Source organism: Trachemys scripta, chromosome 16, assembly GCF_013100865.1.
Source record: "Trachemys scripta elegans isolate TJP31775 chromosome 16, CAS_Tse_1.0, whole genome shotgun sequence".
Classification (NCBI taxonomy): Eukaryota; Metazoa; Chordata; order Testudines; family Emydidae; genus Trachemys; species Trachemys scripta.
In genome coordinates, this window is record NC_048313.1 from 7,935,011 (window position 1) to 8,064,948 (window position 129,938).

The 129,938-nt window shown below is 56.3% G+C and overlaps 8 protein-coding genes and 1 long non-coding RNA gene across 12 annotated transcripts; 4 read left to right on the plus strand and 5 right to left on the minus strand.

The window, feature by feature from the left end:
- Nucleotides 1-3,880: 3,880 nt before the first annotated feature.
- On the minus strand, nt 3,881-40,103 carry LOC117888569 (cytochrome P450 2A13-like). Of its 4 annotated transcripts, XM_034792101.1 has the most exons (10): nt 39,749-40,024; nt 39,105-39,267; nt 35,914-36,063; nt 34,585-34,745; nt 32,002-32,178; nt 31,701-31,842; nt 31,123-31,310; nt 28,682-28,823; nt 23,613-23,840; nt 3,881-4,537 (listed from the first exon to the last, which is right to left on the minus strand). In XM_034792101.1, the coding sequence occupies exons 1-9, from the start codon at nt 39,926-39,928 to the stop codon at nt 23,659-23,661; spliced, it is 1,485 nt and encodes a 494-aa protein (XP_034647992.1). In that variant the 5' UTR covers nt 39,929-40,024; the 3' UTR covers nt 3,881-4,537; nt 23,613-23,658. The 4 variants fall into 4 exon arrangements, with proteins under 4 accessions (XP_034647992.1, XP_034647994.1, XP_034647991.1 ...); XM_034792103.1 differs by lacking the exons at nt 3,881-4,537; nt 23,613-23,840 and adding an exon at nt 4,546-4,756 and having other exon boundaries at nt 39,749-40,083; XM_034792100.1 differs by lacking the exons at nt 3,881-4,537; nt 23,613-23,840 and having other exon boundaries at nt 28,473-28,823; nt 39,749-40,103.
- LOC117888576 (cytochrome P450 2A13-like) lies at nt 6,450-14,368 on the minus strand. The gene is given in 8 exon segments (XM_034792111.1): nt 6,450-6,886; nt 9,142-9,283; nt 9,809-9,985; nt 10,597-10,757; nt 11,374-11,523; nt 13,525-13,687; nt 14,106-14,177; nt 14,180-14,368. Coding segments are annotated over 8 exon segments (1,395 nt in total). The 5' UTR covers nt 14,288-14,368; the 3' UTR covers nt 6,450-6,464.
- A 4,537-nt stretch (nt 40,104-44,640) lies between the features above and the next one.
- LOC117888579 (cytochrome P450 2G1-like) lies at nt 44,641-53,059 on the minus strand. Its single transcript, XM_034792114.1, has 9 exons — nt 52,160-53,059; nt 51,547-51,709; nt 51,132-51,281; nt 49,728-49,888; nt 49,134-49,310; nt 47,945-48,086; nt 46,985-47,172; nt 46,272-46,413; nt 44,641-45,558 (listed from the first exon to the last, which is right to left on the minus strand). The coding sequence occupies exons 1-9, from the start codon at nt 52,337-52,339 to the stop codon at nt 45,377-45,379; spliced, it is 1,485 nt and encodes a 494-aa protein (XP_034648005.1). The 5' UTR covers nt 52,340-53,059; the 3' UTR covers nt 44,641-45,376.
- Nucleotides 53,060-55,776: 2,717 nt separating this feature from the next.
- LOC117888570 (cytochrome P450 2G1-like) lies at nt 55,777-63,255 on the minus strand. Its single transcript, XM_034792104.1, has 9 exons — nt 62,983-63,255; nt 61,485-61,647; nt 60,848-60,997; nt 59,835-59,995; nt 59,433-59,609; nt 59,037-59,178; nt 58,246-58,433; nt 57,864-58,005; nt 55,777-57,210 (listed from the first exon to the last, which is right to left on the minus strand). Exons 1-9 carry the CDS (start codon nt 63,253-63,255, stop codon nt 57,029-57,031), a joined length of 1,578 nt encoding a protein of 525 aa, XP_034647995.1. The 3' UTR covers nt 55,777-57,028.
- A 1,345-nt stretch (nt 63,256-64,600) lies between these two features.
- Nucleotides 64,601-66,985, plus strand: LOC117888582. Its single transcript, XR_004648348.1, has 3 exons — nt 64,601-64,726; nt 65,562-65,793; nt 66,687-66,985. It is a non-coding gene; the product is annotated as an uncharacterized LOC117888582 (long non-coding RNA).
- A 1,620-nt stretch (nt 66,986-68,605) lies between these two features.
- Nucleotides 68,606-78,762, plus strand: LOC117888571 (cytochrome P450 2G1-like). Its single transcript, XM_034792106.1, has 9 exons — nt 68,606-70,210; nt 71,048-71,210; nt 71,651-71,800; nt 71,965-72,125; nt 73,117-73,293; nt 75,134-75,275; nt 75,987-76,174; nt 76,450-76,591; nt 77,511-78,762. The coding sequence occupies exons 1-9, from the start codon at nt 70,031-70,033 to the stop codon at nt 77,777-77,779; spliced, it is 1,572 nt and encodes a 523-aa protein (XP_034647997.1). The 5' UTR covers nt 68,606-70,030; the 3' UTR covers nt 77,780-78,762.
- A 1,134-nt stretch (nt 78,763-79,896) lies between these two features.
- LOC117888573 (cytochrome P450 2B4-like) lies at nt 79,897-89,157 on the plus strand. The gene is made up of 9 exons (XM_034792108.1): nt 79,897-80,079; nt 81,147-81,309; nt 82,087-82,236; nt 83,091-83,251; nt 83,784-83,960; nt 84,774-84,915; nt 86,358-86,545; nt 87,574-87,715; nt 88,854-89,157. Exons 1-9 carry the CDS (start codon nt 79,900-79,902, stop codon nt 89,033-89,035), a joined length of 1,485 nt encoding a protein of 494 aa, XP_034647999.1. The 5' UTR covers nt 79,897-79,899; the 3' UTR covers nt 89,036-89,157.
- Nucleotides 89,158-93,016: 3,859 nt separating this feature from the next.
- On the plus strand, nt 93,017-105,016 carry LOC117888572 (cytochrome P450 2G1-like). Its single transcript, XM_034792107.1, has 9 exons — nt 93,017-93,982; nt 95,588-95,750; nt 96,888-97,037; nt 97,396-97,556; nt 98,686-98,862; nt 99,666-99,807; nt 102,224-102,411; nt 103,720-103,861; nt 104,067-105,016. The coding sequence occupies exons 1-9, from the start codon at nt 93,758-93,760 to the stop codon at nt 104,246-104,248; spliced, it is 1,530 nt and encodes a 509-aa protein (XP_034647998.1). The 5' UTR covers nt 93,017-93,757; the 3' UTR covers nt 104,249-105,016.
- Nucleotides 105,017-116,504: 11,488 nt separating this feature from the next.
- Nucleotides 116,505-123,317, minus strand: LOC117888811. The gene is made up of 5 exons (XM_034792563.1): nt 123,217-123,317; nt 119,593-119,851; nt 119,259-119,292; nt 118,406-118,517; nt 116,505-116,972 (listed from the first exon to the last, which is right to left on the minus strand). Exons 1-5 carry the CDS (start codon nt 123,272-123,274, stop codon nt 116,668-116,670), a joined length of 768 nt encoding a protein of 255 aa, XP_034648454.1. The 5' UTR covers nt 123,275-123,317; the 3' UTR covers nt 116,505-116,667.
- Nucleotides 123,318-129,938: the final 6,621 nt, after the last annotated feature.

Sequence of the window (129,938 nt, forward strand, 5' to 3'; positions counted from 1 at the left end):
TGATTAGCAAATAGCATGTAGTCACAATTAATAAATACATACCCTACTCATTAAGCATATGGGAAATGAATAATTACGGCTTGTTAAAAATCAATAATTAAGTATTAGCAATTAACAACTATTAATTAGTAATTAGCACTTAAGAGACCCAGTTATTAATAGTTAGCAATTAGTAGCAATTGTTATTTATTGACCATGAATGCCAATAATGTAACGAATCAGCAATTAATAGTAGCATGTTATAATTAGGAATAAATTAATGTAAAGTTTTGCTAACAACAGTGGGCATTGACGAGAGAGTGTTATCAATTAACGATCACTAGAAATAATATCATTAGGAATGACTATGAGCAAAGCCCGTAGAGCGTCGCCCGCACTCGGGTCTCTTTGCCCACAGCAGGGTCAATAGACCCCTGTGGGTCTGGCTTCGGTAACTGGATCAGCCATAGCGCCGCTGGGGTCACTGGGGCCAGACCCCCTAGCTGGTGTCAATCAGCCATAGCTCCATGGGCGTGAGTGGGGCCCGACCCCCAAGCTGGTGTGCCTGGCTCCACGGCAGTCGATGAGGCAGACCCTCGGCGGGTGGCTATTGGCACCGTCCCAATGGAGCGAGGCTGATCTACACTTGCTGAGGGCTGGCCCCGGGATCTGCACTGGCTGGAGTTGTACTGAGCCCTGCGTGGCCCTTGCCAGCTGGCGGGAAGTCCCCCTGCCGGCGCATTCAGCCCCGCTGTGGATTGCGCCGCACTGACCTCGCCGCAGCCTGACGGCGCCACCTGCTTGGAGGCGACAGACACCAGGAACGCCGGCCCGTACGCCGCACTCAGCTGCAGAGACGTGCACACCAGGGTGGGTACAGGGTGAGGGAGAGAGCGGGGGCATCGCCTCCACGCAGGGGATGGCTGGCCAGAGCGATGTGGGGGATTTGATGGCATCGAATCCAAACCCAGACCAGCAGTGCACTCAGGAGCCCGAAAGCTGAGCCGTAAACGTATCTGATCACAACTCAGAATCCATCCATCCGTTCTATCCTTCCAGCCCCATACAGAGCCATCATCCATCCACCTGTCCCCATTCAAACCCATCATCCATCCATCTTCATACAGAGCCATCTATCTACCCCCATTCACACCCATCATCCATCCATCCATCCATTCCCATTCACAGCCATCATCCATCCATCCCCATCATCCACCCATCCATCCCCATACAAAGCCATCTATCTACCCCCATTCACACCCATCATCCATCCATCCATCCATCCATCCATCCCCATTCAAACCCATCATCCACCCATCCATCCCCATACAGAGCCATCTATCTACCCCCTTCACACCCATCATTCATCCATCCATTGCTGTGAGACGGGAACAATGGCTCACCCGTCTCGCTCACCTCCCGGGCTTACGGGGTTCTTCGGGGAGCCAGGCGCCGACCGGGCCCTCAGACGCGTCACCTGGAACTTTCTCCAAAGGCCCAATCCAGGAAAGACCCCTCGTTCAGAGCGCTGAACTGGCCCCCAATGGGATCTGAACCCAAAGGGTTGTTGCAAGGAGGAGGGAGGTAAATTGTTCTTCCTCAGAGGACAGGACAAGAAGCAATGGGAGGTCTAGGTTGGACATTAGGAAAAACTTCCTAACTGTCGGGGTGGTTAGACACTGGAATAAATTGCCCAGGGAGGTTGTGGAATCTCCATCATTGGGGATTTTTAAGAGCAGTTTAGACAAACCCCTGTCAGGGATGATCAATACTGAGCCCTGCCGTGAGTGGAGGGGACAGGACTAGACGACGTCTCAGGGTCCCTGTCTGTCCTACGAGTCTCTGATTCTGTGTGCTCCTGGGCTGTCCTGAGTAGCGCTGGGCTCAAGCACATGCTTAAACGCTTTCCTGAATCGGGGCCTAAGGCTTGTGACCTTCGACATGGAGTTTCACAGGTGCCCCCGGAGCTGACCCCACGGCACTGGGTGAATTCTGCCCTTATGATCACCTGCCACATGCGATGAGGATTAATGATTGATGAAGGCGCACAGATAAGAAGGACAATGGCCCTTGGATCATTCCCCCGATACGCTACCCAGACCCCAGCTGAGATCAGGGCCCCATCACGCCGGGCGCTGCCCAGACCCACAATGAGAGACAGTCCCTGCCCCAAAGCGCTCCCAGTCTAACCAGATTCTCTTATGAAATTTCCACTTTCTTCCTGGGTTGGAATTGCTCCGATACGGTAATTCAGGTCACCGCCTGAGCCAATGGGCCTGATTCTGTCACCCTGGGGCCCCTCAGGGCCAGGGTAAAGGGGGCTTGAAGTGGAGGAAATGGCCCCTCAGAATTCCCCCTGCACGTAGGAGCTGTTGTAAGGGCCCTGCTCCCAACCCTTGGCCCAGGGGTCAGCTCAGGGGCGTGGCCAGAGCACACGGCACTGTGGCTAGGCTCTGCTCCCCAGGGCCCATAGGGGGCAGGACGTGAGTTAGGGTAGCCCTGAGGTTGCTCTAACTAACACAGAGAGCTGCCAAGGGGAGCTTAAAGCCACTTTGACACCCTGCTCCTGCCCCAGCCGCAGGGATGGGATAAATGTGTATGAGGCCATGGCCTTTAGGGGGTTTTGTTGTGATACAGCAGCAGCAGCGTCTGACCTTTTACCCTACTTCAGAGGTTTTCAACCTGTGGGCCGCAGCCCCCCTGGGGGTCCGCAGATTATGTGTGAGATTTAACGGGGTCCACACTTCCAGTTGAAATGGAAAACGGTTGAAAACCCCTGGCCCAGGGCTATGTGACAAGCGCATGATTTCGGCATCACAAATCCTCGTGATTTTCTGGGTCTCCACTGCTGGACCACACCAGCTCTTCGTCCAGGCTGGCCAAAGGCCGGGCCGGCTGCTGCCAACACATGGGGAGAGAGCGGCCTGTCCCTGGGAGCTGGGTTCTGGGAACGTTCATTGCCCTTTGCTAACGTGGCCGTGGAGCGGTCCCAGGCACCCGTTCAAAGTGCGGGCCCGGGATCCACGGGGCTCATTCTCCCCTGCTTGTGCCCGGGGTCGGCTCTAGAGCCGGGGGATGTTTTTTCAGTGAATAGTGAGTTTGCCCCAGAAATGCAGAGTTGGGGGCAGCCAAACTGTCCATGAACGTGGGTCAAATTCAGTAAATAGTTTGGTCTGGGGAAAAAAATTTATCCCCCCCCCGCCCCCCCGCCGACAAAACAGCCGTTGATCCTTTCCAAAGTCAGTGTTTTGCCTTTTCGTTCTGTTGGGAAGTTTGTTTTTCCATGTTAGGTGGTTTTTTCTTGGTTTTTCATTCTGGTGAAAAAAATTCACTTTCAGCTTGAAACAAACTGATATCCGTCCCCTCCACTCCCCCGCACTGAGCTCTCGGCATCTCGCACACCAGGGACAAAGTGAGTGCAAAGCTGGACCCATCTGTAGCGTGTTACATTCCCCTTTGCACTGGTGAAAGTGACCCCCCCCACCCCGACCGGGATCAGGGCCCTGTTGTGCTGGGTGAGAGCCTGTCCCTGCCCCGAAGAGCTCCCGGGCTGAAGAGAAAGAGACATGCCCAAGGTCACTGAGCAGATCGGTAGCAGAACCAGGATTAAACCCCAGATCTCTGGACGCTGAGGACAGCACCCTCGCCTCTAGGCCACGCTGCCACCATTTCTAGCTGGTGAATTTCAACAGAGACCCGGGCAAAGAGCGATGCATGCACTGCTCCCTCGCTACAGGGGGCAATGAAGAATGCCCCCTCCGAGCGGCATGTCCTTCCCTGGCCCCAGAGCAGTCACAATTTACTGCTGGTCGGTGTCAGCCATTGTCACCCACTCTCTGCCCGTTCCCCGCCCACCTGCCCTGGGGAGAGGCTCGTTAGCAATCAACAATCAGCACTCCGCATAATTACTGGGGTCTGACCCACTCCAATTTATTAGCTAATCAGACGACAGCTAAGCCAGCTTCCATGGGTGTTAGCGCAGGAGTTAACTGAACAGCGTGGCTCAGAGACCAAAACCGTGAAACCGGCCCTGCAGCCGTGAGCTCGGAGCCGTCTGGTTCCCATAACCCGCCTGCCCCAGCCTGCTGCCCCCTTCGGTTCTCACTAGCGCGGCTCCGGGCAAAGGCTGATCTTTGGAACATTTCCAAACCGAAATGTGACCGATTTCTCGCTGCAACGGCAGGGCTCTGCTGTTTATTCAGTATCTCCTGGTCGGTTGCGGTTTGCATCCGGCTGACTCCATCAAGAGAGCAGAGTGCTGGCCTCGTGCGAGCAGCAAACAGCTATTCCGCGGGATCCCGAAGCACCGCGCTGCTCTGGCTCACGGACTAGCTACGAGGCCTAGCAAGACACCTTTGGAGCGGCCAGGGCCAAGCACGGGAGGTGGGGGGGATGTAAAGGTGTCGGGGAGCCGGGATTCCCTTGCGCAGCGGGGAGATACAAGCTATCAGCTAGCCCTATGTGGCACTTTCACACAGCCAGATCCCCCCATTGGCTCCTTTTTCTGACAGGGCCAGGTCTCCACCTAATAAAGGGTCTGGTTCCTTTGTGTTTCTCCCTCCCCCCCAGAAATCCCGTCTGGCTCCGCGGGGCTGCTAGCGCGGGACCAGGCACATCTCGTAGCTGCGGGGCAGGGTGGCGAACCCAACCAGCTTCGGGGAGATGTCGATGTCTTTGGGCTCCACGGGGGAGCGGAAGCGGAAGTTCTGCAGGATGCTGGTGAGGAAGATGAAGAGTTCCATGCGCGCCAGCATCTCCCCGAAACAATACCTCTTCCCTAGGAGAGAGGACAAAGGAGGCGTCATGGCCCGGCCGCAGCAGGGTGCCAGGGCAGGTGAGACTCTGGGAGGGGATCTCACCCCTTGTCCAAACTCTGCCCCAGTCTGGAGCTCTGGCGGTGACGATTGTTGGGGAAATTGGGCACCGTTCGTTTGAAGAGCTGTAGAGGGGCCAGTTGCATGATGTTGCAGTGCTGGGAGGGGTTAATGAGGCAGATCTTTGAGCTCTCGACAGTCACTGACTTTGTGAAAGCAGCCGGCCGGATGCTCTGAGCCCTGCAGCTGGGCAAACAACAGGGGAGAAAAGTCCCCCTGATCTGTTCAGTGATCCTGACCCGGGACGGACAGCGAGGACCCAGGAGGACGGAGCAATAACACGCTCGGGAGGGAGATATTACAATCTGAAGGGATCACTGCGATCATCGAGCCTGACCCCAGCAGAGCAGGTGCAGGAGAATCTCACCCAGTGACTTCCGCTACTGAGCCCAGCAATCTGTGTTTAATTACAGCGTCTCTTCCGGAAAGGCAGCCGGCCTGGCTCTGCAGCGGGCAAGCGACGGAAGCTGTTCCAGGGGCTAATTCCCCCCCAGTCTTAAAAATTTGCACTTTATTTCTAGTTGGGATTTACCACCAAGCTTCAGCTTTCGGTCTTTGGCTCCCACTCCGCCTTTGCTAGATTAGGGACCCCGCGGCCGTCAGATCCCTTCTCCCCCAGGCGGTGCCGATAGACCGGGATCAAATCACCCCTTAACCGCCGCTCCACTGAGCTCCCGGAGTCTCTGTGCGGCGGGTTCCCCAGACCTCCAGTGCAGCCTGTAGCTCTTCTCCGAACCCTTTCCAGCTGGTCAGCACCGTGTGCGAGGCGTGGACACCGGAACCAGACACGGTGTCCCAGTCCGGGCTCAGCAATGCTGCATTCAGAGCTAACGTCGCCTGTCTGCTCCTAGGCCACATTCCCCACAACGCCCTGGGCAGGAACCCGCCCGATCGCGCCACTGGGAGACTGGCATTCGCTGGAGTGAGGGGCAAACGACCGAGCCTGGTTCGGAGAAAAGGAACCAGCTACTCCTGTGGGATGGCACAGGTGATAATTACCCCAGATGTGTCCGTCGGCCTCACCCGAGGTCAGGGTACCNTTCTGTGCATTACAGCACCGAGCGCGGTGGGGTCTGGTCCATGACTGGGGCTCCTAGACACACTGGGAAAACCCACAGTAAACATGGGACACCATGGGCCAGGTCCACAGCTGATGGACCTATGCTGATTAGTACCAGCTACCCAGACCCCGACCTAGATCAGGGCCCCGTCGCACCGGGCGCTGCCCAGACCCCAACTGAGATCAGGGTCCCGTTACGCCGGGCGCTGCCCAGACCCCAACCGAGATCAGGGTCCCATCACGCCGGGCGCTGCCCAGACCCCAACCGAGATCGGGGCCCCGTCACACCGGGCGCTGCCCAGACCCCAACCGAGATCAGGGCCCCGTCACGCCGGGCGCTGCCCAGACCCCAACCGAGATCAGGGCCCCGTCGTGCAAGGTGCTGCACAGACATAGTGAGAGACGCTCCCTGCCCCAAAGAGCTCCCTGTCTAAATAGACAAACAAAAGCTCATTAACTGCATGTATGTTAATTTAACAGATGGGGAAACTGAGGCACAGAGTGATACCCAAGGTCACACGATGAGTCAGTGGCAGAGCTGGGAATTGGACCTAGACAGAGGGTGGGGGGGAAAGAGAGTCACTCGAGGTCCTGTAGCAGGGCTGGGAACAGAAACCAGGTCTCATAAGCCCCAGTCTGGTGCCCGGCCCGCTAGACCACACGACTTCCCAGAGGCAGGAGGAGAACCCAGGCATCCTGAGCTCCAGACCACCCCGCTGCCTGGGGCAATGCTCAGCCCTACACAGCCATGGGGTGGGGCGGGGGATAGACACCCCGGGGCCTACCTTGGGAATAGTGTATCCCCGGAACTGGGTGTCCCTGGTCACCCGGCGCGCCAGGCCCATGGGGATGACGTCGCAGAACCTCTGGAACTCGTGGATGACGGCGTCAGTGTAGGGCATCTGGCTCCGGTCCTCCATGCTCGGGGCGCGGTTCCGCCCGATCACCCGGTCGATCTCCTCGTGGATCTTTTCTGTGGAGATGTGAGCACAGCTCAAAGGGGGGCCCGTGCGAATCCGGATTGATCCCGGGGGAACCGAGATCAGGATCTGGCCCTGCCCCCACTGTCGTCAGGGGGTGACTCTGGATTAACCCCGGGGGAACCGAGATCCGGATCTGGCCCCTAGAATTGGAATCTGAAATAGCAACGCTGACCCGGCGTTCCCTGACCGTCGGCTTCCTTTGACTCACGACGGAGCGACACAGACCGGACACAAACTCGCTGCCGAGCTGTGACTGTCCGGCCCCATCCGGAGCTGGTGTAAAGGGAGGAACCGCCGCTGCCCTCAGCAGAACCCGGCTGATTTACCCCAGCTGAGGATCCGGCCCTTTGCCTTTCCTTTGTCCCCCCGTGACGTTGCACTCCAAATGATTTTATGGAAATACGCTAATGCGGGTGAATATAATGTAACTGGAATATTCTTTATGCAAAAGGTCTCTTGTAAGGTATCATTACAAAGATTATAATCTCCTGAGTGTGGTCATCCTATTTGTATAAATGTACCACTCTTGTATCTGAAACTAGGAACATGAACTATAACTCTGAGGGCCTATTGTAATTATGCAAAGTGTGGGCCATTAATGGTGGTTTGGAATCTTGATGGCTCCCATTAACCAGGACAATTGACTGTGGATGGCTCTGTTTCTGGTCACTCAATAACAGACCTAAAAGTGGCAATTCTTCAACCAAAAAATTTCAAAAACAGACTCCAACGTGCAGCTGCAGAACTGGAATTAATTTGCAAACTGGACACCATCAGATTAAGCCTGAATAAAGACTGGGAGTGGTTGGATCATTACAAAACCTAAACTTAATTTCCCCAATACTAATTTCCCCCTACTGTTACTCACACCTTCTTGTCAACTGTCTGTAATGGGCCACTCTCTTACCACTTCAAATGTTATTTTTCCTCCCTTGGTATCCTGCTGTTAATTGATTTATCTCGCTAGACTGACCTCACACTTGGTAAAGCAATCCCCATCCTTTCATGTATTTATACCTGCTCCTGGATTTTTCACTTCATGCATCTGATGAAGTGGGCTGTAGCCCACGAAAGCTTATGCCAAATAAATGTGTTAGTCTCTAAGGTGCCACAAGGACTCCTTGTTGTTTTTGTTGATACAGACTAACACGGCTACCACTCTGAAATCTGTTTTACTTGTAAGCCTTCCTGTGAGTCAGGCTGGGAAGATTGGAGGCCGGAGGTCTCACAGGACATGTGGCCATGTCACCTGGGACTGGAATCCATCTTAAACCTGGTGCTTTTCCATTGAGAAGGAGGGGTGGGGACCCAGAGAGAAAAGAGTCCCGCCTTGTGCCAAAGCTATAAAAGGGGGTGGAACAGAACAAAGGGGGCTGCAGTCATGAGAAACCCCCTAGTTACCACCTGATCTGGAGCTAACAAGGACTGTACCAGGGAAAGGGTTGGGCCCAGACTAGGAAGGAGTCTAGCCTGTGAAAGAACTTATTGGAACATCTCTGACGGTGAGATTTATCTTCATTCAGTTTCTTACTGTATTAGGCTTAGCTCAGTGGTTTGCGCATTGGTCTGCTAAACCCAGGGTTGTGAGTTCAGCCCTTGAGGGGACCACTTAGGGATCTGGGGCAAAATCAGTACTTGGTCCTGCTACTGAAGGCAGGGGGCTGGCCTCAATGACCTTTCAAGGTCCCTTCCAGTTCTAGGAGATAGGATATCTCCTTTAATTTAATTTAACTTGCGTGTTTTGTTTTATTTTGCTTGGTAACTTTACTTTGTTCTGTCTGTTATTACTTGGAACCACTTAAATCCTACTTTTTATACTTAATAAAATCACTTTTGTTTATTAATTAACCCAGAGTAAGTGATTAATACCTGGGGGAGCAAACACCTGTGCGTATCTCGCTATCAGTGTTATAGAGGGAGGACAATTTATGAGTTTACCCTGTATAAGCTTTATACAGGGTAAAACGGATTCACTTGGGGTTTGGATCCTGTTGGGATTTGGGTATCTGGGTGCTGGAGACAGGAGCACTTCTTAAGCTGTTTTCAGTTAATTCTGCAGCTTTGAGGCATGTGGTTCAGACCCTGGGTCTGGGTTGCAGCAGGCTGGCGTGTCTGGCTCAACCAGGCAGGGTTCTGGAGTCCCAAGCTGGTAGGGAAAATGGGCTCAGAGGTAGTCTCAGCACATCAGGTGTCAGTCCCAAGGGGGTCTCTGTGACCCAACCCGTCACACCCCCTTTCCAGTTACCTTCGATCTCCGGGTATTTCAGCAGGAGCAGGAAGCCGTAGCGCAGGGTGGTGCTGACGGTCTCTGTCCCGGCGAAGAAGACGTTGAGCGCCGTCAGAACAATGTTCTTTAGGAAAAACTCAGAGGAAGGATTTTCCTTTTCCTTGAACAGAACGAGAAAAAAAAATGCCAGGATGCTTGTGAGAACTCTGGGGATGTGTCTGGGAACGGAATCCGTCTGGGACTCCAGTACACTGCACAGAAGCCAGGTCAGCGCCCATTAGTGTGGGGAGCTGCACGGACCCTGGCTGAAATCAGGGCCCCCGTTGGGGCGGGTGAGAGAGTGAGGGACAATCCCTGCTCCAAGGAGCTCACAGTCTCAGAGGATGGCTCTCCATCCAAATTGTATAAGTGGGGAAACTGAGGTACAACACAATGCCGTGATTTGACTAAGGCCACATGGGGGGGGGGTCAGTGGCAGAGCCCTGATCTCCTGAGATCCAGCCCAGTGCTTTCCTCAAAGCCCGTTGTTCTTCGCTATCTGTGGGGCTCGCTTTCTCTGCCCCAGAAGGTTTGAGGCCTGAACTGACCCCGTTACCAGTTGAAACCCTGGTTACAATCAGGCCGTTTGGTCTCTCAGGCCTGATACTGACAACGCTGAGCTGTCCCCTCCGGCTACGGCCGGTACCTGCTGCATTTTGACCAGGAAGCAGTCGATGAAATCCCGAGGGGCGCTGGGGTCCAGGGTCTTCTGGTTCGCCTTCACCTTCCTCTCGATGAACTTCTCCAGCCCCTTCAGCTGCTTGAACGCTGCGCGCTGGGGGCCGGGCAGGTAGCGCATGGTGCCCGAGAACATCTCGTAGAGCTGGGTGAAATGGAGAGCAGAGAGCCCGCTGAACACGGGGTGGGTTGAGAGCCAATCTGTCTGTCTGTCTATATCCATCCCCATCCCACTGACCTATCTATATCTATCCCCACACACCCTCTCTATCTATCTATCTATCTATCTATCTATCTATCTATCTATCTATCTATCTATCTATCTATCCCCATCCACCCTCTCTATCTATCTATCTATCTATCTATCTATCTATCTATCTATCCCCATCCACCCTATCTATCTATCTATCTATCTATCTATCTATCTATCTATCTATCTATCCCCTTCCACCCCCTCTATCTAGCTATCTATCCCCATACACCCTATCTATCTATCTATCTATCTATCTATCTATCTATCTATCTATCTATCTATCTATTTCCATTCACACTCTCTGTCCATCCCCCGACATTCCCCTGTATCTATTTCATACCCATCACTGCAGGTCCCAGGTTTTCCTCTTCACTTCCCTCCCAGCGTTCTCGCATCCCCCTCCCCCCCCCCCTCCCACCCCCGCCCCCCCCCCCCCCTGCAGCACAGTGCAGACATGTCTCAGGGCGGGGGGGTGGGGCCCCCCCCCCCCCCCCCCGGTGTACCTGCCCCCAGGCCGTGGCGGTGAAGCGGAAGCTCTCGGTGATCATGTGGAGCAGGGAGAGGAACTCCTTGTCCTCGTAGTCGAACCGGTCCCCGAAGACCACGGAGCTGATGACGTTGGACACCGTGCGGCTCAGGAAGTAGGTGGGGTCAAAGGGCAAACCTAGGGGGTACAACCAGCGTTGGGTGGGGCACAGGTGAGCCGGGGGGTTGTGCCACAGACCGTCTCTGCTGCCACACCCCCCGTGGTCCCTAGGGACCTCCTTCTCCCTGATCTTGCAGCCGCCACCTGCCATGTGGACACATGCCTGTAAGCTCCGCCCTGGGCAAAGGGGGCCACGAAGCCTAGAGGCGAACACTGGACTAGTTCTCTCCAGCCAGCAGCGCCATCAGTGGCTCTGCCCCACTCTGGTTCCCAGGACCGGGGCATCTCAGCACCATCTTCACCCTGTTCCCGACCCCCCTTCTCGGCAGGACCGGGGGTCTGTCCTAGAGCCAGGAAGAGAACAGAGATCTCCTGAATGCCTTGCTCGAGCCCTGCCGGGATGACCCATGCCTGTTTCCCCGCCCGCCTAATGGGATAATGCTCCCAACCTCCTTTGTAGACCACTCTGGGAGTGACAGACAAACCCTTCTCTGAAGTTAATTGGTGTGGGGTGGAGAGATGGCTGATTAACTGCCGCTGTGGGGCTGGCTCCATATTGACCCCAATGGAGCTCTGGGCGGTTCCCACCAGCTGGGGTCTGGCCCCCAACTCCCTGGCCCCGGCACCGACAAACCTTTCGTGCCCCGCAAGGCTTTCAGCAGGAAATGAGCCTCCTCCAGGATCCGCTCCTCGATGCCTCGCTTCCCCACCCCGAAGTTCCTCAGCGTGGTGATGGAGAACCGGCGCAGCTGCTTCGCCCGCTCCCCGTTGCTGAAGGCCACTCCTGGGGCGGGCAAAAGAGCAGAAGGAACCAGATGACTGGAGGGTAGCTAATGTGACACCAATTTTTTAAAAGGGCTCTAGAGGTGATCCTGGCAATTACAGGCCAGTAGGCCTGACTTCAGTACCGGGCAAACTGGTTGAAACTATAGTAGAGAACAAAATTGTCAGACACATAGAGGAACATAATTTGTTCGGGAAAAGTCAACATATTTTTTGTAAAGGGAAATCATGCCTCACCAATCTACTAGAATTCTTTGAGGGGGTCAACAAGCATGTGGACAAGGGGGATCCAGTGGCTATAGTGTACTTAGATTTTCAGAAAGCCTTTGACAAGGTCCCTCACCAAAGGCTCTTAAGCAAAGTAAGCTGTCATGGGATAAGAGGGAAGGTCCTCTCATGGATCAGTAACTGGTTAGAAGACAGGAAACAAAGGGTAGGAATAAATGGTCAGTTTTCAGATTGGAGCGAGGTAACTAGTGGTGTCCCCCAGGGGTCTGTACTGGGCCCAGTCCCATTCAACATATTCATCAATGATCTGGAAAAAGGGGTAAAGAGTGAGGGGGGCAAAATTTGCAGATGATACAAAACTACTCAAGATAGTTAAGTCCCAGGCAGACTGCAAAGAGCTACAAAAGGATCTGTCAAAACTGGATGATTGGGCAACAAAATGGCAGATGAAATTCAGTGTTGATAAATGCAAAGTAATGCACATGGGAAAACATAATCCCAACTAGACATATAAAATGATGGGTCTAAATGAGCTGTTACCACTCAAGAAAGATCTTGGAGTCATTGTGGAGAGTTCTCTGAAAACATCCACTCAATGTGCACCGGCAGCCAAAAAAAGCGAACAGAATGCTGGGAATCATTAAGAAGGGGATAGATAATAGGACAGAAAATATCTTATTGCCTCTATATAAATCCATGGTACGCCCACATCTTGAATACTGCGTACAGATGTGGTCTCCTCATCTCAAAAACAATATATTGGAATTGGAAAAGGTTCAGAGAAGGGCAGCAGAAATGATTGGGGGCATAGAACAGCTGCCGTATGAGGAGAGATTAATCAGACTGGGACTTTTCAGCTTGGAAAAGAGATGACTAAGGGGCGATATGCTAGAGGGCTATAAAATCATGACTGGTGTGGAGAAAGTAAATCAGGAAGTGTTATTTATTCCTTCTCATAACACGAGAACAAGGGGTCACCCAATGACATTAATAGGCAATAGGTTTAAAACAAACACAAGGAAGTATTTCTTCACAAAACGCACAATCAACCTGTGGAACTCTTTGCCAGAGGATGTTGTGAAGGCCAAGACGATAACAGGGTTCAAAAAGAACTTAGATCAGTTCACGGAGGACAGGTCCATCAATGGCTATTAGCCAGGCTGGGCAGGGATGGTGTCCCTAGCCTCTGTTTGCCAGGAGCTGGGAATGGGCGACAGGGAATGGACACTTGATGATTCCCTGTTCTGTTCACTCCCTCTGGGGCACCTGGCATTGCCCACGGTCGGATGACAGGACACTGGGCTCGATGGACCTTTGGTCTGACCCGGTCTGGCCGCTCTGATGTTCTTATGAGGACTGAAAAGTTGACCACCCCTGAGTTTTGAAAATTTATTGAAGTTTTTTCCTTTTGGGGGAAGGCAGGGAAGCAAGTGCAAAATGCCAAATGAAATGCTGAGAGGGGGATATTTTAAAATGATGTCACCGCCCCCCCCCCCCATCTAAATGAGAATCCCTCCCCCCAACTGAGTTTGGACCCGCTCCACAGATCGATGACTGAACTGAGACGCGCCCTGGCCCTCGCCTGGCGGGGCTGAGCGGTGGATCTGTCTCCCAGGATCTAACCGCATAAAGACAGCTATTTTCGGGATTGCTGGGAACGGCCCAGCCAGCCCCTGCCCCAGGTCGAGGTCGGCATAGAGTGACTCTGCCCCGGCCGGGACCTGCCCCCTCTGCGCCCCCCCCGGCTCGCTCCCCTCCCACGGACGCCACTGACCATAGCCCTGGGCGATCCAGTCAAAGGTGGCTTGTTCCCCGCGCCCGCTGAAGGCCTCGGCCTGGTCCAGCAGGGCCTCCTTCACCGCCTGGTAGCCGCACAGCACCACCACCCACCGGGGGCCCAGGTGGAGGGTGTAGACGGGGCCGTAGCGCTCGCTGATCTGCCACGGAGACGCCGTGTGGGCCGGGGGGAAGGAGCGTCGGGGACACACAGACACATGCCCTGCCCCTCCTCGCCCCCCACAGAGCACCCCTTCCCTGCCCGTCCCCTGCTCCCCCATCCCCATCCCCTGCCTTTCCCCTCCCTGCCACCCAGCCCCCAACCCCAAGATCTCCCCCACCCCCAGCACAGCCTGCCCTTCGCCCCTCCCCGCAGACACACCAATCCCCCCCCCATCCCGCACTGCCCTAGTGCCCTTCCCCGACATCCCCCCGGCCCAGAGATACCTGGAGTCACAGAAACTCAATAAAGCGCCTAAAGGCTGAGCCGGTCGGCGGCTCTGAGGGGGCGTTGGTGGGAGCTGGAGACCCCTCGAGGGGTCAGGGCTGCCCAGGACATCCCGGGACGGGGCCACCCACCTTCATCAGCGACTTGCGCATGTCGCGGAGCTCCACCTGCAGCAGGTTCCCGAGGAGGGGCAGCGGGGGGGGGGCCCCGGGGGCATTGCCCCCCGGCCCTGCATTTGCCGCCAGGTGGAGAGGAGCAGGAGGCAGGACAGGCAGATGACCAGGACCAGGGCGATGGCTCCCAGGAGATCCATGGCGGGTGAGAGCCTCGTGCGCTCCGCTGCCCTTCTCCGCGCTCCAGGCGGCTATATACCCGGCCGGGGGGGGGGGCTGGCATCTGCCTCTTGCACAACCCACTTGTGCAACCGCGATCTGGCTGCCCTCCACCCCCGGGGGGGCGGGAGAACAAGGGGTTCAGGGCTCCTGGGGCACAAGGGCTGCAGGGTCACCGTTTGCCCGCCCTCCCGTCGGGCCGCTCCCAGTTCACAGTTTTTTCCAGTTTGACCAAACATCGTTGCCGGGGGGGGGAGGCTGGGAAAGCTTCAGCCAAAGACATGGGGCTGGAAGGAGCCGCCCAGCCCAGCCCCCAGGGAGCGCAGGCCACCCCCGTGGAGAGTCCATCGTGCGCCGCATCTTCCCCAACGCCCCCTTCGCGCTGGGTCGCCGGTTCGCCCCCCGCTGCTCCAGAACCGCTCCCCTGTGAGGGTGAGACGCCTCGTGAGTCGTGCCCAGCTCCTCTGCCAACCTTGTCCCGTGGCTTCCCTGCCTGGCCTCCCCCCGCTGCATGTGGAGAGGGCAAGCGGGTTTCATTCTCCCTAGTAGGGTGAGTATTTTAAACCCTCAAAACCAAACCAACCAGTTCGCAACAAAATACTTTTCAAACCCACAAACAATTGAAGCATCAACCGCAGGGTGGAATTGATTGAAATCACTCGTCAGGAAGACTGGATTTAACCAGGGATTTCGACATAGAAGTGCATTCTTGTTGGTGGTTGTTCTTCCCAACTCCCAGAGAGAGGTCGGTTTCATTTTTAGAAGGTACACACTAAACATTTTAAACAATGGTTTATTTTGAAAACGTTTCAGGTGAGTTTTAGGGCTATATCAGAAAAGGAAGGATTGGGTGGTTATTTCCCTTACCACAGGTCATTGAAGCAGATCCATATGAAGCCATTGGGAGGTGAACTATCTCCAATTCAACAGGTTAATCATTAATACTTGGAGGATTTTCTTGCCAGGCTGTATTAGGGGGAGACCATCACCAGCCAGACATTTCAATTGTTTTCTCTAACTAAAACAGCAACGTTAAGTATTCTGGATTCTTTTCTTCAACAGCAAACCTAATATTTTAACAAAACAAACATCTCCAGACTTCTTGTCCTTGTCCAGATCTAGTCCACCCCCAACATTCTTCTGTTCATTGGACTCTTTGAACCTCTGCACTTTTAGAGAGAGGTCAGGGACTGACTCCATCTACACAAATGTGCAGAGGGACAATAGGGTTGAGGTCTGTTATTTCTCACCTCTACCTATTATTTATTTATTTTAAAACATTTTGCTGTTAACAAGCATGTTATCTCTGGAGACACAAATCCACAGTTTGAGAACTGCAGAACTAAGCATCTCTGATGGTATCTTCTAGACTGAGCACTGAGTCCCACTGGGTAGATTGAAAGATTAACCTAAATAATCTCTACAGAAGCCCCTGGAACTCCATAAGATTGGGTCCCTAATCCATGAACTATTGGAACTCATGTACAAAACTTTTCTTAAACATGACATGAATATATTGTCTCACACTATAGAATTAGAATGTATAATCCCTGTTCCATGATGAGAGAGCTTTGAGCTATAATGTATCTTAATTCAAACTATCTTTAGATAAAATGCCTCTTGAGGAAAAAACGTCAAAAAATCTGATTTAAATTAAAAAAAATCAGTTTTTAATTTTTTTTTAATCATTGATTTTTTTCCACCCTGCTCAAAAGCAACCTTTAAAACCATTCAAACACGCACACTCCACATTTTGCAGATAGGGTTGGATGTATTCCTGGAGGTTTCATATGATCTTTTAATTAAAGATTAATCTTTACTTCGTGGAGGGTTGGCAACCCATATTTTCAGAGAGTATAAAACCCAATATTTTAAACACTCCAAACCAACAGTTTGCAACAAAATACTTTTCAAAAAAAAAGCCCCCCACCTGTCTCCTGCATATGCCTCTCAATCACCAACAACAAATTAAACCAACTTTTTAAACCACACACACAAAACATATTTTGCAGGGTGAAAACCCCAGTATTTTTAAAACACTCCAAACCAACACTTTGCAACAAAATACTTTTCAAGAAACTCCCACCTGTCTCCTGCATATGCCCTAAGTCACAAACAACAATTGAAACCTTAAAAACTACTTTTTAAAGACCCATTTTTTTAAAGCCCTCACACATTAAAAGCCAATTGCAGAAATGTACCTTCCAGCACAGGGTAAAGGGAGGCTGGCACATAGTTATTCTGTCTTTTCCCTAATATGAATTTGGGCCTTTGGGTTAAAGAACAAGCAAAATTGTAGTTAATATTATTCCCCAAATACATCGACCCCCGTACAAGCTGGGTAATACCAGGTTTTTTCTTGCTGCTGTTGTTTTTTCAACATATTGAGCATCACTATACGTAACATGGGGTTTTCCCTGGCCTGGGGCAACAGCTTGAAGTTCCATGCCAATCAGATCACACGGCAGTAAAGACATCTCTCATCGTTAGTACGGACGGCCCGGACAAAGAGCGACGTTAGAGTAGGGTGACCAGCTGTCCGTTTTCAAAGGGACAGTCCCGTTTCTTGGGACTTTTTCTTACATAGGCGCCTATTACCCCCCACCACCTGTCCCGTTTTTTCACAGTTGCTGTCTGGGCACCCTATATTATAGGATACACATTTCCAGAGTTCAAAAGGCAAGCAACATAGCTGGTCTTGCAGTCCCACAGCAGCCATCCTGGTCAAACTAGCTTCCGTTATAAGGAGACAGTCTCCCCCTCTCCCTCAGGTTTTCATACCATCCTAACTCTTTGTTTCAAACCAACGTCCAAGTCTGTAGCTAGCAGGCTGATTTGATCACTACAACTCGGCCTTCAGAGCTACATAAGGAATTTACCCAGCCTCTCCCCAAACGTTCCCTTTTGTGATCTGCAGGTAAAAATTAAATTGTCTGCACAACTGGGATGCTTTGGGCTAACTTCTAGTGAAAAGACATTTTCCCCTTTTCGGTGACAAAGCAGAACACTGCAGGGCCTTCACACAACACTCACAAAGCTCCTTAGCGCGTCCATGTTCCCTGTCCGGCCGGGGGGGCCTTGCAGATGTCAGGGAACAAATGACTTAGGGGATTGTTTTCATTTTAAATGTGCTTCTTTCCTGCTCGAAGTTCAGGTTTGTTTCAAAATGAAAATGGAGCTGGCGGAACCATAGTAAACACCCTACACATCCGTGTGGCTTATAAATGTCTGAGCATTCGTGCAGCACGTTCTGATTTGAGCCAAGTACGGGGGAGGTTGGTGAACCCTTCCAGCCTTTCGGTTTGGGGTCTGACCCTTGTTTGGTTTTGAAGCTCTATTTTTAAACTTTTAAGGACTTTGAGCTGCTAGAAAGCCTGAACCCTAGTGTGACGAACTGGGACTGTTCTTACTGTGGTCTGTGAATGCTGACAGGGGAGTGTGGCTAGGATAGTCTGCATTGGGGGATGGGAGACTGACCAAAGGAGAATACCTGAGCATGTAACGTGAGAACCCAGGAAGGGGTTGGGGGCCAGGTGACACCTGTGCCCGGGAAACTGCACAAAGGCGGTGGGAGGGGTCGCTGAAGGGAGAGTTTCAGGAGCTGGCTAGGGACTTGGCTGGGAGGCAGACAGGGCTCTGACCTCCCAAGGGGGCTGGGGTGCCCGGGGACCCCAAGATGGACCTAACTGAGGGGGGTCCTGTTGTCTGTGCCTGCAAGACCTGTCTTGGACTGTATTCCTGTCATCCAAATAAACCTTCTGCTTTACTGGCTGGCTGAGAGTCATGGTGAATCGCGGGACGCTGGGGGTGCAGGGCCCTGAGTCCCCCCATACTCCGTGACACCTCGTGTTTTATTTTATTGAATACATTAATCACAGCTCACCATCCCCCCCCGCCGATGACGGCAGGTGAACGCTCAGCAAACCTCATCACTGATAACTAGTCTGTTTAACCTTGGTGGACATAATGACATCTTGACTGAGGTCTACAGACTCACCGAAGGCACCAGAACCACCCCAGCTATTTCAGTAGGGGATGGTTAAATCCAATCCGCTCAAGAGGGTTGAGTCAGCTCTATTGTATTCAAATGAAACATCCCTGATTCAGACTGAATATAGAGCCTTTTTCCCCTTTATTTTAAACACCTTTTGTGTGTCCCCCTCACCCGCCCGCCCGCCCCTGGATTCCATACCCACATTTCAGCCCTTTGCTGTAAATCGCTCTCTGTTCTCCAAGGCCCAACAGCTGGGTTCTCACAAACTCCTTGTATTTAAAAGCCATATGGCCTCAAAGCGAGGTGCCCCATCAACATTTTTCTCTGATTTACGGGCCACGCAGAGCGTCGAACAGAAACCCAGACAGTCACCGAGCATTATGTGAGCTTGTCCGCTGGCCATTCTCTAACTTAATGCTTTAAGATTTCTTACAAATTGCCAAGTATCGGGGGGAGCCGTGTTCGTCTGTATCCACAAAAACAACGAGGAGTCGGGTGGCACCTTAAAGACTAACAGATTGATTTGGGCATAAGCTTTTGTGGGTAAAAGCCCCACTTCTTCGGATGCATGACGGCCTTGTTCCTACGCAGGGCACTGTAGCGTTTCGTGCGGACCAGACGGTCGATATAACGCACCACGCGGGTCTCCTCCGGGTTGCTATTTTTCTTTAAGGCACCGTCAGGGTCTCGAGCGCTTTGCACAGCATCTACCTTGTGCTGGATGGTCTCAGGTTAAGCACAGACATTGCATCGCTGAACTTCCGGTACTAACCGCGCGTAATGAGCTGGCCCGAGCTTGCAGTTCAGACCCTCTGAAGTCCAAGTCACACGGTCACGGCGCCGCTGGGCAGGTGCGGCTCTGACACAGCCCCCTCGTCCGGGAAAAGCTTCGCCCTGAGCCAGGGATTAAGGACAACGGAAAGACCAACATGTACCATAGACCCGCTTGGCACCGGCTTCGTGCATTCTACTGCAAGGGTCCCTGAAACCCACGTCCCTGTCCCGCTCTTCCCACTCAGCGGCCTCTCGCACAATCGCTCCGGCACTGAGAAAACCAAGCGGGGATGCGACGCTGCCTTAGGAAGGGGGATCCTGAGGGGATGGGGAGTTGGGGTGCCCGGGGGGGCCAGATCCTGAGGAGATGGGGAGTTGGGATGCCTGGGGAGGGGGGATCCTGAGGGGATGAGGGCTCGGGGGGCCCGGGGGGGGGGGCAGCCCCTGAGGGGATAGGGTCAGGGTGCCCAGGGGGAGGGGAGGATCTTGAAGGGATGAGGGGTTGGGGTGCCCCGGGGGCCATACCCTGAGGGGATGTGGAGTTGGGATGCCCAGGGGGAGGGGGATCCTGAGGGGATGAGGGGTCAGGATGCCCGGGCGGGGGGTCAGACCCTGAGGGGATAGGGGTCAGGGTGCCCAGGGGGAGGGGGGATTCTGAGGGGATGAGGGGTCGGGGTGCCTGGGCGGGGGGTCAGACCCTGAGGGGATAGGGGTCAGGGTGCCCAGGGGGAGGGGGGATTCTGAGGGGATGTGGGGTCGGGGTGCCTAGAGGGAGGGGGGGATCTTGAAGGGGTGAGGGGTTGGGTTGCCCGGTGGGAGGGGGATCCTGTGGGGATGGGGGGTCAGGGTGCCCAGGGGATGGGGGGATCCTGAGGGGATGAGGGGTCAGGGAGAGGGGAGATCCTGAGGGGATGTGGAGTTGGGGTGCCCGGGAGGGGGGGATCCTATGGGGATGGGGGAGGTCAGGGGGAGTAGGGATCCTGAGAGAGTGAATGGGGTGGAGGGGGAGCCGGGCCCAGCCCCACAGGCAGGATCTGTTGCCATGGGGTGAGCGAGGGGCCGGCTTAACCCCGCAAAGGACTTTTCTAGCAGCCTCCTGCGGCACTTCCTCCTATGACAGGCAGGCCGCGCTCACACGGGTTTAACCTGTATTTCTGATTTCCCCTCCCCAGCCGGGGGGCCCAGAGCCGGTATGGGGGCCCCTGCTGGCTGCGTTGGGATTTTGGGGTGTGCAGCAGATGCTGTTTGGGTTTGCCGTGGTTCCTGGCAGGCCGGGTTCTGGGAGCTCAGGTTGGCTTTGCTGTTCAGGCTGGGCCTTGGAGGGGTTTGTCTGGCGTTGGGGGGCGACTGGGGTCCTGAAGCCAGTGACCGAGGAGCAGAGAATGCCTCATTCGAACGGGCCAAAGGCAGCCGGCGAGACGCGCTGGGAAGTCATCCACCAAGCCGGCCTCACAGCAGGGCTGCAGGAAGGGCAGCGAGTTGCCGGCCAAGCCACGGGGAATGACCGTGAGTTCAAAGCCGGTTGCTTGGCCGGTCCAGGGGCTGGTTTGAAAACACGCGGAGGCCTGGCTGGACATAATGACCTGGCCTCATTTCTTACTGGGCACGACTGGGAAGGCGAACGGCGGCTTGACACACCGTGCGCTGGCGTCGCGATGTCTGGGCTCGCTCAGGGACGCAGCAACGCCCTGATGCAAGGGAGTACGGACAAGCTAAGCCTAGAATGTAAAGATCAGGTCCCAGGACACCTGCCGTGCGGGGACAGGTCCCTGCAAAGTTTCCGAGCCAAGTCAAACCAGTGCGATTTAATATATAGCAAATGCAATGGCATATGCAAATGCACCTCAGGGAAGGGGTGTGTGTAACACTGGCTGTGTGGTACGTCCTACGCCCACCCCCTGCGCCTGCATCTGGGCCACTCTGCATGCCCAAGCCAGGAGCCCGAGGGAGGAAATCCGGAGGGGAGCTGGGCGTTTTGGATCCCACGACAAAATGTAGCTCGACTTCCTCGTTGGACCTTAGCCACCCTCTTCTCCTGCTTGACCCAGCTTTGTCCATCACATACCCAGATGCTGCCAAAGTCTCTGAGATCCTCAGCGGCACCCCAGACGGCGATACGGGCTCCTTCTGGGCCCTCTCTGTTCCTAGCCCTCTTGAGAATCTTCCAATCCAACCGTCACTTTCCTAGCACCAAATAAGTCACCTTCTCCGCTGGGCTACATCGGCGTGCTCCCATTGCCTTCCGTGGAGCTTAATCCGGAAAAACGACACTGAACTCAATGGCATCGCATCCCGGTACAGATGGTGTGAGTGAGAGAAGAATCGACTCCCAGACTGCCGTCTGATAGCCATCCATTTATTGTTTGTGTTGTGATAGCGCTCAGGAGCCCCCGGCATGGGCCAGGCCCCCATGGTGCTAGGCGCTGTACAAACACAGAACAAAAGGACAGTGTCTGGCCCAAATGGCTTACAATCCAAATATAAGGCACGAGACAACAGACGGCTAGAGACAGTGCAAGAAAACAAGGAGACATTACTGCTCAGCGTGCTAGGCAGTGGGTTAGCACACCAGCAGCGGGTTTTGGTAGGCGTGATGGAGTGCGAGTTATATTCCATCCAGAACCTCACCCACTCGCCCCAAATGGGTCCAAGTTCTGCTCTCAAGGAAACCGGTGTAAACCCAAAGAGTTCCACCAAGGCCAGTGGAATTACTCCAGATTTAGAGCAACCCAACGCGGAGCAGAATTTTTCCCAGGAGCATATTCCTCCAAGCTGCCAGAAAAGGGGCTTGTAAATACCACGTAACCAAAGCGAAAGAGAATGTTGCATTGTGGGGCATATTTTAAAAGGTGCCAGGAAGAGGTGCCAGGAGGAAAAACCCACCCCCCTGCCCCCCTGGGCGATACAGTCATACCGACCTAGCTCCCGGTGTGGGCAGCGCTAGTTTGGCAGGAGAGCTTCTCACGTCAACGTCGTTAGTCCAGCCCGACGAGAGGCAGTAGCTATGCCAACGGGAGCAGTTCTCCTGTCAGGACAGTAGCACTACACTGGCACGGCTGCAGTTTTTTAAGTGTAGACCAGCCCTCAGGCGCCCCACAGCGGGCGAACAGAGCCCTTTTCTGCAGTCCAAGCAGCTGCGGAGAAAGTTGGCGGCCGCCTGGCAGGGCAGAGCTGAGGGTTAACAGAGGGTTCCCGGTTGCGAATGCAGGGCTGAGGAGCTGGGGGGCGTGTGCCTGAGGAGAAAGTTAAGAGAAGCCGCCGTAGAGGGGAGGAAGACGAGCGACAGGCTTCTTGGGCACAGAGCCCGCTGGAGTGGCAGGCAAGGGATAGATCAGATGCCTGCGTGGGAACTGGGCTCAGTTGGAAATTGGGCTCATGCGGATACAGACACCGTCATGGCTCTCCTCACGAGTGATCTCCACCCCATACGAACGCACAGGCCTGGGTGGTCTCCCTGACCATCTAGCGGTGTGAAAAGGTGTCTATTTAAAAGGGGAGCGCTCACCACCACCACCCTTGTGCAAATGAGAAACCTAAGTCCCCCTCTAGCCCCGAATGGGCAGTTTCACACAGCCAGAGGGACCCTATTGGCTCCGTCTTCCAACGGGTCCCGTTCACAACATGGTAAACGGTTGGGCCTTTCACCCCCCATCCCCTGTTGCCCAGCGGTCCGGCCAAGTGGCGAAGGGGAGAGTTGGGCCCACCGGTTAGAGCTGGGTGCAGGGTGGGGGGACTCCAGGAATCGAGCCGAGGGTCAGTAGAACCGGAGGAACAGAAGCCAAAGGCCAGCGCCGGCGGGGGTCAGCCGCAGTCGTAAGCCAGGATCAGGAGCGGAGAGACAGAAGCCAAGCGCTGGAACCGGCGGCTCACCCGGAGTCATAAGCCAGAGGGTGGAGCCGGGGGTTGAAGCCAGAAGTCTGAAGGAAGGAGCAGAAGGTGCAGCAGAGGCTGGAGCAAGGGCTGGAGGAGGGACGGGAACAAGGGACTGAAGGAGGGACGGGAACAAGGGACTGGATGAGGGACAGGAACAAGGGACTGGACCAAGGGCTGGAACAGGGCTGGAGGAGGGACGGGAACAAGGGACTGGACCAAGGGCTGGAACAGGGCTGGAGGAGGGACGGGAACAAGGGACTGGACCAAGGGCTGGAGCAAGGGCTGGAGGAGGGACGGGAACGAGGGACTGGAGGAGGGACGGGAACAAGGGCTGGAGGAGGGACGGGAACAAGGGACTGGAGGAGGGACGGGAACAAGGGACTGGACCAAGGGCTGGAGCAGGGCTGGAGGAGGGACGGGAACAAGGGCAAGCACAGCTGCGGGCCTGGCATGCGTTGGGCAGCCACCGATCTGCTGCAGGGGGCCAGGTTTATAAGCCGAACTGCGAAACCAGCAGCCAGTCAGCGGCGGTGGCCACTCAAAATGTTCGTGCTGTGTAGCGGGGCTCGTGGGTCGCTGAACAGCGCGGTAAGCTGGGGAGCAGGCCAGCAGCTGTCCCCGGCTGCTCTGGCCCCTGACATCCCCAGGTTTCGCCCTTCCCCTCCCTCCCCAAGGCTGCCCCCAGAAATCCCGTCTGGCTCCGCGGGGCTGCTAGCGCGGGACCAGGCACATCTCGTAGCTGCGGGGCACGGTGGCGAACCCGACCAGCTTCGGGGAGATGTCGATGTCTTTGGGCTCCACGGGGGAGCGGAAGCGGAAGTTCTGCAGGATGCTGGTGAGGAAGATGAAGAGTTCCATGCGTGCCAGCATCTCCCCGAAACAATACCTCTTCCCTAGGAGAGAAGACAAAGGAGGCGTCATGGCCCGGCCGCAGCAGGGTGCCAGGGGCAGGTGACAGAGGGGTAGCCGTGTTAGTCTGAATCTGTAAAAAGCAACAGAGGGTCCTGTGGCACGTTTAAGACTAACAGATGTATTGGAGCATAAGCTTTCGTGGGTAAGAACCTCACTTCTTCAGATGCAAGGGGCAGGTGAGACTCTGGGAGGGGGTCTCACCCCTTGTCCAAACTCTGCCCCAGTCTGGAGCTCTGGCGGCAGGACTGGCCTTACCATGAGGCGAACAGAGGGGCCGCCTCAGGGGCCAGACTGGGGATGGGGGGGCGCCACTAGGACCCAGAGTGTAGAAAATTGTATTTGCTGCTGGTGCATATGTATTCTCTCCGCCCTAGATGCACTGAGATGGTGGAGTGCTGTGCTGGAGGAAGGAGGGCACAAGAGACATAACAGGCAGGCAGGAGAAAGGGTGAGAGGGAATAACAGAAAGCAGCAGAAGCTGCAGGGAGAGAGAGGAGGAGGAGCCTCTTATGTACCTCTCCAGCACCCCCAGGAGCCTGGACTGATTCACACCAGCTTCTCAGGGAGCTTCCTGTTTCCTGCTGCTTCCCTGAACCCCCTTGAGGAGACCAGGCAGTCAACTGAAGGAGTAGGAGCCAGTTAGGCCCTTAAGACGCTGGTATCTTCCCTCACTCAGGCCCTGCTACCAGCCTGCTTATTTGTCCCCTTCAACTGAGTGTTGAGAGCCACTCTAGCTGGCACAGAACAGCAGTCATGAGTGAAAGAAGAAAACGCCCCTCTGGGGCAGCATTCAGAAACAGAAAGAAAGCAAAGGAAGCTTTTCTATCTCAGCAGGAAGGAGTTCTCCTGAGATACATAGACACGAATGTTCGCGGTGAGCCCTCCGGCTCCAGTGAGGATGTGAGTGGTGAGGAGATGCCTGATCTTCCAGTTGGTCAGAGTGCAGGTGACCTGGCAGCTACTGCAGCATCCATATCTCCATCTCAAATGGATGTAACCAGGCACATTCCTGAAGAAAAGTGTAGAGCAGAGAAGAGTGTGGGGGAGGCGCAAGAAACAGCTGCTGCTGAGTTTAGTTCCTTAAGTCTGGATGATCCAGGACTGTGGACCCACTTGAGCAGTAGCCTGAGGGACTTTCTTGTACTGCATGGGCCACAGCAAGTGAAAAACTTCATGTTCCCCGAAGACAATGAAAATAGAAGTTTCCATCCAACACATTACTGGTGTGAAATCCCCAAGGGTGACAAAGTGGAGAGGCCATGGCTTATGTACTCAAACACCCAGAATGCTGCATCCTGTTTTTGTTGCAAACTCTTCCAGTCTAATGTTCCAGCCACATTGGGTTCTACAGGAACAAAGGACGGGAAAAATCTGGCTTGAAATCTGGCATGTCATGAGAAGGCAGCAAGTCACCAGAGAGTACTCCATAGGTGGAAAGAGCTTGAGATGAGACTAAGGTTAAAGGCCACCATAGATGATCAGCATCAAGAGAAGATTGCATCAGAGTCTCTTTACTGGCAAAATGCTCTGAAAAGGCTATTGGCATTGTGAGAATGCTTGCTACCCAAAACCTAGCACTGTGTGGCACTTCAGATCAGCTGTATGTGCCAAACAATGGAAACTTCCTTAAAATTGTGGAGCTGATGGCTGAGTTTGAAGATATGACTCCAGGAGCATCTAAGAAGAGTCAGCACCCAAGAAATGGACACACCCCACTACCTCGGAAAAACCATTCAAAATGAGATCATACAGTTACTGGCAACAACAGTCCAACAGAAGATTGTGGCAGATTTGAAGCCAGCAAGATATTACTCTGTTATTCTGGACTGCACACCTGACATCAGCCATACGGAACAAATGACTTGAATGGTGCATTTTGTATCAACAACAGAACCTAGTGAAATGTCCCTGCAATGGTGACTGTCAGAGAGCATCTTCTAGAATTTATTGACATTGATAATACTACAGGAGCTGATATGACAAATGTGCTTCTTAAAAAGCTGGAAGATACGGGAATTGTGATGGCTGACATGAGAGGTCAGGGCTACGATAATGGTGCCAACATGAGAGGAAAGAACAGAGGAGTGCAGACACGGATCCGAGAGTTAAACCCTCGGGCTTTTTTTGTCCCATGCAGTTCTCATTCATTGAACTTGGTGGTCAGTGATGCAGCATCACCTTCTAGTGAGGGTGCTGAATTGTTTAATGTAATTCAAAGCATCTGTGTATTTTTCTCGGCATCAACTCATCGATGGCAAATTTTGAAGCAACATCTGGGAACATCCTCTCACAGTGAGTGCCACACGATGGGAAAGTCGAGTGGAGGCGATAAAGCCTATCAAACACCAGATTGGGAAGATAGATGATGACATTATGGAGGATAATGCTATGACAGGAACTGTTCGTGGGAGAACAGTGGCAGAGGGAAATGGAATCACCAGGAACATACATAACTTCAAATTTCTGTGTGGCTTAGTGTTGTGGCATGATATACTGTTTGAAATAAACGTTGTAAGCAAGAGACTCCAAAGCGTTGACCTTAATATATCTGGAGCAATGGAACAACTGGACAAAGCAAAGTCATACCCACAGTCTTACTGGTCAGATGAGGGATTTCAAAACGTTCTGAAGAGTGAACAGAAGTCGGCAGAGGAATGTCACACTGAAGCTATTTCCCCACCCATTCAAGAATACAAGAGTCACCGAAGAAGACGACATTTTGATTATGAGGCACGGGATAATCCCATAAGAGACCCCAAACAACAATGGAAAGTTGAATTCTCTAACCAGGTGCTAGATCGTGCAATACAGTCAGTTGAAGAAAGTTTCATGCAGCTCAAGGAACACAGCAGTATATTTGGGATGTTGTAGGATATTCCAAAACTCCTCACTATACCTGAAGAAGACCTACACCAGCAATGCAGGGCACTAGAGACAGTGTTGACACATGATGACATGCACGATATTGATGCGAGTGATTTAGGTGATGAACTGAAAGCCCTTTCAAGATGCATTTCAGCAGGATCAACTCCAAAGGCTGTTCTGGAATATATGTGCACAATAAGATGACCACCCGCTTTCCAAATGCTTTTGTTGCTCTGCGTATACTTCTAACACTTCCTGTTACAGTTGCCAGTGGAGAACGCAGCTTCTCCAAGCTGAAGTTAATAAAAACACATCTACGCTCCACAATGACACAGGAGAGGCTGGTTGGCCTTGCAACCATCTCAACAGAGCATGAGCTGGCCCAGACTGTGGACCTTCAGCAGGAAGCAATTCAAGTCTTTGCAAACAAGAAGGCACGGAAAGCACCCCTTTGATTATTCAAACAGATACAAATGCCAGTGTTTACTATGACAAGAAAAGTTACATTTGCTGTTCAGGGGTTTGAAAGTTAAGTGTTATTTAACATTTCTGAACAAGGCATTTAAGTTGTTAGTTCTCCTTTCTTGGGGTAGGTAGCAGAGCGGTACCATGAGAGGAGTAGAACAGGAAGAAGGCAGAATTGAGACCTTTCAAAGTTTTGGCCCAAGCGAGGGGGCATGGGGGTGTCATTTGAGCTCCCCACCTCAGGTGCCAAAATGTTGTGGGCTGGCCCTGGGCGATTGCTGGGGAAATTGGGCGCTGTTCCTATGAAGATCTGAAGAGGGGGCAGCCGTGTGGCACTGCTGTGCTGGGAGGGGTTAAAGGTCAATCCCTGACCTGATGGGCATTCTAAGCTGGTGGCTTTCAACCTTTTTTCACTGGCAGACCCCTAAACATTTTCAAATGGAGGTGCAGACGCCTTTGGAAACATTAGACCTACTCTGCGGCTCCCCAGGGGCCCACGGACCACTGGTCGAAAACCAGTGCCCCAAGCACTGCAGCTGGGAGAAAAACAGATTTATCGGGGGGGGGGAAATGGTTTCTGGTCGAACTGCACATGAAATTGTTCGAGATTTTTGTCACATCGAATAGTTGAAAAACATTTAGTCTCGGGTCAAATGAAATGGTTTATACTGACAAACTCAACACCTGGGCTTTGATTTTGATCATTTTTCAACATTTTTTATTTTAAAAAAAGGGAAAGTGAAAGGAAATTATAAAACTTCAGGTTGTTTCCAACTGAAAAATGGAAATGTTTGGTTTAGGAACGGTTGCAATGTTTTGACTTTTTCAGAATTTTGGCTTGTTTTTTTCCTGACACAAACAATGTGGCGACATCGATGTGAATTTGCGACGTGGTCGCGTCTCGCCGATAAAGGGGCCAGTGAAGAATTACCCGCTCGGCTCGGTTTAACGATACTGAGCTGGGATGGACGGCGAGGACCCAGGACAGAGAAATAACACGCTCGGGACCCAGATTCTTTGGCCAGAAGGGCCCATTGGGATCATCGAGTCTGACCTCTGGCCACCTCAGACCATTCAGTTTCACCCAGTTCCGCAGTGAGCCGAGGAACTCGTGTCTATGGGACATTTGTGTTCTTTTGAGCGACCAGTTCTGTGGTACACAGCTGATAATTACCCCAGGTGTGTCCGTCGGCCTCACCCCAGGTCAGGGTACCTTTGTGCTAGGAGCTGGACAGACCCACGGGGAGAGACGGTCCCTGCCCCAAAGAGCTCACAAGGCCCCGATTCCCCATGGGGCTTCAGCGCACACCTACCCCGGAGTGTGTGTGAACAGCCCCCTTGACCCCAATGGAGTGACACTGATTTACACCGGCTGGGGATCTGGCCTCACAATTCTCTCTACGCAGGGTGAGGTCTAGCAGCGGGCGGCTGGGCCAGGCCCAGATCTCGCTGCTTGGGCCGCTCGGAACCGAGCTCTGCGGGGGATTCGTACCTATTGAGAAGGGCACGAAGGCGTCGCTCTTCTTAAACTGGCCGTTCCCATCCAAGAAATGGCTGGGGTCGAAGGTGTCGGGGCTGCTGAACTGCGTGGGGTCATACAGCACGGATCCCAGCATCGGGTACACCTCCGTCCCCTGGGGGAAGAGAAGGCGACAAACAGCAATGATTAAACGCCGATAACCCACAGCGCGGATGTTGGGGCACAATTCAGGGTCGTCGTCAGCCACGGGAGGCATTTGCAATGCGAGCAAATATCAAAATTCAAGCGGCCAGGAGAGGCCAGAATCCAAGGTGTCTCCCAACACCCTCTGCTCTAGCTACTGCCCTCTGCTCCTCCCGGAGCTGAGAACGGAACCCAGGAGTCCGGACTCCTCCTTCTCACCACGGACCCACGCTGTCCCTGCATACAGCGATTGTCCAGTCTCAGACTATGAGCTCTGTGGGGCAGCGTCTTTGTGTTCTGTGCATTACAGCACCGAGCGCGGTGGGGTCTGGTCCATGACTGGGGNTGATAATTACCCCAGATGTGTCCGTCGGCCTCACCCGAGGTCAGGGTACCTTTGTGCTAGGCGCTGGACAGACCCACGGGGAGAGACGGTCCCTGCCCCAAAGAGCTCACAAGGCCCCGATTCCCCACGGCGCTTCAGCGCACACCTACCCCGGAGTGTGTGTGAACAGCCCCTTGACCCCAATGGAGTGACACTGATTTCCACCGGCTGGGGATCTGGCCTCACAATTCTCCGTACGCAGGGTGAGGTCTAGCAGCGGGCGGCTGGGCCAGGCCCAGATCTCGCTGCTTGGGCCGCTCGGAACCGAGCTCTGCGGGGAATTCGTACCTATTGAGAAGGGCACGAAGGCGTCGCTCTTCTTAAACTGGCCGTTCCCATCCAAGAAATGGCTGGGGTCGAAGGTGTCGGGGCTGCTGAACTGCGTGGGGTCATGCAGCACGGATCCCAGCATCGGGTACACCTCCGTCCCCTGGGGGAAAAGAAGGCGACAAACAGCAATGATTAAACGCCGATAACCCACAGCGCGGATGTTGGGGCACAATTCAGGGTCATTCTAACCACGGGAGGAAGTTGCAGCAAAAGCAAATATTAAATTGCCGGAGCCAGGTCAGGCCACAAACCGACGTTCACGTCTCGGCACGTGTCTCCCAACGCCCTCTGCTCTAGCTACTGCCCTCTGCTCCTCCCGGAGCTGGGAAGGGAACCCAGGAGTCCGGACTCCTCCTTCTCACCACGGAACCATGCTGCCCCTACGGATTAACACTGAGATTGCGAGCTCTATGGGGCGGCGTCTTTTGTGTGTATTTGTACAGCTCCGAGCGCGGTGGGGTCCTGGTCCGTGACTGCGGCTCCTCGGCACGATGGGAATACAAAATACAACTAATAATAATACTGGGCCAGGTCCTCACCGGCTGTAGCTTTGTTGATGTGCACCAGCAGCGGCGCTGGCCCATACACCGTACCCAGCGTGAACCTCCTGGCTTTCCGTACCCACCGGGTGGGGTTTAAGATGGCACTAGAAGTCAGGCTAAGGGTATTTATCCACATGGATCAGTGTTATTATTAGGTGTATTACGGTACCCCCCCCCAGCTGCGATCAGGGCCCCGTAGTGCCAGGCGCTGCACAGACCCTGATGGAGACTGGGGGTCCCCGATGTGCCGGGCGTCGTGCAGAGTGAGCAATATTCCCTGTCCCAAAGAGTTTCCGGTGTAAATAGCAAAAGGGGGAGGGGCTCATTAACACCATTTGTCAATGTGACACATGGGGGAAACTGAGGCATGGGGTGGTGCCCAAGGTCACACAGTGAGCCAGAGCTTGGAATAAAAGCCAGGTCCTGTAAGTCTCTGCTCACTAGATCACACGACTTCCCAGAGGCAGGCTGTGACGGGGTGTGCATTCCCCGCACAGGAACCCCCGACGGTGAACGGCGCCCTGCGTCAGGACTCAGGGCAGGAAGTGGCCCAGGGAGGCAGGGTGAGTGGTATCTGCCACCCAAGGAAAGTCAGCATGTGGCGGTAGGATCTTCGCTGACTGGGTGCTGACCACACCCACCAGTGACAGGGCCCTGGGCTGGGACCCGGTGGAGCAGGGAGGGCCCGGGCCCCCCTACCCCGGCTGCCCCAGGATGGTGACCCCTGACGCTGGCCATTGGGCTGCACAGCCCTGAGCACAAGGGCAGCTATCTTGACTCTGGCCACTGACCCAGGCTCGTTCCAGTCTAGGGTTGTCTGGCAGGCTGCAATCGTGGTGGTCTCACGATCCGAAAAGAGGACAGGGTGCGCGTACACCGCAACACAGGCGTAGACCCAGGTGTCCTGAGCTCCAGCCCTGTCTGCGGCACTGCGCTGGAATCCAGACCAAGTGACAATGCTCAGCCCTACACAGCCATGGGGCGGGGCGGGGGATAGACGCCCCGGGCCTTACCTTGGGAATAGTGTATCCCCGGAACTGGGTGTCCCTGATCACCCGGCGTGCTACGCCCATGGGGATGACGTCGCAGAACCTCTGGAACTCGTGGATGACGGCGTCCGTGTAGGGCATCCGGCTCCGGTCCTCCATGCTCGGGGCGCGGTTCCGCCCGATCACCCGGTCGATCTCCTCGTGGATCTTTTCTGCAGAGACGTCAGCACAGCTCAAAGGGGGCCCCGTGCAAATCCGGATTGACCCCGGGGGGAACCGAGATCCGGATCTGGCCCTGCCCCCACTGCCGTCAGGGGGTGGCTCTGGATTAGCCCCGGGGGAACCGAGATCTGAATCCAGCCCCTAGAATTGGAATCTGAAATAGCAACGCTGACCCGACGTTCCCTGACCGTCGGCTTCCTTTGGCTCACGACGGAGCGACACAGACCGGACACAAACTCGCTGCCGAGCTGTGACTGTCCGGCCCCATCCGGAGCTGGTGTAAAGGGAGGAACCGCCGCTGCCCTCAGCAGAACCCGGCTGATTTACCCCAGCTGAGGATCCGGCCCTTTGCCTTTCCTTTGTCCTCCCTTTCCCCTTACCTTCGATCTCCGGGTATTTCAGCAGGAGCAGGAAGCCGTAGCGCAGGGTGGTGCTGACGGTCTCCGTCCCGGCGAAGAAGACGTTGAGCGCCGTCAGAACAATGTTCTTCAGGAAGAACTCAGAGGAAGGATTTTCCTTTTCCTTTAACAGAACGAGAAAAAAAATGCCAGGATGCTTGTGAGAACTCTGGGGATGTGGCTGGGAACGGAATCCGTCCGGGACTCCATTGCTTTGCATCAATCGGGGTCCCCAACTGCCCCCTTTGCCCCCATCGCCTTCCCGCAACCCCCCTGCCGGTACCTGCTGCATTTTGACCAGGAAGCAGTCGATGAAATCCCGAGGGGAGTTGGGGTCCAGGGTCTCCTGGTTCGCCTTCACCTTCCTCTCGATGAACTTCTCCAGCCCCTCCAGCTGCTTGAACGCTGCGCGCTGGGGGCCGGGCAGGTAGCGCATGGTGCACGAGAACATCTCGTAGAGCTGGGGGGCAGGGAGAGCAGAGAGCCCGCTGAACAGAGGGTGGGGTTGAGAGCCCCCATACACATCCTCTCCCTATGCCTCCATCCCTGGACCTCCCTTCTAGCTCTTTATCTCACATCCATCGCTGCAGAGCTCGTCACGCTCCCTGGGCTGTCTGGAGAGTCCCTAGTTAATCAGCTCTCCCGCCCCATCCCTGCAGCCTGGGCCGGGCAGGTCTCAGGGCCCTGGGCCTCACGGCCACAGGATCCCAGCAGCGGTCGCACCACCAGTGCCAAATCCACAGGTAAAACCACCTCTCTGCTCCTACTGGTGATTCCCCTGTTGGTCCCTCCCAGGATCGCATTTGCTCTTTGGGCCCCAGCGTCGCGCTGGGAGCTCACGTCCAGCTGATTGTCTACCACGGCCCCCAAATCTTTTTCAGAGTCACTGCTTCCCAAAGCAGAGCCCGCCATGGCATGAGTACGGCCGACTGTCTTTGCTCCTGGCTGGATCTCTTTATATTTGGCTGTGCTAACATGAACGTTGTTTGCTTGTGCCCTGCTTACCAAGCGATCCGTGTCGCTCTGTACCAGTGACCTCCCCTCTTCATTATTTACTCCCAATTTATGTGCCATCTGCAAATGTTATCAGTGATGATTTGATGTTTTCTTCCAGGTCATTGATAAAAGTGTTAAACAGCAGAGGGCCTTGAGAAACAGACCCACTCGACGATAACACCCCCTTTGCTATTACATTTTGAGATCTATCAGTTAGCCAGTTTTTAATCCATTTCATGCGGGCCGTGTTCATTTGATTGCTTTCTAGTTTTCTAATCAAAATGTCACGCAGTACCAAGTCAAACACGTTATAGAGATCTGACTAGATTCCATCAGCACTGTTAACTTCAACCATACTTGTCACCGCCTCCAAAAAAGATCCCAAGTTAGTTTGACAGGCTCTTTTCTCCTACACCCACATTAATTTGCATTAATTACATTTCTCTCCTGGCATTCTTTATTAGTCGAGTCCCGAATCAGTCACTTGCCTGCGATTGATGTCAGACTCACAGGCAATAACTACCCGAATCATCCCATTTACCCATTAGCTCTTGGCCAGTCGTCTGGAACGTCCCCGGTAGAGTTCCCAACAGCCCCGTATTACAAGGGATGTCCCTTATTTCATGGTGTCCTGTACTCAGTCAGTCCAGGATGCTTTCTCTCCTGTGTTTCTGCAGCAGGGGACCAGAACTCACGGGGGATCTTTCCACTCCTCTCCAGACTTTGCGCATGGTCCTGTCTGCTTTCCCTGTGCAGGCTCTGTGTGCCGTAAAGCGGCACTGAAGGGCCAGGGTCAGGAAGGGGGGCTGTCTGGTGGGAGGGGAGGGGTCAGTACTCCCCAGGGTGTAGCCTAGAGTTACCACCTTTGAACTGCAAAAAAACCCGGCACCCCCACCCACAAGGCAACTCTGCAATCACCTTCCAACAGCCACTTCTAGCCTCCAGAGAGAGCACGTCCCGGGGGGGCAGGCAGGCGTTTGATTTTCTCACCACGTTTTGCCAGCCAGTCTTTGCCAAGCTGTTCCGTTTTGCCAGCTGTCACTGAATGTGCAGGTTCTGATGCGAGCCCTTTTCCCCCCGGGGGTATAGTAGGATCACTCGCACCATCGCCCTGACCTGCTGCTAGTCAATATGCCTCGCATGTCTCCTCCCCCTCTCGCACGCCCACACGGGGCACGGCGTGTGGGTTGCAGACGGCTGCCACCGTTTCTCTGGGTGTGATCTGTGATCGCTTTAACTGCAGACGTGGGTAGAGCGGCAGCATCTTTAGCCGGGCACAGAAACGTTTAACAGGAGAGAGCCCGGTGTATTGGGAGAGTAAAGCAAATCTTTAGACCCATGTAAAAAAAAAACAAAAAAAAAAACCCCAAAACCAGTAGGTTAAATTATTTTTCTGCCAACTGGCAAATCCATAAAACCCCCAGGCAGGCTGGTAAAACCCCAGCCAAGTGGTAACCCTGGGGCAGTCTGCCATCGTCCCCAGCAGCAAGAAACACTCCAGGCGAATGTAGGTGAGATCTGCTCATTATGAATAATCTGGGGATGGGGCGAGGGGCGATGAAAGCAGCCCCTTATTTCGGAGATACAGTGTTTGCCGCCCTACCGCTAGCCTCGCTGGAAATGGCCCAGCTCTTTCGAAACTTTCGCTGTGTGATCTGTCTGGTGCAGTAACGAATTCCTCGGGGCTGGCTGCAGGACTGGGGGCATTAGGAAACTCATCTCGCCATGCCCGGGGCGTTTCCGTGCTGCAGCATTTGCCTCTCAAACTCTTGTCCCCCAGAATCATGCTGTGCTTTTTCCTACGCCAGCTAACGCCCCCACTTGTGCTTTCTCTGGGACGTGGCCTGGGGCACTCCCCCCCGCGGCGTACCTGCCCCCAGGCCGTGGCGGTGAAGTGGAAACTGTCCATCATCATGGAGAGCAGGGAGATAAACTCCTTGTCCTCGTAGTCGAACCGGTCCCCGAAGACCACGGAGCTAATGACGTTGGACACCGTGCGGCTCAGGAAGTAGGTGGGGTCGAAGGGCAAACCTAGGGGGTACAACCAGTGTTGGGTGGGGCACAGGTGAGCCGGGGGGCTGTGCCTCAGACCGTCTAACCTCCATGGATCTCACAGCCCCCCGAGTCGCTCCTGTCCTGATCCTGCAGCCGCTACCTGCCTTGTTCACACCCGGCTCAGCACCGTGCCGAGGAAATGAAGAGGCCTGGGGGAGAACTGGCCCAGCCCCCGTGAGCGGCTCCGCTGCTGTCTGCCCCCATGGCTGCCGCGGTCCCTCCCCTCCCTGCCCCCCTGCGAGGCAGGGCAGGGCTATCTGACTGGGAATTGAGGCCCAGGGAGACTAAGCCCCGGTCAGACAGGCAATCTTCGGTGGAGCAGGGAACTGAGCCCACACCTCGAGTCCTGGGCTAGAGCCCCACTCACTGGCCTTTGGTAGGGCCCTGCCCAGCTCCGCGACTCAGTTTCCCCATCGGCGCAGTGGACGTTATGACACTGACCATCTTTGCAAAAGTCCACAGGTAAGAACCTCCGTGTGTAACTGATGTCGAGGTCAACAGAGCGAAGACAATTCGCACCAGCTGGGGGTCTGGCCCCATTGACCCCAATGGAGCTCTGGGCGGTTCCCACCAGTTGGGGGTCTGGCCCCATTGACCCCAATGGAGCTCTGGGCAGTTCCTACCAGCTGGGGGTCTGGCACCATTGACCCCAGTGGAGCTCTGGGCAGTTCCCGCCAGCTGGGGGTCTGGCCCCATTGACCCCAGTGGAGCTCTGGGCGGTTCCCACCAGCTGGGGGTCTGGCCCCACTGACTGTAACGGAGCTCTGGGTGGTTCCCAGCAGCTGGGGGTCTGGCCCCATTGACCCCAGTGGAGCTCTGGGCGGTTCCCACCAGCTGGGGGTCTGGCCCCCCCATTTACCCCAATGGAGCTCTGGGCGGTTCCCGCCAGCTGGGGGTCTGGCCCCATTGATCCCAATGGAGCTCTGGGTGGTTCCCAGCAGGTGGGGGTCTGGCCCCATTGACCCCAGTGGAGCTCTGGGCGGTTCCCACCAGCTGGGGGTCTGGCCCCCCCATTGACCCCAGTGGAGCTCTGGGCGGTTCGCACCAGCTGGGGGTCTGGCCTCACTGACCCCAGTAGAGCTCTGGGCAGTTCCCAGCAGCTGGGGGTCTGGCCCCCGACTCCCTGGCCCCGGCACCGACAAACCTTTCGTGCCCCGCAAGGCTTCCAGCAGGAAATGAGCCTCCTCCAGGATCCGCTCCTCGATGCCTCGCTTCCCCACCCCGAAGTTCCTCAGTGTGGTGATGGAGAACCGGCGCAGCTGCTTCGCCCGCTCCCCGTTGGCGAAGATCACTCCTGGGGGGCAGAGAGAGCAAGGCACATTTCCCAACCAGTACATGCCGCGGGGTGCTGTCCTAGCATATCACCGTAACAGACAATTCCTGCCCCCCAAAATGCAGCGGTGGGGGGGCGCGTGCACCTGGGCGTGCACACACACGTGCACAATTGCTGCACAATTCCCCAGGTAATATTGTCCCTATTTCCCCCTCTCCAACTTGCAATGAGAGCTGCAGCTCTGCGTCTCGAGCAGGTCGGAGGCAGCTCCCTGCTTTGATCTGGGGCTGCATAAAGATGGCAAATATTTTCGCAGTTGCGGGGAACGACCGAGCCAGACACCCTGTGGCATTACGCACGTAACCTGGGACCGTATAGATCATTGTCGCAGGCACTGTTATCTGTTTGCAGCAAGTATTGTACAGAGGTTGTGGAGTGAGGTGTCTCTGGAAAGGTTCTGCTTTGCTGGTTAGGATGATGCTGTCTGTGTGCGTGTAGCATTTTTGTAGTTGAAGTTGTGAATATTGGCTCTGTACTCGTATCTCAATGTGTTTGATTCTAAGTAGCCTGAGCAAAGCACATGGGCAGCTTCTTGAGAAAGGATTATTCTCAGTAAGTGCCCAGTCAAGAAACACTTCACGGGCCATGGACTTCGGGAGATGCCAATCCACATCTGAGTTTCCCTGGGAACGTTCAAAGTAACATGTAAACAATGGCGCCGGCCTGTAAACTGAGTCACGCATGGATATGTGACTTGCCCATGTGACTCCAGACTCCATCTTGCTGTGATCTTGCACAGGAGAACCAAGCGGTTTCCACCCACAAGAGAAAGACTATAAAAGGCTGCCGCAGCTTCTCCATCATGTCTTCAATCCTGCTTCTTATCTCGGAGGGACTTTGCTACAAACGGAAGCGCTGAACAAAGGACTGAATGACTCAGCCCAGCTGGGGATGTTCCAGAGACTCGATTTGAACCTGCAGTTTATTTCATCACTGCTACAAGCCTGAACCAAGAACTTTGCCATCACTGTATGTCATTGATTCCATTTAACCAATTCTAGCTCTCATCTCTATCTTTTTCCTTTTATGAATAAACCTTTAGATTTTAGATTCTAAGGGATTGGCAACAGCGTGATTTGTGGGTAAAATCTGACTTGTCTATTGACCTGGGTCTGGGGCTTGGTCCTTTGGGATTGGGAGAACCTCTTTTCTTTTACTGGGGGATTGGTTTTCATAACCATTCGTCCCCATAACAATGGCACTGGTGGGGATACAGGGAAGCTGGAGTGTCTGAGGGAATTGCTGGTGTGACGTGTGGGTAGCCAGTGGGGTGAGACCGAAGTCCTCTCTGTCTGGCTGGTGCCGTGGTGTGCTGGGACGGCCCTGCTCTGAGCAATCTGAATTGGTACCTCAGAAGTGTCCCACCAAAGGCAGCATCGTTACACCCCCCACCCCCCCATGCCAAGGACTCCGTGCCTCAGTGGATCCCTGACAACTGCTTGGCTGGAGCCAGGCGGGATCAGCTGTGAGAGGATTGTTAAAATAGGTATTAGAATCCGAAAAATGGGTTTAGAGTTTCGACTTTATTCCATCCCTGTAAACTGCTGCCTACCTCCATGTCACCTGGAATAGCTGTGTCCCAGGGTGTACGGCACTGTGTAAGTGTTTGTATTCGAAGCGGCTGGGACTGCAAATCTCCAGACAGGAGAGAGACAGTGCCGATCTCTCCCAGAAGGCCTATGTCCTGCCCCGCCTGCAAGGCCCATCGACAAAAAGACGAACTCTGGCAGAACGTCAAAGAGGACCAGAGACTTGGCTGATTGCTCTCCCTACTCCAAGAAGATGAGTCAAGCAGATGAATTCCTTCCACCCCCCACCTGAGTTTGCAGCTGCCCGCACGAAGGGGGAAAAGAGTGAAAAGAACCAGGAGGAACTGGATGTTTATGCTGGTTGGATTCGGCGACGGAAGGATCACGCGTCATAAAGAAAAGATCCCCAGTGCTTAGCCTGGCTTAGCTCTAAAGGACAGATAGATTTTGCTTCCAGTGGTTCTCAATCTTTCCAGACTACTTACAATCTTTCAGCAGCCTGGTCCGTCTTGCGCACCCCCACGTTTCACCTCATTTAAAAACGACTTGCTCACAAAATCAGAAACAGAAATACAAAAACCAGACACATGGTTACTGAAAATTGGCCGACTCGCTCATGTTTACCATGTAGTTATAAAATAAATCAAACAGAATATAAATACGGTACTTACGTTTCCGTGGATAGCCCACAGAGCAGTATAAACAAGTCGTTGTATGAAATTTTCGTTGGTACTGACCTAGCTAGTGCTTTTTATATCGCCTGTTGTAAAACTCAGCCAATGGCTAGAAGACGTCCCCTCGGGAAGAGCTCTGGTCCCCCTGGTTGAGAACCACTAGACATTTCTGTCCCTTTTTGAAATTTACAATCAGAACGCCCTCGTGTGTCTCTGCGTTTACCTGCCTTAACCTTGTAAGTGTCTCTCTCATTTCCTTTCCCTAGTTAATAACTCTTCCCGCCGTTTACTACAAGCGTCATCTTTGGTGCGAGACCTACGGGGCGGTGGGGGAGGGGTGCGGGACGGGTCCTTTGGGAGGAACCTGAGTAGTGCTGTGATTCTTGGCGTAAGGTGGGCTCACCTAGGTGGCGAGACAGATTGGAGTAGGGCAGCCCATTTTGGTTGGACGTATTCCTGGAGGTTTCGGCACGTGGCTCGTTAATTAAAGACAGTCCTGGAGGGGTGGCAGCCCTAGATCGGAGGAGCCCAGGGGACTGCCTGTGACCCCACCTTAAGGCTGTATGGTGCCGGAGGACGATCCGGGGTGAATGCTAAGCAGAGAGCTCACAGCTGGTTTAGGGTGGGTGTCCCGCTTCCCATCCGTCTTCCCTGCGACGGGACTCGTTCTCCTGAGCTGTCGCAGGACAGCTCGGCACCCCCAAGACGGAGAGGCTCGGCACCGAGCGGACGCAGCCCCGGCCGGGAGCTGCCCCCTCTGCGCCCCCCTGCTCGCTCCCCTCCCGCGCACACGACTGACCGTAGCCCTCGAAGAGCCAGCTGAAGGTGGCTTGTTCCCCGCGCCCGCTGAAGTCCTCGGCCTGGTCCAGCAGGGCCTCCTTCACCGCCTGGTAGCCGCACAGCACCACCACCCGCCGGGGGCCCAGGTGGAGGGTGTAGACGGGGCCGTAGCGCTCGCTGATCTGAGACGGAGACGCCGTGTGGGCCGGGGGGACGGAGCGTCGGGGGGACGGACGTGAGCCCTCTCCTCACTCCCACGTACCAGCCTCGGTCCCCCAAACACAGGGCACCTGCTGTCACTCCCCCTCCTCACCCCACACGCATCCCCATGCCCTTCCCCCAACTCAGCAGCCTCTCCCCCTGCCTGTAGCCCCCTCCCCTCCCCTCCCAGCATTCCCACCCTTCTGGAGCGCCCTCCCCCAATTGCAGCACTCCTGCCCTTTCTCCACACCACCCCTTACCCTCCTCACCCCCACCCATTCTCTTCCCCTTCCACTCCCCCCAAACCCCCAATTCCTCTCCCCCAACACAGCACCCCTGCCCCATAGCTATCCTGGGTCGAGGTCATCACAAGGTATTAATAAGGCTCCCTGGCCGTCGATGGGCGGGGTCACCCATACGGGGTCAGGGCGCCCTGGGTCGTCCCGGGAAGAGCCCACCTACCTTCATCAGCGACTTGCGCATGTCGCGGAGCTCCACCTGCAGCAGGTTCCCGAGGAGGGGCAGCGGGGTGGGCCCCGGGGGCATTTGCCCCCGGCCCTGCATTTGCCGCCAGGTGGAGAGGAGCAGAAGGTAGGACAGGCAGATGACCAGGAACAGGGCGACGGCTCCCAGGAGATCCATGGTGGGCTGGGACCTTCCACCTCTCCTGTGCCCGTCTGTGATCAAGTCAGCTCTGCCGGCGGCCGGCGCGATTGCACAACCGATTACACAATCCGGGTCTGGGCTCCTTCCAGAGAAAGCCCTGGAGTCCAAAATCCACATGTGCAGAAAAGCTGCGGCGGTATCTCCTCTATCTGCAGCGAGGACTGGCTGATGTCCGTGGTCCGCTCCCCATCTTCAGCAGGGGCGTGGCCGGGGGGCGGGTAACGTGAGGGAGCAGAATTTTAAACTGCTTTACGCAAGAACGTAGGAGTGAGGGGCCCTCCTGCTCACCAGCCCCTGCCCGCTCTAAAATCCCAGACAGACACTTGTTAAGCTCCAACTTCAGACAATTTCGGTTGTTTTCCCCCCGCTGCTCCATGGGGGCTCCTGCTCCAAACTCTCACGCCTCTGCAGCGTCCTGACCGGACCAGGAGCACCCCGCCCCCCCAGATACCACCTGGGATATGAGACTCCGGGCTGGTCTGCACTAAAGCGACGTCAACCCAGCTGTGTCACTCGGGGTGCGAAAAATCCACTCCCCCCATGCAACGTAGTTAAGCCAACCGAGGCCCTGGTTTCAGAGTAACAGCCGTGTTAGTCTGTATCCACAAAAAGAAGAACAGGAGTACTTGTGGCACCTTAGAGACTAAGCTTATGCTCTAATAAATTTGTTAGTCTCTAAGGTGCCACAAGTACTCGAGGCCCTGGTGTAGACAGAATTCCTCCATCCACCTAGCTCCCACTTCTGGGGGTGGTGGATTAACCACGCCCAGGGGAGACCCCTTCCCAGCAGTGTAGGTAGTGTGTGCACCCAAGTATCGCCACTGCATCGCTCGGGGTTGCCAGTGGTGGCCGGCCGTGTTCCTGGCGGTTTCACAGCATGACGTGATCTCTAATTAATCTGTAATTCCTGGAGACTCCAGGACAGTCCTGGAGGGCTGGCAGCACCGGTGCAGCATTTCAAGTGTAGACGACGCTCCTCTGCTTTCCCCAGTGTGTCCTTTTCCTTCCCTGCCTTTTTTCTCCGCTTTCCACCCCTCTCCCTTTCCTCCTGGCTGATAAGAATCTGGCTTCGCTGGCCAAGGCTGCATAGTTCACACGACGAACCGGACCAGAAGCTGGCAGAAGTTTGCGAGGCCCCAAAGCGGCTGATTTCCCAGCCCTGAGGCTGCAGCTGCACGTTCGGCCTTTGCCAGCCTCTAGGTCTGGCCCCTTTTGCGTGGGTTTGTCTCATGTTGCTGCCTAGAAAACAGCAGCAACGCCCACTCCAGCCCGGCTCCGTCAAGTTCCCTCTCGCTCATAGAGTCATGGACAAAGGAGACCCTGTTACCATCTTCCACCCCCCCAGAAAACAACCAAAGACCAAAAAACCCTAATTCAACCCTTTACACTCCAGAGGCTTTCACTGGTTTGTTTCTCTTTCTTTCCTGCAGCGTTAATTAATACAAAGTTTAAAGGCGTGTTAATGGCGTTTGCTGGGGGGCTGGGCAGGGTGAGGTCCCTGCGTATCAACCCCCAAACCTGGTTTAATCGACGTTGACAGTGTCAGGGTCATCTTAGCACCTTTGACCCTTGGGGCTGATTTATTCCAGCTAAATGAATGCAAGACACCCCACCCCCACCCCCATCTGTCTGTCCATGCCCCCATCCCCTTTCTCACTCACACACACTATCTTTCCCCTGACCCGCCGTCCATGCTGGACCCCTCTCGCTGGCTAACCACGCGCTCCCGTCCTCGCGGGAGCAGTGGGACCACCCTCGGGCTGCAGCCGGGTCCATCCCCTGGGACACAACAAAAGCGCTTTGTGCCCACGGCAGCCAAGCGAACGGTTGGCACTGCCCGGCGAAAGGAAGCTGTGGCCGTCCTTGTGCCAGCCAAGCCCGGGCGAGATCACCCCTCGGGGCCCCTGGCACCAGGGCAAGCCTCCTTGGATCCAGCACCTCCTGGCTCTGACCTCGGCACATTCAGCCCCGCAGGGAGGCCCCCCGGATGGGCCACTTGGGGAAGCTTCCACGCCCCCCCCCCACAAAGGTGCCCTGCACCCCAACTCCGCAGTCAGTGTGTAAAACAGACGGTTTATCAGTTCCCCTCCTCCATCCTTTGCCTCTTTCCCGGCCAAACCGCTCCCCTGGCCTCCACCTCTATCTTTGTTCTCCGACGGCTCCTGGCAGCGGATGGGCCTGGCCATCAGTTCCCAGGCTACAGAGTCCGGCTATTGTCTGGGTCCAGAGAGCCAGCCGGTAGTCAGACCTGCCCTCCAGAGGTCTCTGCAATGATCACACCCCCTTGTCCTGCCACCTGTACTTGTGCCACGCATAGGGGAAACTGAGGCACGTACAGTAGTCCTAGAGAACATTAAGGAAATTCCCACCTCGTCACAGCCACTGACCGACATGCCGTCCTGTGCCAGTGAGGACCCACCCACCCGCTAGTACGTTATGTGATGTTTGGACATTCGCAAACACTCGAACGCTTCTTTAATGCTGATCAACAAGCGGGATCGGTCTGTGGGCTGGAGGGACCCCAGAGACACCCAAGGTGCAACCTACGCTGGCCTCCAACCCCCGGGGTTTTGGGTCAGTTCACAAAACTCAAAGCCCACAAACAAAGCTCTTTCAAAGTCTTTGCTGGAAATCCAGCCCCTGATTAAATCAGCCCCCTTCTCCCTTGTCTCCATGATCTAATACAGGGGTCTCAAACTCAAATCACCACGAGGGCCACGTGAGGACTAGTGCATTGGCCCGAGGGCCGTATCACTGACACCCCCCCTCGCTGCTCCTGGCCCCGCCCCCACTCCACTCCTTCCATGAGGCCCCGCCCCTGCCCCGCCTCTTCCCACCTCCTCCTCCAAGCGGTTTTAATAAAATATATACACTCAGTAAAGCCCCCCCACCGCACTGGGCTGCACCACCACTCCCCCCCTGCTCTGCCTCTTCCAGGGGTGGCAGGTTTATAGAAATTTTGGTGGTGCCCAAAACCTGCCCCCCAAACTCCGCCCCCACCTGCCTAAGGCTCTGAGAGGGAGTTTGGATGGGGGAAGGGATGGGAGTGCAGGCTCTGGGATGGAGTTTGGGTGCTGGGTGCAGGCTCCGGGCTGGGGCAGGGGGTGGGGGTGCAGGCTCTGGGATGGAGTTTGGGGATAGGAGGGGGTGCAGGGGTGAGGGCTGTGGGGCTGGGGATGAGGGGCTTGGGGCATTGGAGAGGCTCAGGACGAGGGCAGGGGAAGGGCAGCCTGCCCTGACCCTAGTGCAGGGGGGCACTAGGACCCTACAGCAGCAAGTGATGCCAGAAGGGGGCAGAGCAGAGGGTGAGCTGCAGGCTTGGGGCAGTGAAGGGGCAGCAAGTGAGGCCGGGGGACACTCGGGGGAGGCGCGTGGGGGCGGCAGGCGGGGCGGGGGAGAGACCTGGCCCCAAACATTGGGGAGCAGCGCACAGGGAACTTAGCTGCAACATAAAATACCTCGGGGGAGGGGCGGGGGGGGAGTTTGGCGGCGACAGGAAGTAACTGGGGGGGCACGGGGAGCTTGGCGGGGAAGAGCTCCGCAGGCCGCATGTTTGAGCCCCCTGATCTAATATGACTTTTTGAACGTAATTGCACATCAAATCTCCCTTGAGTGACTGCTCCATGTAGTGGATAACAGCTTACTACTGCTACCGGTTGATGGGAGTTGCTCCTGTTGCTCCAATCTAGGCTGGGATGCGGAAAGGTAAACCCTGCTGGGGTTTAAGAAAAGAGGATCATTTGTATCACAGCAGCTCCTAGAGCCAAGCTCGGGGTCCCCGTTGGGCCGGGGAGCGAGAACAGCTTTGGACCCGGCTTTGTTCGCACTATTGAATTAAGCCAAGTGTCTGAGCAGGAATCTCACGTTGTCTCAGGAACGGAAGGGGTCCTGCCGTGAAGAAACAATGAATAGCATCCAGAGCTGTCCTGTGCCTTGTCGGCCCCGGCTCTCATTGTGTCCTCAGCACAGGTCGGTTCACTTTCATCTGCTGGTTGTTCAGACCGCCGGGACCTGGGCGGGTAGGCAGGGCTAGCAGACCGACAACCTCTACCAGCCCCACAGCGGCCAGGTCTGAGCAGCGTGTTCTGCAGGGGAAGCATAGGCCTCGTCTCCAATCGAGTGACTCGGGGTGAAAACGCTTGTGCACTCACGGTGTAACCCATCCCTGTGCTCTCGGAGCCGGGAGCCTCCCGCCACCTTGTCTAGAAAAATGTTGTGAGTGTCTAAAGTAAACGCTCTTGGCATGCGAGGCAGTGTTGCAAACAGAACACAAGTCTCCTGGTTAATCATGCAGGGGGTTGTTTATTTAAATGAATTGCAAAATTAAGCTCCACAAAAGTCCCAGATAAAGAATAACCAAACCAGCCTGGGAGTCTGCCATGGACAGTCAGAGGCGATGGAAAGAAGCAATTGGACTTTCCTTTGCACCGGGGCGGGTCAAAAGTTGTACTGAAAACGATCCCTTTTTGAATTATTTTGGTAAACTTCTACTTAAAAAATACTATCGATTCCTTTGTCATTGTTGCCTTCTCGCTTCGAGTCCCTGCCCTCCCGTCATCGGACTTTTTTTTAGGTGAAGAAAAGGAGGAAAAAGATCAAGGACTGACAGAGAAGTGAATAGAAAGAAAGAAAGAAAGAAAGAAAGAAAGAAAGAAAGAAAGAAAGAAAAAGTGAAGAACGACTGGCAAAAAATATTGAAATGTCTCTAATAATTTTAGGGGGGGCAGAAATGGGTCTGTTTCCAACCTTGAGCAATTGAAATGGTTCCAAAATTTCCAGCAAAACTGTGTCCCCGTACTTTGGCCGGTTCCAGTCTACACTAGAGAAATTGCACTCCTGAGTGGCTAACACAAATCAAGCGAATATCCTGTGGATCTGAGTCTCCTTCTGCAGTCACACCTTACAGGATCTTGCTTTTAGGCCCACAGACCCTGCCTTCAAACCCCATGGAATAACCCACCCACGGGGCCATCACAGCCACGTCAGTTCAGCTCGCAAGGTGGCAGCTGGGAGACTCCAGCTGGACAAAAATGGCGAGCACGGTATCATCAAATCCGACTTCCCATCAGCCTGCCCCACCCAGGCGATTCTTCACGGCGTGGAGACTTTCCACTGCAATTGGGTGTCTCGTTCTGCGCGCTAGCTCAACCACAAGATATGGGCTGGATGCAGGAACCACTGGGGGAGCTTTTCTAGCTTTCATATCTAGGAATCTAGTCTCAGTGGAACCCTCTAAAGACCAGCCCCGTTTTTGCGCTATGAAGAAATGCCCTTTGAAGGCTGCTAAGCTGAATTGATCTGAGCTCCTGGCAGAGATCTGCCCATTACTGAAGGTGAACTAACGCAGGGTGCAGCGAGATTCCATCTAGCTCCTAAAAGGCTCAGCAACTGGTCACTATCCTCCCCTGCGGCCTCCCCCGTTCTTCAGCGAGGGACCAGGCACATCTCGTACGTGGGGGGCACGTTCCCGAACCCACTCACTTTCGGGCTGATGTCAATGTCCTTTGGGGACAGGAGGGGTTTCAGCGAGAAGCTCTGCAGGACGGTGGTGAAGTACAGGAAGAGCTCCATGCGGGCCATGGCCTCGCCCAGACACACCCGCTTCCCTGCAAAGACACAGACACGGGGGGACCGGATGGAATGGGACTTAGTGCTCTTCACCCTGGCATGCCAAGTCAGTGTCATTGCAAGGGGGAAACTGAGGCACGGAGCGGGGAAAGGGATTCACCCAAGGGCGGTGGCACAGCTGGAAATAGAACCCATGAATCCTGACTCCCAGCCCTACCCCCGCCGCTCTAACCACCAGCCCCCACTCCCCTCCCAGAGCCGGGGAGAGAACCCAGGAGTCCTGGCTCCCAGCCCCCTGCTCTCACCACTAGCCCCCACTCCCCTCCCAGAGCTGGGGAGAGAACCCAGGAGTCCTGGCTCCCAGCACCACCCTGCTCTCACCACTAGCCCCCACCTCCCTCCCAGAGCCGGGGAGAGAACCCAGGAGTCCAGGCTCCCAGCCCCCCCCTGCTCTAACCACTAGCCCCCATTCCCCTCCCAGAGCCGGGGGTAAAACCCAGCCGCCGTGGCTCCCAGAATCTAACCAGTAGATCTCACACCTTGATGACCCGGGAATAGAACCTGGGCCTCCTGAATGTTGTGGACTGGCCCTCACAGCTATTCATGGGCCGTGTTACTAGGTCAGACGATGGAACCGTAGCGTTGCTAGGGCTGGTCAGTGGGAGAGGGGCGGCTCCTCGGCCCAGCCCCGGGATGACTAGCTCCAGAGAGCAGCGGGCGAGCGTTAAAGGCCACGAGGCAGGTTCTGTACCTGAGGAGAACGGCACGAAGGCGTCGTTCTTCTTAAAGCGGCCATTCTCGTCCAGGAAATGCCCCGGGTTGAATTCTTCTGGGTGGCTGAAGTATTTCGCGTCCCGTAGGACAGAGCCCAGTAAGGGGAACACGTTGGTGCCCTGGGGAAATGGAGACGAGAGAGGTAAAAATGAAATACACCTGTATCTCTTCCAACCTCAACCTCCACCCACCCATAGGAGATATCCCGAGAGTGCCCATGAGAGCCGCTAGTCTGGGGATCACGACGGGGCATATTATTTTATCTGAGTAAACGAGACATAAAGACAGGCTGGGATTCCCCCGACCCTGGTGTCCTGAGTCTCTGTAATCACTGCAGTGGTGTTAGCGGTGGGATACATACCCACGCCTCCTTTGGTGAGACTGGAGGGTTCTGTAAAATCTTGACCCACGGCTGACAGTTGGGGCAGTCGGTCCCTTCCTCCGCGGGGCTGTTAAGTCTTGGTTTGGGCGGATCGTTTATTGCTTTGATGCTGTTCTTAGGGGAAGTTTGTGTCGCCAGAAAGGGGGACGGATGTTTGCACCCACTGTCACTTTCTAGTCCCTACGGTTCTGGGGCGGTTCAGACAACCAGGGCTCAGCCCCAAACCACCTTTCCCTTTGCAAAAGCAACCCCTAAATCCGGGAGGTTTTGCGATTTCAACCCTGCCCGTTTGCCCCCCGGCCCCGCACCTTTGGGAGGGTGTACCCCCGGAACTGGGTGTCCCGGATCACGGTGTGCGGCACCCCCATGGGCACGATATCCGTCACCCTCTGAATCTCGTGGATCACCGCATCCGTGTAGGGCATCTTCATCCGGTCCTCGCAGGCGGGGATGCGGTTGCGGCCGATGACATGGTCGATTTCCTGGTGCACCTTTTCTGTGGAGAGGCGGGCAGAGCTCTGCGGGAACCGCGTGGGCACCACAGCCCCCAGGCCATGCGGGAGAGCGGCAGGGCCTCACGGCACGAAAGCCCCACCAATCCCGACGGGGCTGACCTGCGGAACGGCCTGCTGCCACGGGGGACTTCTACTGGCGCTGGGCACTGAAGCAATTAATAGTTTAGAGAAAGAGCCGGGCACAGGGGACGGAGCGGTCGCCAGTTGCCACCAGCGAGATTTCTGGAGCAGCCCAGGGCAGCAGTTGCAGATTTTGGTGGGACTAACAGGGTGCGGGTCAGGGGGGTGTATTTGGGGCAGCGGCAGCTGACCTTGGCTGACGGAGCCCCTGACCTGCAGGTTTATCGGCCATGTCCACGGGTCGGGCGCTAGCAGTCCCTGGAATCCCACTGCAAAGGGCTGGAACGTGTGTGTGCGAGTTTGCGTGTGACCCACACTAACCCGTCGAGCGGCCGGTCCTTTAGCAGAGGCAGTTTTTAGAGAGAGAGAGTTCTACGCAGAGAGAACTCACCAAGGGCCTCATTAGATGCACATTAGTGGGTCTGAACGCCACTGCCCTCTGCAGGGTGGGAATGAACTGCCTATGTGCCATAGCCCCTACACTGCAGTTAATGGAGATTCTCCTTATCAAGTGATAGGGGCCTGGGCAGAAGGATCTGGGTTTCATCCCTGCAGCCGATCACAAAAGCTCCAGGTAGCTCATGGAAACTCGCATCCCACTCACTAAACGATCCAGCCTTTTCCTTCCTTTACCTTCGACTTCCGGGTGCTTCATGAGGAAGAGGAAGCCGTAGCGCAGGGTCGAGCTGACGGTCTCCGTGCCGGCGAAGAACAAGTTGAGCGTGGTGAGCACCAAGTTCTTGGTGTTGAATTCACTGTTGGGGTTTTTCTTTTCCTGGGGGCGACGGACACAGGAAAGGGCGGTGGATCACATCCCTGGATACAGGAGGGTGTCGCCGTGGGCACAACCTGCGCGCTGCCTCCTGACGTGAACCCCTTGGCAGCCCACCAGAGACGCGTCATGGCAAGGAGCAGGGGAGGGCCGGCAGGTCTGTGGAACGCTTACCGGGGGCCGGCAGAGAGCGGGCCAGGCGCATCGGGTCAGCACGGAGCCATAGCTCGCTCTTAGAGATCTCAGAGTGCCGTACGCCGGCGGTAAGCGTCATTAGCCTCATTTTACACATGGGGAAACTGAGGCACGGATTTACCATGGGAGAGCTAGGAATTGAACCTCGGTATCCCTGCTCTGCTGTTACGGTATCAGAGAAGCACCTCCGGCAGGGCCCCACTGCTCGCGAGAGAGTCTCCCTGCCCCTCAGGGCTCAGTCTGACTAGCCGGAGGAAAGAACAGGCGCCCCAGACGACAACTGGGTCTGCTGAGGCCCACGGAGAGGCAGGGACTCATGGTGGCTCAGCTGGGATTTGAACCCAGGTCTCCTGAGTCTCAGTCCGGGGCCATAACCACAAGCTCCCTGTGTTATTGGCAGTCTTTATTATTATCTGCTTTACTGCAGCACCAAGGAGCCCGAATCACGGAGCAGGCCCCCATTGTGCCAGGTGCTGTACGTTTTATTGCTATTAGATGGATTACGGTAGCACCGCGCCAGTCCCGGACCAGGACATTATGGTGTCAGGTGCTGTACGTCATTATTGCTATTAGGTGGATTACGGTAGCACCGCGCCAGTCCCAGACCAGGACGTCATGGTGTCAGGTGCTGTACGTTTTATTGCTATTAGGTGGATTACGGTAGCACCGCCCCAGTCCCAGACCAGGATGTCATGGTGTCAGGTGCTGTACATTTTATTGCTATTAGGTGGATTACGGTAGCACCGCGCCAGTTCCAGACAGGTTGCCAGGTGCCGTACAAACACAGACCAAAGAGAAAGCCCCTGCCCCAATTGCTCCCAAGCCGGAAGGTTTGCAAGCCCCCCCAGCCGGTACCTTTTCCATCTGGATGAGGAAGCAGTCAATGAAATCCCGTGGGGCGTTGGGGTCGAGCGAGGCCTGGTTGATCTTCACCCGCTCGGCGATGAAGGTCTTGAGGTCCTCGATGAGGTGGTAGATGCGGTGGTGGCGCCCGGGCAGGTACTGCATGACGCAGGAGTACATGTCGTAGAGCTGCACGGGGGTAGAAGCCGGGTTCGCCGATTGCCCACAGAGCCAGCTGGGGAGGGGGCAAGTAACCAGCCCCACCCAGACCAGCTCCTGCCTCGCCTCAACTTCCCAACACAGATCATGTCTGCAGCCAGGCCTCCCGCCCTGGCCAGGCTCGTCCCCGGACAGGGCCAGCTGCTCCCACGCCTTTGGGACCTTTAAAGGGACAGCGCATCCTCTGCGGCTTTCTGACAGCTGTGTTGTAGCTTCAGGGATCTGACGTGCGCATTGTCTGACGTTCTGTATGACCGAGACCAAACCACCTCCCCACAGAGCCCGTGATTTCTGTGTTAGCCAGACAGCAGCTTTTCGAAAGACCGCCAGCCGAGCCGTAATGAATCCACCCCCTCCGTAGGGTGGGAATCCTTTGCCCGGCGGTACCTGGGCCCAGGGAGTGCTCATCTCTACGAAGCTTTCATTGATCATGCGCAGCAGGGACAGAAACGTCTTGTCCTCGTAGTCGAAGCGGCTCCCGAAGACGACGGCGCTGATGACGTTGGAGACCGTGCGGCTCAGGAAGAAGATCGGGTCAAAGGGCGAACCTGTCACGGACAAAAGAGGACGCGGCGGACATTCCCCCTCCGCGGTCTTCTACTGCGATTGACCCGCCCACTTGCTGTGACCCCGCCCCTTCTTGGGGTGGCGGCAGCAAGGTCTAGAGTGGCAACTCACACCTCTTGGAGCAATCGTTTCAGGCTCTCTGCAAACTCAGGCAGAAATCACAGCATTGTTTATAGCTGGGTCACCTTTTCAAGCCTCTAGAAACTTCCTTATTATATATATATATGTTCACACACTGAGATTCTGATTCCGCGGGACACCCGGTGCTGGGGGCGTGGGATGCCCCTTAAATTCTAGCAAAAGCATTATGCCAATTGATTAGCGAGTCTTCCGATCCGCCTAGAAACTGAGGCACAAAGCAGGGCCGGGAGCGACACAGAAATGGGGGGCAGAGGCGGGAGTAGAAGCCTTTTATTCCAGGCTCCCAGACCCATGTTCAGGCCACTAGGCAACACTGCCCCTCGGCTACCTAGCGCTACAGCCCAGCTGCAAAGGAGTGAGTCTGTCTGCTCTCCGGAGATAACTCGTTTGCTCGTTGATCGTGGGGCCTAGCACGGGGCGGGGGGTCTCGTGGGACAGGCGCGGGCTGGGGGAATGAGGTAGTGTTGGGCTCCCCTCCTATTTCATATAATCGAAAGGTATTTATATGGGCCCCCATCTTCTCCTAGTGTCTGATCACCTCACCCGCTTCCATCTGCAATGGGCACAACCCCACCCGCCCCAAAGCAGGGCTCTGTATCTGCAGAAGCTGGGTCAATAAAAGATGGCCCCTCCCCCACCTTGTCTCCTTAACGTCTTCTCCTCACCCCCGCCCCCCAAGACAAGGTATTGCTATCACGCCCATTTTACAGCGGGGGAAACTGAGGCACAGCGCCTCCTCCAAGGTCACCTGGGAAGGCTGTGGCAGAGGCAGGAACTGCACCTGGGCTGCTCCCAGCTCAGGCTCCCGCCCTCACCACCGGGCCACGCTCCCTCTGCCACTCCCGTGTGACCGGATGAGTCCCTTCCGCTCGCTCGGTGCCTCGGTTTCCCCTTCTGTAAACTGGGGAGAATCGTCCTGCCCAGGGAGGGTGAGGACCTGGGAGGTGCTCGGTTGCCATGGTGACATCGGCCCTATAAATACCTAGACCAGGAGAAAGGGTGGCTGATAAGGCTGCTGTAAAGCCGCTCCCCGGCCCTGGCCTTGGGCGATACGGGGGGAGGGGGGGGCGCAAACGCACAGACCTCTGGTTTTCCTGAACTCCTCCAGCAGGTACTGGGCCTCCTCCTGGATCCGCTCCTCGATGGATCGCTTCCCCATGCCGAAGTTCCTCAGCGTGGTGAGGGAGAACCGGCGCAGCTGCCGCCACCGCTCCCCGTTGGCCAAAGCCACCCCTGGGAACGGCGGGAGAGAGCCGCGGGAGTCAGCCCTGGGAACGCCCCCGCCGAGCCCCCCATCCCACGGCACTGTGCCCCCTCGCGCCCCCGTGGGGCCAGCCCTGCCTGCCGGGGAGAGCGCCCCCTACTGATTCACCCACCCAGCTCCCTGCAGTGCGTGTAATGTCTCCCATCCGACCGCTGAGCCCCGTAGCAGCAGCCCCCCGCTAAGAGGAGACACTGCCCCCGGGGCACACGTGCTGAGCCCGGCTCCGCCGCTCACCGAAGCCCTTGAAGTTCCGGTCGATGGACGCCAGCTCCCCTCTGCCACTGAACTCCTCCGCGTGGTCCACCAGGGCTTCCTTCACCGCCTCGTGCCCGCACAGCACCACCACCCGCCGCGGGCCCAGGTGCACCGTGAACACCGGGCCGTACTTCTCCCGCAGCTGCAACAGAAATCAGAGCCGAGAGGCCGTGAGAGCACGTGGCACTGCTGGCGCATGGACTGGGGCACTCTCCGGGCGGCGCCGGCACGGGGCCAGATCCTGAGCCGGCGTAACCGACGCGCTCCCCTGGAGTCAGGAGAGCGAGGCTGGTTCATTGCATTCAGTGCCCCCGTTTAGACCAGATCCCCACGGGACCCTGATCCTTGAGCGGCCCCATACACCCCAAACCCCGCCGTGCGAGACCCCTCCACTGCGACGTGCTGGGGGGCGTGTGCAGCCACTTGGCACGGCCGGTCCCGGAGGCTGCAGGAGAACCCAGAAATAGAGGGGAGGGGACTGGCTAGGTTAGCGGGTGTCCCTTTGCCTATCCCCCGCGGTGACCGAGATCAGCCGCACTCCCCATCCCGGCCGCCAGAGCCCTACGCCGAGGCTCCCTGGGGCGCGACTTACCGCCATGAACGACTTGAAAGTCTCGTCCGTCTTCAGCTGCAGCAAGTTGCCGAGGAAGGGCAGAGGGGTCGGCCCCGGGGGCAGCTTCCCTCCCTGGTGCATTTTCTTCCACACCGACAGGAGAAGCAGGCAGGAGAGGCAGAGAGCCAGGAATATGGTCACAGCTCCCCCGAGCTCCATGGCGGGCGCAGGCGGTGAATGGCCACGAGCCAGTGCCAGCTCGGCTGTTATATGCAGGCTGCTCGGTAAGGGGAGACGGTGCCGTTCTTGGCATCCTGAAACTCTACCAGGCAAACAGGGTTTGGTTTCAGAAGTGCCAGGGCACTAATCCGCTTGGGAGATTCCAGGCGGTCACGGGTGGAGGGTGTTAGGCTCCCGTGAGAATCTCTCTTGTGCTTTTCACATGCTCGGCTGCAATGCACCGGGCAGAGTATCAGAAGGACAGCAGGGGCTGTGTTTGTACAGCACCAAGCACGGGGGGGGGGACAGGGTGGCCTAGTGGCCAGCCCACGGACTGCTCTGGGGTCTGTTCTGGGCTTTGCGGCCTGGCATTTTCCAGCCACTTAGCCCTGGCTTTTGCCCGGCTGTGAATGACTCCAGGCCCAGTGGCGTTACGCCAAACGACACCTGCTGAGGATCTGGCCCGGGACGGGCTGAATACGTTGGCCCAACCGAAAGCTGTAGTGCAAATAATCGGACTCTCACAGCATCTTTATTTACTTCTCTATTAGCTTCCGCCTTGTAAGTCCCACGTCAGCCCTCAGCCCGGGTCCCGCCTGGCCCCGTTTTCCCAGGATCGTCCCTTTTCGGAGGTAGCCGTCATAGAATCCTAGAATCTGAGGGTTGGAAGGGTCCTCAGGAGGTCATCTAGTCCAACCCCCTGCTCAAAGCAGGACCAACCCCAACTAAATCATCCCAGCCAGGGCTTTGTCAAGCCGGGCCTTAAAAAACTCCAAGGAAGGAGATTCCACCACCTCCCTAGGGAACCCATTCCAGTGCTTCACCACCCTGCTAGTGAAATAGTGTTTCCTAATATCCAACCTAGACCTCCCCCACTGCAACTTGAGACCATTACTCCTTGTTCTGTCATCTGCCACCACTGAGAACAGCCGAGCTCCATCCTCTTTGGAACCCCCCTTCAGGTAGTTGAAAGCAGCTATCAAATCCCCCCTCACTCTTCTCTTCTGCAGACTAAACAATCCCAGTTCCCTCAGCCTCTCCTCATAAGTCATGTGCTCCAGCCCCCTAATCATTTTTGTTGCCCTCCGCTGGACTCTTTCCAATATTTCCACATCCTTCTTGTAGTGTGGGGCCCAGAACTGGACGCAATACTCCAGATGAGGCCTCGCCAATGCCGAACAGAGGGGAACGATCACGTCCTGGGGAAGTTGTCCAGGTGCCCAGCGGAGGGCTCAGGATCAGCCTGGATGCCCGGGGGTTTTGTACCTTGGAGGTGGCGGCCCGGAGGCCCAGCACAAGGCCAGAAAGCCGAGCACGTGTTGGTCTCTGGGCTGCAGCAGGAACAAGGTGGCAGGTAGGCCAGGCGCTGGCCTCTGCCCAGGGTGTGAATTTCCCCCCGTGGGATTATGTAATAGGGGATCGAGTTCAGGACTTGCATAACTATGAATGTGCCAGTTCTCTCCTCGCCCTTGCGGTGAGCTCCCCTTTTAACCCCTGGCTGTTTACCCATTAAACACTCCCTGCCGATGTGGGAACCACCGTGAACCGAACCGGGTGCCGGCTGCCAAGAGCTTGGCTGGACCTGCCCGGGGAGCCGGTTTGCAGACCAGCCGAACGATGCCTGGGCTGCTGACATCCCCCCTCCCGCCGTGTTTCCATTCCCCTCCCGAGTGTGGGGCAGCACCGGAGGAGGTTGGCAAGATCTCGTAAAAGCGTTCTTCCGAAACACTCCCGCATTCTTCGCATGGCTGCGCCCGGTCCCGCACTTGGGAGGATTCAATAATAACCAGCGTAGCCCCACAGGGAGACAGCGAGAGACCTTGGCAGTGCTAGGACTTACCAACCCTTTGGGAAGGGTGTTATTGTCCCACAAGAAATATTATCCCAGCTGAGATCAGGGCCCCGTTGGGCCAGGCACTGCCCAGACCCCGGCCAAGATCAGGGCCCCATCGCGCTGGGCGCTGCCCAGACCCCAACTGAAATCAGGGCCCCGTCATGCCAGGCACTGCCCAGACCCCGACTGAGATCAGGGCCCCGTCATGCCAGGCACTGCCCAGACCCCGACTGAGATCAGGGCCCCGTCGTGCCAGGCACTGCCCAGACCCCAACTGAAATCAGGGCCCCGTCGTGCCAGGCACTGCCCAGACCCCGGCTGAGATCAGGGCCCCGTCGCGCCGGACGCTGCCCAGACTCCAGTCAAGATCAGGGCCCTGTCGCGCCGGGCGCCGCCCAGACCCCAACCGAGATCGGGGGAGAGGCGGTTAGGGGACAAGGAGCAGGGCGGGTTTAATGGGTCAGGGGTTCTGAAGGGGGCAGTCAGGGGGCGTGAAGTGGGAGGGGGTGGATAGGGGGCGGGGCCCAGGCTGTTTGGGGAGGCACAGCCTTCCCTACCCAGCCCTCCATATAGTTTTGCAACCCCAATGTGGCCCTCGGGCCAAAAAGTGTGCGCCCTCCCTGCTCTAAACACACGAGACGGAATCATTGTCCTGATTTTACAGGTGGGGGTCCTGGGGCCCGGAAAGATGAACTAACTCTCCCAAGGTCACCCAGGGAGTGCGTGGCAGAGACCAGGAATTGCTTGTCCCAGCCCAGCACCTTAACCCCCCCTCTTCAAGACAGCAGGGGAAAGGGATTTGTTCACGCCCATGCAGTGGGTTAGTGGCAGAGCCTGGGAAACCTGCCACTCCGCGGGATCCCGTTCTGTGGAGCAGCCACGCTGCCGGGAGGCTTGGTTGGCTCTTTAAGTCTGCTTCCCACCCAGCCTTCTAGAGAGGCTGGAAAATCCACCGGCCGGATCCCACCGTGGCCCCGGACTGCGATGGAGGAAGGCAGGGCCCCGGTGCATAACACTCTCGAAACTGCTGTTTACCTAGCACAGGGCAGACAGGTTTGCCAGAGCCTCTGCCCAAGGCCAGCCACGCCCCTGGCCCCAGAACAGAAAAGTAAGAAACCCGAGAAAAGATAAAGAAAAGCCACTGAAGACTTGGATTCGCTCTGTGTAAACGAACCCAAGCCGGGTAAGGCGAAAAGACAAACACTGCAGGCGATTAAATAAACACCTATTGACAAAGGGACAAGTTTTGACGGTATTCGGGTGGTGCAGCGCTCCTAAATCCCTTTTGAAAACGAGAATCAGAGTCCTGGAGTTAGATGTTGCCACGCCTAAAACCCTTTCAAAACCTGGGCCACGGGGTCTTGTTTGGTAGCTACTGACAATCTGAAAACACACACCAGCCAGACCCAGCGAGATGGCCGGGCGTGTATGGGGGGGAGAGAGAGATGCGGGGTATGGGGATGGACGGATAGATCGATGCACCCATCCATCCGTCCCCATACCTAGCTATCGACCGATTGATAGATGATAAACTGGGGTTGTGAAAAAGCAAGCGAGCTCACCTATCCATGAAGTGTTCTACAGAGCTTCTGTTGCAACCACCTCATGTTTGTATGGACTTTAATAAGCTCGATGCTGAACTAGTTACCAGCAGCAGAGGGGAAAACCCCCAATGAATAGAAAACAAGGAGAAGAGGTTTTTACCCACGAAAGCTTAGGCCCAAATCAATCTGTTAGTCTTTAAGGTGCCACCCGACTCCTTGTTTTTGCAGATACAGACGAACACGGCTACCCCCCCGATAGAAAATAACGAAGCGTGAAATCAGCTTCCCTTCCCAGGGGGACGTCGGAAGAGTCACTGTCACAAGCCAGGACATTTTCAGGAGCACGTCCAGTAACAGCTGAGAGCCTCATGGCGGGAACGTCTCATTGAGTCCAGCCAGGAGCGTCTGCCTCGGCAAGCGGAAACGGCGGTAAAATCTCCATCCGGGGGGCACACGCCGGGGCTTCCTGCTTTCCAGCCCCAGTGCAAAGCTCTACAGCGCTCTGATCCCTAAGCCGACCCGGGCTCCAGGAGCAGGTTAATGGGTTTGGGTGACATCAGCTGCTAATAATCCCCGGAGCTGTTCTGACAGCGAGGGGCACTCCAGTCCAAAGGTGTCCGGCCAGGCCCGCTTGAAAGGCGTCGGTGGAGACACGGCAGCGCCGGGCGGGGGTCTCCCGTTGGCGGATTTCAGCCCCCTCCCCGCGAGGTGACGCTGGGTGGAGGGAAGAATTCGTCCCTCCACCTGGCGCTGCTGCACCGGGGCGTAGGCTGGTTCACGACATCGCTCCCGCGTGTGGATTGCGCAGCCCCGTCTGTGTTCACACGAGCTCTCTGCTCCTGGGGCGGAAGGAGACCCTGGCCCTGGCTGTCGTTCTCACTCACGTAGCTCCAAGCAATGCAGTTACATCAGTGCCCCTGGAGATCCCCCCCCACACACACTGCACAAGGACCCTGATCCCACCGCGCTGCTCCCAGCCCCGGGTGCAGAGGGCAAATCCAGGACACAGCCAGAGAGCACTGCACTGTGGTTATTCTCTGCCCCCCAGGGCCCATAGGGGGCGGGGCGGGGGCAGGGCTGTTCTGTGTCCCCCCGGGCCCATAGCGTGAATTAGAGCAGCCCCGAGGCTGCTGTAACTGACTCCAGGGCCGCACAGAGTCTGTAATAGGTAACAGGAGTTTGAAACTACTTTAAACCAAGCGCAGGGACGGGGTAACCGAGAATCAGGCCTGATCTGTTGTTCGTGCTCCTGGCCCCTGTGGTTTCTCAGCCAGGCTGGGGTCCCTGCCTGGGCCTTGTCTCCTGTCTCTGTCAGCGAGGCACCACGCAGAGCTGGTAGAAGGGGGGGATTTTGGCAAAGCCACTCTCCAGCGGCTTGGTGTCGATGTCCTCCGGGGCCATCAGGGGTTTCAGCGTGAAGCTCTGCAGGATGGTGGTGAAGAAGAGGAAGAGCTCCATGCGGGCCAGCGCCTCGCCCAGGCAGATCCTCTTACCTACGAGCGACAAGAGGGAGGGGCGCCGGGGCGGGGAATGAGCCACACGCCTGCTGCATGGCTGCATCAGGTTGGGCAGGCGGGGAGAGGCCGGCTGACGCTGGGAGCAGCAGTGTGGATCGTCAGACCCCCCGTGCACATGCGAATGGGAGTCCTGGCGCTAGGAAGGAAAGGTGGGGGGGGGCGGGAGTCGAGCTCTGCAATCGTCGTTCTGATTCCACAGCGTCTGGTGCATGGAGAGAGAGAGAGTGTGTGTGCGGGGGTAGATAGATAGAGGGGGTGTACGGGGATAGATAGATAGATAGATAGATAGATAGATAGATAGAGGGGGTGTATGGGGATAGATAGATAGATAGATAGAGGGGGTGTGTGGGGATAGATAGAGCAGTATGGATTAGGGGTGCTGTGCAGTGCGTCTGGGGACAGACAGACAGACCGACAGACCGAGGAGTCCGGATTAGGGGCGCTGCCGAGCATCTGAGGACGGACGGACAGACCGACAGACCGAGGAGTCCGGATTAGGGGCGCTGCCGAGCGTCTGGGGACGGACGGACAGACCGACAGACCGAGGAGTCCGGATTAGGGGCGCTGCCGAGCGTCTGGGGACGGACGGACAGACCGACAGACCGAGGAGTCCGGATTAGGCAGCTCACCTGAGGAAAAGGGCACGAAGGCGTCGTTTTTCCGGAACCGCCCCGTCTCCTCCAGGAAGTTCTCGGGGTTGAAGCTTTCGGGGGTTTTGAACTTGCTGGGGTCACGCAAGACGGTGCTGAGCATGGGGTAGATCTCGGTGCCCTGGGAGCAGAGCGCCAGGCGGTCAGAACGAGACGAGCTGGGTGGGTGCCGTTTTCCCCCCCTCCCCCCCGGGCATGCCCACCTCTCTGCCCCGCACACTGGGATCACACGGGAACAGAGCCACTCAGCGGCAGGTCTCGGGTAACTGCCAATGGGCCCAGATCCCCAGATGGAGCCCATTTATACCCATTGAGAATCGGACCCGGACTCCCCCTGCGCCCCCACCCGCTCACCCCTCACCTGGGGGATGGTGTAGCCTCTGAACTGGGTGTCCCGGATCACGATGTGGGGCACGTCCATGGGGATCAGGTCGCTGACTCGCTGGACCTCGTGGATGACGGCGTCGGTGTAGGGCATCTGGCTCCGGTCCTCGATGGCCGGGACGCGGCTCTGGCCGATCACCCGGTCGATCTCCTCGTGCATCTTCCCTGCCAGCGACACCCACAGAGCTTACCCCCCGGCCCGGCGGATCCCGGGAGCCGCTCAGGAGTGGGGAGAGCGGGGACCTGTTGGCTAGGGTGAAATTCACTCCCAGCGCCTAGAGGGCAGAGCACCGGACTGGACACGGAAGACCCAGATTCTCTTTTCGGCTCTGCCGCCGACCTCAGGCCCCGTGCCTCAGTTTCCCCATAATGATACTGATCTCCATCTGCAAATCAATCTGACTCGGGTCAGCGAACACTCAGGACCTGGGTCCTTGGACCCTGCTGGGGGGCTGGGTCAGAGCCCCAGGCCCTCTGTAACTCAGGTCCAAGCCCTGTCATTGTGCAGTGCGGACGCAGCCCGTGTCAGGAGGTCTCCGTGGTGCAGTATGGACAGGTTAGCAGTGCTGGGAGACCCGGGTCAAGCAAACCCAGGCAGATGCTCAAAGACGGGCTTGGAAACGCCAAGCCCACAAGCCAAAGTCCCACAGATCTGGGCTTAGCGCTCAGTGGAGACATACCCTAAATACGGTGCATGGGCCTTTTGCAAATTTCACCCTGGTTTTGACCGTGGAATTCAGTGAATGTTTATGAACTTTCCTTAGTTACCTAGGACCTCTGGGTGTTTCATCAGGAGCAGGAACCCGTATCGCAGGGTGGAGCTGACGGTCTCCGTGCCGGCGAAGAACAAGTTGAGCGTGGTCAGCTCCAAGTTCTTGGTGTTAAATTCGCTCGAAGGGTTTTGCTTTTCCTTGGGGAAAATCAACATACGCTGAAATCTCAGCATGGGGATTTCCACAGCCACGGGAGAGCTGGTCTTAAAAGTACAGATTTGCAAAACGATTCCTGTCTGAACTCTGCAAAATCACTTTGATGCTATTTTGGGGTGCGGGGGGGATCCTGGTATTTGTTATGGGTGAAAATTGCATGACTCATGGGGCCCCTAGTGCTGTGTTTGCTCGAAGATCATCCGAGCCATTCACTCAGCTCCCAGAGCCCCCATACCTTTTCCATTTGGATCAGGAAGCAGTCGATAAAATCCCGGGGGGAATTGGCATCCAGCGTTGCTTGGTTCTGCTTCACTCTCCTCTCAATAAATTTCCTCATGTCTTCCAGTATGTAGTAGATTTTCATGTGAGGGCCAGGGAAGTATTTGAGAAAATCCGCATACATGTCGTAGAACTGGAAAGAGAAGGGACACACAGAGAACGGCTTTTGGTGCATCCCCGGAGCCAGACTGTCAGTCACGCCGGTGTGAATCTGGAGTCACGCCGGTGTGAATCTTGAGTCCCTTCACTGAAGTCTATAGAATCACTCTGGTTTTGCTCTGGTGGCGCAGAACACAGTTATCTGCAGTAACCCACATGCAGTGAAAATACCGACCGTTTCATTTCGAGCAGGACATACCTGTGACCACGGGGTGCTGATCTCTCTAAAGCTTTCGTTCATCATCTGCAGCAAGGACAGGAACTCTTTGTCTTCGTAGTCGAAGCGGTCGCCAAAGACGATGGAGCAGATGACGTTGGAGACGGCCCGGCTCAGGAAGAAGGTCGGGTCAAAAGGTTCCGCTGGCGTAGGGGGGGAGAGAAGGGAAGAGGGGTCGTGCGGTCATTGGGGGATGAGGAGCCGCCAACATGCAGGGAGTTTAGGAGCGGACTTGGATGCTTCATAACAGTTCAAACAGGAATCGTTCCGGGGACTTCTCGGGCCGGTGTTGTGCCCGAGGTCAGACTAGATCTTTGGAGCGGTTCCGCCTCCCCTTGGAATCTGTGACTCCACACAGAGACGCCAGGGGAGGTACAGAGGTGTCCTGTCCTGTATGCTATGCTACACAACCTTTCAATCCAGATCTGTCTGCCCGAGTCGTTCCAGCCCGACATTGCTACGATGCCGTGGGGTGAGCGATCGAGTCCCGCCCCCCCGCGCCGACTAACCCTAGCCCAGCCCTGACAGGGGGTTGTCCCACCTGTTCTTAAAAACCTGCGTGGCGGGGATCCCACAACCTCCTTCGCTCCCCTGCGAGTGAGAAAGTTTTCCCCAATATCTAACCTAGATCTCCCTGGCTGCAGATTAAGCCCATGACGTCTTCTCCGACCTTCAGTGGACATGGAGAGCAGCTGATCCCCATCCTCTTTGTAACAGCCCTGAACAGATTTGAAGACTGTTCTTGGGTCCCCGCCTCCCCCACACCCCTCTGTCGTCTTTTCTCAAGACTAAACATGCCCTGTGGTTGGTTTTTTTAACATCCCTCTGCACATGGAGGAAACTCAAAGTGGGCGACGTTCATCCCTGCGCGGAGAGGCAGCCAGCAGCCCCGCCACCGGGTAAATCCTCACACCAGCGCTCGAGCGGGACTTGGGTGGTGCCCGGGCTGGAGCCGATCCCCGGGGGGTAGGGGGAGCGCCTCTTCGCTGAGTCACCTTTTGTATTTCGAAAGGATTCCAGCAGGAACTGGGCCTCCTCCTGGATCCGCTCCTCGATGCTTTTCTTCCCCATGCCGAAGTTCCGCAGGACGGTGAGGGAGAACCGGCGCAGCTGGCGCCACCGCTCCCCGTTGGCAAAAACCACCCCTGGGGGAGACGAAGGGTTTCAGCCCAGGAAGGAGAACGGCGGTTGAAAGGAGCGAGGGGCTGTGGCTCAGGGAAGGTCCCAGCTCTGGTCCAGTGGCGCAAAATGCACCAACCCTGCTCTTCTGGGGGGTTCAATCGGGCTGGGGGGGCGGTTGCATTGGCTGGTTGGTGCAAAGCTTGCGGTGAATCTGGACACACAATGGCGTGATAGGACCATGCGTGTTTAAAAGGGCACCGCCTCCTCCCCCACCCCCGTGAAACATGCAAAGCTTCACACTCGGGGAGCAGGAACACTTTAGCATGGGGGGGTCTTTGTTCTCCTGATCCCCCGAGCAGTCCTACAGCCTGTCAGCTTGGGATCACCTCAGCAAACGCTGGAAGTGGGCCAGATCCGGAGCTGGCATCATTCCACTGTCTGGATTTGGACCAGCTGGGGATCTGGCCCTTTAAGTCTGGGGAGGTTTATGGCACCTCGCCTGCTCCTCACCAAAGCCGTGAAAGTTCTTCTCGACAGTCGGTATGTGGGCTCTCCCGCTAAACTCCTCGGCCTGGTCCACAAGCGCTTCCTTCACTGCCTCATGCCCGCACAGCACCACGATGGGCTTGGACCCGAAATAGACGGTGAACACCGGGCCGTACTTCTCACTCAGCTGTATGGGAAAGGTGATCAGAGGGGGGTAGGAAATGGGAACCGGTTCCAAGGAAAATGGCGACTTTTTGTCAAAAAAATGAAAAACAACCTTTTTTGGTTTGGGCAACCAAAAATTCCACCCCCCCCCCCCCTCCACCCCCCAAAAAATATCCTGCCAAAACCAGAAACAATTTAGGCTGAAAACAGAAACATTTTTGGCTTCAAATGGGATTTTTTTTTGGCTGAAACCTGAAAAAAGTTTGCCCTGAAAACTGCCAAAAATGGAAAAATTCTTGGCTTAAAATTGACAAACTAAAAAAATTTATATATTTTGGGCCAAAACCTTCTGGAAACCAAAACATTTTTAATTTTCAGCTGAAATTATTTGTTTTCCTGACCCTCCCCCACTCCCCCGGCAATGTTCACACAAAGCCAACTTTTCCACAAACAATTATATGTGGTTGAAAACTCAACTTCCTATTGGAAAATCTTGCCACGAAAATCTTTTTATTCCCCACCCCGTGATTATCCTTTATGATCTGTATTGCAGTGACACCTAAGACCCCGTCTCCTGGACCAGGATCCCACCGCGCCAGGCGCTGTACAAACACAGACAGTGCTATTCTTAGCAGTGAAAGGAGACGTCCATCGGCACCGGCTGTGTGATTGATTTCGTGGCTGCTGAAGCCTCAGAAACACAAACTGAGTTGTCGAGCGGGTAACACGGCAACTGATCAGCAGAGATCTACAGTCATCCCCGGACAGGTGCTCTTTGAGAAATGGAGTCGTGGAGACGAGCATGTGGGGCCGAGATACAACTGATCTGAATACAGAGTGTATTCACAGCCAAGAGACAGACAGAGACAGGCATAGCTGTGGGGATTTAGATAGAAAGACACAGAGAGAGCGCCTGGTATCTATGGTGGCTGGTATGTAACTAGACAGAGAGAGGGCTAGGGGAGTGATTGGCTAGTTAACTAGCTAGAGGGGTGAGCCTGGGGATAGCTACATAGATAGACAGACAGACAGACAGACGGGGTGTATGGGATTAGATAGATAGATAGACATGGGGATGGACAGAGTTAGATGGCAGGGTGTCTGGGGATGGGTAGACGCAGAGTGGGGTGTCTGGGGATGTGTAGATGCAGAGATGGGGTGTCTGGGGATGTGGGGGTGGGTAGACTGCAGAGATGGGGTGTCTGGGGATGGGTAAAGAGAGAGATGGGGTGTAGACAGGTATATATAGGGATAGACAGACAGACTTTCAAATGAAACGGCCTCTCCGAGAGCTGGCTCCTGACCCATTCTCCGGTCAGTCGCCGCCGGTCGCTTGCAGCGGCTCTCGGTGACTCACCTTCTCCAGTGATTTTAGGGTTTCTCCCACCTTCATCTGCAGGAAGTTCCCGATCAGCGGGAGGGGAGTGGGCCCGGGGGGCAGGTTCCTGTAGCGCGACTGCTTTCTCCAGGCGGAGATGACGAGGAGGCAGGACACGTAGATGCCCAGGAAGATGGTGATGGCTCCAGCCAGCTCCATGGTGTGTGGAGTCACTTCCCCGGTGCGGTTAGCCAGCCTGGACTGCCCTCGTATATATTTACTCCAAGTCAGGTTTGGCCCTGCCTCCTGCATTGCATAACGGCCCCGGGCAAACACTTCTCTAATCCATCAGTCACATGCCCACTAATTATCTTCTTGTTTGTCAACATTGTGAAAGCCTCTGGTGCCGGGGAGGTGCGCGTGGACAGATCTCCCCAGCCGATACATGCTTCACCGTAACCCACCAGCGGCTTCTTCCTTCCAGTCGGCAAACAACGCTTGCTTTGAACTTGGCATCTCTTGTTCCGCCCCCCTGGAAAGCGAGGCGAGGAGGGTGCAGGGGCCGGCGCTCGGAGCTGGGGGGGTCTGAAGTATGCCAGGGCGTTCGCTCAGGCCAGCGAGCAGGATGTGCTGTGCCCCGTCCTCCGCTCGCTGCAAACTCACAAAAGTCCAACTCCGCCGGGTACACAGAACTGTCCGATAACGGCCGGGGAAAGCTGAGCACAGCAAGGCCGGTGCCAAGTGGGACGCCCAGGGTAAAAGTGCAGCATGAGGGGCAGTCACGGGTTGCTGTGGCCAGGGCCAAGAGCTGGCAGAACTGGGACAAAAGCCGCTGAAATCTCTCAGGATTCGTTAGTGTGAGTGGGATGAAGCTGCTCCCTTCCCGGACACGGGGTATCCGCAGGTGGCTCGCCGGGGCAGCGTGGACGATCGGGGAGCTGGGGGGTTCATTTAGACTCAGGCACTGTCCAATAACAAGAAGCGGGGTTGCTATCCGGAGATCTCAGCTGGGTTAGTACCAGGGCCCGCACCCCGGGCAAAACCTCGAAACCTTCGATTAAATATACACGGCGGGGCCGGGGCGGGGTTAGAGCCTGGGAATGGCAGGTAGCGACTGAGACTTTTGTTCTAACACCGTCCGGAGTTCCCTCCCCGTGCCGCTGGCGAGAGGGAAAGGGACCCGTTCGGGGGCGACGGGACATCAGCGTCCCACCTTGCACTGAGCTCACACGCTCGGGTCACGGCTCCAGAGCTCGTCCCGCCCACCAGCAGAAGCCGGTCCAATAACAGATATCACCTCGCCTACCTTACCTGTCAATCATATTTGTAGCGCATCTATCTATCCGTTGACGGTTGTTCACTATCTAGCCCCACATCCCCTTTATATCTCCATCTATCCCCACAGACACCCCTCCATCCATCCATCCATCCCTCCCTCCATCAATCCCTCCCTGCCCACAGACACCCCTCCATCCATCCATCCACCCGTCCATCCCTCCCTGCCCACAGACACCCCTCCATCCATCCATCCCTCCCTCCATCCATCCATCCCTCCCTGCCCATAGACACCCCTCCATCCACCCGTCCATCTCTCCCTGCCCATAGACACCCCGGGACACTGAGCCAGAAAGGCTTAATGACCCAACCTCCTCCTTTCAGGAGCTACGAAGGAAGGAGGTGAATGGGAATCAGGGCTATTCTTTGGCCGTGGCTAGCAGCGCTGTGTTCGAGCGGCGAGAGTTTGCAGTGGGGACTCGTACGGCGGGAGAACTGGAAGAAGACAGTGAGTGTAGCAGTCTCTGTTTACGTAGATCTTGTTCGAGGTTAACACTGGCACCAGCCGGCTCCTGTCTGTCCCTGCGTTCTAGTCACTCAAAGAGGAAACGGGAACATGAACCAAAAAGAAACAGTATAATTGTCCCAGTCTAGCTCAAGGGCCAAGAGCTGGGATCTGGCCCCATTGGCCCCAGTGGAACTACGGCCCATTCATACCAGCTGGGATCTGGCCCCATTGACCCCAGTGGTGCCACGGCCCATTCACACCAGCTGGGATCTGGCCCCATTGACCCCAGTGGTACCATGGCCCATTCAAACCAGCTGGGATCTGGCCCCATTGACCCCAGTGGTGCCACGGCCCATTCACACCAGCTGGGATCTGGCCCCATTGACCCCAGTGGTACCATGGCCCATTCACACCAGCTGGGATCTGGCCCCATTGACCCCAGTGGTGCCACGGCCCATTCACACCAGCTGGGATCTGGCCCCATTGACCCCAGTGGTACCATGGCCCATTCACACCAGCTGGGATCTGGCCCCATTGACCCCAGTGGTGCCACGGCCCATTCACACCAGCTGGGATCTGGCCCCATTGACCCCAGTGGAGCTACAGCCCATTCACACCAGCTGGGATCTGGCCCCATTGACCCCAGTGGTGCCACGGCCCATTCACACCAGCTGGGATCTGGCCCCATTGACTCCAGTGGAGCTACGGCCCATTCACTCCAGCTGGGATCTGGCCCCAAAATTCTGCTCATTCATCCTTGTAACCTCAGGATCATGGCAATCTGTATTGCTTTTCCCCCCTCTCTGTTTTTCTTTATTTTGTTTTGTTTTGCTAGTCGATTCACCATGAACCTCCCTCTTATCAACAAGCGGATTGCACATTAAGTCCATCGGTTACTAGATGATTAAAGACCGGGAATGAACTTGGCTGACACATAAGGAGCGTGCAACTCCAGCACTGCATTACGCTCAATTCGATTTCAATGAGGTCTGTTCCGTGTAAAGCCGGCTCGCGCCCTAGGAATGCAGCAGCGCCCAGTCTGATCTGGAGCAGGGCAGCGTATTAGGGTCAGTTGGCGGAGCTCCGTTGTAAAGTGACCCTCATTCACACCAGCTGGGATCTGGCCTCATAGACCCCAATGGGAACCACGGCCCATTCGGACCAGCTGGGATCTGGCCCAACTGACCCCAATGGGAACCACGGCCCATTCACACCAGCTGGGATCTGGCCCCATTGATCCCAGGCGGGATCCTTTGGGGGCAAAGCCGTGCCAGGCGCTGTGCGTGTCTGTGCCAACCCGGTCTGCTCCTAAGCTCTGTTCCTTCACAGCCCTCGATCACGCCTGCCACTGTGTGAGCCTCTGCCCCCTCCCCCCGACCCCTGCCAGGCTCCCGCCCTGCGGCTGAAATCCGTGTGGAAACGGAGGCTGGTGCAGGACTTGGTAGGCTAGCAATGCAGCCAATGGGCTTGTTAAGCAGCGTATTACACCAGGGCTTTACAAGCTGTGATGCTGTGGAAAGCCCCAGCCGGATCTCCCTCCTATTCTACGACAGGGGCTAGTGGTGAGAGCAGGGGGGCTGGGAGCCAGGACTCCTGGGTTCTATCCCTGGCTCGGGGAGGGGAGTGGGGGGCTAGTGTTTAGAGCAGGGGGCTGGGAGCCAGGACTCCTGGGTTCTATCCTCGGGGAGGGGAGTGGGAGCTAGTGGTTAGAGCAGGGGGGCTGGGAGCCAGGACTCCTGGGTTCTATCCCTGGCTCGGGGAGGGGAGTGGGGGCTGGTGGTTAGAGCAGGGGGCTGGGAGCCAGGACTCCTGGGTTCTATCCTCGGGGAGGGGAGTGGGGTGTAGGGGGTTAGAGCAGGGGGGCTGGGAGCCAGGACTCCTGGGTTCTGTGCCAGCTGTGTGCGATGGATGAGGGCAGTTGTTTGCATTTTTTCTGCTGTGTCATTCCCCCATTTTCCAGAGCCAAGGACCCGCTGTAGACTCTGTCCTTGCTCGGGCGGAGAGGAGCTCACAGCCAGCGGCTGAGCCAAGCCCCAGCCCCCACTGAGGAGAGGAGAAGCAGCGAAGTGGTAGAACCTGATCTACCCCCCCAGGGACACCAGCAACGGCTCCCCTCCCCCCCCCCAGGTCACCGCAAGGTTGTGTGCACAGCAGCCATACAACCGCTCCCCTGTCTGTTTGCACCGGGGCGAGCGGTGGGCGTGCAAGGCGAGTGTGCACCGGCGTGTGCTGTAACACTGCCCCAGTCCCCCCTGCACGGTCCCCATCTGCTGTGAGAATCACGGGCTCCGTGGAGCTCTTCGCCAGGCCCGGGGAAGGTGCTCGGCGCGTCCCAGTGCCAGGTCCACGCTGCCACGTTGTGCCAGCTCCTGCGTGCTGCTGTTCTCGGAGCACCCGCGCGGGCGGGGCAATCACCAGGCCAGCAGCCCTCCAGGCTTTCTGTGAGGACGGAGCCCGGGCTCGGGTCGGTGGCCAAGGTGCTCGGCCAGGTTTATTGTCAGCAAAGCACGGTCCTAGCGCCTCTCTGATGGGTCACACGTCTGCCCGGGACAGTGGCAAAGGCTCCGTCGGACACCAGGGGCCCGTCCCCTACAGAGATGCCCCTCCTAGGACCTCTCCTTTCGTGCACTGATACAAACACGCTCCAGGCATTCCTGGTTACCACCTTTCTCCTCCCACCTGCTGTTGGAACAAAACACCGTCCTCTATCATCCTGTCAATGGCTCCTTATCTCAGGAGGGGTCGGGCAGTTCTGGTGCAATCGCCTAGGAATCTGTGTACAGAGCTACTGGAGAGATCTGGGGTTTTTTGCACCCAGCGGGTATCCTCGGCTTCCTGGACTGCATTGCTCTTCTGCCAAGCCCTGCTCTGGTTCCCAGCCTGTGGTTATGCCCAGGGCTCCAGCAAGGCCTACACGATAGACCCAGAGCAAACGCTTTGCACAAGATGACTCAGGCCGAAGCGGGGTTGGTGGGTTACGGAGCGCGGCAGAGAACCGTCAGTCCAGTGCGTCTCTTCAGGCTTGGATCTTTGGGGCCGAGCGCAGTGCTGAACCGACGCTCACGGGCGCGTCTCGTGAAGGTGTCGGGCAGGTTTCCTGGGAGGCCGAGGCCGGGGAGGTCAGAGCTGGGGGGTTTCTGTCTGTTCTCGCTTTCCTGCGGGAGTTCATTCGGGCGTGCAGGGACTGTGTCCCTTCCCCCTCCCTGGCTGTCCTGTGCCCGGTCTCAGCCGAGCTCCACAGACACTGCCGCACTGCTAACGAGGAATAGCCATCGACGAGTGCAGCCCTGTTCCGACTGGTTCTTCAGCTGCGTGAAGTGAGCGATCCAGACGCAGACACTAGACACTGACCCATGCAGAGCAAGTGGAGACCCAGTGGTGACAGGGCCAATTCCATCAGGGTGGATGTGGTCCACTCCCAGTAATAGAGGAGGAGGTGTCAATTCCGGGAGAGGCCACTCCCAGTCCCTGTTCAAGCCCCAATTAATGGTGTTAAATTTGCAAATGAATGTTAGTTCTGCTGTTTCTTTTCGAAGTTTGTTTCTGAAGTTTTTTTGTTCAAGTCTGGCTACTTTTAAATCTGTTATCGAATGTCCAGGGAGAGTGAAGTGTTCTCCTACTGGCTTTTGTATGGTACCATTCCCCATGTCTGATTTCAAGTATCAGGGGGTAGCCGTGTTAGTCTGTATCTACAAAAACAACAAGGAGTCTGGTGACACCTTAAAGACTAACAGATTTATTTGGGCATAAGCTTTCGTGAGTAAAAACCTCACTTCTTCGCATCCGAAGAAGTGAGGTTTTCACTCACGAAAGCTTATGCCCAAATAAATCTGTTAGTCTTTAAGGTGCCACCAGAATCCTTGTTGTTCATGTCTGATTTGTGTCCATTTATTCCTTTACGTAGGGACTGTCCGGTTTGGCCAATGGACATGGCAGAGGGGCATTGCTGGCACATGAACAAAATGTACTTGAACATTTTGCTGGCTGGTTCGGGGTGACAGATCAGGGAGGGTTTGAAGGCCGGGGGGAAGGACCGGTGACCCCCATTGTACGAGGAAGGAGCACCGGGGCTGAATGCAGCAGGCCCTGCTTGGGATGGGGGGTCACCTCACTGGCTACATGGGGGGTTCCCCGAGGGCTGGGTTACGTGGCGGGACATGAGAACGGGCTGTCCCGCGAGCGGCGGTGGCCAGCGGGGGCTGAGAGCCAGTTGCATTGTTCAATCCCCCGGGAACACACCTCAACTCTGCATCTTCGCTAACCGGCTGACTGGGGTGCAGGGAAGGGGGGTGGCGTGTTAAAGGGACAGTCCTTCCTTTCCCCTTTCTTTGCTGCACACAGACTCCGTGCTCGCGAGTGGGGAAGTCCTGCCTCCTAGAGCAGCCTAGGGAGAGCGGGAGGTTTTCCCAGGTGACGGGGTCAGGGCTGTTGTTAAGAGCAAACCCTCAGGACTGACCCCAGCCTTGGCTGGCGGCTCCACCTGGCAGAAGGGTCCCACGAGTCAGAATGAAACAGACGCAATCCCATAGGCTTGTGTACAATGCACAGCCCCCACCCCCCGCACACACGGTGCTCCCTGCGGGAGAAGCAGAGAGAGAAAGAACCACGCGGACAGATGTCAGTCGTGTGCCTTAACGCACAGCTGGCGATGAGGATGCCTGGTTTCGTACGGTTAGTATTACAGGTGTTATGGCCGCATCTTGAGGCCCCAACCGGGATCAAGGCCCCGTCGGGCCGGGCGCCGCCCAGACCCTGGCCGAGATCAGGGGCTTCACAAATGGGGAAACTGAGGCATGGAGAGGCAGGTGCTTGCCCAAGGTCTCATAGGGACTCTGTGGCAGAGAAGAAATGAAGCCAGATCCCCCGAGTCTCAGCCTGGGGCTTTCACCACAAGACCTTCCCCTCAGTCCCCTTATCGGGGGAATGGACGACCCAAAGCCGTATCCTGGCTGGATCGCCCAGCGGTTGAGTCCTCCAAGCACCCACCATGGCTTTGGTCTGATCCAAACCCGCTCTCGGCTGCGCCCATGTTTGAACAACGCCAGCAGCCCCAGATAAGAACCGTATGCACCCGATGCAAGTTACAACCCCTCCTGGGTAAATACCGCCCAGCCGGCCTGAAACCAGCCAGTATAAAGCCTGGGATCCCCGGGCTGCCGGGACGCCTCTGCCGAGCAGCTCGGCTGCTTCTCGTAGATCCTACAGCCAGAGCGGGATTATTTTGATCATCCAGTCGGAGTTCCCGCAGAACGCGGACCAGAGACCTCTCTGGCTGACGTCCGTGACACACAGCCGCAGGACCCGATGGGGGGCGGATACATAACCACTCTTCTGCTGCTGCTCTGTATTTCCGGCCTGATCTACCTCCTTGTGCGCAGACCAAGGTCCCGAGGAAGCCACCTTCCCCCCGGCCCCACTCCCCTGCCTTTCCTGGGCAACGCACTACAGCTGAAAGCTGAGGGGATGGTGAATTCGCTCAGGGAGGTAGGTCCCGTCTGCCTGCATCCCGTGTTTGCTCTTCCCAGGGAGCGGTTAGGAGCCTGCTACTGGAATCCTAGCATCCTTCACCGCCACCGGGAACCGTTCCCGCACGAGGATAAGGGTTTGCTGCGGTCTCCTCGGCTCAAATTCTCTCCCCTGTGCTGCTGGGCGGCATGGCCTCTTGATTTATCCCCCCCCCCTTATTACGTAGGCCTGGGAGCCCCAAACAACGCTCATGACCCCGGTGCGCTAGGTGCTGTACGTCCATATAGCGCGGAACACCGGGCGATGGATGCAGTCTGCCCCAGAGGTCACCGCATCTCAGCTTTGTGCGCTGTTGCACAGGCGCGGGTGTGAGGCGTGGGCGGATATTTGGGGCCAAGGAGAGTTTAGGGGCTGGGTGGGGTGAGCGAGCGAGGGGGAGGACACGGGGCGGTGGCTTGTATAGATAAATAACCGTGAAAGGATTTTTGCATGGTTCACCAGCCGAGCCGGGCGGTGGCTGCACGAACAGCATGTCAGCGAGAAAGCCGATCGATACGCTCAGCGACTGCAAACCAGGGGCGTCACTTCAGAAAAATGCGGAGGGGCCGGGCGGGAATTTGTGTCGGCGTGTAGCACTTGACATGGGATTCGATTATAGCCTGCAAAGTCTGGCCAAGGAAGAGGGCAAAACCCAGCGCGTGCAGGCCTATGAAAAACTGGGCATGGGGGCAAAGCAAGGTCCGGGAGGGGGGCAACTGCCCCCCTGCCCCATAGCAAATCACGCCCCTGAAACAGACTAGCGCCTGGAGACGGATTCAGCTCTCAATTCCGCACCCGCCCTGGTTTCTACTGCAGCTCCGGGACAAATACGGCCCAGTCTTCACGGTTCATCTGGGCCCCCGGCGGGTCGTGGTCCTGTGGGGGTACGAGGCCGTGAAGGAGGCCCTCGAGGATCGAGCCAACGAGTTCAGCGGGAGAGGGAGGCTGGCGGCCTTCGAGGAAGTTGTCCAGGGGTTTGGTGAGTTCTGCAGGCCACATATAAGGCGTGTGGTCTGATGGCTGGGAGCCAGGACTCCTGGGTTCTCTCCCCAGCTCTGGGAAGGGGGTAGGGTCTGGGGAGTAGAGTGGGGGGGAGGGGGGTCAGGACTGCTGGGTTCCATTCCCAGCTCTGGGAGGGGAGTGGGGTCTAGTGGTTAGAGCAGGGGACCTGGGAGCCAGGACTCCTGGGTTCTGTCCCTGGTTCTGCCACTGACTCAGTGAGCCAGCTTGGGCAAGTCCACCGCTGTCTTCTTTCCCCCAGCTACAGACCCACACGCACGGCACACCTTGGCGGGGTTCTCACCAGCGCTCTGCACAGGCAGTGCTGCCCACACCCCTCCAGGCTGGCCAGTCACTGCGCTCCCGGTTCCCTTTCCTGTGCCCTTGACGGGACGCTTCGCACAACCCTCCGATCCCCAGGGCTGCTCTTCGCCAACGGGGAGCGGTGGCGGCAGCTGCGCCGGTTCTCCCTCGCCGCGCTGCAGGACTTCGGCCCGGGGCAGCGGAGCGTGGAGGAGCGGATCCAGGAGGAGGCCCAGCGCCTGGTGGAGGAGTTCAGGAAAACCAAGGGTGCGTCTATTTCTGGGTTCCTCTGTCCGGCCGGGTTGGGGAGCAGCTGCAGGCGTTCCCCGTTCATGCCCTGCCCTGTGCCCCTTCCGGCTGGAAGCCGTCAGACGTTCTGGTACCAAAGCTGCTGGACGAGCTGTATGTCCCATCCCCTCTTCTCCTTCCAGGTTCGCCCTTCGACCCCACCTTCTTCCTGAGCCGCTCGGCCTCCAGCGTCATCTGCTCCATCGTCTTCGGCCAGCGCTTCAATTACGCGGACGAGAGCTTCCTCGACTTGCTGGCCAAGACTAACCAGGTCTTCGTGCGGCTGAGCTCCACCTGGGGACAGGTGAGCGGCCCAGAAGCCAGGGATAGGACCCAGAGTTCCCAGACACCCCCTGGAGGAGGATCCCCAGGGGGCCACCCCGGCCCCCTTTATCCTGCAGGAGTGGGGCAGAGAAGCCTGAGAATCAGCCCCACAGACTCCTAGACGTGGGGCTGGAAGGGACCTCAAGAGATCACCGAGTCCATCTCCCTACGCTCAGGCAGGACCAAGTCAACCTAGATCGATCCCGACGGGCGTCTCCCCAACTCGTTGTTAAAAACCTCCAGCGTCGGGGATTCCACAGCCCCCTATGTCACCTGTTCTCAACTCCCCGGAGAGTTGGAAAGGTTTTCCTAATCTCTAACCGAAAACTCCCTTGCTGCAGATCAAGCCCTTCTTTCCCTACCCTCAGTGTATCACTGGCCTCTTTCATAGAGTCATAGGGTTAGAAGGGACTGCAAGCCTGGGGGGCGATGGCCCCATCCCTTTTAAATAAGGGCGAGCGATGGGGGGGAGGGGCAGAGACGAGCGAGTGGGGGCGGGGTCTGGAGGGGGGAAGAGGCGGTGTGGGAGAATGAGAGGAAACAGGAAATACACAAGGAGATCAGACTAGAGAGTAATCTTCTGGCCTTGAAACCTCTGAAACGCTGGCGCTCGAGAGAAGCCGAGTTTGGACTGTCACACGTGCATCCCCCTGGTTTTCTCTGCCCTATATATTATGTTCACGACACACCAACAGAGAGGTTGGATAAAAACATCAAACACTCTTGGGGGAAGGTTGCAATGTAACCCTGTTTTGGAGAATTTGGAACGATAAGACATGAGAACCCAGAAACAGAGAGAGACAAAACAGGCTGCTCTTCAAGCACCGAGGCACAGCTCCCCCCACCCTCTCCAGGCTGTCTGTGATTAGTCACTTCCCTGTAGAGCCACATGCCTGCCAGCAGGACTAGGAAACCCCGGAGCATTTAAAGCTGCCCCATTTTAACACCGTTTTCCATACCCCACTCTACAGCTCTACGAGATGTTTTCCTGGGTCATGCGCTTCCTTCCGGGAGCCCACAAACAGATCTTCCGAGACCTGGAGGACATCAACAGCTTCATCTTGGAGAGGATCAAAGCGAAGCAGGCATCTCTGGACCGTGAGAACCCGCGGGATTTCATCGACTGCTTCCTCCTCCAGATGGAAAAGGTCTGGACAGAGAGAAGCTAAGACGGACGGATGAGCCCCGGTGTCCTTTGTTTCACACGTACGGTTCAGGCATCGCCACGTACTTCAGGGAACCAAAGCAAGTTTTTAAACTCCCCTTTGTCCTGATGCCCACAAAACACCTGACCACTGTTCTGCCGCTTGTGTGCTGGAACCGCGGCCTATCACGCTGGCCCGCATGGCCTCGGGGTTCCCTGTGTCCCCGGTGTGCTCTCTTGCCTGATCCTGAGATCTGAAGCTCTTTGGACAGCACATTTTTGTTCTGTCTTTGTTCACCACTGAGCACAATGGGGCCTGACCCACGACTAGGGCTTGCTAGCACTATGGTAACACAAGTGAATAATTCATTAGTAAATCTCTGAGTCCATCCACGATACCTTAGCGCTTCCATGACCGCTGAGTGCTTCCATGGAAACCTACAATCTCCACGGTCTTAGTGCCTCCATGGAAACCTAGAATCTCCATGGTCTCTTAGTGCCGCCATGGAAACCTAGAATCTCTATGGAAACCTAGAATCTCCACGGTCTCTTAGTGCTGCCATGGAAACCTAGAATCTCTATGGAAACCTAGAATCTCCATGGTCTCTTAGTGCCGTCATGGAAACCTAGAATCTCTATGGAAACCTAGAATCTCCATGGTCTCTTAGTGCCGCCATGGATACCTAGAATCTCCATGGTCTCTTAGTGCCGCCATGGAAACCTAGAATCTCCACGGTCTCTTAGTGCTGCCATGGAAACCTAGAATCTCCATGGAAACCTAGACTCTCCATGGTCTCGTAGAGCTGATGTGGGTACTGTAACCCGCTCGGGCTCAGACACCCAGCTTTAGGGATGCAAACCTTGATCTGAACCAAAAACGTTTCTTGTGGTTAACAACTACTATTAGGGCAGTAAATAGGCAAAATAAATCAATAACTATAATGATCAGTTACCTTCTTCTGGGGCATAGGCGGGTCGGGATGGATTGTTCCTACAACGCTCCAAATACCCCTTTATATTTTAGCACATATGTACCCCCCCCACACACGTATTCATTATCCTTCTCCCCGTCGCCATTAAGCGTTATATATCTTCCAATCAGCATGAAACCCGGCGACGCCCACACAGCATACATCACACCCATCTACGAGATTAGCCATTTCACTGATTAATTATCAGCACACCCACAACCCAGAGAGAGCCACCACGTCACGGATTGGCTGCTTGGTGCAGGGTTATTTTTCCCTTCTCTGCTTTCCTGTTCTTGTCCTTCATGGCACTTTCTTGTTTATCTCAACTTCTTCTGGCCCCGGCCTGGAAGGGCCCCTCGTATAAACACACCAGCATCAGTTATTTAGCAAGCAACTCACTCTGTTTTTCCTCGGGTCCCTCCTGTGGTGTTAACAGACATTTATTTCCCCTCCTAGCCCATAAACAAGTCCCTGTGGAAATACTCATCAAACCTTAAGACACACGGTGACTTCCCGCAGGCTTGGGCCTGACCATTATTGTTCCTACGTAACCCATACATTTCAGCTCTCCAACAGGGCCTCCGTAGTCACCTAGACTCTCCTTGGTCCCTTATTGCCTCCATGGTAACCTGGCAACACCGTGGTAACCTGGCAACTCCATGGTAACCTGGCACCTTGTGGCATCCAAGGGGCTGGGGGCATCAGCTCAGTCTCTCACCCCACCTGTCAAATGAGTGTTCAAAGGGGCAGCGGCCTATGGGGTTGGGGATGGATCCAAAGGCCACTGAACTCCATGGAGCTATGCTGACTTGCATCAGTTGAGGATCTGTCCCTACCCGGTGATAACCCATGTATCCGCCTCTGCTTTCCAAGGAAATTCTGAACCCTGCCACGGAATTCCACCTCAGGAACTTGGTCCTGACAGCATTCAACCTGTTCTTCGTTGGCACCGAGCTCGTCAGCTCCACCCTGCGCTACGGACTCCTGGTCCTGCTGAAACACCCGGAGGTAGAAGGTAATTGAGTGGGCGGGGAGCTGGTAATTAGATTGCAAGCTTGGAATAAATAGGCCAGATCCCCAGCTAGCGTCAACGGGCCTCCCTCCCTTGACTCCGGTGGAGCTGAGAATCCCACCTGAGTGGGTGGTAACTTTTGGCCCCATCTGGAGTATTCCGACGTGGAAGAAGTTTGATGGTTCTCAGCCCCGTTCCCCTTACCCACACGTTAGCATCCTCCACCCTTCTCAAGGGGCCCTGCGGGTCATACCTTGGCCAGGAGCTAGAGAGCCAGAAAGAACCGCAGGGTCTGTCTGCTCCAGCATCCTGAGCAGACAATCCCCCGTGTCGTCACCCCGCTCTTCTCCGCGGTGAGGGACCCAATGGGTGTCACTGGCTGGCTGACCCCCGGAGGTACACGCTGGGCTGCGTTATCCTGGCTTCTCTGAACGTGGGGGCCGTGCCCCTCACCCCAGGGGCGTCAGATCTGCAGCTGGTGTACCTCGTCTCTGCTGACCTCCCCGGAGCCACCCCGATGCACATGTCCTCTCTGGACCGAAGCTGCCTGGCCAGTGGGGTGACCCTCGAGACCACCCTGCAGGCCCCGGGCTGTGCTACATAGCAGGCTCTTGGACCGGCCAGGACCAAAGCCCTTCCATTCCCCGGCCCACGATGGGGCGTCCTGGCATCTCCAGCCGTGCCATGTTCTATGTCCCGCTCGCCTCTCTCTAGAGAAGATGACCCAGGAGATCGACCGGGTGATCGGGCGTAGCCGCATGCCGGCGGTGGAGGACCGGAGCCGCATGCCCTACACCGACGCCGTCATTCACGAGATCCAGAGGTTCAGCGACGTTATTCCCATGAACCTCCCGCACGCCCTGACCCGGGACACCCACTTCAGGGGATACGCCATTCCCAAGGTAACAGCTCGCGATTCCCTTCCCCCCTCCGCGCCCCCCGAATGTCAGCCTGGAGTAACTCCACTGGAGCCAGCGTTACACTAATCTCAATCCGGGGTAAGCAAGCGGAGTTGTCGCCAATCACGTCATGCAAAGCAAGATTGGGATCATTAGACCCATTTTGCAGAGAGGGAGACTGAGTCAGGGGCCGCTCCAGGGATAGAACCCAGGAGTCCTGAGTCCTCATCCCATCCCCCCCCGCTCTACCCATTGCCTCTGCTCCTCTCTGCTGCCAGGGCACGGAGGTGTTCCCAGTGTTGAGCTCCGTCCTGCGGGACCCCAGCCGCTTCAGGGACCCTGAGAGATTCGACCCCGGGCGCTTCCTTGACGAGCAGGGTCGCCTCAAGGCGAACGAGGCCTTCATGCCGTTCTCCACAGGTACAGAGCTGGGAGGGCGAAGGGGACGTCGCACGAGCCCGGCGGCCCCCAGCTGCAGCTTCTGAGATACGGGAAAGGCGCCCCTCGTGGGCAGATATAGAATAACAAACTTCCTTCTAACCCATTTCAGTTACAGGTTAGCTTAGCTGATGCAGGAAGGTTCGTATTCAGTTCCCATAGCAGTAAGAAAGTGGGACTCCCATCGTGTCGGGCACTGCCCAGACCCCGACCGAGATCAGGGCCCCGTCACGCCGGGCGCTGCCCAGACCCCGACCAAGATCAGGGCCCCGTCATGCCGGGCCCTGCCCAGACCCCGACCGAGATCAGGGCCCCGTCGTGCCGGGCGCTGCCCAGACCCCAACCGAAATCAGGGCCCCGTCGTGCCGGGCGCTGCCCAGACCCCAACCGAGATCAGGGCCCCGTCGCGCCGGGCGCCGCCCAGACCCCGACCGAAATCAGGGCCCCGTCGTGCCGGGCGCTGCCCAGACCCTGGCTGAGATCAGGGCCCTGTCGCGCTGGTCGCCGCCCAGACCCCAGCCGAGATCAGGGCCCTGTCGCGCTGGTCGCCGCCCAGACCCCAGCCGAGATCAGGGACGTGCTTAGCTGCCTCACGCAGGGGGCTGGATTTTTCCCGCCCCCGAGCGCCGGAGCTGGGTCGGTCTCATTGTCCAGCGCAGACCAGCCCGAAGTTACGAACACACCTTACTTTCTGTCTGAGGCCATGCCGCAAAGCCAGGAGCAGAACCCCGCTCTCCTTGCCTCCTCAGGCTGTGGCTCCCTTCGCTTACCCCGCTGGGTCTCCGCCGGTTCCCTGCCAGGCTCCGCTCCCCACCTGCAACCTGGGAGGGCGAGGTGGTAGCGATTTGCTATAAAGATAGCCAGGGTGGGGCGTGGTTAATTTCACCCCTCGCTTTCCTAGGGAAGCGAAGCTGCGTGGGCCAGGAGTGGGCCAGAATGGAGCTGTTCATCTTCCTGACCGCCATCCTGCAGAACTTCACCCTAAAGTCCCCCGTCCCCCCGCGAGACATCGACCTCACGCCGCGCGGCAGCGGCTTTGCCCACGTACCTCCCTGCTACCAGCTCTGCGCGGTGCCGCGCGGCGGAGGGAGCCACGCGGAGGAGGAGCCGCCCAAAGATCGTCCGCAGGGGACAGCGGGGGCCTCGAAAGGGCCAAACCCAGCAACGTAAAGACAGACTCGCCGCTTCTTGGACTTGAGTTGCTGGCCAAAATGCAGGGCCTGGGGGGCTGTTCCCGCGGGGAGGAGCAGTGGGAGAGAGGAATCCGCTCCTTCTTCGATGCTCCGTTTATTTGCAAAGTACCAAGCCCCGTCTCCCCGAACACAGGAGGAATCAAACAACGGGGGGGGGAGGACACGTTTCTTCGCTCAGGGTTACAGCTCTCCCCTTCCCCGGGGTGCCACCCCGTTCCATCCAGGGTCCCCCCCGTTCCAGCCCCAAGACTGGAGACGCTCTGTCCCCCTGCCACAGCCCCAGGCCACAGCGGGGAGTGAGAGCACCTCCAGTCCCAGGGCCGCAGCGGGGGGCCGGGTGCTGGGGCTTCCTCTGCCGGGGACAGGGCCGGGGGGCGCCGGGGGCTTCCCTCACTGCCGTGCCTGCCCGGCGCTGCCTCTGGGGACCAGGGTCAGGGCCTGGGGGCTTTCCCTGCTCAGCCAGGGCTCTGGCCCCCCAAATGGCCGGGGCCCCCAGGGGCCCCAGAGGCCCAGTGGCTTATCCGCCTTTGCTTCCCCCCATCCACTAGGCCAGCAACCCTACCAAAGAAGCAAATTAGACAGAGGTTAATGGGGTTACAACCACTCTGACCCTCAACCCAGCAGGCCTCTGATCGATATCAAACCTTCCCTCTCTTCCACACGCCCCAGCCTGCGACTCCGCGGGGGAGAGAATTTGCTCACCCAATGACAGCGCCACGCTCAGCCGGGATCCGGGCACATCTGCTGCCGATGGCCCCTGGGACCGAGCGCGGGTGGAACCGTGCGCCAGCGAGACAGACAGCCGCTGTTAGCAGAACGGTTTGCTCGCAGGGTTGCCGAGTGACTAGAGGGCTGGGCTTCAGGAGACCTGCTTCCCCGCTCCGTGCCTCAGTTTCCCCACCTGTAAAATGAGGCTAATCATTCTGAACGGCTGTGAAATCAATAAAAAGCCATTCTGAAGTGGTGTCTTTTCAAATAACTCGCGCACTGCGGGCTGTCAGCCTGGGGGGGCCGCGGACACGGAGTAAGGCCCGGCCGGGAACCGGAAGCAGCAACTGGCCGTTTGTACCCTCTAGATTCAGAGCGGGACCCCTGTGGTCAGCACAGCTAAGGGGGAAAGGTCGTCTGGCCCCCGGCCCAGGAACTGATCCTCGTGCTAGTGATTAAGTAGCACTGGGGGGGCTATTTTCAACGAATTGCCCCCCCGCCCCGCCCCCGTCAGAAAATGCTGATTCGTCAAAACGAAACTGTTCCAGGGAAATGTCTGTTTCTGGGACGCTTTCCTCAGGGCCGGGAGGGACTCGCTGGTCAAAGCCAGAGCCAGAAGTGAGCCCCAGGAAAAGCCGCTAGCTCGGGACCCGGATTCAGACAGAGCTCGGATTCACCCCTGGGGCTCCTAGGCCCCATGTGCGGGCCCCAGAGCTCTGGGGTAGCAAGAGGGGCTCTCCCCGGTGATTTCCTGTGAACAGTTTCCAGAGGCCTGTTTTCATCCCGCCGTGGCGCGAAGACGAGTGTTGAAACCTCCCCCCTCACGCGGTGAAATTCCCGCTTTCCGGCCAGCCTGGTCCCACGGCAACGGTCCCTAGCTCACTGGCACCGGCGGGGGCCAGAACGGGCTGAGTGCTCGGCGCGATTCTCGAGCCACCCGGCCTGGTTATTTAGCCCGGCTAGTTTTTAACGCTCTCCATTCCCAGGCACCCGGGATTGCTATCCAGGACCTACCACCGACGGTCTCTTTACACAGCGGGTACTGCTGTCTGAACCCCACACACACCCCCAGTTGGAAAATTACAATGAAAATAAAATAAAAATTGTTGAAATTTTCAGTGGAAAAATGCATCAACAAATATTTCTCCCAGTTTTCGGGGAGGGGTCTGACAAAACAAGCTTTTTGGGGGGATGCAGGTGCCTGGTGCTGTAATGTCTGTCCAGTGCAAAAGCCAGTTCTCCTGTCAGGAGAGTTTCCAGCCAGCCCCGCGTGCGAGGCCCGTGCGGCTCCAGGCCCCTGGGGCTGGGAATCGACCTTCAGTTCCTGCTCCTGGTCGAACTCCACCCAAGGGTGTGTACATATCACTTCCTCTTCCTCCTTCCCGCACCATGGATCTCTGGCCCGGCTTCACCTTCCCGCTGATCCTGCTCACGGCCTTCTTGCTTTTTCTGCTGTGGAGGGGGCACCAGGCCGGGCGGAGGAGCCTGCCCCCGGGCCCATGCCCACTGCCCCTCCTGGGCAACTTGCCGCAGTTGTGGGGACCGTCGTTGTTACGCTCTCTGCTGGAGGTGAGATCAGTTCCCGAGTGATTTCTTGCCCTTCGCCCCAAGGAGCAGGAGCCGTCGGGCTCTTGGTGGCAGAGGGAGACACAACCCCGACTCCAGGGACTGGCTCTCAGGATCTCCGCCTGGCGCGTCGGGGGCCAGCGGAGGGGGAGGCCGCCCCCAGCTCTTCCTAGGACGAACCGCACGGAGCTGGGGGGCAGCAGCTCCTCCCGAATCCGGCCTAACAGGCAAAGGGCCAAGCCACCCTGTCCTGCCGCCTCCCTGCACCCGAGTGGGCCGCGAGGCAGGAGATTCCTACAGGCCAAATGCTTGATTCGGCTCCCGGGCGTGTGCAGATCTGTAGCTGGGGTAAATAGATTTGGCCCCAGGCGTGTCCTTTCGGAGGCCGTGATGGGACAGACGCCCGAATGATTTTGGCTACAGACCAGCCCTTACGGCTAAGAGCTCATCTGCTTGGCCATGTTGAATACACAGTCGGGAACGGGCTGCTTCCCTCGCTGGGGGGGATATGTTCCCGGGCAGCGTAGTCCCGTCGAAGCTCGGCACACCGAGGAAACGCAGCGCTGGCTGCATGAATCCCGCAGCGCAGTTCATGGTGGGTGAGTTACCCCAGGCCGGGGTGGGTCGGTGGGACGGGCACCGGGCTGGCGAGCACAAGTTCTAACCCAGAGCGGATCCGAAGCAGGTTCCTCGGTTTGGTTGGGGTTTCTCCACCTCGTGGAAAATTTCAACCTTTTGTCAAAAAGTGAAAACTTCTGGGACGTTGGCAAGTGAAAACCAAACGTTTCCAGCCCCACCCATCCGGGCTTCACCAAGCTGCACATTTTGTGTTTGGTCAAAAACAACCAGCGATAATAACAGTTCGGGGGAAGTTTTTCAACCAGCCCCGTGCGTGGCCGTGGATGAACCAGTTTGCTTTGGTGCCTCAGTTTCCCTGTCTCTAGAACAGAGTCAGTGATAATGCTCACCCGCCCAGTGCCACCCGGGGTTAATTAGCTAAACATTGGCCCAGCGCATGCACGTGTAGGAGACCCGAGTATCCGAACGTAACATCCGCTTCCCTGCTGCAGCTCCGAGACAAGTACGGCCCAGTGTTCACCATCTACTTGGGGGCGCAGCGGGCCGTGGTGCTGTGGGGCTACGAGGCGGTGAAGGAAGCCCTGGTGGACCAAGCGGAGGAGTTCGGTGGCCGAGAGGGGTTAGCTCTTGTGGACAGGACCAGCAAGGGCAATGGTGAGGAACAGTCTGGTTCACGGCGTCACGGCAGCTCAGGTCGGGAATCAGCGTCCTGGGACGCTGACGGAAAACCCCAAACGCATCCAGCCCCGGACCAAAGCAACCCCAAGGGGAAATTCACACCTTTGAAAAACCCAAATCACACCCTCGCCCCCCAGCAGAGGTTTCACCCCACAAAGCAGCCTCAACACAGAGCCTGGAGTCCACTGGGGGCTTTACTCCTGCTCTCGATTTCCCCAGGGGAGCGCTCAGGCACTCTCCTCGCGGATGTCGGGGACGGACAGACAGACGGAAGGGGGTGTGCGGAGACAGACAGAAAACCTGCGATTCTCCCCGACTGAGTCTGGGCCAGCCCCAAGCATTCAAAAATTCGTGAGCCAGCTGCCAAAAAACCCTGAGGGTTTTTTTAAAGCCAAATCACCGGCTATTTTAAAAATAACGAATGTCAGGTCCTTTTCTTTCACCTCCTGTTTCCTGAGTCTCCAGGGGTCACCTTTTCAAGCTTTTCCCCCCACACCCATTAGCGGTAGGAACTTCTTTAAATAAAAGCTGAGGTTCTCAGCTATCACGGGACTCCAGGAGCTGGGGCTTTAAGGAAAAACTCCCAAAGCCGCGAGAAACGGCAGCGCGGCGTTTTACCCACGATCTCTTGCAGAAGAACTTTTCTCCGCAGTGATCAGCGGGTGGGGAGGTCATTTCCGGCGTGGGGCTGAGACTCGAGCCCCGTTCGCTGGGAGGCGCGTGCCCACAGAGTGCCTTTCTGTCTATGCCCAGGGCTTTTCTTCAGCAACGGGGAGACGTGGCGCCAGATGCGCCGGTTTGCCCTCAGCACCCTGAGGGATTTCGGGATGGGGAAGAGGAGCATCGAGGAGCGGATCCAGGAGGAAGTCCGGTACCTGCTGGAGGAGTTCAGGAAGACAGAAGGTAACCTGGCTTTGGTATTTTCAAAGAACGGGGGTTGGTCCAACGTGGGTGTCTCCCACTGTCCCCCCCCGTTCCTTGTCCCATGACTCCAGACTCCCGGGAATTCCCACCTCCTTTTCCCTGTGTTCTTACTCAAGCTGGAGGGTTCCCAAGGGAAAATTTTGACCGTAAAATATCCATTCAAAATGATGCTGCAGGGCCTCTTGGGAATTGTAGTTCGGGTACCCCGTGTTCCCATTCTCCTCTACAGCCTGGGCAATCTGGCCAGACTACGACTCCCACGATGCATCACTTTCTCCCCTCTTGGTGGGGGGGCATGTGTCAAAGCCGTGGTGCATCAAGGGAGATGTAGTCCCGTCAGAGAGCCAGGCCAAGAGAAGAGAACAGAACGGAAGCATGAGGCACCTGGACTACACAACCCAGGAGTAGGGTGACCAGATATCCCGTTTTTAAAGGGACAGTCCCATTTTTGGGGGATTTTTCTTATATAGGCGCCTATTGCCCCCCACCCCCGTCCCGTTTTTTCACAGTTGCTCTCTGGGCACCCTACGCAGGAGACTCAGGGCCTCCTGCTGACACAAGCCATGTGCACCTCCCCCGCTGCAGCAGCCCTGGGGCGGCTCTAAGTTACGCCCCTGCTGCCATGGCCATGCCATGGGGTGGAGTGGGATCTCCGGAGTGCAGACCCGCTCCAGCCGTGCCCCTGGCATTTGAGGCTGGCGTGGAGGAGGCTCTCCACGTCCGTGTGCCCAGGCTCTCCACGCTGGGCAGGGGGGCTTCCTCTGCTCCTCCAGCCCCTTTGTGCCAGTGGGACCGAGCCCCGCACTTAAGCAGCTCTCGGACCTGGCCGCCAGGGATGCCCTTGGACCCCACCTTCATGCTGCGGCGCTCCGTCTCCAACGTCATCTGCTCCGTGGTCTTCGGGGCGCGGTTCAGCTACGAGGATGAGGAGTTCCAGACGCTGCTCGACCTGATCCAGGCGAACGTCCGGCGCGTGGACACCATCTGGGTGCAGGTAAGAGCCCCTGCGGGGTGGGTTAGCGAGGCCCGGCCGGGCTGGCCCTTTGCATCCCACCTGTGATCTCCCCCCAGGTGGGTCGTCAGCAGGGACTGGATCGGAGAGCTCCAGCCCCCAGAACACAGGCTGCTCTGCCGGTTGAACCAAAGGAGCAGCTCCCTCAGCTGGTAGCGGTAGTAGCTCGTATCCGCTCTGTGGACCGGCCAATAGAGGGCGAAAGATCGTTGCTGCCCAGACCCCGGCCGAGATCAGGGCCCCGTCGCGCCTGGCGCTGCCCAGACCCCAGCCAAGATCTAATCCTGTCCTCTAACCCCTCCCAGCTGGGTGTCAGCACAGGGCCTAGGTGCTGCTTAACCACCTCCCCCAGACCCCACTTAACACCCCCCAGGCCTAGGCATGGCTGAAGGGGGACCTCAGCGGTGCCCTAGGCCTGCTACTGAGTTCTCTGCTCCGGGGGGTTGGGGGATCTCGCCCCACGCACGAGGGAATCACTTGGCACCCACTGCGACCCCTTCGTTACGCCCGGCAGCTCTACAACCTCTTCCCCGCCATCATGAACCACCTGCCCGGCCCTCACAACCGGCTCTTCGAGAACTTCGAGGAGCAGAAGCGCTACGTGGCCAGGGTCGTCCGGAAGCACAAAGAGACCCTGGACCCGTCCTCCCCGCGGGACTACACAGACGCCTTCCTGATCCGGATGCAGCAGGTCAGGGCCGTTAGCGGCGGCAACGGCAGGGCTGGCGCTCACCGGCTGGCACTCCTCGGCTCATTGACTGCAAGGCCAGAGGATCCTAGTGTGATCATCTAGTCTGACCTCCTGTGTAAACCAGGCCTGGTTTGGTGAAACCAGATTAGCCCAACTGGGGTGAAGCCCCCGTGTAGACACATTGATTCTGGTTTAGCTTCCACCTGTTCCTATCACTAAGGCTGGTTGGGAATTCAGCGAGAAAAACATTTGATCGTTGAGAAATGCCAATTCGGCAAAACCGAACCGTTCCACAGGAAAGGGTCGGTTTCAAGGAATTTCTCGATGTAGAAAAAATTTGAAGGTTCAAAATTGTCCATATGCCCCGTTTCCAAATGAAAATTTTCATTTTTCCAGCTGAACGTGACTTTTTGTTTTGAAATTCCAGCGGAGCACAAAATATGTATTAGTTGTTGTTTTTTAAAAAATGCTAAAAATTGAAGCAAAACGACCCATTTTAGTCCGATTTTCAATTCCCCAAAACATTCCAAATTTTGACATTCGGGACAGGGGAAAAAAAACGTCCAAAATCTCGACCGTTTTCACAAGACAGGAAAACTGCTTCCCAGCAAGATCTAGAACGGGCTCGGGTGACCCTCACCCAAAGAGAGCCTGGCTGAAACCAACATCAGAACATCTGAATTTATCCAGCGTTATCAGAATAGCCCCCTTGCTAGACCATCCTCCCAGCGCTTGAAATCAGAGCGCTCGAGAAAGCCACAGTTCTGCCCTGCAAGGGACTCACAACCTCTCCTCTGCACCCCTTGTCTCTAGGAGGAAAACGATCCGGACACCAAATTCCACCACGAAAATTTGATCCTCTCGTCACTGGATTTATTTTTCGCAGGCACGGAAACCACCAGCACCACGCTGAGATATGGGCTGCTGATTCTGCTGAAGTATCCTCACGTCACAGGTCTCCACTAGATCTGTCTAGGGGTGCCGGCTGAGCACTTCACAAACAGCCCCCACCCTAAATAGCCTCCCCTGGGAACCCTGCATCGGCAGCACTTTCCCCATCCAAGCACCTGTCCAGGGGGTTAAAACAAAGAAAACTTTATTCCTAGGTTCCAAGGCCAGAAGGGACCCCGACGGCCCTGGAACGCCCCAGAGAGAACCCCTCTGAACTGGAGCCAAGCTTTTAGAGAAACAAGCAATCTCGGCTGGAAAATGGCCAGTGATGGAGAACCCCCCAGCCTTTGGGAAGACGTTCCGCCCGCTAATGGCCCTGCCACCAAATTTCCAGTCTGATTTTGTTGAGCTTCAGCGAGTGGGAGGAGCGGGCGGGGGGGGTGGACAGACTAAAACTTGGGAAAACCAGCAATTAATTAAATCAACAGCCTCTATTAGGTAAGATCCACCCCAGGGTAACTCAACCTTCTGTCTCATCTGCAGTTGTGAGTAGAGATTGAGGCAATGCGCTCTAGAACTAGCCGCATCCCTTCTCCGTTGTGCCCCACTTACCGTTTGTTATCCAAGGCTGGCAGGGTGCAAACCACAGGCAGGGCTACTTTGGGGGCTCAGAACCTGCACAAAGCCCTCGCATACAGCAACCAATACACATTCATTACCCCTGTTCTTTCTCTTCTTTGGGCCTTGCCCAGATTCTATTTACCCAACCACACGAGACTACCATTTTAGTTATGGTGACCCCTCACCCTAGCCACATTCGGTGCAGTTCTCTTGTCCTTTCATTTCCCAGCTGGGATAAACATGTTTGATTATCCCCAGATTTAAAACTTAACTGATTTTTGACCAACTTGCCCCAAACTGTCACAGGAGTGAAATGCAAATGAGGCTTGGCCCATTTGTTCCCATGCTCACCAGCAGATGGCAACAGAGAGCTCCCGCTCTACCGAGCCTCTGTCCACCTGGTGTTCTCAAGCAGCTCCGGGCCGCTCTTCTCCCTGTTCACCAACAGGTGTCAATAACAAGCGCCCTATTCTCCAGGGCCCCAAAACACGCCCCCAGAGAGCAGGAACCCAGCGCTGCCCAGACACTGCCAAAGCATTTCCAGTCCAACTAGCTAAAGGAAGGGAGCCAAGGCCTGGAGATTTGTCACAGCTCACCCAGAAATCGAACCTACCACTCCTGACTCCAGTCTGGCTCGCCTAAGCACAAAGCCATGCCGCCAGTCCTTTAGGGACTCGCTTACCCCTTCTCTGTGGCTGTATTATGCAGGGCTAGCTGGGACTTGAACCTCGCTCACCTGAGCATTCGCCCATTGCCGTCACCATAAGACCAGCCTTGAGTAGCGTTGCCGGGCTGGGATTGAGAAATACCAGCACCTCAAGAGAAGGGAATGGCAGGGAAAGTGACCTTCACCCGGCTCATCTCTTAACTCTTTCGTTTGCACAGAAAGAATTCAGGAGGAGATTGAGCGAGTCATCGGCCAGGACCGCACCCTGGGCATGGAGGACAGGTCCAAGATGCCCTACACCGACGCTGTGATCCATGAGATTCAGAGGTTCGCGGACATCATTCCTCTGGGCGTTCCCCACTCGGTGACACGGGACACCCGGTTCAGGGGATACGCCATCCCTAAGGTACGCATGACATGGATCCCCTTCGTCCGAAACCCGAGCTGGGCCTCTTCGAGCTAGAACGGGGCGGAGCCGGGATCTTTCAGTTCTTGGGTCTTTTCAAAAAGCCGGGGTGAAAAACTGTTTCAGGCTGGACCGAAAATGAACCATGTTTGCATTTTTGCAGAGAACAGAAGAGTAAAAAAAGAAAAAGGAAATTGTTTCCGGCCGAAGGAAAGGTTTTGTCTCACTCTTGGCCGTTTTTAGATGTTTTGAAATGAAAAGTGGGCTCCAACTGAAAAAAACAACCCATTTCGTTTCAGAAATATTCCACAAAACAGAGTTTTCCCTCCAGAGTGACCAATCTGGCACAAAGGCCGCGAATTCCTGAACCATTTCAGTGTCGCCGTAGCTGCGTTTTTCACCAAAGTTTCAGACGAAAAGGGTTGGGCGGCTGCCGCTCTGTCCTCGTGGGGCCCCGTTCCCCAGCGCCCTGCCCCCGGTGTTGGTGGCTGCGCTTGTGCAAGGGAGCTGTTGGATTGGAATGATCAGCCTGGTGCACCAACCTTGCACGGGGTAGAAATGACAGCACGAGGCCTCGTGCGACTTGAGGGCAAAGCTGGTTTTGCTGCCCTCTAGTGGCTGGTCCCCTCAAGAATAGCTGCTGCTGGTTTGAGAATGAGGCTGAAAGTCACGGGTTCAAACCCTGCTAACGACCGCTGTCGGGGGTTGTTACCGTGACACTGGCCTGGTTTAACGAGAGGGGCGTTATTTATAGCACAGCCAAGCCATGGGGCTAAGGATCCTTCCTGTGGTTATGTAGACTGTAGCTCGCTGGGGCAGGGACCGTCTCTCGCTCTGAGTCTGTGCAGCGCCCGGCACAAGGGGGGCTGCAGGATGGGCCCACGAGAAGGCCTCAAGCCCAGCCCTGAGGAGGACCAAATACCTCTGGGGAGGCAGGCGCCATCCATCTCTAGGGAAGGCCCATAAGCATCCATGCTCTTCGATCTGGAGCCGTTTCCGCTAAGCCAGGTCTGAACTCTCCCCTCCAGGGCACGGCCATCTTTCCCGTCTTGCATTCCGTCCTGCACGACCCCGCGCAATTCGAAGACCCGGAGACCTTCGACCCCGGGCATTTCCTGGACGAGGCGGGTGGATTTCAGAAGAACGCGGCATTCATGGCCTTCTCCGCAGGTCGGTTCTGGGCTCCCTTTAGCAGCTGCATTTGCAGGGTGCCCGCCCAGGGGCAAAAGCAGAGCTCCATCTCCCGGCGGTGCGGTGCCACGCGCGCCAGAAACGACGCTGCCCGAGGCCACCAGCATAGATCCTGCCCCTGTGCACAGGCCTAGACACCCACAACGGCCTCTTTCGAGGACTTCCGTGGGGCGTAGGGCTTGCGTGGGCCCCCTGTGCCGGGTGAACACCAGCAGATGAGCGAGGGCTCGTCGGGATGTGTGATGCGGGTGGCAATGTGGGATTTTTGAAGGACGGGGTCTCCTTGTCTCCCCAGCCCCCTCCAGACTCCAAGCCGGGGAGATGTTCCCTCAGCTCGGTCCCTGCTGGTTCTTCATACAGCAAAACCCGCTGCCCCGGGGGCTGAGCAAGGGTCGCAGCTCCCGCGCTCCTGGGAAGCACCCAACGGTTTCAGACCCGGGCTCCTCGCGCTGGCGTCGGAGCACCTCCTCTGTCCATTAGCTGGGCAAATGGAAGTCCCCGGGGCACTCCCTGGAGTCCTTGGCGTGTGTGCGGGAAGCTGAACCCAGGTGTGGTCAGGACGGGGCATTAAACCCCCTTGTGCACCACACAGCCTGGAGCTGCTGGGTCCAGGTGTCACTTACAGCAACCTCAGGGCTGCTCTAATTCATGATCCATCCCCTATGGGTCCTACAGGGCAGGGAATAGCCACAACGCAGTGCGCTCTGACAACACCCCGATCCGCCCCCTTTGGGCCCTGGGGGGCAGGGAATAGCCACAGCACAGTGCACTCTGGCCACGCCCCCAATCTGCCCCCTATGGGCCCTATGGGGCAGGGAATAGCCCCAGCGCAGTGCGCTCTGACCACACCCCGATCCGCCCCCTGTGGGCCCTGGGGGGCAGGGAATAGCCCCAGTACAGCGCACTCCGGCCAGGCTCCGATCCGCCCCATATGCTGGCGGCTGTGCAAGGTGGGTGCAGGGCCGCTATGCCAGCGCCACACGGGGCAGGGAGGCCCCTGCTTGGGGGGGATTCTGAGGGAGCCTGGGAATCGGGCCCCGGGGATGTGGATCCGCAATCTTCTTTCCAGGGGGCTACGCAAAGACCCCCAGCAAATAACGCCCGTGGCTCTTTGCAGGGAAGCGGGCGTGTCCCGGCGAGGGCCTGGCCCGCATGGAGCTCTTCCTCTACTTCACCTCCATCCTGCAGCGCTTCGCCCTCCGCTCGCCTGCCCACCCGCAGGACCTCGACATCACCCCCGAGTACCACGGCTTCGGCAAGGTGCCGCGCGGGTATCAGCTGCAGCTCGTCCCCCGCTGAACGCCAGCAGCCATGCCACGGCGGTCAGGCCCAGTTCCCCGTCGGCCTGCACCTCGCACAGCGCGTTACACGGGTGCAAAACACTATCGGGGCCAGGCAGAAGCATTGTGCACATGAGAAAACCAGGAGCGTGGCTGTGGAGGATCCCACGTGGGTGTGTGAGCCCAGCTCTGTGTGTGTGTGTGTGTGTGTGTGTGTGTGTGTCCCTGCAGGGGGGGCCGGGAGGGCAGAGCCCTGTGTGTGTGTGTGTGTGTGTACTGCCCCCTGCTGGAAGGACTGAGCCCTGCTCTGCGTGTGTGTGTGTGTGTGTGTGTGTGTACTGCCCCCTGCTGGAGGGACTGAGCCCTGCTCTGTGTGTGTGTGCGTGTGCAAGACACACTAGATACACTCGCCGTGTCCGTGGTCTGCCTGAAGCCGACTCCCCTTTGGCAAAGAGAAGCGGTTGAAATACAATCCAGTTTCGTTGTGCTCCGAGTGTCTTTTTACCTCTTCAGAGGGGAGCCGTGTTTGTCTGTATCAGCAAAAACAAGGAGACTGACAACTGTATTTGGGCCTCAGCTCTCCTGGGCTAAACCCACGTCAGCGGCTGCCCGGAGTGGAGCACACAGTAGGCAGGGCCGGCTCCAGGGCTTTTGCCACCCCAAGCAGCGCAAAAAAAAAAAAAAAAAGCCGCGATCGTGATCTGCGGCGGCAATTCGGCGGGAGATCCTTCGCTCCGAGCAAGAGTGAGGGTCTGTCCGCCGAATTGCCGCCCAACAGGTGGATGTGCCGCCCCCCTCCGGAGTGGCCGCCCCAAGCACCTGGCAAGGTGGTACCTGGAGCCGGCCCTGACAGTAGGAGCTCCATATATACACAGAGAACATGAACAAATGGGGGTTGCCATCCCAGCTATAAGGAGACTAATCAATTAAGATGAGCTATACCCAGCAGGAGGAAAAAAAACTTTTGTAGTGCTAATCAGGGTGGCCCATTTCCAACAGTTGACAAGAAGGTGTGAGCAACCGTAGGGAAAAGATTAGCCTGGGGGAATAGTTTTAGTGGGAGTGGCTGGGTCATTACACACAGGAATCTGTTTCCCCTACTGTTGCTCATACCTTCTTGTCAACTGTTGGAATGGGCCACCCTGATTAGCACAACAAAAGGTTTTTTTAATTAGTCTCGTTACAGCTGGTATGGCAACCCCCATTGGTTCATGTTCTGTGTGTATCTACACCTCTACCCAGATAGATCGCTTGCCTCGGGAGCAGGGCTGCCCAGAGGGGGGGGGGGGCAAGTGGGGCAATTTGCCCTGGGCCCTGCAGGGGCCCCCACGAGAGTTTTTTGGGGCCCCTGGAGCGGGGTCCTTCACTCGCTTCGGGGGCCCCAGAAAACTCTCACAGGCAGAGCCGGCTTTAGGCCAATTCAACCAATTCCCCTGAATCGGGCCCCGCGCCTAAGAGGGCCCCGTGCCCAAGCCCCGGTACGGCGTACCGGCAAGAGCAGTGCGCCGTACCGGGATGGCCCAGCTTCCCCAGGGGGCAATTTAAAGGGCCCAGGCCCTTTAAAGTGCCACCAGAGCCCCACTGCTGGAGCCCTGGGGTAGGGCTGCGGGGCTCTGGGGGCTATTTAAAAAGTCTGGGGCTCCCGCTGCCTCTACTGCCCCGGCCCTTTAAATAGCCGCCGGAGCCCTGCCGCTTCCCCAGGGCTCCTGCGGCTATTTAAAGGGCTGGGGCGGTAGAAGCAGGGGAGCCCCGGGCCCTTTAAATAGCCCCCAGAGCCCTGGGATAGCAGGGGGCTCGGGGGCGATTTAAAGGGCTGGGGCTCCAGCTGCCTCTGCTGCACCCCCTGCCCGCACCAGCCCCGCACCCCCTGCCCTGCTCGCAGCCAGCCCCTGTCTCCAGCCAGCCCTGCACCCCCTACCCGCCTCCAGCCCCGCCCCCCCCCCCCCCCCCCCGCCCCGCCCCCCCCCGCCCTGCCCGCAGCCAACCCCTGCTGCACCCTCTGCCCTGTCTCCAGACAACCCCTGCCGCACCCCCCCGCCCCCCGCTCCCCCCCCTGCCCTGTCTCCACACCCCCCCCGCCCCCCCCCCCTGCACCCCCTTCCCTGCCTGCAGCCAGTCCTGCCGCACCCCCTGCCCTGTCTCCAGCGAACCACTGAAGCACCCCCCTGCCTGAAGCCAGCCAGTCCCGCACTCCTCTGTCTCCAGCCCTGCCAACCCATGCCGCACCCCCCTGCAGCCCTGCTTGAAGCCAGCCCGCCCCACACACCCCTGTCTCCAGCCAGCCCCGCACCCCTTGCCCTGCCTGCAGCCAGACCCTACCTCCAGTCAGCCCCTGCCCTGCCTCAGCCAGCCCCATGTCCACTGGTGCCCTGTAGTTCCCAGGGCAGTAACCCTGCACACCTGCTTCAATGAGGGGGGCAGGGAGCAGCTGGGACCCACACATGTGCACAATAGGGTGACCAGACAGCAAGTGTGAAAAATTGGGACGGGGGTGGGGGGTAATAGGATCCTATATAAGAAAAAGACCCAAAAATTGGGACTGTCCCTATAAAATCGAAACATCTGGTCACCCTAGCACACCCCCAGAGAGTGGCAGGGACCCACACATTTGAAACAGAGCTCATTAATAACCGACCAACAGCATATATGACGCAATGTACATAATATATAATTTTATTATTTATATAGTTATGGAAAGTAAATAATACATGGAAGAAATGAAAGGGGTTTTTTTTTTTTTAGTCATCCCTGCCGGGGCCCCGCCGAAAATATTCGAATTGGGCCCCGCACTTCCTAAAGCCAGCCCTGCTCACAGGGCATGGGCCCCCAGAGCTTCTTCCACTCCAGGTCTTCGGTGGCCCCCTGAATCCTCTGGGTGGCCCTGCTTGGGAGCCAAAAAATCTTACTGTGTTATATTGAACTTGCTTTGATCTGCTGGAGCTTGCAGCCCCCCCAGGAGCGCTGCTTTACTGCGTTCTATCCGAATTCGTGTTCTCGCGGGCCGTGTTATAGCGGGGGAGAGGTGTGTCTCTTCCTCCTGTATTCTCCATAGCTGCTGAAGGGGGTTCAGCCCACGAGAGCTTAGGCCCAAATCATAGACTCTCAGGGTTGGAAGGGACCTCAGGAGGGATCTAGTCCAACCCCCTGCTCAAAGCAGGACCAATCCCCAGACAGATTTTTACCCCAGTTCCCTAAGTGGCCCCCTCAAGGATTGAACTCATAACCCTGGGTTTAGCAGGCCAATGCTCAAACCACTGAGCTCTCCCTCCCCCTACGGTGGCCCGCGGCCCCTGCCCAGAGCTGGGGGGAGTCCTCTCTCCCTGCCCTAGCCCTGGGGCAGCCTGCACCCCAAGCCCCTCATCTCCAGCCCCACCGCAGAGCCTGCACCCCCCCACACACACACACCAACCCTCTGCCCCAGCCCTCAGCGCCCATCCCAGCTGTCCTCTCTTCTGGTACCACAGCACCCCCTGGTGGGCCAGCGGTGTCATTGCAGCACCTCCCCGGTATGCTCTATTATTCGGAGGGGGCGGGGGGAGAATCTGCGGGGGACATGAATTCTGCATTTATGTTTCTTTTGTTAAAAGGGGGGGCTATGGCCCCCTTCTCTCCTCCCCCCCCCCCCCCCCAGTTCCGGCACTGGTGGGTCAGTCCTTTTATAATCAGCGTTTGCCATCTGTCTCTTTGTCCTCCCTGGGGAATTTCCCTTCAGGACAGAGGTGGGTGGGTCCCGGCAATGGAATAGAATGGGGGGCTAGCGGTTAGGACTGAAGAACCTTAGCATGAGCTAAGGGGTCCCCCATATTCCCCAGTCATCCGAACCCACCCACCTGACGTGGCTTTAACGGCCGCCCGGTGACCTCGCCGTTACACCCGCTGTGTAAATCATCTAAATCATCAAATACGCCCCGGGCCGCAGAGACAAAGAGAGAACCCGGAGCCCGGGCTCCAACTTCACCTCCCAGCCCCACACATGTGGGAGGGGAGCTGCCCACATCCTGGCACAGCGCTGGAGCTGCTGGGCTCCAGGCGACAAGGGGAGTGCCTCCTCCTCCGGCCCTTTGATGTGGTTTAGGTGGGCTCGGAACACGCCTACCGCATCCGTCCCTGCAGGCAAGCGAGGCCGGGAACGCCCAGCCGGAGGATGGCTAGCCACATACTCCCAGAAACTTCGGCGCTTGCTCGGGGACTGCAGGCAGGAGTCGAGCAGCGGGCTTGGAGGATCTCCGAGGTGCGTACACGTCGGTGCCCGTGTCCTTTTCCGGAGCAGGGCCCAGCTTTCTCACTGGTTAGACACGCAGAGACTTACCTGCACCTCTTACTGCAGAGGCAGCGTGAGGGAGATCGGCGTTCGGCTCAGTGTCCCGCACACGGAAACATCTGTGTGGCTTCTTTGGAGGTGGCTGCCCATCCCCGGCTATCTTGCCTGGGTGTTTTTTGGAAGATAATTGCTCCGCTGCCTAGATCATAAGACTCGGCCACGTGGCCTGGGCTTAAACAAGCAAACAGAACAGCCCCAAGGACCTGGATCCCAGAACAGCTTTGACACGGGATCTTTTCCAATCCCCTCGTGATCCCAAAGGCGTTAAAAAAGCCAGGGCCCCAGTGACTGGCTGGCAAAATCACCCCCGGACTGTCAATTTCTGAGTTGTGCCCAGCTCTGGGGAATACGGACACGTCCAAGCATCAGGTGAACTAGATCATCCTTGCCAGGTGCCACGAGATTCAGCTCCTGGAACCCATGTCTGACCCTCCGGCTGCTCCTGGCCCTCGGGTGGCTGGCGCGATGGAGCTGGGGGGAGCAGCCACTCTTGTCCTGGCTGCTGGCGCTTTGTGCCTGGCTCTCCTCTGGGAGTGGAAACGGCAGCAGGAAAGCAGCAAATTTCCCCCCGGACCGACTCCTCTGCCACTTCTGGGCAACGCGCTGCAGCTGAGCGGGGGAGACCTGTTCACCTCACTGATGGCGGTAAGTCAGCGGCGCGGGAAAATCAGCGTGAAAAAGCTACAGCCAAGGGAGCTAAGGTTCAGAGTCCTCACCTGTACCGCAGGTAGGGTGACCGGATGTCCCCATTGTACAGGGACAGTTCCGATATTGGGTCTTTTTCTTATATAGGCTCCTATTACCCCCATCCCCTGCCCTGATTTTTCACACTTGCTGTCTGGTCATCCTAACCTTAGGGTAAAATAATTTTCCTACAACTGAACATTATAAACCCAATTAAGGTTACACTTAAAAGAAATCTGAACATGTTAAATAACCTTAACTCTGTCCTTTGGCACCCCCCAATACACGTACGATTAAGTTCAGTGTTTGTGAGCTCAGCAAAGATGAAGCAGATTTTGACAGGCACATTAGACATTTTTCCCATTTATTTTGTCCCAAGGCAGAGTTAACGTTCACTCTGAATTTCCTGGGTTTATAAGGCGTTGTTATGGGCTAGTTACAATTCCCCTATGTCATGTATTTTACTGATGTATTCTCAACCGTAACTCCATCTTCACGGAGTCGTTGTCTGGGAATGTCCACGTGTGTGTGTTTCACTTAATAATGCCGTACATCGCCGGTAAACAAGAACCCGAACGCGGATGTTACCATGGGATATTTTGGGAGGTATCAATGATCAACCCTCAGTCTTGTAATGAAGTTGAAGGGTCAGATCCGCTGGGATGCGCTCACTGCTCGCACCCGCAAGCAGCCAGAGCCGCTATTTACGGATGGTTTAGGGTGACCAGATGTCCCGATTTTGGGGTCTTTTTCTTATATAGGCTTCTATTACCTCCCACCCCCTGTCCTGATTTTTCACACTGGCTGCCTGGTCACCCTAGGATGGTTTGTATTGTCAGAGAAATGCAAAGCAGCGGATCAGTTTTCCCCTCTGCCTCCTGGCTTTCGCTTCCCCCACCTGCCCAGCCAGTTGAGAACAAGTGGCTTGTTTTGGGGGGGGATACGATGAACAGTCACTTTTTGTCAACCGAGGCTGATGCATCAACACGTCAGCAAAACTCGCACAGAATTGCCCTCTCTCGAAAGGGCTCATTGTTCTCCAGGCGGGTGAAGCCAGGAGTCTCCCAGTCCTTTCTAAGCCCCAGAGAGCTCAGTCATTGTCTAACAGCAGTCGAAGGTTTAGCCCCCCCCCGAGCGAGTGCCATTCCCTCGTTTAAAGCTTTTTCTACGTATATTCTTCTGTGGAGAATGAAGCAACAACTGTAATTCCAGTTCCCACCTGAATGCCCCGTGAGTAATCGGCGTCTCGGGGGTGTGACACATTCGATAAATGCACAGACAAAATCATATGGTTGTATAATCTAGGCAGGGTTTCGCACCACACCCAGCCCGGTGATAACAGCTAAGAGGCAAGTGAGAATCACGCAGGGCCGCTGAGTCACTCCCGGGCAAAACGTAGGTGCCAAATCCTCAGACGTCGCTTTCGCCGATTCCCAAAGGGCCGCCCTGGCCTAGGAAGGGGGGAAGTTTTCACAAGGGATATTGATCCACACGTCCCGTATGCCTCCCTCGTCAGGGCAGCGTCTGCTCTTTCCTTCTTCCCATTGACGCTCCGTCCCCTTGCAGCTGCGGGAGAAGTACGGCCCGGTGTTCACGGTGCACCTGGGCCCGCGGCGGGTGGTGGTGCTGTGCGGGCACCAGGCGGTGAAGGAAGCCCTGGTGGACCACGCGGAGGAGTTCAGTGGCAGAGGAGGCATGCCCACGCTGGACAGGATCTTCCACGGTTATGGTGAGCGGGAGGCAGCCATCGCGTTCCTCTTTGTGGATGGTTGTCAGCCTCCGAACCTTGCCGACGCGTCGTCCCGCTCTCCTCCCAGCTCACCAACGGCCCTCGCCTGGGTTCACCTCGCGGCTCCGAATCGCACAGAGCAGGGACGAGAAGCTGGCTCTGGCACGACCCAGGGGAGTCCCCACCCCCCCGCTGGGCTAGTTAGGGGTCGCGGGCACTCGCTCGCTCACGGTTCTTTTTGTCTGGCTGGCAGGTTTTTGGTGGCAGGTTCCCAAAGGGCTTGGAACAAAGACACGTTTCAAAACTAGGCTGGCCAACTTTCTAACTGCACAAAACCGAACACCCCTGCCCCGCCCCTTCCCCAAGGCCCCGCCCCGCCCCATCCCCTTCCCCAAGGTCCCGTCCTGCCCTGCCCCTTCCCCAAACTCCTGCCTCCTTCCCTTCCCCAAGGCCCTTCCCCAAGGCCCGCCCCTGCCCCGCCCCTTCCCCAAGGCCCACCCCGGGAGGTGGGGGCACCGCTGGATTTGCGTGTTACGCGCCAGACACCGAAGTGCTTAGGCGTGAGTCACGTCCCCTGCAAGTCCTTCGGTTACTCGTCCGGAAAATGGGGATTCTACAACAGACAGGGGAACCAGTGGTAAGCCAGACCGGCACCTTAACTACAAGGCCAGTCTTCCTCTGGGTCCTTTCCCCTTTCCCCTGTGTCGGTCGGTGTCTGCCCTACCCTGATCACGGCTGTGGCCGTTCTCCAAACACCTCCCGGCTCCTCCCACACACCTGGACCCACCGTGTCTAGACTCGCGGTGTGTCAGGAGCGGGAAGCTCCAACTGCCTGATGAGAACTTGCCCGGTGGGTTAAAAGAACACGTCTGCTGCCAAGAAAGCCAGCGAGATGCCCTGGGGGGGGTTCAGCCGGTTTCACCGGACGCAGCGGTTAGCGGAGCTGGGCCTGTTTTGCAACAGCGGCGTTCGAGAAGAATGACTTTGAAGGGTCCCACCCAGTTCGACCATCCCACTGGCCCACTTCACTTGCCGTTCCCAGGCGTGTTCGTGCTGAACCCTGCCCCCCCCCCGTTCTCCCGCTGGTTGATTGTCATTGGTCCCTCCGCCCCTTCGGTGGCCCTCTCTCGTCCTCAGGGGTCATCTTAGCCAACGGCGAGCGGTGGAAGCAGCTGCGGCAGTTCTCGGTCGCCACCCTGCGGAATCTGGGGGTGGGGAAAAGGCCCCTCCAAGAGAGGATCGCGGAGGAAGCGCAGGCTCTGGTGGAGGAGATCCGGAAAACCAACGGTTCGTGCTCGTGGCGGCGGGGCCTCGATGGAGGGTCTAGGTTCTCCGCACGCGGAGGAGAGTTCCCCAGGGGGTCTCTGTTGCGCTCACTGGAGACTCTTGGGGTTGAGCGCTTCTGAAAACCTGGCCCGTAGAGCCAGGCCTGCAGGGCCCTGCTCCTCTCCCGGCCTCTCCCTCACTTCGTGCCTCGGGCAATGAAAAATCCCCCTGGTCCCAGCATGGCGCCGAGGCGGGGGCCCGTCCCCATGCTTCGGTGCCCCTCGTGGGGAAGCCGTAACCCCAGGCGGCTTCGATCGGCGAGGGATATTCCCCCTCCTGCCGCTCCCGGCGGCTCAGCGCAGTCTGTTCTGCCCCCCAGGTTCTCCCTTCGACCCCAGCCGCCCCGTCAGCCACGCCGTCGGCAATGTGATCTCCTCCATCGCCTTCGGGGACCGCTTCGACTACCAGGACCAGACCTTCCTGAGCCTACTCGACGTCATCCAGAGCCTCTTCGTGGAGCTGAGCAGCCGCTGGATGCAGGTGGGTGACGCTTCTGGGGCTGCGGGGGGTCTGTGCACCCCGGGACAGGTCCTGGAGTGGCAGCGAGTGAAGGGATCCTTGGAAGGAGAGCAGGGAGGGGGCTTGGAATCCAGGCTGGATTTTCCAAGGTATTTAGGTGCCGAAAGATGCACCTAAGTATGCTAGGCACCCCACCCCCAGTGTGACTTGGGCGCTTGTCTGCATCTTTGCAGATCTGGCCCTCCATCCCTGACCGCTCCCCGCCCTCCCGCAGTAGGATGGAAGGCATCCCCCGGGGCTCGGACCTACAAAAGTGCCAAGGCCTTATCCCTCCCACTGGCCCCAGTGCACCACCAGACACCTGTTACAGAGGGCAGCCAACTTCACAGCTGCTGGTGTCCCACTCTGAGCTCCTCCCTCGTCCCGTGTGCCTTCCCGGGGCCCCGTCTGACGCCCAAGTCAGTGGGATCCTGGTGTGGAGGGCAAAGCAGCAGGCCTGGTCCAGCAAGGCCGATTGCTGCAGAACTTACCTATGCCTTTGGGGTGCGGAGCAGCCAGCCTGTTGGATCTGGAGCGCACACATGTGACTGACTCTATCCGGCCTGGCTGAGCCGCTCACAAAATCAGACTGTGGGATCCCAGCTGAGGAGGCGGGACGTCTCGGAGGGGCAGAAGCGGGGTTCCTGCCAGCCCAGAACCAAAGACGCAGGTCGGCGATTCTATCCCCATCCTCCGGGGCTCTGGTGTCTTTTCTAAAAGCCCCAGCTCCTGGAGTCACGGGTTCTGGGTCAGACTCTTAGCCCGCCTCTTTTTTTTCTAACGTGAGTTTGCCCTCGTGTGTGCCGAGAAGAGCCTGAAAGCGCGACGCCGAGCAGCCGGCCCGCGGAATGCTCTCCACAGCCATCATTAATCGTCTTTTAAAATCTCCTGATTTCTGAACGCTTGGGGATGGCGGCCCTGTCCTCGCCGCTTGCTGCAGCTTCTGGGCTGCCCTGAGCCAGCCATGGGAGCAGCGAGACGGAGGTGGGCTGGCTGCCTGTGCAGCCCGCTCCCGCGTGACATCCAGTCGGGACGGCTCACGCGTGGCCGCCCCCTCCCTCTCCGCGCTGCTAATGGAGCTTCCCGCGTCTCTCCCGCCTTCCCCCCGCAGCTCTACGAGATGTTTCCAGGCATCATGCGCTTCTTACCCGGCCCCCACAACCGCATTTTTCAGCATGTCAAGGTGCTGCACGACTTCGTCACCGAGCGGGTGCAGATGAACCAGAAAACCTTGGATCCTGGCTGCCCTCGGGATTACATTGACGCCTTCCTCATCAAGATGGAAGAGGTACAGAGCTGTGGGGGCCAGGCCGGTATTTTAGGGAGGGTCTTCAGTGGCCTCTGGGATGTTCCTTCGCACAGGCTGGGAACCAGAGTCAGAGGGTATCACCACATCTGTCTGTGACCAACAGCCTGTAGAAAGAATCCCCTTTATCTTCATCCCGGCCAAGCCCTGGCTTTCCTTTCCCTTGGGGAACACCGCAAGTGACGGGCAGTCCAGAGTTCCCTGGCGTCACTTTCCTGGGGCAGGAGTTCGACGCACCGGCCCCGATTCTCCGCTGCCCTGCACCCAGAGCAGTTATTTACCCCCAGTGCAACGTGGGTGTGGGTAGGATCTTAGACCCACTCCACTTGTTCCAGGCCAAATGACCCCACCAGGTGCAGGGCCCTGGAGAGTCAAACAAACGTTTCCCGTGCAAATTATCCCTGTGCTCGAGCAACGGCATTGAAACCCCTTCGCTCACAAGGCAGCCCCTGCGAGAGATGTGCACACCCAGGCAATGCTGGGTGCCTTCAAGCAGCCCCCATCCTTTGGCCTAGGGTGTTTTGTGAGAGAAATAGGGGTGGTTTGAGCTGAGACTTTATGGGTGCTTGTTGATTCAAAATACTACGTTAGAAATATTGAAAGATCAAATGAACGTCCTCATGAGTTTTTCAGGTTAACTCACAAGTGTATTGGTCTGGCCGTGAAACCAGAGACCTCAGCCATGAATTCTGGCAGTGCAAATGTTTCTCTCCTGTTTGTCACCCTGCTGTTTGGGCATCATTAGCACCAAGATTTTTGATATTTTTTTTATTTCCTCTTTCAAGGAAAAGCAAAATCCGCAGAGTGAATTCCATACAAAGAACCTGGCACTGAGTGTGGTCCACTTGTTTTTCGGTGGGACGGAGATGGTGAGCGCCACCTTGAGATACGGGTTCCTGCTCCTGATGAAATACCCAGAGGTACAAGGTAATTAGTGTGATGGGTTGGATCACAGAAACCCCCTTGGGAGCTGCCACCAGATGTGCAAAGACTACCCCTGCTCCTGTTTTCCCTGCCAGCTCAGGACTCCAGCACCCTGTCTTGCTGAGCCAGACACTCCCGTTTGGCTCCACACACAGACCCAGGGTCTGAATCACTTGTCCCAAAGCTGCAAGTTTACCTGAAAACAGCTCGCAGCAGTGCGCTTGTCTTTAGCACTCAGATGCCCAACTCCCAATGGGGTCTAAACCCAGATAAATCCGTTTTACCCTGCATAAAGCTTATGCAGGGCAAACTCATAAATTGTTCGCCCTCTATAACACTGATAGAGAGATATGCACAGTTGTTTGCTCCCCCAGGTATTAATACATACTCCGAGTGAATTACTAAATAGAAAGTGATTTTATTAAATACAGACAGTAGGATTTAAGTGGTTCAAAGTAGTAACAGACAGAACAAAGTAAGTCACCAAGCAAAATAAAATAAAATGCGCAAATCTATGCCTAATCAAACTGAATACAGATAATCTCACCCTCAGAGATGCTTCAGTAAGTTTTTCTCAGACTCGACATCTTCCAGGCCTGGGCACAATTCTTTCCCCTGGTACAGCTCTTGTTGCAGCTCAGGTGGTAGCTAGGGGATTCTTCATGATGGCTCCTCTCCCTCTCTGTTCTCTTCCACCCCTTTATATATCTTTTGCATAAGGCGGGAACTCTTTGTCCCTCTGGGTTTCCACCCCCCCCTCACTGGAAAAGCACCAGGTTAAAGATGGATTCCAGTTCAGGTGACATGATCACATGTCACTGCAAGACTTCATTACTCACTTGCCAGCACACACCTATACAGGAAGACTCACAGGTAAATACAGCCATCTGCAGACAATGGGAGTCATCAAGATTCCAAACCATCATTAATGGTCCACACTTTACACAATTACAATAGGCCCTCAGAGTTACATTTTATATTTCTAGTTTTAGATACAAGAGTGGTACATTCATACAAATCAGATGATCATACTCAGTAGCTTATAAGCTTTGTAATGATACCTTACAAGAGACCTTTTGCATGAAGCATATCCCAGTTACGTTACATTCACTTATTACCATATTTTCTCTAAAACTATCTCAGTTACATTATATTGACTTATTATCAAGTTTTTATAAAACCATATAGACTGCACAACGTCACAATTAGTAGGGCTGGTTTCAAGGTTTCCGACAGAATGGGTTTCTTCCCCTCTATTTCAGCAACATTGCGTTTAGAAAAGAGAGATCAGAAGGAAGTATTCAGTAAACAGCCGTGTCCCAGTTCGACAGTTTTGGAGCAAAACATTCCAATTATTCATCTCGATTTTTCTTAACTTTCTATTATTACAACTCAGAATGAAATGAAAATGTTCAGAATCGAAACCAAAGGGTTTTGACCCAAAATGATTTTTTTAAGCATTACTTTGCCAGGAAATCCCTAAATTCTTTTGTGGTGGTTCCATTTTGGAATGGAAACAAATTTTGAAATCACCAAATTGCCGCAAAATGGATATTCCGATTGCCACTGTTTTGCTACCAGCTGTTTATTCCAACTGTGCCAATCAGGATGGAGACTGCGTGGACCAGAGAGCAAATCCAGAGCCCTTGTCTGTCCTCTTTGCCTGGCTTTAGCCCAGGGGTCGGCAACCTTTCGGAAGTGGTGTGCCGAGTCTTCGTTTAGTCACTCTCATTTAATACATTTTAACGTTTTTAGAAGGTCTCTTTCTATAAGTCTATAATATAGAACTAAACTATTGTTGTATGTAAAGTCAATAAGGTTTTTAAAATGTTTAAGAAGCTTCATTTAAAATTAAATTAAAATGCAGAGCTCCCCGGACCGGTGGCCAGGACCCGGGCAGTGTGAGTGCCTCTGAAAATCAGCTCGCGTGCCTCCTTCGGCACGTGTGCCATAGGTTGCCTACCCCTGCATTAGCCTCTGGAATGAAAGCACCGGCTTTTAAGAAACTCTTCTGCTGTATATAAGGGTGGAGCTGGGGCGGGGGCCGGGTTGGAATCTGGAGCACCTCCCACCCCCCGCTCTAATGGATGGGGTGGACTTTGTGGTTAATTCACTAGACTGCAAGTCAGCTGCTGACCCTTGCGTGAACTGCCCTTGATCACTAAGTCCATGCTGGTTAGTTCTCCTTTGTATCTTGTCTACTGAGATTTGAAGCTCTTTGACGGTCTTACCATGAGTACGTACAACGGGACCCTCGTCTCAGCCAGGGCCTCTCGGTGCTACCAAAATCCTACTAAGAACGGTTCAGGCAGCAGCGGGGCAGATACCATGACCTGCCCCTAGACCACAGCTTTGCTGGGGTGTTCCATGCCCCACGCTCCCTGTGCCCGTAACGTGCCTTCCGCTGATGTCTCGACAGAAAAGGTGCATCAGGAAATCGATGGTGTCATTGGGCGGCACCGCGGCCCCGCCGCTGAGGACCGAAGCCGGATGCCCTACACCCACGCCGTGATACACGAGATACAGCGCTTCAGCAACATCATCCCCTTGGGGATTCCGCATGCAGTGATCCGAGACACCCAGTTCCGGGGGTACACGCTCCCCAAGGTGCCGAGTCCAGAGCCTAGTGCCAACGCCCCGTTTACGTTTTAAAATACCACAAGCCCCCCCCCCGGCGGCCACCCTTCATGGGAGTTTGCCCTAGTGTCCGTGAACATTTCTGTTCCCTCTCCTCGCGTTGTGCCCTGCTTAGCTATCACCCTGCACCCCAGAGACAGCTGCATTCGAAATGTGGCTTTGAACAGATACCAGGATACAGCAGCAGCTCCAGGCACCAGCGCGCCAAGCGCATGCCTGGGGTGGCAAGCCGCGGGGGGCAACCTGCCGGTCCCTGCAAGGGTGGCAGTCAGGCAGCCTTCGGCGGCATGCCTGCGGGAGGTCTGCCGGTCCCGCGGTTTCGGCAGCAATTCGGCAGCGGGTACGCCGAATCCGCGGGACCGGGGACCTACTGCAGGCAGGGCCGGCTCCAGGCACCAGCCTGGCAAGCAGGTTCTTGGGCCGGCCACTCCGGAGAGGGGCGGCACGTCCAGCTATTCGGCGGCAATTTGGCAGACGGTCCCTCACTCCCGCTCGGAGCGAAGGACCTCCCGCCGAATTGCCGCTGCAGATCGCAGTCACGATCACGGCTTCTTTTTTTTTGGCTGCTTGGGGCGGCCAAAACCCTGGAGCCGGCCCTGCCCGCAGGCATGCCTCCGAAGGCAGCCTGCCTGCCGTGTCTGGGGCGGCAAAAAAGCGACAGCCGCCCCTGCCAGGATAAAATGATTTTCAACGGGGCTTGCGCAGGACAAGAGGAACTATGTGCGTGTGCACACGTGAAATATAGTTACAGGGGCGCTCTTGGGCATTGGCAGGCCTGGAGCTCCATCGGCCTCTCTTTTTTTCTCTAAAAGATCACAACAAATAAATCTCTGTTTCCATGGGTGGGACAATCAGGCTGGGGTGTTGGGGTTTCCCCAACCACTAAGTGGCGCCATTTCTCCATAATTCACAGCTGCAGCGTGGCTCAGAGGAGAGGGGCCAGAACTAGGCCTGGGGAGACCCGGCCAGGGGTGCAATGCTTGACCGGCTGGGGGTGGCCGGCAGTGCACCCAGGCGAAGGAGAGCTCCGATTTCAAACCGAGCACCTCACGCCTGGCTAGCCGGGTTGTACAAGCCGGATCCCCATGCTCATACAATTACAGCGGGGGACTAGCTGTCAGGACTCATGGGTTCTTTCCCTGTCTCCACTGTATACTGGGTCCCAATCCTGCAAACACTCACGCGTGTGCCATGGCTAAAATAGATTGAAACTGATGAGGACGCTCTCGCTGGGATAGCTCAAGCTGGCCAAACAACCAGACCCACCTCTCTTACCAGGGGACAGACGTTTTCTGCGTGCTGGGCTCTGCCCTCCGGGACCCCAGACACTTCAGCGACCCAGAACGCTTCGACCCGGGGAATTTCTTGGATGAGAATGGCGGCTTTAAGAAGAACCATGCTTTTATGGCTTTTTCCGCAGGTACCAGCATTTCTCCCCCTTCCCCAGCCCCCCATAGATCAGGGCCTCATGCCTAACAAATGAACTCCTTCGTGGCTATGTTGGGGGAGCGTGGGTGGGACTGTGGTCGGGTTTAACTCACTGCAGGGTGCCGAGCTCTGTGCATGGAAGGGACGGGGTGTGGGACAGTCAGCCAGGAGTCCTGTATTTGCCTTTGTTCCCCTAGGGAAGCGGGTGTGTCTGGGCGAGGGTCTGGCCCGCATGGAGCTCTTCCTGGTCTTTACCTCCGTCCTGCAGCGCTTCACCTTGCAGTCGCCCGTTGACCCCCAGGACATTGACCTCACCCCAAAAGCGAGTGGATTTTGGAACATACCTCCCGAGTACAGGGTCTGTGCCTTCCCACGCTGAGGAGTCGTCAGCGGACATGCGGGGGTGGGGGGGTTTAAGGATTGGGAAACAAACAGGGTACGCGTGTGATGGCCCCAAGGCTGGACCTGTGTAAATGAGGAAGCTTTTCCATGCTACAATCTCATTTGTAGGTCTTGACGCTGCACATTCCTGGACAAGTTACCGCAGACGTTCACTCACGTTTTTTCTTTTTAATGCCAAGATATCCCTGAAGTCGTGTACAGTTCTGGTATGGAGAGAGCCCTCGGATGGGGAATGCTCATGGTGTTGTGGTTGACGCGCAGGACTCGGGGCATGATGCCGGGGTTCTGTTCTCACCTTCGAAAGAGTGTGGTCTAGTGGTTATAGCAAGCGCCTGGTAGTCAGCGCCTGAGTTCTATTCCTGGCTTAGGTGGTGGGGCTTGGGAGCGTGGCTTATTAGAGGAGAGGATTAGGATGTTGTGATCATGAGTGTCTGTAGGATTGGGACCCAAGCACTAGGCAGTAAAAGAACCCAGGAGTCCTGACACCTACTCCCCTGCTCTAACCACTAGACTCCCTGCTAGAATCCTCAGAATTGCTGGCTCTGGGAAGGGAGTAGGTGTCAGGACTCCTGGGTTCTTTCCCTCTCTCTACCATATACATGGGTCCCCATCCTGCAAACACTCCCGCATGCACGATGCCTGAACTCGATTGAAACTGATGTGGGAGCTCGAGCTGGCCAAAACAAACAGACACGTCCTTCGAGAAGAAACTTAAAGATATATTTTTATTTCAGAAAGCTGTGAGTGGGGGAGGGGGAACAAAAAGGGGAGTGCGTGGGGCTCACCAAGATGATGTGAAACGTTTTGACGTGTTTTGCTGTAAAATAAAAACTTTGGACTAAATTTGTATCTTGGTCAAAGACATTTTTCATCAGAAAAAAACCTTGCCGTGGGAACAGCAGATTGAAGCCGAAAGAGGTGACACCCAGAAGGGAAGGGAAACCCTGCTTCTTCAGGTCAGGAAGAACAGGGTAACCCCCACCCCCACTTCACTGATTAGTGCTTGCAACGTGCTTTGAGATCCGCACATGCCAGGGACTAGAGACAAACAAAATATGAGCGTCCGTTCGGATTCAGAAAGTACGAGCTGAGGCTAGGGGAGGGAGCGTGGTCTAATGGTTAGAAGGGCGGATGGGGAAGTAGGACCTGTTCCTGGCTCAGGTACTGTGTGTGGGACCTTGGACAGGTTGTTCTCGCTCGGTGAGCCCCACCAGTTACTTCCCATTTCTTTGTACACACATGGATAGCTGGGGGCTTTGGGGGCTGAATCTCTGTCTATTGGGTTTCCTGCTCCAAAGGCGGGGCATGCATATCAATACACTCTAGTTTGGTACCAGGCCAGAGAACAGCTGTTTTGCTTCTGATTCTAGACAATCAAACCCTCTCCCCTGCCCTCTCTGCTGTTCACAGGCCAACGCTAAGGAAATAGCCAGGCGGCTCTGAGGTTTGAGACTTAACCAGCACTTTTCAGTATCAGCAGGTCTCTACGCACACCCCCTTCCATTTAGCACGCCAGACTGTGGAGTTCTGGTCTCAGGGCTGGACCAGAACAGGAGGCTACAGGTCAGGGTTGTGGGGCGTCAACAGGACTTTGTGTGGGGGGAGCTGGAATGGCCCGGGGGTGCTGTGTGGCAGGGCTCTGTGGAAGGGGCTCCCCAGAAGAGGAATAGAAAGGGGTGCTGCAGATTACAGCTGAGAGGCACTGATGAAGCCGAGTGAGGGGCACACGTGAGAATGAAGGCACGTTGGCAGAGGAGTGGAGTCTAGGACTGGAATAGCCCAGCCTGCCAGATAGACCAACCCGTCAGCCCATTGACCTCCCGTTACACTCACAGCCCAGGGGCTAAGCAGACACAGCTACTGGGAAATCTACAGTCTGCCGTGTTACCTCCATCCAGGCTTCACCTGCAGAAAAGGGCATGAAAGCCGCGTTCTTCTTGACGCTCGAGGAAAGGGTCGGGATTAAATAGCTCCGGGGGCTGCCAGCGGCTTGGATCGCTCAGCACAGAGGATACGGCAGGAAACACAGAGCAGAGCAGGATGGGAGAGAGGTTTCCTTCCACCCGCTTACATGCAAACACGGTGGGGAAGGACCATGTGTGTTTAGGGATACTGACCTGCCTTACCCTGCCGCCCGGGGCAGAGATGCGGGGTGCCCAGCAGTGGAATTCTGGGCCGTTCGCGATGGGCTTGGACGAGCGGGGAGCTTGTGCCGTGGGGCAGTGCCCGCTGATCTGGAGCCTGGTTTCGGCACAGGACGCTCAGGACCCCGGGCTCGCTGAGTGGAGCGATGCAGGAGTTTGGGAGTTGGGGCACTTGGGTTTAGGCCCAGTGTGGGAAGAGAGTGTGATGGAGCGGTTAGAGTAGGGCGCTGAGACTCAGGGTACCTGAGATCTATTCCCGGTTCTGTCATTGTGCCACCGGAGGCAAGCAGGTGTCCCCCGCATCCCCTGGACCCTGGGGATGAGGCCAAAGCGCCCCGAGGGCTAGGGATGAAGTGGTACTGGGTGTTCAGTCTCTGCTGCGCCTGGATTCAACGGCCAGCAAAGCCCCTTCGCTCCTCACCTGGGGCAGGGCGTGTCCACGGAACGCCGTGTCCCTGATCACCAGGTGCAGCACGTGGGTAGGGAGGAGGTCTGCGAAGCACTGGATTTCGTGGATTGCAGCGTTGGTGTCTGGCAGCTGGAGCCGATCCTCTGTCCACGGAGCCTGGTTCCTTCCGACCACCTGGTCGAGCTCCTGGTGCCTTTTATCTGAAAATAGCCTGAGAACCCTCAGAATGTGAGCACGGCTCAGAATAATAGCCAAGGGAGGGAGTGGGGTCTAGTGGTTAGAGTGGGCGGGCTGGGAGCCAGGACTCCTGGGTTCTTTTTGAGGCGGGATCCCCACTTTTTATTCCACTCTTTGTCCTCCCATTTTTTCCAGTGGAATAAAGCAAGGAAAGGGGAGTAAAATAGAGAAAAGGTAGGAGAGGGAAAAAATCTTGGGGTTATTTCTGGGACAAACAAAACAAGGATTTTAACTCGAAACGGGACGAACAGCTTCGTTTCCAACTTTTGGGGCCAAAATAAATGAATTCATTTAAAAATGGAAATTTCCCCCAGCGACAAAATTGGGATTTGTTGTCCAACCAGCCCCAGCGCTGGCAGCGTGGAGAAAGGTCTTGGATCAAGCAGGCCGCACCGAATCTCTTTGTTATTGCCTGGATTTAGCGGCATCTCCCCTCTGCTGCTGAACTCGTCCCCTCAGTCCACCAGGGCTTCCTTCACGGCCTCAAATCCACAAAGCAACACTGTACACAACTGTGTGCACACGACGGTGTAACCGCCCCCCTCCAACCAGCGGCGTTCTGTCAGAACAAAACTGCGTGTTGGCTCTGGCTAACGTTAAACACGGGCAGAAGTGCTGGCAGGATCCGCGGCCTAGTTCCCACAAAACCATCCAGTGAGCAGCGTGGGGCCAGAAGGTGCCTTGGCCTGCCCCCAGGAATTCGAATCCCTCACGACCCCTCCCGGGGGTCAAAATGAAAGCTGGTTGGAATTATTCAATCAAAACAGGCAAATGTCGGTTCGGACTAAACTTTCTTGACAGGGAAATTCAGAATGAATAGGTGTTGTTCCAAACTGGCTTTTTCATTTCTGATATCTGAAAAGTTTGGGATTTTAGGGGGAGGGCCCCCCCCCCTCCATTTCTCTCTCTTTCCAAACATCTTCCTTTCTGTTCCCGTGGAAAAGGTGGCAAAAGCAGAAAAAGAGTGTTTGGGTGGGAGTAAGGGGGGGTTAAAAACAAACTTCCCCGGCCCCGATTTTACTCCTTTGTCTACTTTATTCTATCTTTTCCAGTGGGAAAAACTGGGGGAAAGGAGGGTGTAGCGGGGTGGTGACCCGCTCCAGCCCTGACAGGGTTGGAACCAGCCCTGGGAGAGGGCTGGCAGGCTGGGAGAACAGCCCAGGCTGAGTGGGGAAACAGCCGCAGCTGTGGCCACACCCCAAACGGACTCAGCTGGCCCTATAAAGGGACTGCTGGGCTGAAGCAGTCTTGTCTCTCTGCATTCAGAGGGAGAAGGGCCTGGCTGCAGGGAGCTAGAGACAGGGTACCTGGGTGGAGCAGGGCTGGGGAAAGGCAGAGGAACAGGGGAGCTCCAGCCTGCAAAGCCCCAGGCTGCGGCCTAGCATAAGGCCAACAGGTGCTGGGGGTTGCAGAGGGCAGCAGGTCCGAACCCCCTTTGCCTATGATGAGTGGCGTATCTGCAGTCCGCCCTGGTGAGCGGGGGCTAGATGGGGACTGGCAGTAGCCGAACACTGAGGCGAAGTGGGGATAGTGGGTGGGGGTCCCCCTGGGAGGGGAAAACCCTGAGTCTGGGAGGGGTTACTGCCAGAGGGGCAGCACCCCAGGTAAACAGGGCACCGGGGTCCTGGGAGGGACACAGGGCCAGCGGTAAGGTGGATCACCGGCCTGCAGAGGGTGCTCCGGGTGCTGGGAGAACTAATTCCCTGAGGACGACCAGTAGGAAGCGCTGCGGCGGTGAGTCAAGCTCCCTACAGAGGGGAACCCCCAAACTATCAGAAACTGACTCACAAATGTTCATTTCGCTTCAGCCTTTCCTGACCCACACAAGGAAATAAAGAAACAAATCAACAGAGCCAGACGTGTACCCAGAAGCCTCCTGCTACAAGACAGGCCCAAAAAAGAAACCAACAGAACTCCACTGGCCATCACCTTCAGTCCTCAGCTTAAACCTCTCCAACGCCTCATCAGTGATCTACAACCCATCCTGGACAATGATCCCTCACTTTCACAGACCTTGGGAGGCAGGCCAGTCCTCGCCCACAGACAACCCACCAATCTTAAGCATATTCTCACCAGTAACCATGCACCACACCATAACAACTCTAACTCAGGAACCAACCCATGCAACAAACCTCGATGCCAACTCTGCCCACATATCTACACCAGCAACACCATCACAGGACCTAACCAGATCAGCTACAACATCACCAGCTCATTCACCTGCACGTCCACCAATGTTATATATGCCATCATATGCCAGCAATGCCCCTCTGCTATGTACATTGGCCAAACTGGACAGTCCCTACGCAAGAGGATTAATGGACACAAGTCAGATATCAGGAACGGCAATATACAAAAACCTGTAGGAGAACACTTCAACCTCCCTGGCCACACAATAGCAGATGTAAAGGTAGCCATCTTACAGCAAAAAAACTTCAGGACCAGACTCCAAAGAGAAACTGCTGAGCTCCAGTTCATTTGCAAATTTGACACCATCAGATCAGGATTAAACAAAGACTGTGAATGGCTATCCTACTACAGAAGCAGTTTCTCCTCCCTTGGTGTTCACACCTCAACTGCTAGCAGAGCACCTCACCCTCCCTGATTGAACTAACCTCGTTATCTCCACACTGATATATACCTGCCTCTGGAGATTTCCATTACTTGCATCTGAAGAAGTGAGGTTCTTACCCACGAAAGCTTATGCTCCCAGTACTTCTGTTAGTCTCAAAGGTGCCACAGGACCCTCTGTTGCTTTCAGTGTAGGGTAGTGATTCAGGGCATCAGTTTCTCTCCCAAGAGGGAGATTTTATTTCCTTCGTTCATTAGAGAGGGGTGACTTGTGAGGAGACTTTCTGTCGCTGTTTGATAATCAGCGAGGCAAATTTGGGAGGATTTTCGTGTCAGTGTTTCACCATGGGGACAAACCCAGCGAATGCAGAGGATCCGAGTTGTCCTTTGTTAATTTACTTAGTGGCAGGATCTTCCCAATTCACTCCAGGGAAGAGACCCCAGGAAGAGCGAGGGCCAATTGAGGGCTGCAGGGTTGCACCAGCCAACCTATCTGAGAGGGTTTTTGCAGGAACGGGGGAGAGCTGTTGGCATTCTCCTGGCCGCTAAGTGGCGTGACTTCTCCATAATTCACAGCAGTCATGGGGTTTGTTTGCTAGGAGAAAACCCAGCTGTAAAGAAGCATCAGAAGAAGAGGGGTTTTTACCCACGAAAGCTTATGCCCAAATAAATCTGTTAGTCTTTAAGGTGCCACCCGACTCCTCGTTGTTTCAGCTGTAAAGGGTTTAACTCTCCCATTGCTGGTGTGTCCCCACCTTCCTTATCCAGGGCACAGGTGCTTACACCGCGCTGGGCTCTGCTCACCACACCCAGAACACTTCAACAACCCACAAAGCTTCAACCCCAGTAATTTCTTGGATGAGAAAACAGCTGTATGAAGGACAATGCCTTTTGCAACTTTTCTCAGGTATGCGAACCCCCACCTGTATGGATCAGAAAGCCTGAGATGCAGAATGAACCCCTTCCGGGCTCAGTGGACAGCAGCAGCGTTGCTGCATTTATCATATTACTAACTGTGTATCTGGGTTTTCACCCAGCAAGGACCCTGAGGTCCTTGTCTGCTCCTCTGAAATCCAGATCCTCACCCATAGCACCAGACTGAGTGGATCAGAGCAGGTGGTCATCCCAGTAACTCATCTCCAACAGTGGCCAGTGCAGACATTTCAGAGAAATGTACAAGAGATCCCTTAAGGGGTAGTTATGGAATAACCTGCCCATAGGGTAGTTTCTTCCTACCCCCCCCAGTAGTTAGAGATTGGTTTATGCCTTAAAGTAGGAGAGGTATCTAGCCCTTCTGATTCCTGGGATACTTTTTCCCCCCCGTCCTAGCCCATGTATGTCAGGATGTGGGCTTGTAGTTAGAAGCGGTGGCCTTAGAGTCAGGATTCCTGGGTTCTAGTCCCATGCTGGCAGTGCAGTGGGCTCTAGCGGTTAAAACAAATGGAATTAGGACTCCTGGGTTCTAAGTCGACTTTGGGAGTGGAGTGGGATCTACTGGTTAAAGCAGGTGGGGCTAGGACTTCTGGGTTTATTTTAAAGAACGAGGAGTACTTGTAACACGGCTACTACTCTGAAACCTGGGTCTATTTCATTAACCATATCATGGTGTGAGGAAGTGGGGGAGTTTCTTGTTTTTTCCTTATTAGACTCTTTTAAGTTCATCAGTTTTATTAACGGAGATCTTGTGGTCATTTCGGAAGCCACAGAATGAAAAATAAAAGCTGTCAAGTAACAATATTTATTGCTTTTCAAAGAAAAAATGTAAAATCCTATACAACTTTATCAAGAGAGAATCCTATCACAGTAATATATAACAACAAAATTTGTTACATACTGGTACAGTAATTTATTCTAGCCTATTCTAGAAAGTTAATTTTAATATTAATGAAAACTATGGATATTTAATTCAGATTGTTTATTAACTAAAGTTGTCAGTCAAGCTTGATATGCCAGCAACAAGCTATGGTACTTGGTTTTGAATCTATCTGAGAATGCTTGCTTGGAATTGGGTAGTACTGGTTTAAAAAATGGAATTTCTGTCCCATGTGAAATTCTGATATTTTGATATTTGTTTTTGTCCTGAAATGTGATGACACAATGAAATACTGAAAATATTTGCAGAATGAAAAATGTTTCAAAACTGATTTTGAAGCGTTGAAACGCTTGAAATGCTTTGAAATGTCTATTTGAAATTAAAAATTGCATTTGGTTTGACATTTCCCATTTCATTTCTAAGTGAAAATCTTCATTCTGAATCAGCACTTGGAAAGGAAAAGTTGGGTTTTGATTTTCCCAAAATTGACATTTTCCCATGGAAAATTTCTATTTTGACAAAACTGCATTTTCTCTTGGGAAAACTTTTTGGACAAATAATTTCAACCAGCTGTAGGAGTTAGTCACTTCCTGAAAACACCAGTTTAAGTCAAAACTGCCAGGTAATTCAGATTCATAGGCAAGGTTTCTGCTCGCACATGAACCCCCAAATATACAGATAATGATCCCAAACTACCTTTGCTATAAATAAGCACAGAGTCACATACTTCCTTGGGATTCTCATTCCCAATGTTAATAGCGGTGTTTCAATAGCACCACGATCTAGAGCAGTGTTGCCACCAATGCTGAAACTGTGTCCAGTTCTGGTCACACACTACAAAAAGAACGTTGAAAAACTGAAAAGTGTTCAGAGAAGGCTGAAAGAATGATTTGTGGTCGGAAAAACCTGCCTTTAAAGGAGCTCTGAGTAAAATATTCAAATCAAAATTTAAAAATCCTCAGACTAGATCATTTCTGGCCTTTTAATCTCTGAATCTGTCAAGAGTTTAAGTGACTTTAGGACTTACATCCCGCTCACTTTCAAATCACTTTTAAAAATTGGGGCCTTAGGCGCGCTTAAAAATGTTACCCTCGGACCATTTAGTTTATCATGGAGAAGGTCACAAGATGACTTGATCACGGTCTCTGATTACCTACACAGGGAGAAGATAATCTAATACTAGAAGGTTCTTTAATCGACCAGACCAAGAGACAAAGGCTGGAAGCTGAAGTTGGCCAAGCTTCAGATTGGAAATAAGGTACAATTCTTTAACAGTGAGGGTAATTAACCATTGAAACCACTTAGCAAGGGATGAGTTGGATTCTCCATCCCTTGGCATCTCGCTATTGAGACTGGATGTCTCTTCTGAGAAGATACCCTCTAGCTCAGTGTTCTCAACCTTCTTGATACCAGGGACCGGCTTGCTGCCTTCCTAAATTGTATCAGGGAGATCTCAGGGGCCAGCACCGGTCCATGGACCGGTCATTAAGAAACACTAGCTCACCCCCATAAACGATTGGGCTCAATGAAAGAATCCCTGGCGGAAGGTCTCTGGCCAGGGTTAGACAGGAGTCAGACTAGGTGATCTAATGCTCCCTTCTGAACCTCAGCACCTATCCACCGCTTGGCTCATTGGCAGACAGCTCTCAGTATATAGAATCAAGGGGTGTTCTGGGATGAGGTCAGTGTCTCTTGGGTCCACCAGTCACTGCCCACGGTGAGGAACAAGAACAAATGAGCTTTGCTCGCACAGCAGAGAGATGGCAGTTGTAACAATATCTACCTTCAGGAACTTTACAAAGGGTGTTGTTCTCAGGGACACAGGAGGAACTCACAGGTCAGGTGAGCCACAAGGGATAGAATCCAGGAATCCTGGCACCTAGTCCCCTCCCAGAGCCAAGAACAGAAGCCAGGAGTCCTGACTCCCACCCAGTGCTGTAGCATTATCCAGATCATCTCGCACTAGCCTAGCATCCTCAGTAATAATAATACCTAGCTCTTCTACAGCGTTTTCCTTGGTAGATCTCAAAGCACATCACAAACGAGATAAGTAGCATTATCCCCATTTTATAGATGGAGAAACTGAGGCACGGGACAGTGCTGTGACTTGCCCCAAGGTAACCCAGCAGTCCAGCGGCAGAGCAGGTGTGACCTGAATAATCTCGCTCCAGAACTCTTTTTTTCGGCTTCACTCTCTGTTTCTCTCTTTTCATTGTTGATCTTGCTCCAGAAAATGTGAGGGTGAAACGGGCACCATTTTGTTTACAACGTTCCCTCGCGGCAGTGTAATCCTGAGGGATTAGCCCAAGACTACTAACATCAGGGGATTAAAACCTGAAAATCAGTTGACGATGTATGTTCTGACCTAAAAACCACGGAGAATGTTCCCCCGCCTGGTGTCTGGTTAATCTGTCAGCTGTCGCTCAAGGGAGCGAGTGATGCAGTGTCCCCTTCACACCAGAGCGAGCTCTGAACAAGAAAAACCCTTTCTCTGCACACACCTAAACTCCCTGTATTCAAATCTACCGTCTCAGTTGGCCGCTCAGTGCTTGACGCTTACGGCAGGTGGGCACGGCTTATTGGCCTGCACAGTGGACACCTTCTGGGACCGTGAAGGAATTGTAGGTTGCGAGGCAAGTGGCGTTTTTGATAGGGAGGGGATAGGCTATGTAGAAGAACCATAGAGTCGACCCGACGACGGTGTGTGAACATACAGCAATGGAGGCACAGATACGTGTCTATGGCATTAGCTATATGTACGCACGTGTTTGGCAACAGCCGGACGCATACACTCGTGGCAATAGACACTCCTCTATATGGTGACAGAGAGAGAGGTTGGCTAACCATGCGGCCTATGGGCACAATCCAAACACCCTGCTGCCCAGGGCTTTCAGCCTTCTCTGAGGCACTCTGCTTGTTCGTGTTGTTCGCTCAGGAGAAGCCATGGACCTAAGCCAAAGGCAGGGCTAAGGACTCCGGAGTTACCGCAGAGGAGGGCGGTGTCCTCGTTTCCTGGCTGACGGGCTCTTCTGGCTCCCGTACAAGCGTGATGTCAGCGGCAGCGTGGCTGGTTTGTAAACAGCTCCTGCCTTGGGGACTACGCCCCCCACTAGTCCTGACGCGATTCCAGCAACCAGGACACCAACAGCTTCTCACTGGTCCTGCTCCCTCCAGATTGAGATCCTGCCTTTAGCCGTGGACAAGAGCTGGTTTTTCCGGGAGAGAGAGCCAAATATAACCAGCAAAACTGGTTCCTAAAGCATAGTAGTCTACACGGGAGAACTTTTCAGGTGTAACAGAGGGGTGGATTTAAACCGGTATGATTCTTCCATTAGAAGAGTGCCTGGTTTTGGTTTCATTTATGTTGCATGGGAAGATGTTTAGGCCAAATCATGAAAAAGCTACTCTGATACTGGAATAAGTGTTCACACAGGCCCTTATATTGGTATAGCTAGAGCTGGATAACTGTATTGGTATCACTGGTAACACTTCCCTGTGTAGACGCTGTTTGGTCACCTAGTGAGTGCGGTCCCTACACATTAATGCAAGATTAGACAGATGGGAATGGATTTAAATGGCTTCATAAATGGATATGTATGGGGGAGTAGGTAGTCTTGTTATATGTGGGCAGGGAAGCAGGGATAGATTCTACCCGTCCGTCCCTTCCTCCATCCCCAGATACGCCCATCTATCCGTCCGTCCCTTCCTCCGTCCCCGACATGCCCATCTATCCGTCCGTCCCTTCCTCCATCCCCGACATGCCCATCTATCCGTCCGTCCCTTCCTCCGTCCCCGGACACGCCCATCTAGCCGTCTGTCCCTTCCTCCGTCCCCGGACACGCCCATCTAGCCGTCTGTCCCTTCCTCCGTCCCCGGACACGCCCATCTATCTCTATCTGAGTCCCCCTGGATTTGTACACATTTGAACAGCAGTGGTCTCTCTGAAAAACCATGTCTTGTCCACTGCTAGAAGCAGGATCCCAGTCCGGATGGAGCCATGTTCCGAACCACTATGGCAGGGCTGGTAAGAAACGGCGTGTGTAGTGTTTGAAGCCAGCTCGTGCCGACCTGTCATGGATTTCTATCGGCTAGGAGCATGCATTTCACCCGGCTAATAGGAGCTGGGCCCCAGCAGGCTGTGTGGGCTAGTTGTTAAGGCCCCGGACTGGCAGCCAGGAAACCTGGCTTCTAGTCCCAGGTCTGTACTGACCTGCCATGTGACCTGGTGCGGGTCAATCCAGGTACAACTTTCCACGGTGACTTAAGCGTCTCAAGCCAAGGAGACCTTGGCTCCTAAGTGCCTCCATCCCATCTGAAATGGGGTCTACGCTTGGGCTCACAGGAGAAGGTTGCACTGGTATAACCGTGTCTTTTACCCAGATAGTGACACCAGTAAAAGCCCCAGTGTGGACACAGTTATACCATCGAACGGTGCCTTATATGCCCCATATGGGAATAACTGTCCCTATACAGCGCCGTGATACCACTCCAGCAGCACGCTCACTACTAAGGGCCTGTGCAGCTTTCACGACCCTTTCTATTGTGGCAGGGCCTTAGGCTGCTAAATCACTTGGGACTTTCCATGCCTCAGTTTCCCTCTCTTTAAAATCAGGGCGTTCACCCACATTAGAGAGCTGAAGATTAATTAGCACATGCTTGTAAAGAGCTTCCTCATTAGGAAGGTCCTGTCAGGGCTGCTGTTTTCACCCCCCTCACCCACCCACCTACCCCGGCAGACCGACCGGCCAAGCAGAGACCACAGGGAGACTGGAGGAGATTTCTACAGTTTAATGCAAAAAAATGGCAGAATGAACACTCCGGGGGGTCCGATCCTGCCGTGAGTTACCCCAAGGTAACATTAGTGGGGGGAGGGGACATAACCAAGGGCAGGAGTCAAGCCCGAGTCACCGCGGCAGCAGGGGCACACGGGAAACCTGAGTGTTGAGGACAGTCGGACACGGTGGAGGGAGAGATTAAAAAAACAACAAACAAACAAACAAATCCCCATCTTGGGAGAAGAGAAAATACCCCTGTTAAACCCCCCACACCCACACCCACACCCACACCTGCCCTCCCCTGTGACACCAGGGTAAGGCTGCGTAATGCGCTGCCCCTCTGAGCTGGGAGGTGACTAGTTTCTGAGGAAATGAAGCCAGCGGCAAGACCCCCACCCAGTCTCGGTTTAGCCCTTTAAATCTGGGCGGGGGGAGGACTGTGTGTGTCTAGAAGGCAAACCCCCCGAAATCCAGCGCGTCGAAGTCCTGGTCCAGCCCTTCGTAATCCAGCGTCTCATACTGGGAGGCCTCAGCATCGCAGGCGGACGGGTGATAGCCCAGTTCTTTGAAGTCGGGGGGGTGCATCTCCCCAGGCCGGCTGGCCGTGGCCGAGGTCACCATGTAGCCCATGGTGGGGCCGGCTGCTGCTCCCCCCATCAGCAGGCAGGCGGCCTTCACCCCCGCGTGCATCTGGGAGCCGTGGCGCAGGCAACGAGGCGAGCAAGTCTCCTTGCACAGGCTGTTCCTGGTGGCTGGGGCAGAAATGGGGGGAGAAGGAGTGTCAGTCGCCCTGGGCCCGGTTCTATGTCAGCTCTAATGCATTGAATGGGGATTCGGGAGACCCTGGTTCCACTCCCAGCCCTGCTAGTGACCCAGTCACGTGCCCGTCTCCGTGTGCCTCGGTTTCCCCATCTGGGTACCCTGGAAAGAATGAGCCTTCCTTTGTCTGACGGGACTGTGAGCTCTTTGGGCGAGGCTGTCTCTGGGCTTGCGCAGCACCCAGCGCCGTGGGGCCCAGATCTGACGGTACAATGTTGGCCTAACCCCATAGCACCCAACGCCGTGGGGCCCAGATCTGACGGTACACTCTGGCCTAACCCCATAGCGCAGATGCAGCCTGCGCCGGCGGAAGTGGTTTTCTGTCAGTGTAGGAACATCACGTTCCTGCGTGACAGGAGCGAAGGCAACGGAAGCATTCTTCTGGAACCTCGCTGTGTCCACACTAGGACCGGGTCCGTGTAATTAGGTCAACCAAGCGTGGGATTTTTTCACCCCCCTGACCAAGTTAGATAGGTCAGCCTGTTTTACGTGTAGACCAAGCCTCTGTTGGAGTCTTTAGGTCCTACTGTAAGACTAACAATAATGCAGCAACTCCTGATTGGCACCAGATTGTGTCTACACAGCAGTGAAATTACTCTGGTGCAAAAGGCTCTCACTTTGCACCTGCACATTAGGCTTAATTGGGTTTACCTTACATTGATTAGGAACAGGCCTAAGCTAAGCCAAAATCATTGAGGTGTCAACCAGCACAAGCTTGTGTGCAGATAAGGCCTCCGTGGGATCAGAACCAGGCCCCAAAGCTCGTGAGGTGGCAAGAACCCACGTCCATTCCTGTTTTTACCTGCACTGGAGTGGCCAGAGGGGACCACTGTGATCACCTGGTCTGACCTCCTGCGTAACCCAGCCCAGAGAACCCCACCTAGGCCAGTTAACGAGGGCTAAACCCCAGAGCAAATTTGCCCGGGAAGCCTAGCACGGCGATGGAGGAGGGCTTGAGAGCCATTGAGGGGCATCAGCGGGGTGTGAACCCCAAGGAGGAGCCAGCGGGGTGAAGCTGAGGGTCAGGGGGCACTGCCTGGCAGTGAGATCCGGCAGGCTGTGGAATCGCCGCCCTGGGGGGAGGTGGGAGCCCAGTTCGCCGTCGCATTCAAACAACCTTGGGCAGGCTCTGCGGGGACAGACTGTAGAGAACAGTCATGCATCGGGCCCTCTCTGATTGAGGGTCTCATCTCTTCTGGGCAGTGTCCTGGGAATAGACTGTAGCAGGAGACCCTGCCTCCAGGACCCGGGGCATGGTCCTGGTGGGAGTGCCCCAGGTCCAGTGACAGGACTCTGGGAACAAGCCTATCACGGTAGGTCTCTGGCACCAAGAAAGCCAGAGCCCCGCCTGACCGGGTCCCAGTACCTTCTCTGTTCTGTGTGCCAGGAGAACCTCCTCCCGCTTCTTTCCAGCAGCACTGCCTAGCCGGAGAGTCGATGTGCAGCTTGCACCTCGCTGGGGGCCCTTGGGAGAAGCTCTGTGCAGAGGGAGGAAGCACCATCACTGTGGGGACAACGAGATGGACCAGCCGAAGGGGGCAGATCAACCCAGGGCAGAGGCGGGACCCGTGGGTGACATCCTGGCCAGGCTGATGTCAAGGGCAAAACTTCCATGGACTGCCAGGGTTTCACCCGAGGGCCCGATTACTCAAGAGGTGCTGAGCACCCGCGGGTCCCCCTGGAGCCGTGGGGCGGGAGGAGACAATCAGCTCCCCGATCCCTGCATGGAGCGGGAGGGAGATTCACAGGGACCTGGTCCCAGCCCAGAGCGGCACAGAAGGACCTGGCTCTGACTGAGACTCGGCCCCAGAATAGCCCAAGCTCCAAACCGGAGTTGTTCTCGGAGCAGAGGAGGTGGATGGGCCGCGGGTGAACTGCAAGGACTGAGCGGCCCCCTGGCCCTCCCCGCACTCCTCAGGCAGTTAACCGAGGCACCGCAAAACTGCCAGGCCCGAAAGCCCCTTGGTGCCTTTGCCTCCTTTCCCAGCGGCCCCAGCTGAGCTGCTGCGAGCTGCCGTCGCGGGACGCTGGGAAAGGAGGCAAAGGCACCAAGGGGCTTTCGGGCCTGGCAGTTTTGCGGTGCCTCGGTTAACTGCCTGAGGAGTGCGGGGAGGGCCAGGGGGCCGCTCAGTCCTTGCAGTTCACCCGCGGCCCATCCACCTCNGGTAAGATGCCAGCCAGGGACCCGGCCCTGTGTTTGGTACTTCGAGTCCACTTACTTCTTTGACTTTGCGGAGGATGTTAAGCCATTGCCTGCAGGGGGGGGGGGAGAAGGAAAAAGCCTGATTAGCCCCGACATCCTACCAAGCCGGCCACCCCTCGCCAGCCCCACAGGACCCAGGAGAGCAGGGCTCACTCCCCCGGTCGGCTGCGTCTCGCTGGGCCATTGGCAGAACTCTCTCCCAGGGAGCAGCAGCGAAGCTGGTCTGGCCAGGCTGGGGGCACGCCGACGCCACCCCCAGCATCTGCGTGGATTTCAGCTCTCCCCGCGCACCCTCACGGCCCAGCCCCCGGCCCCAGGCCCGCCCTCCCTTGGAGCAGCTCTGGCTTTACCTGCACTCCTGGCTGTCCGGGGCCAGCAGCAGAAGGAACTTCCCGTCACTGAGGCTGAGACCCAAGCAGCTGTCCCGCTGGGCGCCCAGGGGCAGGCGGGGCAGGTCGCCGATCTCGCTGCCCTCCAGGATGGCCTGGCAGCTGGTGCCGAGCGAGATGCCCAGCTCGGCCGGGGACTGGGCATCACGGCAGATCAGGAGGCTCCCGTCCATGGAGAGGAAAAGGAACTTCTCCTTCCATTGCTTAAAGAGAAAGCCCCCTGCAAAGCAGAGAGGGGCCAAGTCCCAACTGCCTGTCATCCTGCCTGGCAGCTGCGAGGGAGAGATTAGCCCCAGCTCACGCTGGGGAAGAACCCAGGAGTCCTGGCTCTCAGCCCCCCTGCTCTAACCACTAGACCCCACTCCCCTCCCAGAGCCGGGGATAGAACCCAGGAGTCCTGGCTCCCAGCCCCCCTGCTCTAACCCACCAGCCCCCACTCTCCTCCCAGAGCTGGGGAGAGAACCCAGGAGTCCTGGCTCCCAGCCCCTCCTGCTCTAACCCACCAGCCCCCACTCTCCTCCCAGAGCCAGGGACAGAACCCAGGAGTCCTGGCTCCCAGCCCCTCCTGCTCTAACCCACCAGATCCTACTCCCTCTCAGAGTCAGGGACAGAACTCATATCCTGGCTCCCCCACTAGATCCCACTCTCTTCCCACGTGGGCAGAGATTCAGTGACTTGTCCAAGGTCATGTAGAGAGTCTGTGGCAGAGCCAGGAATCGACCTGTGTCCCCAGCTGGTACCCCACTACTAGACCCTCTACTGCTCTTCCCCTGGCACCAGCGTCTCACCGCACACCAGCCTCCGGGGGGTGAACCCAGGGCCACCAGCGGTGCAGCCTGAGCGGGAGAGCCAGCCCCACCCGCAGGGAGCCGGGAGAGACTCCCAGGGCCTGTCACGCTGAGGCCCCTCTGTGCTGCAGTGTGCAGGATCGTCCCCCTGAGAGCCCCCCCACCCCGCACAGGAGCCTCCCTGGCCAGAGTGGAGCTGGCTTAAGGGCCTGGCCCCCACCCTGCTCCCAACCCCGGGGTAGGGGGCAGATCAGAGGAGTGGCTAGTCTCTGCCCCCCAGGGCCCATAGGGGGGATAGCGCATGAATTAGAGCAGCCCTGAGGCTGGGACAACATTTTTTAAAAGTCCTACAATAACAAAGCAGTGTCAACATCCCCAGTGCTCAGGACCAATGATACATCAGTATATAATTTATATGCTACTTGGTGTTCATCAGCAACCCTACAATAACAGACCAGCAGGGGGCCCCTGCCGGGAGCTACAGTGCAAGCACTGGTGTGATCTGTGGTGGTGAGCCCGTTGCTTGCTGGGAGATTGGAAAGGGTTCAGAGCCGAGCGAGGCTGAGTCAAGGTCTGTGAAACACCCAGAAACCATCTGCTTGGCTTATGGACTGCGTCCCAGCCTGTGGGTACCTACACAGGGACGGCAACTCCTACGTAACCAGAGCAAGACCCGACGGCGGGGAAAACTCACCGCGGGAAACGCGGGGGGATTTTGTAGCACGGCTGGTGGAGCAGAAGGGGACACTGAGATCGGCCTGCCCACAAACCGCTGCCTAGCCAGCGTCCAGGCTTTCGGTGCCAGAGCAGCGTTTGAAGGAGGCCGATGGATCTTGACGGGGGTCTTTGATCCAGGCCTGGGTCCCACCCCACTAAAGAGCTGTCGTTCCTGTCTGCTGAAGGGAGGGTTAGGGGTCACTGGGGGGAGCCCTAGCGCTGCAGGCGGCATTCGGGGACCCTGCCACAAGTTCCGACGGCTTTCCGAAGGCCAGGCCCTTGGTGGAACCAGCCTCACGGGCGGGGGGCAGAGAGCCCCACGCATTGGAGGGTGACCCGGGTGTCGAACGGTGAGCGGGAGAGGTGGACCAGTGGGGGAGGATGTAATCACCCAGGGTCTCCTAGCGGCATTTTGGTTTTGGAACCAGCCCCTCAAAGATGGCAAACGTGAGGGGATGGTGCCGGAACTCAGCCGGCATGGCGGGGCATGTGGCACGGGGCCTGGCATGGAGGCAGCCCGCGCGTATCTGCAACCCAGCCACGCCCGGTACTTTCTCCAGAGCGCCAGACACAACGTCCCCAGAAAGCCACCCGCCCCAGTGACTCTCCCGCGGTGCCCGGCAGGGATGGAGGCATGGGCAGCCGCTTCCCAGAGCCGGGCACGGGGCAGATTTAAACCCCGGATTAAATTCGGTTGGCCATTTTGGGATTAGAATTCAATCAAGGGTTGGCGGTTCTAATCCTGGCCCGCGGGGGGGACGCACAGACACAGGCAGCAGAGGGACAATGCTAAATCCCTGTGGGCAACTAGGACAAGGGAAGCAAGTGGGGATTGCTGGGGCCATCGGAAGAAAATGTGACCCTTTGGGGGCAGGTGAGATTGGTAGAAAAAAGAACACCTCGGTTCGCCAGGGGACAGAGCCAGTTGGGAGCGAATGGCTCCGTGGGCTGCTAATGTATTCATTCGCCCACTCACCGGGCTCCTGGTTTCATTAAGAATTGATTTTGATTTCCAAAGGCAAAAGCAATGTACCCTGCAAAGTTTGCCACAACTGTGATCCCTCCCAGTTAGAGCTGGTCAAAATGTTCTTCGTCCGAATATTTTTGATCAAAAATGGCTTTCTCTTACCGAGGACAATGTGAATTGACATTTCAAAGAAAAATAAAAAATATTCAGTAAAAGTGCTTGGATTTGGGGAAAAAGAGGTTTTTGTTTAAAAAAATTAAGCTTTTGGTTAAAAAATAGTTTTCAGTTAAAAATTCAGGTTTCGGTTTGTTGTAAAAAAATCAGGTTTGATATAAACGGTCCAGATTCTGTGAAAACGTTCGTTTTTCCAGGGCGGTTTTCAAGCTCAAAAGGTTTAGGGGTTTGGTTTTCAAAACCCCACCAGGTCTTTTCACAAAGTCACCACTGAGAAAAAGAACAACCATTTTCCAACGTCCAGAGAACAGATCCTGGGGGTTCCCCAGCTGGCCCCACTCCCAAAGCCCCCTTTGAACCCACAGGCTTTGGCCCAGCGCCTTAGCCCCGGTGCCGGGGGTGTTTGAACGAAGGGAGCTGAAGGCCCTGCTGGGCTGCCTGGGGTTAGAATCGGGGTGCAGTTGAGGGGAAGGGGGTAGAACCGGACCTGAGGGTACCAGGCCATTCAAACAAGGGGTGACGTTTAGCCGGGATACCCACTGGCACTAATGGGTTCGGTTGGAGATTCTCCTTCCTGGCAGCGAGATGCTCCAGGCCCCACAATGGTGCCTAATTAATGCCTGTCACCAACAACTCCAGAGTCCCTGGGCTGGCACTGCTCCTGGGGTGCTATTCACACAGCACAGCGACTACCAGATCCTGATCTGCACCCCCTGACTGCAATGGGCTCAGGGCCAGATTCTGATCTCAGCTCCCCCTGGGGATCAATCCAGAGTCAACCCCGGAATCCCAGGGCAGTTTCACTGCGGTCTGGATGCTTCTTCTCATTCCAGGTTTTTGATACAGGAAGGAAAATCGCGACAGGAATCAAGGCAGCTCTCTGGAGTGGGGACGGACCGACCCCCTGGGCCGGCGGCGCGGAAGGGAGGGGGCGCTCACCGTATTTCCTGAGGTAACCCCGATGAATTCCGGAGGAGCTCATGCTGGACCAAACCATCCATCAGACCGGCGAGCCAGGAAAGAGCCCCGGGGGGGGCCAGCTGCCAAGAGCCTTGAGCAGAGGCCAAATCTAATCCCTAATGCAGCCCGCTGCTGGGGAATCCCATCCCTGCCGGCCAATCGCGGCTCACGCAGGCAGCCGCTCCCCCCGCCTCCCGGCTGGGGGGGTCTCATGGGCCAGATCTCCAGGCGATGTAAATAGGTCACAGCACCACTGGAGTCAGTGGGGAACTGGAGCGATGGTGGTTCACACCAACAGGGGATTTGGCCCCATCTGGCACTAGGGCCTTTATCCCCCCGAGGCTGCAGCCAGTCCCTGGGCTGTTAGCGCTGCTACAAAATGCTATTTCCCCTGGCCGGGGGGGGGGGGGGGGGGAGAAGGCCCCCAAACCAGCCCCTCCCTGGCTGGGCACTGCTTGCCATGACATCACCAATCGGAGAACTCCGACGGGCAGGCCTGCCAAGGCGACGGGGTGGGGGGCCGCAGGGATAGAAGCTGTCACCTCCAGACAGACTGTGACCAGCACAGCCCCTGCACCCAGTGCCCTGGCGCTCCGGAGGGTCCCGCCTTCTGAGCTCTGTGCTCAGTTGCTCCGTGAAAATTACGTCACTGCTAAAATTGTTCTTTATTGGAAGGAAATTGTGAAATTCAAGGTGTTTGCTAAAAAAAAGCCAATGATAAATATTATTATTTACTGCAAAACTGGTGGAGGGAACGCAAAACATCTCCCGGGATTCCCATGAAACCAGGTCATTGTTGGCAAATTATAAATGAAACCTAGGAATGACGGGGATCCGTCAGGAATCCATTCAGTTCAGGATCTCATCTCTGGCAATGCCCGGTACTGGTCACTTGAGAGGAAGGTGAAAAAACCCTGCAGCAGAGATGAAAAACCTCTGATTTTTTAGGAGCTGTTAATTTCATTGCAAATATGTTAGTGCAACTACAGTGAATCTCTCCGACATCCTCTTTCCCCAGCATTGCAGGTTTAGATAAACCTCCTGGTCTGCGGTTTTCACACCCACTTCCCCAGATTGCCAGGTGCAGCATGACACGGGTACAAATATGTTTTCTTATTATAGCACCTGGAGGCCCTGACCGAGATCAGGCCCCGTCATGCCGGGCGCCGCCTAGACCCCGACTGAGATCAGGCCCCGTCGGGCTGGATGCTGCCCAGACCCCGACCGAGATCAGGGCCCCATCGGGCCAGGCGCTGCCCAGACCCCGGCCAAGATCAGGGCCCCCTCAGGCTGGGCACTGCCCAGACCCCACTGAGATCAGGGCCCAGTCGCGCTGGGCGCTGCAGAGACACAGACCGAGATCAGGGCCCCGTCTCGCCGGGCGCTGCAGAGACACAGACCGAGATCAGGGCCCCGTCGCGGCGGGCGCTGCAGAGACACAGACCGAGATCAGGGCCCCGGCGCACCGGGCGCTGCAGAGACACAGACCGAGATCAGGGCCCCGTCGCGCCGGGCGCTGCAGAGACACAGACCGAGATCAGGGCCCCGGCGCGCCGGGCGCTGCAGAGACACAGACCGAGATCAGGGCCCCGTCGCGCCGGGCGCTGCAGAGACACAGACCGAGATCAGGGCCCCGGCGCGCCGGGCGCTGCCCACACACAGAGTGAGAGACAATTCCTGCCCCCCGGAGCTGATAGTTTAAACAGAGGAGGGAAGGGTTATTATCTGCCGCACAAGGCCTGATGTCAGTTGCAGCCTACAGCTGCTATTGTAATAAGGGGGGGCAGAGCCACAGCTGCACTCAACTACAGTGACTTCCAGCTGATCGTGCGGCTCTGAACCTGACCCATAGGAGAGAGGAGATTCCCCCTCTCTGGCGGGAGCAATGAGTTTGCAGGGTCTCCGCCCAGTTCTTATGATCCAGCCGTTCCATTGCAGAAACCCACCCGCCTGAACTGGTAGCACCAGAGGCCGAAGTCCGAATGTGCCCCATGGCGATAGAGCCCCCCGCTCCGCCCCATCCCTTAGAGGGGTCCCTGCAGAGCACGCGTGTGCGTAAGAGCGAGTGCTCCCTCCTCTGGGGAGAGTCCTGAGCGCAGCGCCTCGCTGGACAAACGGGTGGAGCTGCGCTGATTGATCGGCCAAGGGGGAGAGACTGACGCAGGCCATGGAGTGACTCACCCCGTCTGGCCAGAGCGAGCAGCTGAACCCAGCTCTCGCCTGTCCCAGGGCAACACTGGACCGAGCAGTCATCCTAGTGCAAAACAAAACAACTTGGAAAGCCACAGCTGGGGGAAGCAAATAGCGATCGTATTAATAGGACCAAAAACTAAATAACCGAAGTCAAGAGGCAGGAAATTCCTTCCTGCTAAGACAACAGCCTCACGGCTGGGGAATGCAGCGGAGCCGTTGGTGGGTTTTTTTCCATCTGACACAAACCAGCGGGTCCGGCCAAGATCTCAGCCCTTCGCGGACCCATAGCGAGGGCGACAGGGGCTGAGTCGATTCCGGCTGCACGGGGAAGGCAGAGCACAACCAAATTTGGGGTGGACGTTTCATTAGGTTGGGAGGGGCTGGGGCTGGTGGGTCAGTACCAGCTGCTCTGGAGCCACCCTTGTGGGCAGTTAGGGGGAACCACCCCTGGGGAGCCCCCAGCTCCCATCACTTAGAGGGGAATTGGGCGCCAGTGCCTCAGGTCTCCCATTGCAGTGCAAACCCAGCCCAGGGCTGCTTAGCGCAGAAGCGGGGCCAGGAGCCCATCCCAGGGCTGGGGGGAGGGACAGCAGCCAAGGGGAATCATTCACCCTCTGCCTCCGCTGACGAACCTCTCAGGGGCCAAATCCCCGGCCAGCGTGACCCGGCACAGCTCCATCCACTGCCCCCACTGCCCCAGGCTGTAACGCCTCCCCCCGCTCCCCCCCCCCCCCCCGCCTAGGGGGCAGCCGGGAGCTTGGTCTCCTTGGTCTGCCAGCAAGAGGGGTTTTGCAATGAAGAGGGCCATCCCTCTAAGAACCGAGTCGAGACCCTGCAAACTCATTACACCCATCTCTGCTCAGTGCCACCCGCTCGCTCTGATGGGTCACTTTCAGATCCCCAACTGTGGTCTAGCAGCCCAGCCGCCATCGAAATCGGTGCAGCTGTGTTCATCTAAACCCGCTTCATTATACTGGTAGCAACGATAGGCTCCAGTGGGATTGGGGACCCATTGGGCCGGGCATCACATAGATCCCGACCAAAATCAGGGGGCCCCATCACGCTGGGCGCTGCCCAGACCCCGGCTGAGATCGGGGCCCCATCACGCTGGGCGCTGCCCAGACCCCGGCTGAGATTGGGGCCCCGTCGCGCCGGGCGCTGCACACAGAGTGGGAGAGAGTCCCTGCCCTGAAGAGTTTCCAGTCGAAACAGTCAAAGGGTGGGAAGGGAAACTGAGGCACAGATCAGGGCAGGAACTTGCCCAGGGTCAGTACTGGGCTGGGAACCGAACCTAGACGTTTTGAGTCCTTGTCTAGGGCCTTGGCCAATAGGCCACGCTACTGCCCAGGGCACTTGTGGGCACTATCGCTACAAAGCAATGAACTCCCCTGTGATGCAGAGCTGGCTGGACCCGGGTCAAAGCAGGAGAGATCCAGGACCGGGGGTAATCGGCAAGGCCCTGCTGCCGCAACCGTGATCCCCCGCTGGGCGCGTCCCAGCTCCAGAGGGAATCCCGCCCTGGCTGGGCCCAGCCCCGGCAGCATCGCACGCAAGCCCAGCTGGGACGGGCGTCTGCGGGAGGAACTGCCCGGGGGAACATCTGGTGCCAAAGTCATGAGCTGTGAAGAGCCCCCAGACAGCGGGAAGGCGGTCGAGGGGCTTGTCCCTGTCTGGCTTAGCTGGCCCAGGGAAAAGGCCAAACCCTGGCTGGTCTCAATCCGCCCTCGCTCCACTGGAGTCAATGGGGCCAGATCCCCGGCTGGTGTGAATCCGCCGCCGCTCCCCTGGAGTGTGTTTACACCAGCCACAGCTCTGGTTCCCCAGTGCACTGGGGTACACCCCCTCCCCCGGCTCTGGGAGGGGGGAGGTTACAGCTCACCGGGGGAGTTTCACATCCCCAAACTGGCCTCCTCATCTGCTCAGCTCCGGCTGTTCTGACCTGAATATTTACAACAGTCAGCAAACGGGGCCAGGCCACGGGGAGCCGTCGGGCCAGATCCGCCACTGGAGGAAAGCCAAGGAGCTGCATGGACGCCAGTGCAAGTGCGCTGATTTACACCCGCCGGGGATCTGGCCCCGCTGACTCCAGGGGAGTGACGCCCATGTACACTGCCGGGGATCTGGTCTTTTCCCTCAGTCACTAGTGGAGCTCTACCCGCCAGGTGGAGATCAGTGACGGGGAGGGAATTGCCAGCAGGTGCCTCGAGGACCCCAGCCAGCGCTCGATCCTCAGTTACACCGAGGCACTTCTACGTGCTTCAGCTGGGAATGGAACCCAGGAGTCCTGGCTCCCAGCCTCCCTGCTCTAACCACTAGTCCCCTCTTCCCTCCCAGAGCCGGGAGAGAACCCAGGAGTCCTGGCTCCCAGCCCCCCTGCTCTAACCACTAGTCCCCTCTTCCCTCCCAGAGCTGGGAGAGAACCCAGGAGTCCTGGCTCCCAGCCCCCCTGCTCTAACCACTAGTCCTCACTTTCCTCCCAGAGCCGGGAGAGAACCCAGGAGTCCTGGCTCCCAGCCTCCCGCACTCACTCTAACCACTAGACCCCACTCCCCTCCCAGAGCCGGGGAGAGAACCCACGAGTCCTGGCTCCCAGCCCCCCCCTTGCCACAATATTAAATTCCTTTAGCCCCCCGGGGGATGGGGAGTGGGTTTCCTTTGTTTTGTGATCCCCCCTCCTCCCAGGGCAGCTGAGTTAGGCGATAAGGTGCCACAAGTACTCCTGTTCTTTTTGCGATTAGCAAGACTTTCAGTAGATAATGAAGGGATGATGGAAAAATCAGGGGAGGAGGCAGGTGTGTGGTGCAGACACCAGGGAGCACCAGCAGGGGGCGTTACCTGTGCTGGGAGGGTTCATGCGCATCCCCATAATGCATCAGTCCAGGGGTCCACCTAGCCCAGAGTCTGGTGGCCAGTCCCGGGGGAGGGAAGAGACACAACGCCGCACAGTGGCCAGTGCTGGGGTAACCGGTGTTACGGGGAGAGCCCAGAACCACAGGAAATGCTCCTGCTGGCAGACCACAGCATGGGGCTCCTTTCCCAGCACACATGGACCCCAAACCAGAGAGAGACGAAGCAGGCTGCTCCCTAGCCCAGTGCGCACAGCTCCCCACGCCCTGGGCTGGGCTGGCTGCTGTAAGCTGCTGAGCTCTCCTGCTTCCCTGCACAGCCCCCTAGCCTGCAGGCAGGATCAGGAACGACACCCCCAAACACACACACAGCCCTTGATACCCCACAGACCCCCACCCCACCAGACTGAGTCCAGCCCCAGGCAGCACTAATCGCTGGGCCTCTTCGCTGTGCAGCGCGTCCAGCTTCTCCTCCTGCAGCCCGTGGCTTTGCACGGCCGGGGAGGGAACAGCCTTGGGCTGGGTTCTTTGAGATCCAGGCTTTGAATCGGCCAAAGAACTGGCCAGAAATCAACTCCCTGAGCTCCGCCAAGTGGCCCCCTTGGCCGAGACTGGGCTGGGCTGCAGGTCAGCTGGGATATGCACAGCGGATTGCAGGGCCGGGGTTCAGTCCTGCAGTTAGAGTCACTCCAGATTCACCCCAGGGGGCTGAGATCAGGATCTGGCCCTGACCCCACTGCAGTCAGGGGTGACTCTGGCTTGGCCCCAGGGAGCTGAGATCATGATCTGGCCCTGACCCCACTGCGGTCAGGGGTGACTCTGGATTGACCCAGGGGAGCTGAGATCAGGATCTGGTCCGACCCCACTGCGGTCAGGGGTGACTCTGGATTGACCCCAGGGGGGCTGAGATTAGGATCTAGCCCTGACCCCACTGCGGTCAGGGGCGACTCTGGATTGACCCAGGGGAGCTGAGATCAGGATCTAGCCCTGACCCCACTGCGGTCAGGGGCGACTCTGGATTGACCCAGGGGAGTTGAGATCAGGATCTGGTCCGACCCCACTGCAGTCGGGGGCGATTCTTTGACCCCAGGAGGATCAGAGGTCCGGATCCAGGATCCACACCTCTATGCGGCAGCCAGGTTTGGTCCCCTGACGGGGAGAACACCCCACTCCTGGCAGGTCCTTGCGGGGAACCTCCCCCCCACACCCCAAAGTCCCCAAATTGGCAGCACCTGCATTAACCCTTTCCACACCCTGATCTCCGCCTGGGGACAGGCAGAAGCAGGTGGGGAGGGGTTAAGCTCCTTCCCACCCCTCCCCATCTATATTGACTCCCTGTGGGAGGCGAGTCGGGCACCTGGATCCATCCCAGCCACTCGGAGGGGTCAGCGCCCACAAGGCCACATTTCTGCCCCCCTGCCTGGGAGAGGGGCCTGCAGGGTGGGGTTTGCTGGAGCAGCCCCTGCTTTGTGTCCTGCCTCAGGGGTCCAGCTGAACACCCCTCGGAGCTGTGCCAGCCTTCCGGGCTGGGAGGATAGACATGAAAGAGACTGACCCTGGGTAGCAGGGGCTGCGGGTCGGGAGCGAGGGGCACCGGCAGGGCTGGGGGGGCCAGGGCTGGGCTGGCAGGGGCTGAGGGTCGGGAGTGAGGGGCACCGGCAG

Excerpts from the sequence above, each read along its gene's own strand:
- LOC117888579 (XM_034792114.1), bottom strand. The coding sequence starts at position 52,339 with ATGGAGCTCGGGGGAGCTGTGACCATATTCCTGGCTCTCTGCCTCTCC. Across the intron at positions 49,311-49,727 it reads TGAGCACTCCCTGGGCCCAG|CTCTACGACATGTACTCCTG; the intron begins GTACCGCCGGGC and ends ACCCCCGTGCAG. Across the intron at positions 47,173-47,944 it reads GAAGCACCCGGAAGTCGAAG|AAAAGGTGCACCAGGAAATC; the intron begins GTAAAGGAAGGA and ends GCCTCTCCACAG.
- LOC117888569 (XM_034792100.1), bottom strand. The coding sequence starts at position 40,069 with ATGTGGATTTTGGACTCCAGGGCTTTCTCTGGAAGGAGCCCAGACCCG. Across the intron at positions 39,268-39,748 it reads TGCGCAAGTCGCTGATGAAG|ATCAGCGAGCGCTACGGCCC; the intron begins GTAGGTGGGCTC and ends TCTCCGTCTCAG. Across the intron at positions 31,311-31,700 it reads GAAATACCCGGAGATCGAAG|AAAAGATCCACGAGGAGATC; the intron begins GTAAGGGGAAAG and ends ACGTCTCTGCAG.
- LOC117888811 (XM_034792563.1), bottom strand. The coding sequence starts at position 123,274 with ATGGTTTGGTCCAGCATGAGCTCCTCCGGAATTCATCGGGGTTACCTC. Across the intron at positions 118,518-119,258 it reads TCCTCCGCAAAGTCAAAGAA|AGCTTCTCCCAAGGGCCCCC; the intron begins GTAAGTGGACTC and ends CCCTCTGCACAG. Across the intron at positions 116,973-118,405 it reads TGGCACACAGAACAGAGAAG|CCACCAGGAACAGCCTGTGC; the intron begins GTACTGGGACCC and ends TTTCTGCCCCAG.
- LOC117888571 (XM_034792106.1), top strand. The coding sequence starts at position 70,031 with ATGGGGGGCGGATACATAACCACTCTTCTGCTGCTGCTCTGTATTTCC. Across the intron at positions 71,211-71,650 it reads GGAAGTTGTCCAGGGGTTTG|GGCTGCTCTTCGCCAACGGG; the intron begins GTGAGTTCTGCA and ends TCCGATCCCCAG. Across the intron at positions 75,276-75,986 it reads GAAACACCCGGAGGTAGAAG|AGAAGATGACCCAGGAGATC; the intron begins GTAATTGAGTGG and ends GCCTCTCTCTAG.
- LOC117888572 (XM_034792107.1), top strand. The coding sequence starts at position 93,758 with ATGTCTGACCCTCCGGCTGCTCCTGGCCCTCGGGTGGCTGGCGCGATG. Across the intron at positions 95,751-96,887 it reads CAGGATCTTCCACGGTTATG|GGGTCATCTTAGCCAACGGC; the intron begins GTGAGCGGGAGG and ends TCTCGTCCTCAG. Across the intron at positions 102,412-103,719 it reads GGGGGTACACGCTCCCCAAG|GGGACAGACGTTTTCTGCGT; the intron begins GTGCCGAGTCCA and ends CTCTCTTACCAG.
- LOC117888573 (XM_034792108.1), top strand. The coding sequence starts at position 79,900 with ATGGATCTCTGGCCCGGCTTCACCTTCCCGCTGATCCTGCTCACGGCC. Across the intron at positions 82,237-83,090 it reads GGAGTTCAGGAAGACAGAAG|GGATGCCCTTGGACCCCACC; the intron begins GTAACCTGGCTT and ends CCTGGCCGCCAG. Across the intron at positions 86,546-87,573 it reads GGGGATACGCCATCCCTAAG|GGCACGGCCATCTTTCCCGT; the intron begins GTACGCATGACA and ends TCTCCCCTCCAG.
- LOC117888570 (XM_034792104.1), bottom strand. The coding sequence starts at position 63,255 with ATGCAGGAGGCAGGGCCAAACCTGACTTGGAGTAAATATATACGAGGG. Across the intron at positions 59,610-59,834 it reads TCAGCACCCCGTGGTCACAG|TTCTACGACATGTATGCGGA; the intron begins GTATGTCCTGCT and ends TTCTCTTTCCAG. Across the intron at positions 58,006-58,245 it reads GAGGCTACACCATCCCCCAG|GGCACCGAGATCTACCCCAT; the intron begins GTGAGGGGTGAG and ends CTCTGCTCCCAG.